General features: G+C 42.2%; 7 protein-coding genes across 9 annotated transcripts in view; 3 read left to right on the forward strand and 4 right to left on the reverse strand.

Moving 5' to 3' along the window:
• Positions 1-36,715: 36,715 nt before the first annotated feature.
• Positions 36,716-38,630, forward strand: LOC109877433 (histone-lysine N-methyltransferase 2B-like). The gene is made up of 4 exons (XM_031803462.1): positions 36,716-37,050; positions 37,694-37,773; positions 37,973-38,000; positions 38,531-38,630. Exons 1-4 carry the CDS (start codon positions 36,716-36,718, stop codon positions 38,628-38,630), a joined length of 543 nt encoding a protein of 180 aa, XP_031659322.1.
• Positions 38,631-38,682: 52 nt separating this feature from the next.
• Positions 38,683-43,445, forward strand: LOC116356845 (histone-lysine N-methyltransferase 2B-like). Its single transcript, XM_031803463.1, has 3 exons — positions 38,683-38,694; positions 39,169-39,366; positions 43,299-43,445. The coding sequence occupies exons 1-3, from the start codon at positions 38,683-38,685 to the stop codon at positions 43,374-43,376; spliced, it is 288 nt and encodes a 95-aa protein (XP_031659323.1). The 3' UTR covers positions 43,377-43,445.
• A 2,074-nt stretch (positions 43,446-45,519) lies between these two features.
• LOC109907167 (IGF-like family receptor 1) lies at positions 45,520-70,033 on the reverse strand. Of its 2 annotated transcripts, XR_004205004.1 has the most exons (8): positions 69,828-70,032; positions 69,507-69,702; positions 69,330-69,369; positions 68,946-69,075; positions 68,679-68,780; positions 68,426-68,533; positions 67,071-67,593; positions 45,520-46,032 (listed from the first exon to the last, which is right to left on the reverse strand). XR_004205004.1 is itself a non-coding variant. In XM_031802918.1 (7 exons), exons 1-7 carry the CDS (start codon positions 69,928-69,930, stop codon positions 67,271-67,273), a joined length of 1,002 nt encoding a protein of 333 aa, XP_031658778.1. In that variant the 5' UTR covers positions 69,931-70,033; the 3' UTR covers positions 66,578-67,270. The 2 variants fall into 2 exon arrangements, 1 of the variants encoding a protein (XP_031658778.1); XM_031802918.1 differs by lacking the exon at positions 45,520-46,032 and having other exon boundaries at positions 66,578-67,593; positions 69,828-70,033.
• LOC109907103 (IGF-like family receptor 1) lies at positions 45,765-48,998 on the reverse strand. The gene is made up of 7 exons (XM_031802913.1): positions 48,790-48,998; positions 48,469-48,664; positions 48,292-48,331; positions 47,908-48,037; positions 47,641-47,742; positions 47,388-47,495; positions 45,765-46,555 (listed from the first exon to the last, which is right to left on the reverse strand). The coding sequence occupies exons 1-7, from the start codon at positions 48,890-48,892 to the stop codon at positions 46,233-46,235; spliced, it is 1,002 nt and encodes a 333-aa protein (XP_031658773.1). The 5' UTR covers positions 48,893-48,998; the 3' UTR covers positions 45,765-46,232.
• On the forward strand, positions 57,786-60,433 carry LOC109877432 (histone-lysine N-methyltransferase 2B-like). Its single transcript, XM_031803469.1, has 5 exons — positions 57,786-58,120; positions 58,764-58,843; positions 59,043-59,070; positions 59,589-59,676; positions 60,227-60,433. The coding sequence occupies exons 1-5, from the start codon at positions 57,786-57,788 to the stop codon at positions 60,431-60,433; spliced, it is 738 nt and encodes a 245-aa protein (XP_031659329.1).
• A 10,550-nt stretch (positions 70,034-80,583) lies between the features above and the next one.
• Positions 80,584-93,506, reverse strand: LOC109900907 (zinc finger and BTB domain-containing protein 16-like). The gene is made up of 5 exons (XM_031802802.1): positions 93,425-93,506; positions 86,293-87,495; positions 84,693-84,793; positions 82,681-82,854; positions 80,584-82,568 (listed from the first exon to the last, which is right to left on the reverse strand). Exons 2-5 carry the CDS (start codon positions 87,402-87,404, stop codon positions 82,339-82,341), a joined length of 1,617 nt encoding a protein of 538 aa, XP_031658662.1. The 5' UTR covers positions 87,405-87,495; positions 93,425-93,506; the 3' UTR covers positions 80,584-82,338.
• Positions 93,507-126,591: 33,085 nt separating this feature from the next.
• aplp1 (amyloid beta (A4) precursor-like protein 1) overlaps positions 126,592-144,179 on the reverse strand; it is a 55,646-nt gene continuing 38,058 nt past the window's right edge. Inside the window, exons 2-17 of one of the 2 annotated variants that reach the window (XM_031802782.1) lie at positions 142,972-143,151; positions 140,551-140,680; positions 137,823-137,935; positions 136,782-136,972; positions 136,335-136,696; positions 135,405-135,532; positions 134,815-134,889; positions 134,528-134,686; positions 133,508-133,636; positions 132,814-132,913; positions 132,270-132,437; positions 132,111-132,134; positions 131,926-131,990; positions 131,489-131,554; positions 131,191-131,334; positions 126,592-129,883 (exon numbers count right to left, since the gene is read on the reverse strand). In XM_031802782.1, the coding sequence (XP_031658642.1) occupies positions 129,782-129,883; positions 131,191-131,334; positions 131,489-131,554; positions 131,926-131,990; positions 132,111-132,134; positions 132,270-132,437; positions 132,814-132,913; positions 133,508-133,636; positions 134,528-134,686; positions 134,815-134,889; positions 135,405-135,532; positions 136,335-136,696; positions 136,782-136,972; positions 137,823-137,935; positions 140,551-140,680; positions 142,972-143,151 (2,136 nt within the window). In that variant the 3' untranslated portion in view covers positions 126,592-129,781. The remainder of the gene's footprint in view (positions 129,884-131,190; positions 131,335-131,488; positions 131,555-131,925; positions 131,991-132,110; positions 132,135-132,269; positions 132,438-132,813; positions 132,914-133,507; positions 133,637-134,527; positions 134,687-134,814; positions 134,890-135,404; positions 135,533-136,334; positions 136,697-136,781; positions 136,973-137,822; positions 137,936-140,550; positions 140,681-142,971; positions 143,152-144,179) is intronic. The other variant, XM_031802777.1, reaches the window with a different exon arrangement.

Here is a 144,179-nt window from a genome sequence, read left to right on the forward strand (position 1 = left end):
AACCATGTAAAACCATAAAAGGGTTAAACAAATCTAAATATATTTTTAATTTGAGATTCTTCAAATAGCCATAATTTTCCTTGATGACAGGTTGGCATTCTCTCAACCATCTTCATGTGGTAGTCACCTGGAATGCATTTCAATTAACAGGTGTTAATTTCTTTCCTTCTTAACTTGTTTGGGATAAGGGGCAGCATTTTCACTTTTGGATGAATAGCGTGCCCAGAGTGAACTGCCTCCTACTCAGTCCCAGATGCTAATATATGCATATTATTATTAATTTTGGATAGAAAACACTCTGAAGTTTCTAAACTGTTTGAATGATGTCTGTGAGTATAACAGAACTCATATGGCAGGCAAAAACCTGAGAAAAAATCCAAACAGGAAGTGGGAAGTCTGAGGTTTGTAGTATTTGAATTCACCCCTATCGAATACACAGTGGTATATGGGTTGTTTTGCACTTCCTAAGGCTTCCACTAGATGTCAACCGCCTTTAGAACGTTGTCTTAGGCTGCTCATGTGAAGGGGGGCCGGATGGGAGCTGTTTGACTAAGGGGTCTGCCTACAGCCTCATTCTCAGTCAAGCGCTTTCACTTGAGAGGCAGCTCTCATTCCATTGCTTTTCTACAGACAATGGAATTCTCCGGTTGGAACATTATTGAAGTTTTATGATAAAAACATCCTAAAGATTGATTCTATACTTTAGTTTGACAAGTTTCTTAGACCTGTAATACAACTTTTTTAACGTTTCGTCCGAATGGACCAGATCGCCCTTTTGGATTTGTTTACCAAACACCCTAACAAAAGAAGCTATTGGACGTAAATGCACATAAATTATGGACATTATCGAACAAAACAAGCATTTATTGTGGAACTGCGATTCCTGGGAGTGCATTCTGATGAAGATCATCAAAGGTAAGTGAATATTTATAATGCTATTTATGAATAATGTTGACTACCCAACATGGCTTGTTAGCACAGGCCTGCTAACCGTCTGAATCGCCGCGTCCCAAACACTCACTGGACCCATATTTACTTTTCTATCTCTTTGATTTGTAATTTGTTTATACCTTCCGGAAACCTGCCTCACCCAATGTGATACGGAACCGCTATTATTTTTTATTTTTAGAACACACTCAAGAACCTCCAGAAGCTAACCAGCTAACTAGCTACAAGCTATTTAGTCATTGTTAGCCACTGCTAGCGGCTTTTACCTTACCTTCTGCACAGCCAGCCAGTTTTTTAAAACCTGGATAATACTCGCCAGCTTCCCTGCCCCATCCACCGCTGCCCCCTGGACACTGATCACTTGGCTACATAGCTGATGCATGCTGGACTGTCCATTAATCACGGTACTCCATTCTGCTTGTTTATGTTTTATCTGTCGGCCCCAGCCGCACTCAGGCTCTGTGTGTAGTTAATCCGACTCTCCCTGCCTAGTCAACGCCATTTTACCTGCTGTTGTTGTGCTAGCTGATTAGCTGTTGTTGTCTCACCTACTGTTTTAGCTACTGTTTTAGCTAGCTCTCCCAATTCAACACCTGTGATTACTGTATGCCTCGCTGTATGTCTCTCTTAAATGTCAATATGCCTTGTATACTGTTGTTCTTCAGTTGATCATTGCTGGGGACACATGAACATACAGCATTTTTTAATTTTGTACAAAGCGTGCAAAACAAGACATGGTGTCAGAGTAAAAGGACTAAAATATTAATTTTGCTGGAGTTCCTTCACCTCGAATGGACTGGGGGTCAACAAGATGGCGTAGCAGTCGGACGTCTTGTCGTGTCGTGTCCCTTGTATATATCGTATATATCGTTTTTTTAACATATTTTTCTTCGAATATCTTTTAAAACATTTTGCTAAACCTCAACTTCTAAATACTCTCCTGCAACCCGCCTCACCCAATTTAGCTTTTTTTTTCTAAAGTACTTATATTTACTTTGGATCCGGATCCCCTCAACTGAAGCTAGCCAGCTAACTACCAGGTATCAGTCAGCAAACCATTGCTAGCGGTCTTCAGCTAACCGGTCATCAGCTAACCTTTAGCTCGGAAAGCTCTCGCCAGTTCGAACAACGCGACTCTAACCAGAGCATAACGGACCTATATTTTTTTATCCCCGGATTCCCACCGTAAACGGAACATTTTCAGCTGGATCTTCACAACTAGCTAACTAACTAACCGCAACCCCGGATGATTACTCCTGGCTAGCGTTTCCACCCACTTAGCTTGAAGCTAGCCCGGCCAGAGATCCTGTGCTACCACCGAAGCATACTCCTGGGCTACAATATCCGGACCCACGACCGGTCTATCGATGTCACCGCATGAAGAGGCATAAACAGACTCACTCCATCGCGACTCCCCCCAAAGGCTAACTTTCTAGCCCTTGCTATCTCCTTGCTTGCTAATTCGGCCTGCTAACTGCTAGCTTGTTTAGCCCCGGTCCGCTAACCGCTACCTTGTTTAGCCCCGGTCCGCTAACTGCTACCTTGTTTAGCCCCGGCCTACTAACTGTTAGCTTGTTAGCACAGGCCTGCTAACCGTCTGAATCGCCGCGTCCCAAACACTCACTGGACCCATATTTACTTTCAATCTCTTTTCGATTTTTTTGTTTGTTTATACCTTCCGGTAACCTGCCTCACCCAATGTGATACGGAATCGCTATTATTTTTAATTTTTAGAACACACTCAAGAACCTCCAGAAGCTAACCAGCTAACTAGCTACAAGCTATTTAGTCATTGTTAGCCACTGCTAGCGGCTTTTACCTTACCTTCTGCACAGCCAGCCAGTTTTTTAAAACCTGGATAATACTCGCCAGCTTCCCTGCCCCATCCACCGCTGCCCCCTGGACACTGATCACTTGGCTACATAGCTGATGCATGCTGGACTGTCCATTAATCACGGTACTCCATTCTGCTTGTTTATGTTTTATCTGTCGGCCCCAGCCGCACTCAGGCTCTGTGTGTAGTTAATCCGACTCTCCCTGCCTAGTCAACGCCATTTTACCTGCTGTTGTTGTGCTAGCTGATTAGCTGTTGTTGTCTCACCTACTGTTTTAGCTACTGTTTTAGCTAGCTCTCCCAATTCAACACCTGTGATTACTGTATGCCTCGCTGTATGTCTCTCTCAAATGTCAATATGCCTTGTATACTGTTGTTCTTCAGTTGATCATTGCTGGGGACACATGAACATACAGCATTTTTTTATTTTGTACAAAGCGTGCAAAACAAGACATGGTGTCAGAGTAAAAGGACTAAAAGATACATTTTGCTGGAGTTCCTTCACCTCGAATGGACTGGGGGTCAACAAGATGGCGTAGCAGTCGGACGTCTTGTCGTGTCGTGTCCCTTGTATATATCGTATATATCGTTTTTTTAACATATTTTTCTTCGCATATCTTTTAAAACATTTTGCTAAACCTCAACTTCTAAATACTCTCCTGCAACCCGCCTCACCCAATGTAGCTTTTTTTTTCTAAAGTACTTATATTTACTTTGGATCCGGATCCCCTCAACTGAAGCTAGCCAGCTAACTACCAGGTATCAGTCAGCAAACCATTGCTAGCGGTCTTCAGCTAACCGGTCATCAGCTAACCTTTAGCTCGGAAAGCTCTCGCCAGTTCGAACAACGCGACTCTAACCAGAGCATAACGGACCTATTTTTTAAAACCAGCTGTGCCCTGGACACCATTTGTGAATTGATCGCCCCCCATCTAGCTTCAGAGTTTGTTCTGTTAGGTGACCTAAACTGGGATATGCTTAACACCTCGGCAGTCCTACAATCTAAGCTAGATGCCCTCAATCTCACACAAATCATCAAGGAACCCACCAGGTACAACCTTAAATCTGTAAACAAGGGCACCCTCATAGACGTCATCCTGACCAACTGGCCCTCCAAATCCTCTGTCTTCAACCAGGATCAACCAGGATCAACCAGGATCTCAGCGATCACTGCCTCATTTCCTGTATCCGCTACGGAGCGCTCCGCTACGGAGCGCTACCACCCCTCATCACTGTCAAACGCTCCCTAAAACACTTCTGTGAGCAGACCTTTCTAATCGACCTGGCCCGGGTATCCTGGAAGGACATTGACCTCATCCCGTCAGTTGAGGATGCCTGGTCATTCTTTAAAAGTAACTTCCTCACCATTTTAGATAAGCATGCTCCGTTCAAAAAATGCAGAACTAAGAACAGATACAGCCCTTGGTTCACTCCAGACCTGACTGCCCTCGACCAGCACGAAAATATCGATAAAAGACAGTACTGTGCAGCCGTCTTCATCGACCTTGCCAAGGCTTTCGACTCTGTCAATCACCATATTCTTATTGGCAGACTCAGTAGCCTCGGTTTTTCGGATGACTGCCTTGCCTGGTTCACCAATTACTTTGCAGACAGAGTTCAGTGTGTCAAATTGGAGGGCCTGTTGTCCGGACCTCTTGCAGTCTCTATGGGGGTACCACAGGGTTCAATTCTCGGGCCGTCTCTTTTCTCTGTATATATCAACGATGTCGCTCTTGCTGCAGGTGATTCCTTGATCCACCTTTACGCAGACGACACCATTCTGTATACCTCTGGCCCTTCTTTGGACACTGTGTTAACAAACCTCCAAACGAGCTTCAATGCCATGCAACACTCCTTCCGTGGCCTCCAACTGCTCTTAAACGCTAGTAAAACTAAATGCATGTTCTTCAACCGATCGCTGCCCGCACCCGCCCGCCCGACTAGCATCACTACTCTGGACGTTTCTGACTTAGAATATGTGGACAACTAACCAGACACCTAGGCATTTGAAGACTGTAAACTCTCCTTCCAGACTCACATTAATCATCTCCAATCCAAAATGAAATCTAGAATCGGCTTCCTATTTCGCAACAAAGCCTCCTTCACTCACGCTGCCAAACATACCCTCGTAAAACGGACTATTCTACCGATCCTCGACTTCGGCAATGTCATTTACAAAATAGCCTCCAACAGTCTACTCAGCAAACTGGATGCAGTCTATCACAGTGCCATCCATTTTGTCACAAAAGCCCCATATACCACCCACCACTGCGACCTGTATGCTCTCGTTGGCTGGCCCTCGCTACATATTCGTCGCCAGACCCACTGGCTCCAGGTCATCTACAGGTCTATGCTAGGTAAAGCTCCGCCTTATCTCAGCTCACTGGTCACCATAAAAACACTCACCCATAGCACGCGCTCCAGCAGGTATATCTCACTGGTCATCCCCAAAGCCAACACCCACTTTGACAGCCAGTTCTCTGCTGCCAATAACTGGAACGAATTGGTTTAAATAATGCAAAAACAAAGTGTTGGAGAAGAAAGTAAAAGTGCAATATTTGCTATGTAAAAAAAGCTAACATTTAAGTTCCTTGCTCAGAACATATGAAAGCTGGTGGTTCCTTTTAACATGAGTCTCCAATATTCCCAGGTAAGGAGTTTAAGGTTGTAGCTATTATAGGACTATTTCTCTCTATACCATTTGTATTTCATATACCTTTGACTATTGGATGTTCTTATAGGCACTATAGTATTGTCAGTATAATCTCGGGAGTTGATCGGCTTAAAGTCATAAACAGCGCAGTGCTTGAAGCACAGCGAAGAGCTGCTGGCAAATGCAGGAAAGTGCTGTTTGAATTCATGCTTACGAGCCTGCTGCTGCCCACCACCACTCAGTCAGACTGCCCTATCAAATATCAAATCAGATAATTAATTATAATATAATAACACAGAAATATGAGCCATAGGTCATTAATATGGTCAAATCCGGAAACTATCATTTCGAAAACAAAACGTTTATTGTTTCAGTGAAATATGGAACCATTCCGTATTTTATCTAACTTGTGGCATCCCTAAGTCTAAATATTGCTGTTACATTTCACAACCTTCAATGTTATGTCATAATTACGTACAATTCTGGCAAATTAATTACGGTCTTTGTTATGAAGAAATGGTCTTCACACAGTTCGCAATGAGCCAGGCAGCCCAAACTGCTGCTTACACAATTTCCATAGTTTAAAGAAAATCATGTTAGCAGGCAATATTAACTAAATATGCAGGTTTAAAAATATATACTTGTGTTTTGATTTTAAGAAAGGCATTGATGTTTATGGTTAGGTACACATTGGTGCAAACGACAGTGTTTTTTTTTTTGCGAATGCGCTTGTTAAATCGTCACCCGTTTGGTGAGGTAGGCTGTGATTCGATGATACATTAACAGGCACCGCATCAATTATATGCAACTCAGGACAAGCTAGATAAACTAATATCATTAACCATGTGTAGGTAACTAGTGATTATGTTTGATTGTTTTTTATAAGATAAGTGTAATGCTAGCTAGCAACTTACCTTGGCTCCTTGCTGCACTCGCGTAATAGGTAGTCAGCCTGACACGCAGTCTCCTCGTGGAGTGCAATGTAATCAGTGTCCAAAAATGCTGATTACCGATTGTTATGAAAATTTGAAATCGGCCCTAATTAATCAGCCATTCCCGATTAATCGATCGACCTCTAGTCCAGATGGGATAGGGCAGTGTGATGGCGATTGTGTCGTCTGTGGACCTGTTGGGGCGATATGCAAACTGAAGTAGGTCTAGGGTGGCCGGTAAGGTGGAGGTGATCCTTGACTAGTCTCTCAAAGCACTTCCTGATGACAGAAGTGAGTACTACGGGGCGGTAGTCATTTAGTTATCTTTGCCGTCTTGGGTACAGGAACAATGGTAGCAATCTTGAAGCATGTGGGGACAACAGACTGGGATATGGAGAGATTGAATATGTCCGGAAACACACCAGCCAGCTGGTCAGCGCATGCTCTGAGGACGTGGCTATGGATGCCGTCTAGGCCAGCAGCCTTGCGAGGATTAACATGTTTAAATGTTTTAATCACATCGGCCTTGGAGATGGAGAGGGGTGGGGGGGGGAGTCCTTGTTAGCGGGTCGCGATGGTGGCACTGTATTATCTTCAAAGCGGACAAAGAAGGTGCTTAAGATACACCCCTGGATTGTTCAATATCAGCCCTTTGATTCTTTTCATAATTGTTCAAGCTCTGAAGATGTTGGTGCTCATGGGTACACAGCAATTTTCAAATCCTGCCATAGATTTTCAAGCAGATTTAAGTCAAAACTGTATCTTGGCCACTCAGGAACATTTACTGTCTTCTTGGTAAACAACTCCAGTGTAGATTTGGCCTTGTGTTGTAGATTATTGTCCTGCTGAAATGTACATTCCTCTCTCAGTATCTGCTGTAAAGCAGACTGAAGCAGGTTTTTCTGCTTAGCTGCATCCCGTTTCTTTTTATCCATAAAAACTACACCTGTATTTGCCAATGTCAAGCATGCCCATACCATGATGCAGCCACCACCATGCTTGGAAATATGGAGGCAGTTACTTGGATTTGCCCCAAACATGAGGCTTTGCATTTAGGACAAAACATTTTTTTTGTTTGCAGTATTACTTCAGTTGCATACAATATGTTTATTTGCATAAATTATTTTCACTGTCATTTAAATCATTATTGTGGAGTCACTACAATGTTGTTTATCCATCCTCAGTTTTCTCCCATCACAGCCATTGAACTCTGTAACTTTTTTTCAATCACCAATAGCCTAATGGTAACATCCCTGAGCAGTTTTATTCCTGTCCTGCAGCTCAGCTCAGAAGGAGGACTGTATCTTTGGAGAACTGTATCTTTGATGTGTCTGGGTGGTTTAATACATAATCCACAGCAGAATTATTAAATTAACAATGCTTAAAATATTTAATTGCAAGAAGTTCCTGCAATTTGTTCCTCACACATGTCTTTCTGTACAGCTGTTAATTGTATACTATTATTAGGGATACAATCATTACAGTTAATTTAATTTAGTGGAAATGGACGAGACTGAAAAGAGAACATATATTTTAGTACTTAGCTTCCTCTTTCAAAATATCATTTTGTGAATCATGGTTTACGTCAATTATTTTTGGTAACATTTCTATGTTGAAGATACAAAATATACATTTTTCACCCATTTCCATCCAATTTGCTTTATTTTTTATAATAGTTTATACTTGATTGTTGCCGAATAAGTTCCTACATTTATTTTTGTTTTTCCTCTAACTTATTCTGTGCCTCTATGGTACAGTTGTTATTGCTATCCATTTGTACTGTTTCTTCAACTTCCTTTGTTAATATGAACTCTTTGAGCAATTTTTGGGGGTTTGTTTTAAAGATGAATATTGAATTGCATGCAGGAATAAGTCAGTTATAAAATGATTTGTCTTAGTTAAAAACAGGTTGTCATCCTTTAGGCTTTGATTAAATTTAGAATATCCTCGCCCATGTGGAAATTCTGTAAGAGTAATGTGGATGATTGTAATGGTGGTGTGGGGGGGGGGTTATGGTACACTGGCTCACACATGACTAGAGTCATATTACTCAACCATATACATTACATTACATGTACATTACATCAGATCCTATATCTCCTCTTACTGTGGTATATCATAGACTTAAAGAGCATGCCACAGACACTTTCCAGCTTGAAATGCTACAGCAGTGTCACAGGACACATCAAATATTATTTTGTTAACTGTTCTGTGATGGTAAATGACTGATTGATCATGTAAAGAGTCATGTTACTCTACCATCAACATTATATATGAGATCCTATAGCTCCTCTTACTGTGGCATGCCACACGGGATAAAAGAGACCCTCCTTTTAATACTGTAAGCTCTACAGTAGTGACCAAGGACACTAGTAATATAAATTATGTTCTGTGATGATAAATTACTGATATGATTGACAGACTGATAGTGTAAAGAATCAGGTAAATATAGTGTTCTTAGCATTCTGTAGCTACCCTACAGTGTTTGGCTGTAAGAACTCTTCAAATCTCCCATATGTTCAGCTTGGTCTCATAGATTAGACATAACAGAGTAAATGTAAAGCCGTGAACCTCAAATTAGTATGTTATGATTGGTATTGTTACATAAGACCGATGGTTACTTAATGCAAAAACAAAAGGAGGGTGGTTGGTCAGGGCGGATGGGTTTGTGTTTAACGCGAAGGTTCAGCAACCCAAAGGTTGTGAGTTTGAATCTCATCAGGAACAACTTCAGCATTTTAGCTAATTAGCAATTTTTCAACTACTTAATACTTTTTAGCTACTTTGCAACTACTTAGCATGTTATCTAACCCTTCCCTTAACCCCCTTAGCTAACCCTTCCCTTAACCGTATTCCTAACCTTAACCCCCTTAGCTAACCCTTCCCTTAACCGTATTCCTAACCTTAACCCTTTAACCTAACTCCTAAACTTAACCCTAACCTTCACCCTAAGCCCTAGCCTAGCTAACGTAAGTCAGCTATCTAACATAAGTCAGCTAGCTAACATTAGCCAACTGGCTAGAATTCGTAACATAGTGTACGTTTCCAAATTTGTAACATTTCATATGAAATGGATGATGGACATCAAAAAATGTATACATAACACACGTAACATATCATAATAAATGGAGTGTCTCGGATTTACGTACAGAATAATACGTAATGCTGTTTTATTTTTTACATTTTATTTCACCTTTATTTAACCAGGCCAGTTGAGAACAAGTTCTCATTTAAAACTGCGACCATGCCAAGATAAAGCAAAGCAGTGTGACAAAAACAACACAGAGATACACATAAACAAACGTACATCAATAACACAATATAAAAATCTATGTACAGTGTGTGTAAATGTGGAAGAGTAGGGAGGTAAGGCAATAAATAGGCCATGGAGGAGAAATAATTACAATTTGGCATTAATACTGGAGTGATAGATGTGCAAGTAGAGATACTGGTGTGCAAAAGAGCAAGAGGATAAGTAACAATATGGGGATGAGGTAGTTGGGTGTGCTATTTACAGATTGGCTGTGTACAGGTACAGTAATGGGTAAGCTTCTCTGACAGCTGATGTTTAAAGTTAGAGAGGGAGATATAAGACTCCAGCTTCAGTGATTTTGTTTTTTGCAATTCGTTCCAGTCATTGGCAGCAGGGAACTGGAAGGAAAGGCGGCCAGAGTAACTGTTGGCTTTGGGGGTGACCAGTGAAATATACCTGCTGGAGCGCGTGCTACGGGTGGATGTTGCTATGGTGACGAGTGAGCTGAGATAAGGCGGGGCTTTACCTAGCATAGACTTATAGATGACCTGGAGCCAGTGGGTTTGGCGACAAATATGTAGTGAGGGCCAGCCAACAACTGCATACAGGTTGTAGTGGTAGGTGGTATATGGGGCTTTGGTGACAAAACGGATGGCACTGTGATAGACTACATCCAGTTTGCTGAGTAGAGTATTGGAGGCTATTCTGTAAATGACATCGCCGAAGTCGAGGATTGGTAGTCAGTTTTACGAGGGTATGTTTGACAGCATGAGTGAAGGAGGCTGTCACGTTCTGACCATAGTTCTTTTGTGTTTTCTTTGTTTTAGTGTTGGTCAGGACGTGAGCTGAGTGGGCATTCTATGTTGTGTGTCTAGTTTTCACATTTCTATGTTTGGCCTGATATGGTTCTCAATCAGAGGCAGGTGTTAGTCATTGTCTCTGATTGGGAACCATATTTGGGTAGCCTGTTTTGTGTTGGGTTTTGTGGGTGGTTGTCTTCTGTCTTTGTCATTGCACTAGATAGGACTGTTTCGGTTTTCACATTTGTTGTTTTGTATTTTGTAGTGTTCTCGTGTATGGTCTTGATTAAACATGTTGAACTCTAACCACGCTGCATTTTGGTCCTCCTCTCCTTCAATGGAAGAAAACCGTTACAGAATCACCCACCAAATAGGGACCAAGCGGCGTGGAAATGAACAGCAACAGCCAGCATCACAAGACTCATGGACATGGGAGGACGAGTTGGACAGAAAAGGACACTGGGCAGAGCCAGGGGAATATCGGCGCCCCAAAGCAGAGCTGAGGGCTGAGTCTGAGAGGGTTGAGGAGTTATTGGAGAGATTGGAGGAGAGTGAACGGATGGGAGATGAGGAGACACTCGAAGAGTTGTGAATAGAATTGGAGGAGAGTGAAAAGAGAGAGCTGTTGATTTGGCGTAGTATGCAAGGCATTCGCCCTGAGGTGCGTGTCCCCAGACCGGTACCACCAGTGCCGGCACCCCGCACCAGGCTGTCTCTCCGTCCATCAATACAGGTGCTCCCGCCTGTCCGGCGCTACCAGAATTTCCGTCCCTCAGTCCAGAGGCGCCAGAGCCCCTCAGTCCAGAGGCGCCAGAGCCCCTCTGTCCAGCGCTGCCAGAGCCTTCCTCCTCTCCAGCGCTGCCGGAGTCTCCCACCTGTCCGGCGCTGCCAGAGCTTCCGCCCCTCAGTCCAGAGGTGCCAGAGCTCCTCTGTCCAGCGCTGCCAGAGCCTTCCTCCTCTCCAGCGCTGTCGGAGTCTCCAGTCTGCCCAGCGCCACCAGAGTCTCCCGTCTGTCCAGAGCTGCTAGAGTCTCCCGTCTGTCCAGAGCAGCTAGAGTCTCCCGTCTGTCCAGAGCTGCTAGAGTCTCCCGTCTGTCCAGAGCTGCTAGAGTCTCCCGTCTGTCCAGAGCTGCTAGAGTCTCCTGTCTGTCCAGAGCTGCTAGAGTATCCCGTCTGTCATGAGTCGCCAGAGCCACCAGTCAGCGTGGAGCCGCCAGAGCCGCCAGTCAGCGTGGAGCCGCCAGAGCTGCCAGTCAGCGTGGAGCCGCCAGAGCCGCCAGTCAGCGTGGAGCCGCAGAGCCGCCAGTCAGCCAGGAGCCGCCAGAGCCGCCAGTCAGCCAGGATCTGCCAGAGCTGCCAGTCAGCCAGGATCTGCCAGAGCCGTCAGTCAGCCAGGAGCTGCCAGAGCCATCAGTCAGCCAGAAGCTGACAGAGCCGTCAACCAGCCTGAGCTATCTCTCAGTCCTGAGCTACCTCTCAGTCCTGAGCTACCCCTCGGTCCTGAGTTACCCCTCAGTCCTGAGTTACCTCTCAGTCCTGAGCTACCCCTCAGTCCTGAGCTACTCCTTAAGTCCAGAGGTGTCCCTCAGTCTGGTGGGCCTGTTGTTTAGGGTTCCCAGGTCAGGGTCGGCGGCAAGGGTCGCCGTTCATAGGAGACCACAGAGACGGACTAAGACTATGGTGGAGTGGGGTCCACGTCCAGCGCCAGAGCCGCCACCGCCAGACCCTCCCCTTAGGTTCAGGTTTTGCAGCCAGAGTCCGCACCTTGGGAGGGGGGTACTGTCACGTTCTGACCCTAGTTATTGTGTTAATTGTTTGTTTTAGTTGGTCAGGACGTGAGTTGGGTGGGCATTCTATGTTTTGTGTGTCTAGGTTGTTTTTCTGTGTTCGGCCTAGTATGGTTCTCAATCAGAGGCAGGTGTCGTTAGTTGTCTCTGATTGAGAATCATACTTAGGTAGCCTGGGTTTCACTGTTTGTGGGTGATTGTTTCCGTGTCTGTGTTTTACACCACAGTTTTCGTTATTCGCGGTACGTTTATTGTTTTGTATGGAGTGTTCAGTTTATGTGTTTTAATAAACAACCGTGGACACTTACCATTCCGCATATTGGTCCTCCGATCCTTCTCGCCTCTCATCTTCAGACGAAGAGGAGGAAAACCATTACAGAGGCTTTGTTGCGAAATAGGAAGCCAATTGTAGATTTAATTTTGGATTGGAGATGCTTGATATGAGTCTGGAAGGGGAGTTTACAGTCTAACCAGACACCTAGGTATTTGTAGTTGTCCACATATTCTAAGTCAGAAACGTCAGGAGTAGTGATGCTAGTCGGGCGGGCGGGAGGGTGCGGGCAGCAATTGGTTGAAGAGCCTGCACTTAGTTTTACTTGCATTTAAAAGCAGTTGGAGGCCACGGAAGGAGTGTTGTTTGTCATTGAAGCTTGTTTGGAGGTTTGTTAGCTCAGTGTCCAAAGAAGGGCCATATGTATACAGAATAGTGTTGTCTGAGTAGAGGTGGATCAGAGAATCAGTAGCAGCAAGAACAACATCATTGATATATACAGAGAAAAGAGTTGGCCCGAGAATTGAACCCCCATAGAGACTGCCAGAGGTCCGGACAACAGGCCCTCCGATTTGACACACTGAACTCAATCTGAGAAGAAGTTGGTGAATCAGGCGAGGCAGTCATTTGAGAAGCCAAGGCTATTGAGTCTGCCGATAAGAATGCAGTGATTGACAGTGTCGAAAGCCTTGGCCAGCTCGATGAAGACGGCTGCACAGTACTGACTTTTATCGATGGCGGTTATGATATCGTTTATGACCTTGAGCGTGGCTGAGGTGCACCCATGACCAGCTCGGAATCCAGATTGCATAGTGGAGAAGGTACGGTGGGATTTGAAATGGTTGGTGATCTGTTTGTTAACTTGGATTTCGAAGATTTTAGAAAGGCAGGGCAGGATGGATATAGACAGTTTGGGTCTAGAGTGTCTCCCCCTTTGAAGAGGGGGATGACTGTGGCAGTGTTCCAATCTTTAGGGTTCTCAGACGGTATAAAAGAGAGGTTGAACAGGCTAGTAATATGGGTTGCAACAATTTCGGCAGATTTTAGAAAGAGAGATTGTCTAGCACAGCTGATTTGTAGGGATCCAGATTTTGCAACTCTTTCAGAACATCAGCTGTCTGGATGTAGGTGAAGGAGAAGCGGGGGGGGGGGGGGGCTTGGGCAAGTTACTGCAGGGGGTGCTGAGTTGTTGGCCGGGGTAGGGGTGGAAAGGGGTGGAAAGCATGGCCAGCCATAAAAAAATGCTTATTGAAATGATCGATTTATTGGTGATCGATTTATATGATTTATTGGTGGTGGCAATGTTTCCTATCCTCAGTGTAGTGGGCAGCTGGGAGGAGGTGCTCTTATTCTCCATGGACTTTACATTGTCCCAAAACTTTTTGGAATTAGTGCTACAGGATGCACATTTCTGTTTGAAAAAGCTAGCCTTAGCTTTCCTAACTGATTGAGTATATTGGTTCCTGACTTCCCTGAAAAGTTGCATATCACGGGGGCTATTCTTTGCTAATGCAAATAGCCACAGGATGTTTTTGTGCTGGCAGTCAAGTCTGGGGTGAACCAAGGGCTATATCTGTTCTTAGTTCTACATTTTTTGATTGGGGCATGCTTATTTAAGACTGTGAGGAAAACATTTTTAAAGAGCAACCAGGCATCCCCTACTGACGGAAAGAGGTCAATATCCTTCCAGGATATCCGGGCCAGGTCGATTAGAAAGGTGTGCTCGCTGAAGTGTTTTAGGGAGTGTTTGACAGTGATGAGGGGTGGTCGTTTGACCGCAGACCCATTACACACGCAGGCAATGAGGCAATGATTGCTGAGATCCTGGTTGAAAACAGCAGAGGTGTATTTAGAGGGCATGTTCGTCAGGATGATATCTAAGAGGGTGCCCATGGTTGTGGATTTGGGGTTGTACCTGGTTGGTCCCTTGATCATTTGTGTGAGATTGAGGGTGTTAAGCAGGTCCCAGTTTAGGTCACCTAACAGTACGAACTCTGAAGATGGATGGGGGCAATCAATTCACATATGGTGTCCAGGGCACAGTTGGGGGCTGAAGGGGGTCTATAACAAGTGGCAACAGTGAGAGAATTGTTTGTGGAAAGGTTGATTTTTAAAAGTAGAAGCTGAAATTATTTGGACATAGACCCGGCTAGTATGACAGTACTCTCTTTGGCAGTTCTATCTTGTTGGAAAATTTTATATTTAGGGATGGAAATTTCAGGATTTTTGGTGGCCTTCCTAAGCCGGGATTCAGACATGGCTAGGACATCCATGTTGGCGGGATGTGCTAAAGCAGTGAATAAAACAAACTTAGGGAGGAGGCTTCTAATGTTAACATGCATGAAACCAAGGCTTTAACAGTTACAGAGGTCAACAAATGAGAGTGCCTGGTGAGTGGGAGTGGAGCTAGGGGCTGCAGGGCCTGGGTTAACCTCTACATCACCAGAGGAACAGAGGAGGAATAGGATAAGGGTACGGCTAAAGGCTATAAGAACTGGTTGCCTAGTGCGTTCGGGACAGAGAGTAAAAGGAGCAGATTTTTGGGCGCGGAAGGATAAATTCAAGGCAAAATGTACAGACAAGGGTATGCTAGGATGTGAATACAGTGGAGGTAAGCCTAGGCATTGAGTGACGATGAGGTTTTGTCTCTAGAGCCATCATTTAAGCCAGGTGTGGTCATTGCATTTGTGGGGTGTCGAACAAAAGGGCTAGCTAAGGCATATTGAGCAGGGCTGGAGGCTCTACAGTGAAATAAGACAATAATCACTAACCAAAACAGCAATAGACAAGGCATATTGACATTAGGGAGAGGCATGTGTAGCCAAGTGATCGTAGGGTCCAGTGAGTAGCTAGGCGAGCTGGCGATTCAGACAGCTAGCGGGCCGGGTCCCGCACATCAGAGGTGATGTAGATACGCCCTCGGAACAGTGGGCAGGTGAGGACTCCTGCCGCAGGGCTCGATGGATGTCCGCGTCCACATTCCACACGACAGGAGCCACAGTGTGGGACATGGGAATAATGGGTGTCACACTCTCCCTCCGATCCTCTGTGGGACAATGCATCGGCCTTGACGTTCTCAGATCCTGGCTGGTTCAGCCTCTTCGCTGCTCGAATATACTCTTGGTTCCAGTGGTCCATTCAAACAAGGAATGGGTGTTGAGCACTCGCCAGCCAGTGCTGCTATGTTTTCAGTGTCTTTTTGACAACCAACAACTCACGATTCCCCACATCTGCTCCGCTGGTTCTGCTCCGCGGGAGACCGCTTCCGTGAGTAGAAGGCACACAGATGGAGTTAAGGCGGCGACCCAGTGCATTGGGAGAGAACAGCCTCTACTCCAACCTCGGAGGCATCCACCTCCACGACAAAGGGCAGAGACGGGTCAGGATGAACCAGAACAGGTGCATTCGTAAAACGTTCCTTGAGCACACGGGCAGCTTTTTTGGCCTCCTCAGTCCAGAGCAGCTGTCGAGGACCTCCCTTCAGGAGGGAGGTCAGAGGGGCCACCATTGTGCTGAAACCCCTAATGAAGTGCCTGAAATAGTTGGAAAAACCTAGGAAGCGCTGCACAGCCTTTATGTTGGATGGAACAGGCTACGACCATACTGCACTGACTCTATGCTCCTCCATCTCCACTCCCACAGTGCATATCCGATAGCCCAGGAAGGAGACCGCTTGTTGAAAGAACATTCACTTCTCCACAGGTGATGCCCTATCAGCCTCTCCAAAATGGACTTGACATAAGAGACATGTTGCTCGCATGTAGTGGAGTACACCAAGATGTGGTCTATGTACACCACTACACAGCAAACCAACATGTTTCATTAACGAGGTGTTAATGAAGGATTTAAACACAGAGGGTGCATTTGTCAGGCCGTAGGGTATTACCCTGTATTCATAGTGTCCGGTGCTGGTGCTGAAGGCGGTCTTCCATTCATCCCCCTCTCTGATGCGCACCAGGTTGTAGGCACTGCGTAAATCCAATTTGGTAAAGTATTGAACACCGTGCATTTGTTTGATCACAGTGGGTAGGAGAGGCAAGGGATAACGGAGATGCTCACCTTCCTCTTGGCCCTCTGTTGGGTGGTCGAAGACGGCATGGAAGAGTTGGAAGAGTAATGATGAAAACTTCTGGAAGACGTCCCCCAACCTAGCAGAACTCTTGCAGCATGAACTACTGGCATGTTGTCCACCCAATCAAAGGATAATGAATCTAGTACTGAAACCATAAGCTACATCTAGATAGCACTGCAGTGCATAAAATGTGGTGAGTAGTTGACTCAAAAGAAAAAGACAATAGTTGAACAGTTTTGAAAAAACATGTTTTTTTCCTAAATTAAGGACAAGCTAGAGAGAGAGCGATACAGAGCTAGCTATAGTTGGTTGTATTTTTAAAAACTTTTACTTTCACTTAGCTAGCAAATGCAGCTAACTAGTTTAGCCTACTCAAACACCCAGCTCAAACAGATAGGGATGCCATGTCAGCTAGCTGGCTATGACTATCCAACACTGGAAGTCAAGTTAAGCTTTTGGTTTTATAAATGTATTGTTACCGGGGCCCGCCGGTGTAACTGCTAAACTGCTTGTTGTACACAAGTAGCTATGTTGACTATAACGTTAATATGGTGACAATGATGTAGGCTGTGTGTAGCGGTTATGATATGAAGGTTTGGCTGATGTGTTGTGCACTGAAGTACATAAACGAAGGGAAAAAGGTGAGAGGAGGAGAGCGCGTAGATGCGAGAAGGAATTATACAACAATCAAAGGGATCGTGCTGTTTGTATGTGGCTGCTAAGAAAGTGAACTGTATTTGTATGTGATCAGGGGTGTATTCATTCCACTGATTCTGTTGAAAAACGATTCTTAAATGGAAAAACAGAACAAAACAGGGATAAACATACCTGAATTTGTCCAATTTAAACTCTCATTTGCAACTGTTGGACTAATGATTACAGCTTTGATCAGCTAGATCAGCTAGCGGTAGTGAATGTGTCAATGTCTGTCACCTTGATTACTCAAATTTCTCTTAACCTGTACACCTACTGTAAGTTGTAAACTTCCATTCATAGGCTAGGTTGTATCAACATCATTATGGGTATAGAGAACATTTTAGTATCTTGCACTAACCTAAAACAATCGATGTTACATTGAGCTGGGTGAATGGAATATGAATGACAGTCATCCAATACACTGTAATAGAAATACGGCCATGTTCACTGACCGCCACTGTTTAAAAGTTGTGTAATGGCAAATGTGTGTACTGGGTTCGCATGAATCCCAGGTATGATGTCCTGCTCATCCTGTGACCAACCAGACAAAAGGAGAATAGAAGCAAGCACGTCTGCCTTGACAGACTCACATACTGATGGTTGACACCCCGACAGTAGGGATGGAGTGCAGGCTGACCTGGCTACCTTTACTTTGATTTCGGATTATCAATATTTCACGAGGCAAGTCATATATACAGTTGAAGTCGGAAGTTTACATACACTTAGGTTGGAGTCATTAAAACTTGTTTTTCAACCACTCCACAAATCTCTTGTTATCAAACTATAGTATTGGCAAGACTGTTAGGACATCGACTTTGTGCATGACACAAGTAATTTTTCAAACAATTGTTTACAGACAGATGGTTTCACTTGTAATTAATTCACTGTATCACAATTCCAGTGGGTCAGAAATTTACATATGCTAAGTTGACTATGCCTTTAAACAGCTTGGGAAATTGCAGAAAATGCCATTTCTAAAATGCTTTAGAAGCTTCTGATAGGCTAATTGTAATCATTTGAGTCAATTGGAGGTGTACCAGTGGATGTATTTCAAGGCCTACCTTCAAAGTCAGTGCCTCTTTGCTTGACATCATGGACAAATCAAAAGAAATCCGCCAAGACCTCAGGAAAGAAAATAGTAGACCTCCACAAGTCTGATTCATCCTTGGGAGCAATTTCCAAATGCCTGAAAGTACTACGTTCATCTATACAAACAATAGTACGCAAGTATAAACACCATGGGACCATACAGCCAGCCATCATACCGCTCTCTCCTAGAAATTAACGCACTTTGGTGCGAAAAGTACAAATCAATCCCAGAACAACAGCAAAGGACCTTGTGAAGATGCTGGAGGAAACAGGTGCAAAAGTATCTATATACACAGTAAAACGAGTCCTATATCGACGTAACCTGAAAGGCCGAGGAAGAAGCCACTGCTTCAAAACCGCCATAAAAAAGCCAGACTACGGTTTGCAACTGCACATGGGGATAAAGATTGTACTTTCTGGAGAAATGTCCTCTGGTCTGATGAAACAAAAATAGAACTGTTTGGCCATAATGACCATTGTTATGTTTGGAGGAAAAAGGGGGAGGCTTGCAAGCCGAAGAACACCATCCCAACTGTGAAGCACAGAGGTGGCAGCATCATGTTTTGGGGGTGCTTTTGCTGCAGGAGGGACTGGTGCACTTCACAAAATAGATGGCAACATGAGGAGGGAAAAGTATGTGGATATATTGAGGCAACATCTCAAGACATCAGTCAGGAAGATAAAGCTTGGTCGCAAATGGGTCTTCCAAATGGACAATGATCCCAAGCATACTTCCAAAGTTGTGGCAAAATGGCTTAGGGACAACAACGTCAAGGTATTGGAGTGGCCATCACAAAGCCCTGACCTCAATCCCATAGAAAATGTGTGGGCAGAACTGAAAAAGTGTGTGTGAGCAAGGAGGCCTACCATCCTGACTCAGTTACACCAGCTCTGTCAGGAGGAATGGGCCAATATTCACCCAACTTATTGTGGGAAGCTTGTGGAAGGCTTCCTGAAACTTTTGGGCCAAGTAATACAACTTAAAGGCAATGCTACCAAATTCTAATTGAGTGTATGTAAATTGTTGACCCACTGGGAATGTGATGAAAGAAATAAAAGCTGAAATAAATCATTCTCTCTACTATTATTCTGACATTTCCCATTCTTAAAATAAAGTGGTGATCCTAAATGACATAAGACATGGAATTTTTACTACGATTAAATGTCAGGAATTGTTAACTGAGTTTAAATGTATTTGGCTAAGGTGTATGCAAACTTCCGACTTCCAACTGTATGACCATGCCCCTTGACTCTGCCAACAATTTTTTGTTTGCTTGAGTCACAAAATAGTTATGGAAGTGTACTGTATCTCCTCTCTCTGGTCATCATGGGTGTACCAGTAATATGTAAGCAGCTTTTAATGAGCTCAGACTGCCTGGTTAAATGACCACCCACTGGGCATACTGGTTGTTTCAATTAAATGACGTTGACCCAACGTGGAATAGACAGCAGTGCCCAGTGAGCTATAACCAGCTGCTCTGGAGATTCAGATTCAGATCAACTTTAATATCCCATCACGGAAAAATTTATTTGTTAATGTATTTTAAACAGAAACGACACAATTTGATTCATTCAAAGTGCTATATCTACACATTTAAAGTGAAAGTGCAATATGCTGTATACTCGAGGGAACAACAGTTAATGGCTGTTGGAATAAAAGAGTCCCCATATCTATCTTTTTTCATTTTCTTTTGAAGAAGTCTTTCCCTTTGTCCGGCTGCTGCTGTGACTGAATTGAGTGAAGGGGATGAGTACTGTCCTGTAAAATGCTTTAAAGTTGAATGAGGATGAGATTTGTGTACAGGTTGTTGGCTGATTCTTTGTCTATACCAATTATCCTTCCCGCCACCTCAATTAAGCGCTGAAGCTTGACTTGGTCTTCCACTCGCATGTTACCGAAAATGCATATCAGACCAAAGGACAGCACACTCTGCAGGATAGAATTATAGAACATTTGCAATTTAAGGCAGTCAACATTAAAATGGTTCAGTTTGCGTAAACTGTGTGGGCTGCGTCAGAGGCTTGACAATCGTGTGCAGTATCGGTGAAAGTACGCAACCTTGAGGGGCTCCCGTATTCATCATTCTAGATGTAGAGATGGCAGAGTTAAACTTCACTTGTTGAGTACGGTTCACAAGGAAACAAATTATCCACCTGATCAGTAGAGAGTTGACACCTACATTCACCAGCTTATCCATCAGTAGGTGGGGTTGGATGGTGTTAAACATTCTACTAAAGTCAATGAATACAATTTTCACTAGGCTATTTGCCTTTTCTAAATGTTCATAGATATTGTTCAACATGACCAATAACACATCAACAACACCCCTGGAAGCACGGTAGGCAAAATGGTTTGAGTCTAATTGGAATGAGAGACCATAATTTGTTTTTGAATATTTGTTTCAATACATTTCATATTTACAGATGTTAGGGCTACAGGGCGTAAATCATTATTTTCTTTTGGCCTGTTGTTTTTAGGTATTGGGACAGTCAGTGACTTCTTCCATAAGTCTGGAACTATCCCACAATTCAGTGACAGATGGAACAGTTTCTGGAACGGTAATGCGAGTTGGTCTGCGCATGACTGAAGTGCCTTGCTGCTGACCGTCTGGACCATATGATTTTCGTGGGTTGACACGTTGAAACTTTTGCTTGACGTCATTCACAGAGATCTGTATATCAACAACTGGTATGCTGTCTATACTGTCTATACTGTCCAAGGCCACCTTCTGCTGTGATGCCAAATCACAAGTCAAACCTACAATCATTTGCAAAAGCAAGGTCATTTTCAACAGTCCTACATTGTCTGTTTAGTTTGAAGCCTGTGATCGTTTTCCTACTGTCCTTGTCCTTGAAAAGGTTTTCTAATTTGTCTTTGTATGCTGTCTTGCACTTCATTTTGCTTTTGCGTTGCCTCTAAATATTTTTCCTTTCCTCTTTACTGCCACCCAATTTAAACACTTGTTTTTTCTGGTTGAGGAGCTATTTTAATTCCCGAGTTACCCATGGTTTATTATTGGGGAAGATGTTGACTTTCTTTTTGGGAATAACGAGATCCTCACACAAACAGAGGTAATCCGAGACGGTATCCGCTGCCTCTTCCAGGTCATCGGCACTGTCCATCAGTCCCGCCCAGTCAGTCCTGGAGGGCTTCAGGAGTCCAGGTTTTAATTTCCACCTTTTTAGCCTTCTCTCGCATTGTAGATTGGGATGAGCTGAACCATATTATGATCCGAACCCCCAAGATTGTGTGGTGCTTTGGAAAAATATGCACCTGGGATCTTACCATAACAGAGGTCCAGACATGCTTCATTTCGGGTAGGACATGTAATGATACCTGGGATCTCATGTCCTGCTGGTTATTTCAAGACCAAGTACTCAAAGGTTCCTGTGTTCTACATTATATCAACAACCCCTGACGTGCCTTATTGCTATTATAAACTGGTTACCAACGTAATTAGAGCATTCAAAATAAATGTTTTGTCATAGTCATGGAATACGGTCTGATATACCATGGCTGTCAGCCAATCAGCTTTCAGGGCTCGAACCAACCAGTTTATAATTGTTGTTGACATGCTCTTGTGTTTATTTAGGTATTGAATGACTGGGAGTCACTCCCCTGCCATCAACCTTGTTCCCATATCTGGCACCTCACCTTCAGCTATAGTATGTTGACAAGGGCTAAAGAAGCCCCTAGTGCTGATGCCAGGGGTTCCACAGGGACCATACAGGAGGGTCCACGGGGCCGGCAGACATCCATCACTAACCAGCCCAAAGCCACCATGATGGTCCAGACCAGAGCTCAAGGGGAGAACGTTCACGATCACTCACCTCATCAACGTGAGGGAATCAATGTTTACGTGGATGTTTATTCAATATTGATGAACGTTATTTTAACATGATTTGTTAATAGTTTGTTATATATTAACTGAAAAAGTAATTCCAATGATTTGTTTGCTCTAAAAGGAAAACAGAAAAGATAACAGGGATTTGATTTTATTACATTTTCTATATTGCAGTTTTCCAGATGAAAAAGGCATCCCCTGAGAAGGTGTGGATACTATTAAAGTGTAAGTTCAGCAGAGCAGCATGAGACACAAAAAGGGAAACTAAATGTGAGCAAGAAAATAAACATTTATGGCCAGGATCTTGAAAAAGTGACTTATGAATTGTGGCAGCGGAGTCAGAGGTGAAACTCACAATACAATAAGACAGCGGGAGACTAATTTGTGGTTTCAATCATTGCTCTCAACTTGCGCCGGGTGGCATACTGTCTGGGAATAGGTCCTGCCTGTCTGCCCGACCTGCCGAGTGACTGCACTTCTACTAATCCTAATTTGTGGTAACGAGGGATAGATGGGACCAATTCCAGGTGCCAATTGGTTGCAGAACCTGGACTGGGTAATATTGGTGTTGAATCATCGGCTCCATTTGGTACCTATGAAGCTTCCACTTTTTTGTGCAGTGAATTCTTGTTTTTCCAGCTGCTATAGTTTGTGTATCATTGTCCAACTCTCTCAAACTCCTTATCCACCCCTATTCTCTCCTCCTGGACTGATCTAACCTGTCTGTATCTTGTTCTCTCAGTGCTGTGACCATACAGGTGCCACAGGGGGCTGCTGTCTTTCCTCCTGCCAGAGCAACTACCAATTCATGTGTGCCCGCTCCCGCAACTGTGTATTCCAGGATGACAAGAAGGTCTACTGCTACCAACACAGAGACCTCATCAGTGGCAAGGTAAAGTCCTGGGACTACTCAGCAGTGGGACGGTCGTTTTTTGAAACATGTGAATGAGTTTCCTCACGCATGTGTACATTGTTCTTGTTCCATTGCAGATCATCACCGGCCAAGGGTTTGAGGTGAATCGGAGGATGTACGTGGACTTTGACGGGATCCGTCTTCACAGGAAGTTCTTGACCGGACTGGATCAATTTGATGATTGGTATATTTTCTTGACACGTTACATTGTTATTTTTAGCTCACTTGAGGACAGGAATCACAGTGCAGTGGATGCAGGACTGGTCATGGGTTTTGCCCATCTAATCATTGTTATTTTCTGATTTCAGGCTCTTTGCAGATTGAAAAGCTAGGTATGCTGACTGAGCTGTCTGCAAAGCAAGGAAAATTATTCCCAGTGGGTTACCGGTAAGTAGCAGAAATTAGCAGAAGTAGCATACAACTCACCAGACATGTCACCCATTGAGCATGAGCCTTTTGGTCCTAGACTTGGTTCCAGTACCGCTTGCCGTGCAGTAGCAGAGAGAAGAGTCTTTGACTTGGGTGACTGGAATCTTTGACAATTTTTGGGACTATCCTCTGACACCACATAGTATATAGGTCCTGGATGGCAGGAAGCTTGGCCCCAGTGATGTACTGGGCCGTACGCACTACCCGCCGAACCAGGCGGTGAGGCACCCGGTCAGGATGCTCTCGATGGTGCAGCTGTAGACCTTTTTGAGAATCTGGGGACCCATGCCAAATCTTTTCGGTCTCCTGAGGGGGAAAAGGTGCTGTCGTGCACTCTTCATGACTGTCTTGGTGTGTTTGGACCATGATAGGCCGTTGGTGATGTGGACACCAAGGAACTTGAAACTCACGGCCTGCTCCACTACAGCCTCGTTGATGTTAATGGGAGCCTGTTCGGCCCGCCTTTCCTTTTGTCCACAATCGCCTCCTTTGTCTTGCTCACACTGAAGGAGAGGTTGTTGTCCTGGCACCACACTGCCAGGTCTCTGACCTCCTCCCTATAGGCTGTCTCATCGTTGTCTGTGATCAGGCCTACCACTGTTGTGTCCTCAGCAAACTTAATGATCAACTCTATGTGAAGGAGATGTGTTGCGCTGCATGAGGAAAAAATTATGGTCACACCAGATACTCTAATGGTATTCTGATCCACGCCCCTACTTTTTTAAAAAGGTATCTGTGACCAAAATATGCATATCGGTATTCCTAGTAATGTGAAATCCATAGATTAGGGCATAATGAATTTATTTAAATATTTGATATTGTTGAACGTTGCGTTTCTATTTTTGTTCAGTATAAAATATTAATGTGAATGTGTGACTGTTTCTTACACTGCAACGTGGATATTGGCAAGACTTAGCTGTGGCATAGGAAACAGAGTTGTTGTTGCTTCACCTCTAGAATCTGATGCCCAAGAGTTTGATGTGGCACATTCCCGACCCACTACTCCCAGCTTCTCGGCTCCACTTCCTAAACTTGACCAAGGGGCAAGGCCCAAAATCAGGTGACCAACTAGAGGACTGTTCCCGGGGACGGACATCTGTTCTGTGGTTGGCTGATGTTGTTTTCTAAAACATATCCGGGTTTGAAAAAATAAACTTTGTTAGGACTCTTAATTGTCAGGTTTTGAGTGATTTATAGATATTACCCATAAAGCATTGATTGTTTGTGTGTCTGTTCAGTTGCCTTACTGCTATCTGATTTTCCTCCGCAGGAGTCCAAACCCCACCACATGCTGACCATCAGTGACCTGGAGGAGACGCGTAGGCCCACGTCGCCACAGCCCCCACTCCCAAACCCGCAGGGACATGTCCTCCCCACCCCTGGGCTCTCCCACTGCACCTGGACTAATTGTCCTCTGCACTGGGGGCTCCATGCATCCCAAGGCCTCCGTACCCACATCTCCGCTGTTTCCAATCGGTGCTACTGATATCCTCCTGACCTCTCCCTCTGGCCGCCCTGTTGGAGGTCGAAGTGCTTCCTCTGCCCGTTGCCCCAAAAATATTACCCACTCTACCTCAGGACTCTTTCCCCAGCCACCGTGGGAAGACAGTGTGGGCAGCTTCCCTTGCCTCTCCCTCTCCCCAACTGTCCAGCACTCCCCTAGACCCAGGCTGTCTTTTGACCTGAACCAATCAGACTCAGTGGAGGTACCACACAACTTCCTGGCTTCCCCAGAACCGGAGGATAACCCTGTATCTAACAGCACCTCACCACTTAGGGGCTCTTTCACACAATTCCACGAGGACTCTGACGTGGCCATGGTCTCCGAGTTGAAGACTGAGCTTGAGATTGAGGAGACGCTAGTGAATGAGGGAGTGGCCATGAACTGTGGTGCCCAGATAGACATGGAGGGCGACGACAATCAAGAGGAGTTCTGGGAGCCAGAGGTTTGCAAGGGGAAAACACGTACAGCCCTGACCCGCTCAGCTGCATCCACCAGGCAAGACTGGGGGAACACTTCCTCCGATGAGGACATGGAGCACTATTTTGACTCGTGCTGTGGTCAGTCGCACAGGCTCCATGGACCCGCCCCAGGCTCCTGCCTCTCCCTCCTCAAGATCTATCCCTCAGCTGGACGGCATAGACAATGGGATGGAGAGTGATGCCAGCATGACAACCATGGACGGGGCTCAGAAACTGAAGAGCGCCAGTCAAGTCCAGAACCCAGCTCAAACGGAAGATGCTCCGCCTGATGTTGAAACGACAACAAATGGTCTAAGTGCAGACTCTGGAAGCCCTGTCCCAGATCAGTCACCCCTTGGCAACCCTCCCGAGTCTACAACCGGAGTTGTCCTCCCTGCTACCAAACCTCCCCCACTGTATACACTACCGTTTTAAAGTTTTAGAACACCTACTCATTCAAGGGTATTTCTTTATTTTTACTATTTTCTACATTGTAGAATAATAGTGAAGACATCAAAACTATGAAATAACACATATGGAATCATGTAGTAACCAAGAAAGTGTTAAACAAATCAAAATATATTTTGATAGCCACCCTTGGCCTTGATGACATCTTTGCACACTCTTTTCATTCTCTCAACCAGCTTCATGAGGTAGACACCTGGAATGCATTTCAATTAACAGGTGTGCCCTAAAAGTTAATTTGTTGACTTTCTTCCTTAATGAGTTTGAGCCAATCAGTTGGATTTCGACAAGGTAAGGGTGGTATACAGAAGATAGTCCTATTTGGTAAAAGACCAAGTCCATATTATGGCAAGAACAGGTCAAATAAGCAAAGAGAAAAGACAGCCCATCATTACTTTAAGACATGAAGGTCAGTCAATACAGAACATTTCAAGAATTTGAATGTTTCTTCAAGTGCAGTCACAAAAACCACCAAGTGCTATGATGAAACTGGCTCTCATGAGGACCGCCACAGGAATAGAAGACCCAGAGTTACCTCTGCTGCAGAAGATACGTTCATTAGACTTACCAGCCTCAGAAATTGCATCTCAAATAAATGCTTCACATCCTTCAAGCAACAGACACATCTCAACATCAACTGTTCAGAGGGGACGGTGAATCAGGCCTTGGTCGAATTCCTGCAAAGAAACCACTACTAAAGGACACCAGTAATAAGAAGAGACTAATAAGAAGAGACTTGCTTGGGCCAAGAAACACGAGCAATGGACACTTGACTGGTGAAAATTTGTTCTTAGGTCTGGAGTCCAAATTTGATATTTTTGGTTCCAACCGCCATGTCTTTGTGAGACGCGTGTGGGTGAATGGATGATCTCCGCATGTGTATTTCCCACCGTAAATCATGGAGGAGGTGAGAGTGCTTTGCTGGTGGTGTGGGGGTGCTTTTATGGTGACACTGTCTGTGATTTATTTAGAATTCAAGGCACACTTAACCAGTATGGCTAGCACAGCATTCTGCAGTGATACGCCATCCCATCTGGTTTGCGCTTAGTGGGATTATCATTAGTTTTTCAACAGGACAATGACCCAACACACTTCCAGGCTGTGTAAGGGCTATTTTACCAAGAAGGAGAGTGATGGAGTGCTGCATCAGATGACTGGCCTCCACAATCTCCCGACCTCAACCAAATTTAGATGGTTTGGGATGAGTCGGACTGCCAGACTGAAGGAAAAGCAGCCAACAAGTGCTCAGAATATATGGGAACTCCTTCAAGATTGTTGGAAAAGTATTCTAGGTGAAGCTGGTTGAGAGAGTGCCAAGAGTGTGCACAGCTGTCATCAAGGCAAAGGGTGGCTATTTGAAGAATCTCAAATATAAAATATGTTTAGATTTGTTTAACACTTTCTTGGTTACTACATGATCCATATGTGTTATTTCATAGTTTTGATTTCTTCACTATTATTATACAATGTAGAAAATAGTAAAAATAAATAAAACCCCTTGAATGAGTAGGTGTACTAAAACTTTTGACCAGTAGTGTATACCCCAGGATCCATCCAAGCCTTCAATTCCACACAACTAGCTGGGACTGAATTGGACAGTGTGACCCTTGCGCCAACTGAGATCTCACCAGAAGCTCGAAGACCAGCTGCAGTGGACCCTTCCACAACACACAGCCCTGCTGATGTGAATACTACTCCCCTGCAGTTATACACCTTCCCAACTCCTGTAGAGCAAAATAACTCAGTCCTCTCCTTAGACTCCCACGAACCAGTGCTGATTGCACCCCTTCAAGGAACTCTGCTGGACTTTGTCCTAACTAAGGTGCCTGATACGGTCTACCCATAGGATTTATTTCAAGTTTCAGGTCTGGACTTTGTCCTTGGGGCACCACTTGTTCTTGAAAGGTGTGATCCTCCCTCCCCCAGCACTTGTTTCACTGAGCTGGTCCCTGTCCAGGTTGATGCTCCCATGGAAACCCATCAGCTTCAAGACCCAAAAGACCTCTTCTTGGATTCTAACAGCGGCCACTTTGTATCGCCCACAGATGGATCTGCCATTTACATGAACCACTTGACAGAGAGTTCATGAGATCCATCGTTGAGCAGTAAGGGCACCATGTTGGAGCTTCTTCAACCCTCTTCTCTTATCTCCTCGGACTTCCCTAACCCCAGCGTAGCACAGATGAACCCTTTACAAATGAGTCCCTCTGTGCAGTTCTCTTTGCCTGGCTTTAACCCTTCAAGGCCACCTCTCAGTAGCATCTCACTACAACCCCTGACATCCTCCCAATGGTCAACAGTCTTGCCGCCCATAGAGACCTTTTGTACCAAATTATCAGCACCTATTCCAGACAGTGCACTTCCACATTTTGTCCTTACATTTTTCCTCTCAAATTGATCTGTGGTCCTGCCCCCAGGACGACTCACTGAGCCCGCAGCCCCCACACCACGTGTTTCAACACCCCGCCGTCCTTGCACCCATGTCCGTGCCACAAAGAAGTCCAAGACAGACTTCCTAGAGCCAGAGCCCCCTAGTGCTAAGGAGGACCTGTCGGTACCCAAAGACAGCTTTGCTGCTGTCTCCAGCAGGGCTGGGGGTAGGGCTGAGCGATATGACGATAGAAAAACTTATATCGTTTCATATTATGCTCTATCGTTTATTTCATTGTGTCGCAAATCACTCTCTTTACGGCAATATTTGGACATCGCTCTGTCCATATGGCAAAAAATCATGAAGATGGAAGAATATAATTCCAAACTACAACATTTTCAGACAAGATAGAACTGCCAAAGGGGGCGGTGTTGCAATCTACTGCAAAGATAGCCTGCAGAGTTCTGTCCTACTATCCAGGTCTGTACCCAAACAATTTGAACTTCTACTTTTAAAAATCCACCTCTCTAAAAACAAGTCTCTCACCGTTGCCGCCTGCTATAGACCACCCTCTGCCCCCAGCTGTGCTCTGGACACCATATGTGAACTGATTGCCCCCCATCTATCTTCAGAGTTCGTGCTGCTAGGCGACCTAAACTGGAACATGCTTAACACCCCAGCCATCCTACAATCTAAACTTGATGCCCTCAATCTCACACAAATTATCAATGAACCTACCAGGTACCTCCCCAAAGCCTTAAACACGGGCACCCTCATAGATATCATCCTAACCAACTTCCCCTCTAAATACACCTCTGCTGTCTTCAACCAAGATCTCAGCGATCACTGCCTCATTGCCTGCATCCGTAATGGGTCAGCGGTCAAACGACCTCCACTCATCACTGTAAAACGCTCCCTGAAACACTTCTGCGAGCAGGCCTTTCTAATCGACCTGGCCGGGGTATCCTGGAAGGATATTGATCTCATCCCGTCAGTAGAGGATGCCTGGATATTTTTTTTAAATGCCTTCCTAACCATCTTAAATAAACATGCCCCATTCAAGAAATTTAGAACCAGGAACAGATATAGCCCTTGGTTCTCCCCAGACCTGACTGCCCTTAACCAACACAAAAACATCCTATGGCGTTCTGCATTAGCATCGAACAGCCCCCGTGATATGCAGCTGTTCAGGGAAGCTAGAAACCATTATACACAGGCAGTTAGAAAAGCCAAGGCTAGCTTTTTCAAGCAGAAATTTGCTTCCTGCAACACTAACTCAAAAAAGTTCTGGGACACTGTAAAGTCCATGGAGAATAAGAACACCTCCTCCCAGCTGCCCACTGCACTGAAGATAGGAAACACTGTCACCACTGATAAATCCACCATAATTGAGAATTTCAATAAGCATTTTTCTACGGCTGGCCATGCTTTCCACCTGGCTACTCCTACCCCGGACAACAGCACTGCACCCCCAACAGCAACTCGCCCAAGCCTTCCCCATTTCTCCTTCTCCCAAATCCATTCAGCTGATGTTCTGAAAGAGCTGCAAAATCTGGACCCCTACAAATCAGCCGGGCTAGACAATCTGGACCCTTTCTTTCTAAAATTATCTGCCGAAATTGTTGCCACCCCTATTACTAGCCTGTTCAACCTCTCTTTCGTGTCGTCTGAGATTCCCAAAGATTGGAAAGCAGCTGCAGTCATCCCCCTCTTCAAAGGGGGGGACACTCTTGACCCAAACTGCTACAGACCTATATCTATCCTACCGTGCCTTTCTAAGGTCTTCGAAAGCCAAGTCAACAAACAGATTACCGACCATTTCGAATCTCACCATACCTTCTCTGCTATGCAATCTGGTTTCAGAGCTGGTCATGGGTGCACCTCAGCCACGCTCAAGGTCCTAAACGATATCTTAACCGCCATCGATAAGAAACATTACTGTGCAGCCGTATTCATTGATCTGGCCAAGGCTTTCGACTCTGTCAATCACCATATCCTCATCGGCAGACTCGACACTATTGGTTTCTCAAATGATTGCCTTGCCTGGTTCACCAACTACTTCTCTGATAGAGTTCAGTGTGTCAAATCGGAGGGTCTGCTGTCCGGACCTCTGGCAGTCTCTATGGGGGTGCCACAGGGTTCAATTCTTGGACCGACTCTCTTCTCTGTATACATCAATGAGGTCGCTCTTGCTGCTGGTGAGTCCCTGATCCACCTCTACGCAGACGACACCATTCTGTATACTTCCGGCCCTTCTTTGGACACTGTGTTAACAACCCTCCAGGCAAGCTTCAATGCCATACAACTCTCCTTCCGTGGCCTCCAATTGCTCTTAAATACAAGTAAAACTAAATGCATGCTCTTCAACCGATCGCTACCTGCACCTACCCGCCTGTCCAACATCACTACTCTGGACGGCTCTGACTTAGAATACGTGGACAACTACAAATACTTAGGTGTCTGGTTAGACTGTAAACTCTCCTTCCAGACCCATATCAAACATCTCCAATCCAAAGTTAAATCTAGAATTGGCTTCCTATTTCGCAACAAAGCATCCTTCACTCATGCTGCCAAACATACCCTTGTAAAACTGACCATCCTACCAATCCTCGACTTTGGCGATGTCATTTACAAAATAGCCTCCAATACCCTACTCAACAAATTGGATGCAGTCTATCACAGTGCAATCCGTTTTATCACCAAAGCCCCATATACTACCCACCATTGCGACCTGTACGCTCTCGTTGGCTGGCCCTCGCTTCATACTCGTCGCCAAACCCACTGGCTCCATGTCATCTACAAGACCCTGCTAGGTAAAGTCCCCCCTTATCTCAGCTCGCTGGTCACCATAGCATCTCCCACCTGTAGCACACGCTCCAGCAGGTATATCTCTCTAGTCACCCCCAAAACCAATTCTTTCTTCTTCTCTCCTTCCAGTTCTCTGCTGCCAATGACTGGAACGAACTACAAAAATCTCTGAAACTGGAAACACTTATCTCCCTCACTAGCTTTAAGCACCAACTGTCAGAGCAGCTCACAGATTACTGCACCTGTACATAGACCACCTATAATTTTGCCCAAACAACTACCTCTTTCCCAACTGTATTTAATTTTAATTTATTTATTTATTTTGCTCCTTTGCACCCCATTATTTTTATTTCTACTTTGCACATTCTTCCATTGCAAAACTACCATTCCAGTATTTTACTTGCTATATTGTATTTACTTTGCCATCATGGCCTTTTTTGCCTTTACCTCCCTTCTCACCTCATTTGCTCACATTGTATATAGACTTGTTTATACTGCATTATTGACTGTATGTTTGTTTTTACTCCATGTGTAACTCTGTGTCGTTTTATCTGTCGAACTGCTTTGCTTTATCTTGGCCAGGTCGCAATTGTAAATGAGAACTTGTTCTCAACTTGCCTACCTGGTTAAATAAAGGTAAAATAAATAAATAAAATAAATAACAGCTACCGTTACAACTTACATCTGCAAAGACATGGCCCCAATTTACACGGTCGAGAAATGGGGGTTTCGTGAGTTGGTGCTGACACTCGACCCAATGCAAATACCTTTTATTTGTAAACGTATAATTCAAAATGTAATAAGAAATAGGCTTTTACATGTGTTCATTTTATATAAACTATTCAATGAATTTACAGAAAATGTGTGTATCGTGATATGTATCGTTATCGGGAAATGAAATTACCTATATCAGGATATGAGATTTTGGCCATATCGTCCAGCCTTGGTCAGGGGTGTTCGCATTAAAACCTCAATGGTGAAAAGTGTGTTGGACCTGGACAGGCTAAAGGAGGAGCACTTAAGTGACTCTGAAAGCACCAGGTTAGTCTTTTGGAATTTATCAGGGCAGTGATCTAATGAAGTGAGTAATGAGACAAAATGTACAAGTATCTTCAATGAATAATAGAAGAATAGTCATGCCTTTATGTTTAATGGCCAGTGAGTCTCCTGTAGAGTTCCATTTTAATTTAAAGTGATTAAGTTGCTACATCTGCAACTGCTCAAAGTCAGATTCATATTGATTTTCTTTTTTTTTCACAATTGGCACGTCACTCATGTTTCCAGTGTGGGCCTCTTCTCTTTAGTGTTGATAAGATCATGTCTGGCTGTTTTTAACCTCACTCTTAACTCTTCCTCTCCCTACTAGTAACCTACAGTATGATATGACAAATGGAACAAGGCGTTTTACTCCTGAAATAGAACTGTCGATAGGCTATGTAGAGGTCAGTAACTATAAAGAGCAGGTCATGTATAGAAACCTTTTTTGAAGTCATAACTGAGATTGTCATTGTCACCACTCATTTACCAATCTACAATACAGCTCCTAGTTTACACGATGCTCTCCAATTGTCATCACTGCATTTCTGCCCTAAGGTGTGTATCTGATAAAGTGATTGATACCTGTATTCAGTCGATTTCAGTGTTTCTCTTGTATTCCTCACAGGCCAGGGCCTTTAGCAATGCCTGTCTATACCTCGACTAGGGGGGAACACGGGTAAACAACAGAACTGTGTCGCAGTGCCCTGACTGACTGGAACAAATACTCAGGTACTTACAGTGGGGAGAACAAGTATTTGATACACTGCCGATTTTGCAGGTTTTCCTACTTACAAAGCATGTAGAGGTCTGTATTTAAAAAAAATCATGGGTATACTTCAACTGTGAGAGGTGGAATCTAAAACAAAAATCCAGAAATCATATTGTATGATTTGTAAGTAATTAATTTGCATTTTATTGCATGACATAAGTATTTGATACATCAGAAAAGCAGAACTTAATATTTGGTACAGAAACCTTTGTTTGCAATTACAGAGATCACACGTTTCCTGTACTTCTTGACCAGGTTTGCACACACTGCAGCAGGGATTTTGGCCCACTCCTCCATGCAGACCTTCTCCAGATCCTTCAGGTTTCGGGGCTGTCGCTGGGCAATACGGACTTTCAGCTCCCTCCAAAGATTTTCTATTGGGTTCAGGTCTGGAGACTGGCTAGGCCACTCCAGGACCTTGAGATGGTTCTTACGGAGCCACTCCTTAGTTACCCTGGCTGTGTGTTTCGGGTCGTTGTCATGCTGGAAGACCCAGCCACGACCCATCTTCAATGCTCTTACTGAGGGAAGGAGGTTGTTGGCCAAGATCTCGCGATACATGGCCCCATCCATCCTCCCCTCAATACGGTGCAGTCGTCCTGTCCCCTTTGCAGAAAAGCATCCCCAAAGAATGATGTTTCCACCTCCATGCTTCATGGTTGGGATGGTGTTCTTGGGGTTGTACTCATACTTCTTCTTCCTCCAAACACGGCGAGTGGAGTTTAGACCAAAAAGCTCTATTTTTGTCTCATCAGACCACATGACCTTCTCCCATGCCTCCTCTGGATCTTCCAGATGGTCAGTGGCAAACTTCAGATGGGCCTGGACATGCGCTGGCTTGAGCAGTAGGACCTTGCATGCGCTACAGGATTTTAATCCATGACGGCGTAGTGTGTTACTAATGGTTTTCTTTGAGACTGTGGCACCAGCTCTCTTCAGGTCATTGACCAGGTCCTGCCGTGTAGTTCTGGGCTGATCGCTCACCTTCCTCATGATCATTGATGCCCCACGAGGTGAGATCTTGCATGGAGACCCAGACCGAGGGTGATTGACCGTTATCTTGAACTTCTTCCATTTTCTAATAATTGCGCCAACAGTTGTTGCCTTCTCACCAAGCTGCTTGCATATTGTCCTGTAGCCCATCCCAGCCTTGTCCAGGTCTACAATTTTATGCCTGATGTCCTTACACAGCTCTCTGGTCTTGGCGAGTTCAAACAGGTGCAGTTAATACAGGTAATGAGTGGAGAACAGCAGGGCTTCTTAAAGAAAAACTAACAGGTCTGTGTGAGCCAGAATTCTGACTGGTTGGTAGGTGATCAAATACTTACAGTGGGGCAAAAAAGTATTTAGTCAGCCACCAATTGTGCAAGTTCTCCCACTTAAAAAGATGAGGCCTGTAATTTTCATCATAGGTACACTTCAACTATGACAGAAAAAAAATCCAGAAAATCACATTGTAGGATTTTTAATGAATTTATTAGCAAATTATGGTGGAAAATAAGTATTTGGTCAATAACAAAAGTTTCTCAATACTTTGTTATATACCCTTTGTTGGCAATGACAGAGGTCAAACGTTTTCTGTAAGTCTTCACAGGGTTTTCACACACTGTTGCTGGTATTTTGGCCCATTCCTCCATGCAGATCTCCTCTAGAGCAGTGATGTTTTGGGGCTGTTGCTGGGCAACACGGGCTTTCAACTCTCTCCAAAGATTTTCTATGGGGTTGAGATCTGGAGACTGGCTAGGCCACTCCAGGACCTTGAAATGCTTCTTGCGAAGCCACTCCTTTGTTGCCCGGGCGATGTGTTTGGGATCATTGTCATGCTGAAAGACCCAGCCACGTTTCATCTTCAATGCCCTTGCTGATGGAAGGAGGTTTTCATTCAAAATCTCACAATACATGGCCCCATTCATTCTTTCCTTTACACGGATCAGTCGTCCTGGTCCCTTTGCAGAAAAACAGCCCCAAAGCATGATGTTTCCACCCCCATGCTTCACAGTAGGTATGGTGTTCTTTGGTCCTCCAAACACGACGAGTTGAGTTTTTACCAAAAAGTTCTATTTTGGTTTCATCTGACCATATGACATTCTCCCAATCTTCTTCTGGATCATCCAAATGCTCTCTAGCAAACTTCAGACGGGCCTGGACATGTACTGGCTTAAGCAGGGGGGCACGTCTGGCACTGCAGGATTTGAGTCCCTGGCGGCGTAGTGTGTTACTGATGGTAGGCTTTGTTACTTTGGTCCCAGCTCTCTGCAGGTCATTCACTGGGTCCCCCTGTGTGGTTCTGGGATTTTTGCTCACCGTTCTTGTGATCATTTTGACCCCACGGGGTAAGATCTTGCGTGGAGCCCTAGATCGAGGGAGATTATCAGTGGTCTTGTATGTCTTCCATTTCCTAATAATTGCTCCCACAGTTGATTTCTTCAAACCAAGCTACTTACGTATTGCAGATTCAGTCTTCCCAGCCTGGTGCAGGTCTACAATTTTGTTTCTGGTGTCCTTTGACAGCTCTTTGGTCTTGGCCATAGTGAAGTTTGGAGTGTGACTGAGGTTGTGGACAGGTGTCTTTTATACTGATAACAAGTTCAAACAGGTGCCATTAATACAGGTAACGAGTGGAGGACAGAGGAGCCTCTTAAAGAAGAAGTTACAGGTCTGTGAGAGCCAGAAATCTTGCTTGTTTGTAGGTGACCAAATACTTATTTTCCACCATAATTTGCAAATAAATTCATAAAAAATCCTACAATGTGATTTTCTGGATTTTTTCCCCCTCATTTTGTCTGTCATAGTTGAAGTGTACCTATGATGAAAATTACAGGCCTCTCTCATCTTTTTAAGTGGGAGAACTTGCACAATTGGTGGCTGACTAAATACTTTGCCCCACTGTATGTCATGCAATAAAATGCAAATTAATTACTTAAAAATCATACAATGTGATTTTCTGGATTTTTGTTTTAGATTGCGTCTCTCACAGTTGAAGTGTACCTACGATAAAAATACAGACCTCTACATGCTTTGTAAGCAGGAAAACCTGCAAATCGGCAGTGTATCAAATACTTGTTCTCCCCACTGTATGTGTAATGGTGCCGTATGAACAGTATGCCTGTATGACGATGACTTGGATGATGAGGCGGCAGGGTAGCCTAGTGGTTAGAGCATTGGACTAGTAACTGGAAGGTTGCAAGTTCAAATCCCCGAGCTGACAAGGTACAAATCTGTCGTTCTGCCCCTGAACAGGCAGTTAACCCACTGTTCCTAGGCCGTCATTGAAAATAGAATTTGTTCTTAACTGACTTGCCTAGTAAAATAAAAAAAAATGATGACTGATGATACTTCTTATACCTGTAAACAAGTGTGCCTGATTTGAAAATACCCTGTGGTATTTCCATCCTGCCAGGTGCTGTATTGTGCTCAGATGATGAGCTGCTGCCATCAGACGAGGACGATGAGTGTCCCCCCAGCCGAGACCAGCCCCACCTTCGATTCGAGATCAAAAGCGATGACGGCTTCAGTGTGGAGGCAGACAGCATAGAGGGTGAGGTTTCAGGGAGGAAAGGGCAAATGAATAGACTTCATGTGTCTTATCTGTGGAGTGTTCATTTAGAAATAATTACACTGCCCAACACTCAAAGCAATGATTTCTGTACAAATACCCACTATTTCTACATGTGACTAAACATAAGATTATGAAAAATACTTGTTCTCGTACTTGGCTAGAATGAACGCGGGCAGGGGCAAGGCTTAGGCCATCTAGCACAAAATGTAGGCTAATTTCCATATGAATTACATTTTTGTGTTATGCTGTGTTACTCACACCTTACTCTTCTCTCTCCATTCTTCTTCCCCCTCCTTTCCCTCAGTGGCCTGGAGGGTAGTGATAGACTGTGTCCAGGAGGCGCGGGCAGGGGCAAGGCTTAGGCAGCTGTCCTTCTCTGGGATGACAGGTGTCCGTATGCTGGGCCTGCTCCACGACACGGTGGTCTTCTTGGTGGAGCAGCTCCAGGGGGCCCGCCGCTGCCATAGCCACGCCTTCCGCTTCTTTAAACAGATCAGCCAAGAGGAGGACCTGCCTGTCAACCCCTCTGGATGTGCCCGCTCTGAGGTCTACCTCAGGTCAGTGTCCCTCTGTTCTGTTCACTTCAGGGGCCCTGGAAGTTAAATATAGAAATTACAAGGGAAGTTGTTTTTGGAATGTAAATCAGAAATTGAGTCCAAGTTGTCTAACATACTCATCTTACATATCTTGTTAATATTTCAACCAACACTTCCTAGGTATCATGAGTCTTAGTTGAAATTTCAGAGAATTGGTGAATCACCACAAGTGTAATGGTGGAAACAGGTATTACTTTGTCCTCACCAACCCATACCACTGTCTAGCAAATGTCTAGAGAATCTGGGTGTTCCCCTCTGTAGGTGGTTTTCAACTTCAGTGAAAGCTAGTCTCTCTGTGTGGAGTATTGGTGAAATGTCTGTTTTGAATGTAGACAGCTGTCAGGTTTAGAGGAACAAAGGATGTCTGTGGCTGTTGTGTTTCGATGTGACTGTGAACTCCAACTCCACAGTCTGAGTAAGCTGGAAATAAGACCTGTATGAAACAAGACCTGTCTATGCTGCTCCTTTCATTAACATATGAAGAGTGTGTGGGTGATGTCCACATCCCAAATTCTACACCAGTGCTGGGCAAAATAACTATGATAAAGAAAGTCTGCATACTGTAAAATTTTACGTAACACCTTGTTCCTGTCTTCTCTTACAGGAAGTCCACCTTCGACATGTTCAACTTCCTGGCTTCCCAGCACCGCCAGCTCCCTGACATCAACCCCTACGATGAGGAGGACGGGGCGGCAGGGTAGCCTAGTGGTTAGAGCGTTGGACTAGTAACCGGAAGGTTGCAAGTTCAAATCCCCCGAGCTGACAAGGTACAAATCTGTCGTTCTGCCCCTGAACAGGCAGTTAACCCACTGTTCCTAGGCCGTCATTGAAAATAAGAATTTGTTCTTAACTGACTTGCCTAGTTAAATAAAGTTAAACAACAAACAACAAGTCCCACTCAAATCCACAAGGTCAGATTACAGAGTTATTGTATGCTGGCCATCACAAAGGAAGCTAGCTAATATCTTAAAAAATGAAACTTTGGCTTAAACACTGCAGTAGCTAGTCCATGAAAGATCTTGTCTAGCGGAACATTCTTAGAACTTGTTGAACATGGCCACAAATGTTGTTCCTTTGAAAAACAACTTTCACATCAACAACTGATCCATTTATAAATTGGTAGACATATCAATGTACTCGTTCAGCCTGATGAGTAACAAAGGAGCCAGCTGTACAGCTACAGGTTTACACAATCATTTTTATAGCTGTGACTAATTCACTATTGAAATGTTGTCCATTCCTGTATTTGTAACTCCCCTAAAGTGATCTTTGTGGTTAGACTAAACCTTTCCGTCATTTCTGCAACTACCTCCCCCAAACAAGCGACGTTACAAATGTGTTCTACCCTCTTGTCTTAGTCTCTAGTGACTCTTTTCTCAGAGTTCAATGTGAAAGGTCAGAAGCACATCGTCATCTTCTCTGCTTATCCCTTTTCTCATAGACGTGCCACTAGCTTGGACCTCCCCATGGCCATGCACTTCAGATATCTGGAGAGGACATCTAAGGAGGCTATAGGCGTGTACAGGTCAGCACACAACTAGTCCTGGTCCCCAGAGCCTGTGACTATGATCATGAGTCTGGGCTAAAGAGCTCATGTGTTTCTCAGTGATGTGGCCAACTGACCCCACAATAGATCATTTGTGGTCTGTCTGGAGAGGAAGCAGTCACTGTGGTTCTCTACAGCTGTCACAGCAAACTAGGGACAGAGTCATGGTTTATATTTCCTGCTTCTCCCTTTTTAAGTCTTCCTCAAGAAGTGTCATAGTGAAGGCTGTTATTCTGCTGCAAAATGAGTGACATGAATTCCCATTGACTCAGCGTCAGATAATAAATACATAAAAATAGATTTAAATAAATTAATTGAATAGCCAAGGACATTAGCTATGGAAACTGGTGTTCAATCAGTCCAGAGTGTGTTTGCGGAGACGACATAAATCCTATGGTTCATCCCAACGAGACCTTATTTGGTGGATCCACTAATTGTGGGTTTGAATAAATACATGTTATTGATACCAACATAATACATGTTCCTTAAACTAAAACTAAGTCCCCTGTCTCTTTTCCCTCCTTCCTCCACAGGGTATCGGCTGCTACATGTTCCGTATCGATGACTTTGACGTGGTGGACGCCACGATGCACAGCAATGCGGGGCGCTTCATCAACCACTTCTGCGAGCCCAACTGCTACTCATGCGTCATCAACGTGGAGGGCCAGAAGCACATCGTCATCTTTGCCCTGTGCAAGATCTACCAGGGCGAGGAGTTTACTGTCATGACTGTCCTGTGAGGATTACAATGGGTCAGATCAGCCTGGCAATGGTTGACAATAACCAGACCTTCTCTCACCCACTAAAGAGGGGAGGAGGGAGCCCTGTCGTAAATGTAAGTAGACTTTCTCTCCCCCTCCAATATTTAACCCAAGTAATGCTCTTTGTTAACTTTTCCCCCCGAAACTCTAACACGGTCTAATGGAACAATAATTCTAACATAAGAATGTGGGGAATGGTCAGTGGAGAGCTATGGAAAATGAACGTAACATTGGTTTTCATTTTGTGATGTCATTAAACTCTATGGACAAAAAACTGTAACTTGGAAAGTAAATCCCCGTTATCTGTCAAGTTTCCATCTAATACGTTGTGCATATAATATGAAAAATGATTAAAGTATTGTTGTTAAGATATTAATGTGGTTTTAGGAGGTATAAGCGAATCTATCTCCTATAAACTGTGCATAAGTAAGTAGCCAAGCACCGAGTGAGGTCGGAGAGCATGTCAGACTGATGGAACCGTCCTTTTCGGCCAGAGTGCATGAAAAAGCTTGGTAACGAAATTAACATTAGACCAGAAAATATGAGGCAATAGCTACATGTTTGAAATGGTTGGAACTTTGAACCTCAACACGAGGTGAAGAAATAAACTCACCTTCCTTTAGACCAGAGAGACGGCAAGCTGCATCTCAAGACCATAGTAGTATGAATCCTGAATAATCAACACGAGGTGTAGGATAGAAGCTCACCTCCCAGACAACCACTGAGACAGCTATCGAGTCAAATATCTAGAAAAGGGAATCTAAATTAGACTTTTCTACTAAGCTCATCACCAATGGGAACCGTCGACACGGCTGATTAGTTATCTTCCAGAGTGAACAACAGTAGAAGACGAGAAAAGGGATACCCCTTTTGGGCAATCAGAGCCATACAGTTTTCCACTGAAAGGCCAACAACCTTCCTAACGAGGGCCGGTTCCGACCGAATATAGGAACTTGCACGTAAATATATTAATGATTTCTTATTTCAAAGGTGCAGCGATTTGTGTGCAAACTACAGTTGAACTTAAGTTGGAGTCATTAAACCAAATTTTTCAACCACACCACAAATTGCTGGTTAAATGCAACTGCTGTGTCAGATTTTTTTTAAACGTTACAGAAAAAGCCTACCATGCAATAATCTGAGACAGCGCTCAGACGTAAAAGTATTTCTTCGCCATGTTGGAGTCAACAGAAATACGAAATTACATCATAAATATTTCCTTACCTTTGATGATCTTTCATCAGAATGTAGTGCAAGGAGTCCTAGTTCCACAATAAATTGTTGTTTTGTTCCATAATGTCCAATACTAGTGTCCAATTAGCTGCATATGCCACCACTTTCAGCTCACGTGCCCAAAAACTGACTGCTGGTCCAGGACAACTCGCACGAAAACTTCTAAAAGATATATTCCAGGTCGAATAAACTGGTCAAACTAAGTAGAGAATCAATCTTCAGGATGTTATTTTCATATATATCCAATAATGTTCCAACCGGATCATACGTTTTCAGCTGCAGCCAAATGGAACGGCGGTGGCACCCACAGAGAAATGCGCCACAGGAAAATGGCATTCTGTCGGGACAGTGACTATTTCCCCTCCAATTCGGTCAAAGTTCACAGCAAATGCTCCATTCCACTTTCTACTGAATGAGGACATCTAGTGGAAGGCGTAGGATGTGCTACCAGATCCATATCTTGTTGGTAAAGGAGGGGGCGATGACATCATTCAGAATTTCACTTCTTGTTTGGAAGATTGCCTGCCCTATGAGTTCTGTTATACTCACAGACATAATTCAAACAGTTTTAGAAACTTCAGAGTATTTTCTATCCAATAATATGCATATATTAGCAATCTAGGACAGAGTAGGATGCAGTTGACTATGGGCACGCAATTCATCCAAAGTGAAAATACTTCCCCTTATCCTCAACAAGTTCTAACTATAGCTTTGGCAAGTCGGTTAGGACATCTACTTTGTGCATGACACAAGTCATTTTCCAACAATTGTATACAGACAGATTATTTCACTGACCCACACAATTCCAGTGGGTCAGAAGTTTACATAGACTAAGTTGTCTGTACCTTTAAACAGATTGGAAAATTCCAGAAAATTATGTCATGGCTTTAGAAGTTTGAGTCAATTGGAGGTGTACCTGTGGATGTATTTCAAGGCCTACCTTCAAACTCATTGCCTCTTTGCTTGACATCATAGGAAAATCAAAAGAAATCAGCTTCAGAAAAAAAACCTCCACAAGTCTGATTCATCATTGGGAGCAATTCCCAAACGCCTGAAGGTACCACGTTCATCTGACCAAGAATAGTACGCAATATAAACACCATGGGACCACGCTGCCGTCATACCACTCAGGAAGAAGACGCGTTCTGTCTCCTAGAGATGAACGTACTTTGGTGCAAAAAGTGCAAATCAATCCCAGAACAACAGCAAAGGACCTTGTGAAGATGCTGGAGGAAATGAACACAAAAGTATCTATATCCACAGTAAAACGAGTCCTATATCGACATAATCCGAAAGGCCGCTCAGCAAGGAAGAAGCCACTGCTCCAAAACCGCCATAAAAAAGCCAGACTACGGTTTGCAACTGCACATGGGGACAAAGATCGTACTTTTTGGAGAAATGTCCTATGGTCTGATGAAACAAACAGAACTGTTTGGCCATAATGACCATCGTTATGTTTGGAGGAAAAAGGGGGAGGCTTGCAAGCCGAAGACACCATCCCAACCGTGCAGCACGGGGTGGCAGCATCATGTTGTGGGGGTGCTTTGCTGCTGGAGGGACTGGTGCACTTCACAAAATAGATGGCATCATGAGGGAGGAATATTACGCTGATATATTGAAGCAACATCTCAAGACATCAGTCAAGAAGTTAAATCTTGGTCGCAAATGGGTCTTCCAAATGGACAATGACCCCAAGCATACTTCCAAAGTTTGGCAAAATGGCTTAAGGACAACAAAGTCAAGGTATTGGAGTGGCCATCACAAAGCCCTAACCTCAATCCTATAGAACATTTGTGGGCAGAACTGAAAAAGCGTGTGTGAGCAAGGAGGCCTACAAACCTGACTCAGTTACACCAGCTCTGTCAGGAGGAATGGGCCAAAATTCACCCAACTTATTGTGGGAAGCTTGTGGAAGGCTACCCAAAATGTTTGACCCACGTTAAACAATTTAAAGGCAATGCTATCAAATACAAATTGAGTGTATGTAAACATCTGACCATCTGGGAATGTGATGAAAAAAATAAAAGCTGAAATAAAACATTCTCTCTACTATTATTCTGACATTTCACATTCTTAAAATAAAGTGGTGATTCTAACTGACCTAAGACATGGAATTTGTACTAAGATTAAATGTCAGGAATTGTGAAAAACTGAGTTTAGATGTATTTGGGTAAGGTGTATGTAAACTTCCGACTTCAACTGTATATGATTAATGTCAGAAAAGTTCTAAAATGTATCGAAGATAAGTATCTTTTTCTCTTTCTCTCCATGTTGTTGTGTAAAAAGCCAGTATATTGTAGAAGTCCACTAGGGACCTTTGTCTCATGTATTAAGTGTGTATGTTATCCTGTTATTATTTAGTTAGCTAGTAAATAGACAATTATACCCATTTGTGTAGTACTGAAGTAAGGCTGGGGTTTTTGCAGATGCATGAGGTTACAACTGTTCAGAATGATGATATGATGAGGTAATCATTAATAAGAGGACTGTTTATCGTTGAAATAGATGTATACCTTATGAGTTCAGTTTTCAAGATGGTAACACTTTAAACAACCTCTTCCATGGTGGCCCAAATCCTAATGAGTTAATTGTGACAGAATTATTTAATCGTGTAACAATTAAACATAGTTAACAGATTAAATAAATAACAGTCATTAGATTAATGAAAGAAGTTCCCCATCAAAGACCCAGCAAGCAAGCTCAACTGCAACTACGGAGCCCAGAAATGTAGATGCTTCCTCAACTAGGGGCAGGACGAAGTGGGACTGCCTCAGTCCCAGCAGGGTAAGCAAGGTGCTAGGGGAGGGGTAAGAGAGCAGAGGCAACATGGGAAGACAACAGAGGTTAATAGGCTCTGGAGGAGGAGATAATACAGGGGAAGATGAGCCACTACGAAGAGACTGGGAGAAGAACCAGGGCCAGGAGATGGGGAGCAAGAGGGAAGAGGAGCGCCACACAGGGACATGCATCCATAAGCTCACATTGGCTCCTAACCGATATGCACCTGCCAGAGGTTGGGCAAGTTCGCCACAGGAAAGAGCGGAAGAAGCTACTGTTATGGCATGGGTTTTTTCTCGATAACAGGAAACTGAACGCTGCAGACATATTGTGGTTATGCTGGTTCTATGTTGCATGAAGGTATTTCCCATTATGTATAACGTCAATCCCTTTCTGTTGAAATAAGGGTGGACCTGATAAGCTAGACTTGGAGAGATTCCTTATCTTTTTTTGTCAGGAGGCGGGGGATTTTATTTTTTTTCGACACCCATAATCATGTTGGCTCCATCCTTTCTAGTTGATCCCTTAGAGATATAGCTGTCTTTACTTTAATCATTGTTTTATTTATTTGAAATTATTTTTCACAGAGCTCATCATGCATCAGGTTGTACATATTTGCTTTCCGTTGACTGTTCAGAGAACCATGGTGCTAGATATGATGGGCCATAGACTTTGTGGCTCCTAGGTCAGAGACCCAGCAAATAATACCTATTTTTCTATCCATTCTCCACTTCCCTGTCACACAGACCGGGGAAGGGACCTCCATTATGTTCAGTTAAACGGTTAGATAACAGTGTCGCCCTTAAAGAGTTTTCTGCAGCTAAATCATATCTTTAAGAACTTTCCCTTCACCATTTTCGCATGTAGCAAACACTACCCAATCCAAGAGTGACGTGTAGCTCTTTTTTTATAAAAAAATATATTTTATTACTATCATGGCAAAAGCTGATGACCTTTTGCAATAATATTAGGCCTACTTCTTTGCTGCGCTACAGTTGCACATCTTTAGTGAATGAACAAAATCCAGACTCCATATTTCTCAACAGTCAGTGGAGTTAACAAAGTACTGACTTCTCCTTCTGACATTCTCTGCCATCCACAAAGGGTGGAACACTGTCCATGTTACACCACTAAGAGATATGTTATAAACTCTATATATACCCGACTGTGGACTGACTGCACCCCTGTGCACTGGAGATCTCAAGCATAGCATTAGGCCAGTACTGTACTGTATGTTGCTCAGTAGGATGGCTTTAAGAGAAAATAATGTCTTGGTGTAAAACCAAGATAGGGAGAGAATGCACTCAGTACCTTAACATTTGCTGTCGTACAACTTTAGACAACGCTGTCAGTCAGACATATTAGGACATCAAATGTACACCCTGTTCACATCTTTACAATAGATTGCTTGAGCTCTAGAATAGTTGTATTTATTAATGTTTCTGTTCAAATTTTGGACTGGTGAAACTAGCTGTGCTTTGTATAAATGGTGGTCTAGTGGGAAATCCTCCTCCCCTCGTTTCCTCTTTTTGTTTACTTTGTTACTTCTTCTTTCTCTGATTTGAACCTTGATGTTTGAGGACAGTTGTGTATTACATTTCAGCCTTTACACAAGACATTGTTCTAAAGCAGGCATTTAATTGTTTTTGTCCTGGTAGAATATTTATGGAGAAAGTTTGGCAGGCCTTAACAGGAGAAAATCAAGCATACGAGTCCACGCTATTCTTCCCATCTACGTGCTACAGAGAACCCTTCAAGGTACAGATAATATTCTAAAGGAAATGAGCACTGTCCTTTTGAAATATAATACCCAGTAAGGAAGAGCTTAAGCCCACCAGCCTGCGTGACCAATCAGTGAGATGGAGCCTGTATTCCCATTTGTCAATCATCTAACACCCTTAGCAGAGTTTGCCAATAACAGGATGCATCTGTTTTTCAGGGATACGGCTATCCTTAACCTAGCTTCCTTTTTCGCTGAAAACCTGATGTTGTAACAATGCTCAGAGCAGGTTTCTCTATGCCCACTCCACTCCCTAACCTCTTGCCAGGATTCTACCTCAGTTGCTCTGACAGATGTTAAAGAATACTAATGCAAAAAAAAGGACAATATAATAAGAGTAACTTGGTTTTAATGTCCTGCAGAGCTGGCCTGTGTGTTCGATGAAACATGCAAAGCACTAGTTGGAAACCTGAAGTTACCATGACGATCTCTCCCAGAACTGGTTCAGAAAGCTGTAGGGTTATTTTAAAGTATAACAAATTGTTAAAGACATGAAAATATGTGTGAACTTGTCTTTGTTACCTTGTACAAATAAACCCTGAGTTTGTAAATAATTGTATACATATTTCTAAACCCGTTTAATTTTTCTATGCACTTTTATTTTATGTTATATGCCTAAAATCAGACTTGGTCATTCGAAAAGAGATTTAAACAACAAATAAATGCTGAAATGTCATTTATATAACATGCAATGTATAAATAAAGCAATATCATTGGTTGGTGATAATACATTTGACATAAGATGATAATGATTAGTTGGCCACGGTTGGGAACTTGGCCTGGACACCGGATTTACCATCCGTGCTTTAAGTGCCATTTATGGAAGATAAATATCTTTTTTGAACCTTAATGCAAAGGAGCAGTGTTCCCAATCACTGCCTTGGGACTTCGGTGTCCCCCAGGAAAATGCCTCTCCTGTGAAGTCGTGACATACACCTAGTTTCCTGAAACGAGTCACATATCTGTGAGTTGGCAGGGGGTAGAGACTCGCAGTTGTATCTGGATGGAGCCATCTCTTCCGGACCCAACACAGAACACATCCAGATTAGACAACCTTAAGCAAGCTGAGCTTGGTGAGCACCACCACTGCGTCGTTCCGGTCCATCTCTCTCAGCAACCTGGCCAGGTGTCCTACAGTCCACTCTGGGTGTTTGGTGGTGACCCCCTCCAGCACGGCCCTCAGGGGGCTCTTGCTCTCCCTCAGGGAGTAGGTGTAGGTAATCCAGGTGGCGGGGAAGGAGCAGCGAGATGCTAGGTGGCTGGTGTTCTTCACCCCAGGGCTCTCCGGGTCCAGCAGGATCACAAGCTCCTCTAGAACATCCAGGTTGTCCAGAACCGTCTGCAGTGGCGCAGACTGGAGGTCAGAACCTGGTAAGACACGGGGAAATATCACTACGGGTGAGTGACGTGTCTGGAATGCTGACTTCTGTCAATCCAGAGCCAAATACGTAAATCAAGTATTAATGGGTCGTTCCACTAAATGAGTCCCTTTTGGGTAGTGTAACTTGGTTTAAAAAAAATCTGATTATAACATTCTGTCATGAAAAGCACACTGTCAACTTAATCAAAAACACGTTTTCCCATCACGAGGTTAAATAAAATAATGACCATATTAAGTGCCAAATAATGTAACATGATTGACGATTTTGTCTTAAATCAGCCATAAATCCCCTTTTGACGGGGAATGGAAGCTTGTGTGTAACAGGGAGGGGAAATTGAATGCAAGCTTCACAATGTAAATTGTTGGGTAACAGGGTTGACGTGTTCTGCTCGACCCACTCAGTTTTCCACCATAAAATTGACAGTAGAACCAGCTCACCTGCTTTTACACTATGATTTGACTATTAGATGTTCAATGTTTCTTTTGAAGCAATTACTTAAAGGAACAGTTTAACATCTTTTCAGTCTTCATTTAATTATCCATGTGGTCTACATTAAAGGGCACTTCATTTAATATAACAGACGTTTAAAATGAAATATGGGGCACAATTTCTACTTAAAATATAAAAAAGACACAAAGGGGACCCATTTTGTGGAACCACCCACATATCATGGGAGATTTGTGCTGAAATTCGAGTGGCAAACTGAAACCTCCAGCCTTTTTGCAACTTATGGAAGAGTAGTGATGTAGAGGTACTGGTAATACCAATGAATAACAGACTGGTAGTAGCTCTATTAGTAATAGCACTTGATAACTCACTCAAAATGTCCTCTAGGCTCCTGGTCTCTGACTGTAGCAGAGCAACCTCTTCATTGACAGCTGCTGTTGTCTTATTGCTCCGTGACCGTTGGTGGGTATTCTCCATATCTGTGTCAAACCACAACCATTCAAACATAGTACAGGAAAAATGTGCTTTTTACACAGAGTACGGCAAATGGAAGAGCTAAAGCAGATTTAAGCAGCCTGACAGTTTTATTTTTTTATTCTCCCTAATGCTCATCATCCTGCTCACCTCTGAAGCAAAAAGGTCTTGATCTTCTCCTTCTCGTCTTAATATAGTTGAATAAGAGAAATGCAAGTACAGAGAAAACCAAGACGACAGTAAGCACTATCCCTGAAAGAACACAGAGGAGCGTGACAATGAGCAGTTAGACATGTTCAGCAGTATCCTAACAAAACAGTTTAGTCATCTTTTTGAATGGTGAACGACTGGTATTATCAAACTCAGTACCTTTTAAATTACTTCTAAAATGGCTCATATTTGGGGGTTGGAACTTACATGCAGTCTGATGGTTGACATGTGAAGTTGCAGAATCACTAAGTAATCTTTGATCAATGTGTTTGGCTGTGGTGGGATTTGATGTTGACACTTGGAACCTTAATGTTGTTGACCGTTGGACCTGTCGAGTCTGAAATTGACGTGAAGTCAACATATTAACTTTGGCATTCCTAATGTAATACATTTGTTTTGTTTGCTCATTGCCCTATTGAGAAGACATTGACCAAAATGTAAAACATTTGTGAATAAATATCCTCCCTGGGGCACTGTTGTTGATGTATTTAGTCCACAGATTAATAACAGCCATGATACATTTTAGAGTAGTCTTCAAAGTCTAGCACACAAACGCTCTTCATCAGCTTCATCGTCATAGGTGAAACTCACCGTGGTACTCAGGGCTCCTTTCCAACACCGTGTCTGGTCCCTAGACATAGGGTCTAGAGTTAACATTTTACTCAAACAACCAAGCACCCATAGTTTCAGCACCAGATTGAAAACAAATGGCCATCCTTTCTTTTCCTATCAAGATATGAAGCTATCCCAGAGAGAATTTGCGCTCACCTCGCTACGCAGCATTGCGTGTCTGTCGTTGCGTTGCATTCGGACAGCTTTTGATGATTTGGAGCGCAGCGAGAACAGGGTTGGCATTTCACGAAGCTCCCGTTATTGAAGCTCTGGGCGGCGACACACGGTCGATACGGTATTTCCGATCTTCCCCCATCATCATGCCTTCCACAGTTTGGACTAAATTCGTACCCTGGTCAAAAATGTATCATTGTTTGTAGACTACAAGTGTCCGCTGTGCACAGAAAAACATCAAAACGTAGCAACGTCGAAATCTTTATTTTAAATCAAGTTATCTTTGCAGCATGTCGAGTTTACCTGGTCGGATCGGATTATGTTGATGACATGGCACACATGTATTACTCGACTCATCCCAAAATGTATCCAAGTCATCAGAGCAATTATGAGAATAGTGGTCCATTTCGTTCAGAGAAGACGTAAGGAATAGACTAGGCTCTGTTAGTGGAAGCTAAACAGCAACCCTCTGTCTCAGTAATTCAGTGTTGCCAACTCCTCAGTAAGGAATGTAGCTATTGGCTGTCCTAAAAGTCGCTAAATGACGTCATCGCCTAATTTGCATAATTGACCATGTGCATGTAATTGTGATGGACGCTGTAGAAGAGAGGAATAATGTGGTGGGGAGAGACAAAAAGTGAGTAAAAAACACCCTAAAAATCTTTTGAACTACAAATTAACTTTATTCTTTCGATTCTTTAAAAAACAAATATGTCACAATTCCAACCCTCCTCCTTTATTTGGGCTTGGGACCTGCAAAAGAGACACTCTGACCGAGTTACTTATTTTATTTTACATTTAAAAATTTTAGTTTTTTATATTCCCTCCCTGAATGTAAGCCAGGGCGGGATCAGCCAGCAGCTGCTTCCCGCATGTGCTATTCATTTGCAGTCTGGACTTGGAGGGGTGAACATCTCCTGCTCTGACTGCAGCTGGGAGGGACTACTGCCGGAGGACTGGGCCGCCTGTCAGTGCTTTGGGATGGGGATGGGGATGGGGATGGGGATGGGGGTGGGGCCCACGGCAGCACCCGCTGCTCTTTGAGAAGAGTAAGAACAATACGTGCTTTCACATCAGAGTCTCCAAAAGTCTCCAATAACACCAGAAAAAGTAAGAGTCTCCAGCAGGGCTGGGGGTAGGGCTGAGCGATATGACGATAGAAAAACTTATATCGTTTCATATTATGCTCTATCGTTTATTTCATTGTGTCGCAAATCACTCTCTTTACGGCAATATTTGGACATCGCTCTGTCCATATGGCAAAAAATCATGAAGATGGAAGAATATAATTCCAAACTACAACATTTTCAGACAAGATAGAACTGCCAAAGGGGGCGGTGTTGCAATCTACTGCAAAGATAGCCTGCAGAGTTCTGTCCTACTATCCAGGTCTGTACCCAAACAATTTGAACTTCTACTTTTAAAAATCCACCTCTCTAAAAACAAGTCTCTCACCGTTGCCGCCTGCTATAGACCACCCTCTGCCCCCAGCTGTGCTCTGGACACCATATGTGAACTGATTGCCCCCCATCTATCTTCAGAGTTCGTGCTGCTAGGCGACCTAAACTGGAACATGCTTAACACCCCAGCCATCCTACAATCTAAACTTGATGCCCTCAATCTCACACAAATTATCAATGAACCTACCAGGTACCTCCCCAAAGCCTTAAACACGGGCACCCTCATAGATATCATCCTAACCAACTTCCCCTCTAAATACACCTCTGCTGTCTTCAACCAAGATCTCAGCGATCACTGCCTCATTGCCTGCATCCGTAATGGGTCAGCGGTCAAACGACCTCCACTCATCACTGTAAAACGCTCCCTGAAACACTTCTGCGAGCAGGCCTTTCTAATCGACCTGGCCGGGGTATCCTGGAAGGATATTGATCTCATCCCGTCAGTAGAGGATGCCTGGATATTTTTTTAAAATGCCTTCCTAACCATCTTAAATAAACATGCCCCATTCAAGAAATTTAGAACCAGGAACAGATATAGCCCTTGGTTCTCCCCAGACCTGACTGCCCTTAACCAACACAAAAACATCCTATGGCGTTCTGCATTAGCATCGAACAGCCCCCGTGATATGCAGCTGTTCAGGGAAGCTAGAAACCATTATACACAGGCAGTTAGAAAAGCCAAGGCTAGCTTTTTCAAGCAGAAATTTGCTTCCTGCAACACTAACTCAAAAAAGTTCTGGGACACTGTAAAGTCCATGGAGAATAAGAACACCTCCTCCCAGCTGCCCACTGCACTGAAGATAGGAAACACTGTCACCACTGATAAATCCACCATAATTGAGAATTTCAATAAGCATTTTTCTACGGCTGGCCATGCTTTCCACCTGGCTACTCCTACCCCGGACAACAGCACTGCACCCCCAACAGCAACTCGCCCAAGCCTTCCCCATTTCTCCTTCTCCCAAATCCATTCAGCTGATGTTCTGAAAGAGCTGCAAAATCTGGACCCCTACAAATCAGCCGGGCTAGACAATCTGGACCCTTTCTTTCTAAAATTATCTGCCGAAATTGTTGCCACCCCTATTACTAGCCTGTTCAACCTCTCTTTCGTGTCGTCTGAGATTCCCAAAGATTGGAAAGCAGCTGCAGTCATCCCCCTCTTCAAAGGGGGGGACACTCTTGACCCAAACTGCTACAGACCTATATCTATCCTACCGTGCCTTTCTAAGGTCTTCGAAAGCCAAGTCAACAAACAGATTACCGACCATTTCGAATCTCACCATACCTTCTCTGCTATGCAATCTGGTTTCAGAGCTGGTCATGGGTGCACCTCAGCCACGCTCAAGGTCCTAAACGATATCTTAACCGCCATCGATAAGAAACATTACTGTGCAGCCGTATTCATTGATCTGGCCAAGGCTTTCGACTCTGTCAATCACCATATCCTCATCGGCAGACTCGACACTATTGGTTTCTCAAATGATTGCCTCGCCTGGTTCACCAACTACTTCTCTGATAGAGTTCAGTGTGTCAAATCGGAGGGTCTGCTGTCCGGACCTCTGGCAGTCTCTATGGGGGTGCCACAGGGTTCAATTCTTGGACCGACTCTCTTCTCTGTATACATCAATGAGGTCGCTCTTGCTGCTGGTGAGTCCCTGATCCACCTCTACGCAGACGACACCATTCTGTATACTTCCGGCCCTTCTTTGGACACTGTGTTAACAACCCTCCAGGCAAGCTTCAATGCCATACAACTCTCCTTCCGTGGCCTCCAATTGCTCTTAAATACAAGTAAAACTAAATGCATGCTCTTCAACCGATCGCTACCTGCACCTACCCGCCTGTCCAACATCACTACTCTGGACGGCTCTGACTTAGAATACGTGGACAACTACAAATACTTAGGTGTCTGGTTAGACTGTAAACTCTCCTTCCAGACCCATATCAAACATCTCCAATCCAAAGTTAAATCTAGAATTGGCTTCCTATTTCGCAACAAAGCATCCTTCACTCATGCTGCCAAACATACCCTTGTAAAACTGACCATCCTACCAATCCTCGACTTTGGCGATGTCATTTACAAAATAGCCTCCAATACCCTACTCAACAAATTGGATGCAGTCTATCACAGTGCAATCCGTTTTATCACCAAAGCCCCATATACTACCCACCATTGCGACCTGTACGCTCTCGTTGGCTGGCCCTCGCTTCATACTCGTCGCCAAACCCACTGGCTCCATGTCATCTACAAGACCCTGCTAGGTAAAGTCCCCCCTTATCTCAGCTCGCTGGTCACCATAGCATCTCCCACCTGTAGCACACGCTCCAGCAGGTATATCTCTCTAGTCACCCCCAAAACCAATTCTTTCTTTGGCCGCCTCTCCTTCCAGTTCTCTGCTGCCAATGACTGGAACGAACTACAAAAATCTCTGAAACTGGAAACACTTATCTCCCTCACTAGCTTTAAGCACCAACTGTCAGAGCAGCTCACAGATTACTGCACCTGTACATAGACCACCTATAATTTTGCCCAAACAACTACCTCTTTCCCAACTGTATTTAATTTTAATTTATTTATTTATTTTGCTCCTTTGTACCCCATTATTTTTATTTCTACTTTGCACATTCTTCCATTGCAAAACTACCATTCCAGTATTTTACTTGCTATATTGTATTTACTTTGCCATCATGGCCTTTTTTGCCTTTACCTCCCTTCTCACCTCATTTGCTCACATTGTATATAGACTTGTTTATACTGCATTATTGACTGTATGTTTGTTTTTACTCCATGTGTAACTCTGTGTCGTTTTATCTGTCGAACTGCTTTGCTTTATCTTGGCCAGGTCGCAATTGTAAATGAGAACTTGTTCTCAACTTGCCTACCTGGTTAAATAAAGGTAAAATAAATAAATAAAATAAATAACAGCTACCGTTACAACTTACATCTGCAAAGACATGGCCCCAATTTACACGGTCGAGAAATGGGGGTTTCGTGAGTTGGTGCTGACACTCGACCCAATGCAAATACCTTTTATTTGTAAACGTATAATTCAAAATGTAATAAGAAATAGGCTTTTACATGTGTTCATTTTATATAAACTATTCAATGAATTTACAGAAAATGTGTGTATCGTGATATGTATCGTTATCGGGAAATGAAATTACCTATATCAGGATATGAGATTTTGGCCATATCGTCCAGCCTTGGTCAGGGGTGTTCGCATTAAAACCTCAATGGTGAAAAGTGTGTTGGACCTGGACAGGCTAAAGGAGGAGCACTTAAGTGACTCTGAAAGCACCAGGTTAGTCTTTTGGAATTTATCAGGGCAGTGATCTAATGAAGTGAGTAATGAGACAAAATGTACAAGTATCTTCAATGAATAATAGAAGAATAGTCATGCCTTTATGTTTAATGGCCAGTGAGTCTCCTGTAGAGTTCCATTTTAATTTAAAGTGATTAAGTTGCTACATCTGCAACTGCTCAAAGTCAGATTCATATTGATTTTCTTTTTTTTTCACAATTGGCACGTCACTCATGTTTCCAGTGTGGGCCTCTTCTCTTTAGTGTTGATAAGATCATGTCTGGCTGTTTTTAACCTCACTCTTAACTCTTCCTCTCCCTACTAGTAACCTACAGTATGATATGACAAATGGAACAAGGCGTTTTACTCCTGAAATAGAACTGTCGATAGGCTATGTAGAGGTCAGTAACTATAAAGAGCAGGTCATGTATAGAAACCTTTTTTGAAGTCATAACTGAGATTGTCATTGTCACCACTCATTTACCAATCTACAATACAGCTCCTAGTTTACACGATGCTCTCCAATTGTCATCACTGCATTTCTGCCCTAAGGTGTGTATCTGATAAAGTGATTGATACCTGTATTCAGTCGATTTCAGTGTTTCTCTTGTATTCCTCACAGGCCAGGGCCTTTAGCAATGCCTGTCTATACCTCGACTAGGGGGGAACACGGGTAAACAACAGAACTGTGTCGCAGTGCCCTGACTGACTGGAACAAATACTCAGGTACTTACAGTGGGGAGAACAAGTATTTGATACACTGCCGATTTTGCAGGTTTTCCTACTTACAAAGCATGTAGAGGTCTGTATTTAAAAAAAATCATGGGTATACTTCAACTGTGAGAGGTGGAATCTAAAACAAAAATCCAGAAATCATATTGTATGATTTGTAAGTAATTAATTTGCATTTTATTGCATGACATAAGTATTTGATACATCAGAAAAGCAGAACTTAATATTTGGTACAGAAACCTTTGTTTGCAATTACAGAGATCACACGTTTCCTGTACTTCTTGACCAGGTTTGCACACACTGCAGCAGGGATTTTGGCCCACTCCTCCATGCAGACCTTCTCCAGATCCTTCAGGTTTCGGGGCTGTCGCTGGGCAATACGGACTTTCAGCTCCCTCCAAAGATTTTCTATTGGGTTCAGGTCTGGAGACTGGCTAGGCCACTCCAGGACCTTGAGATGGTTCTTACGGAGCCACTCCTTAGTTACCCTGGCTGTGTGTTTCGGGTCGTTGTCATGCTGGAAGACCCAGCCACGACCCATCTTCAATGCTCTTACTGAGGGAAGGAGGTTGTTGGCCAAGATCTCGCGATACATGGCCCCATCCATCCTCCCCTCAATACGGTGCAGTCGTCCTGTCCCCTTTGCAGAAAAGCATCCCCAAAGAATGATGTTTCCACCTCCATGCTTCATGGTTGGGATGGTGTTCTTGGGGTTGTACTCATACTTCTTCTTCCTCCAAACACGGCGAGTGGAGTTTAGACCAAAAAGCTCTATGTTTGTCTCATCAGACCACATGACCTTCTCCCATGCCTCCTCTGGATCTTCCAGATGGTCAGTGGCAAACTTCAGATGGGCCTGGACATGCGCTGGCTTGAGCAGTAGGACCTTGCATGCGCTACAGGATTTTAATCCATGACGGCGTAGTGTGTTACTAATGGTTTTCTTTGAGACTGTGGCACCAGCTCTCTTCAGGTCATTGACCAGGTCCTGCCGTGTAGTTCTGGGCTGATCCCTCACCTTCCTCATGATCATTGATGCCCCACGAGGTGAGATCTTGCATGGAGACCCAGACCGAGGGTGATTGACCGTTATCTTGAACTTCTTCCATTTTCTAATAATTGCGCCAACAGTTGTTGCCTTCTCACCAAGCTGCTTGCATATTGTCCTGTAGCCCATCCCAGCCTTGTCCAGGTCTACAATTTTATGCCTGATGTCCTTACACAGCTCTCTGGTCTTGGCGAGTTCAAACAGGTGCAGTTAATACAGGTAATGAGTGGAGAACAGCAGGGCTTCTTAAAGAAAAACTAACAGGTCTGTGTGAGCCAGAATTCTGACTGGTTGGTAGGTGATCAAATACTTACAGTGGGGCAAAAAAGTATTTAGTCAGCCACCAATTGTGCAAGTTCTCCCACTTAAAAAGATGAGGCCTGTAATTTTCATCATAGGTACACTTCAACTATGACAGAAAAAAAATCCAGAAAATCACATTGTAGGATTTTTTATGAATTTATTAGCAAATTATGGTGGAAAATAAGTATTTGGTCAATAACAAAAGTTTCTCAATACTTTGTTATATACCCTTTGTTGGCAATGACAGAGGTCAAACGTTTTCTGTAAGTCTTCACAGGGTTTTCACACACTGTTGCTGGTATTTTGGCCCATTCCTCCATGCAGATCTCCTCTAGAGCAGTGATGTTTTGGGGCTGTTGCTGGGCAACACGGGCTTTCAACTCTCTCCAAAGATTTTCTATGGGGTTGAGATCTGGAGACTGGCTAGGCCACTCCAGGACCTTGAAATGCTTCTTGCGAAGCCACTCCTTTGTTGCCCGGGCGATGTGTTTGGGATCATTGTCATGCTGAAAGACCCAGCCACGTTTCATCTTCAATGCCCTTGCTGATGGAAGGAGGTTTTCATTCAAAATCTCACAATACATGGCCCCATTCATTCTTTCCTTTACACGGATCAGTCGTCCTGGTCCCTTTGCAGAAAAACAGCCCCAAAGCATGATGTTTCCACCCCCATGCTTCACAGTAGGTATGGTGTTCTTTGGTCCTCCAAACACGACGAGTTGAGTTTTTACCAAAAAGTTCTATTTTGGTTTCATCTGACCATATGACATTCTCCCAATCTTCTTCTGGATCATCCAAATGCTCTCTAGCAAACTTCAGACGGGCCTGGACATGTACTGGCTTAAGCAGGGGGGCACGTCTGGCACTGCAGGATTTGAGTCCCTGGCGGCGTAGTGTGTTACTGATGGTAGGCTTTGTTACTTTGGTCCCAGCTCTCTGCAGGTCATTCACTGGGTCCCCCTGTGTGGTTCTGGGATTTTTGCTCACCGTTCTTGTGATCATTTTGACCCCACGGGGTAAGATCTTGCGTGGAGCCCTAGATCGAGGGAGATTATCAGTGGTCTTGTATGTCTTCCATTTCCTAATAATTGCTCCCACAGTTGATTTCTTCAAACCAAGCTGCTTACGTATTGCAGATTCAGTCTTCCCAGCCTGGTGCAGGTCTACAATTTTGTTTCTGGTGTCCTTTGACAGCTCTTTGGTCTTGGCCATAGTGAAGTTTGGAGTGTGACTGAGGTTGTGGACAGGTGTCTTTTATACTGATAACAAGTTCAAACAGGTGCCATTAATACAGGTAACGAGTGGAGGACAGAGGAGCCTCTTAAAGAAGAAGTTACAGGTCTGTGAGAGCCAGAAATCTTGCTTGTTTGTAGGTGACCAAATACTTATTTTCCACCATAATTTGCAAATAAATTCATAAAAAATCCTACAATGTGATTTTCTGGATTTTTTCCCCCTCATTTTGTCTGTCATAGTTGAAGTGTACCTATGATGAAAATTACAGGCCTCTCTCATCTTTTTAAGTGGGAGAACTTGCACAATTGGTGGCTGACTAAATACTTTGCCCCACTGTATGTCATGCAATAAAATGCAAATTAATTACTTAAAAATCATACAATGTGATTTTCTGGATTTTTGTTTTAGATTGCGTCTCTCACAGTTGAAGTGTACCTACGATAAAAATACAGACCTCTACATGCTTTGTAAGCAGGAAAACCTGCAAATCGGCAGTGTATCAAATACTTGTTCTCCCCACTGTATGTGTAATGGTGCCGTATGAACAGTATGCCTGTATGACGATGACTTGGATGATGAGGCGGCAGGGTAGCCTAGTGGTTAGAGCATTGGACTAGTAACTGGAAGGTTGCAAGTTCAAATCCCCAAGCTGACAAGGTACAAATCTGTCGTTCTGCCCCTGAACAGGCAGTTAACCCACTGTTCCTAGGCCGTCATTGAAAATAGAATTTGTTCTTAACTGACTTGCCTAGTAAAATAAAAAAAAAAGATGACTGATGATACTTCTTATACCTGTAAACAAGTGTGCCTGATTTGAAAATACCCTGTGGTATTTCCATCCTGCCAGGTGCTGTATTGTGCTCAGATGATGAGCTGCTGCCATCAGACGAGGACGATGAGTGTCCCCCCAGCCGAGACCAGCCCCACCTTCGATTCGAGATCAAAAGCGATGACGGCTTCAGTGTGGAGGCAGACAGCATAGAGGGTGAGGTTTCAGGGAGGAAAGGGCAAATGAATAGACTTCATGTGTCTTATCTGTGGAGTGTTCATTTAGAAATAATTACACTGCCCAACACTCAAAGCAATGATTTCTGTACAAATACCCACTATTTCTACATGTGACTAAACATAAGATTATGAAAAATACTTGTTCTCGTACTTGGCTAGAATGAACTTGTGTAATAAACCATCTAGCACAAAATGTAGGCTAATTTCCATATGAATTACATTTTTGTGTTATGCTGTGTTACTCACACCTTACTCTTCTCTCTCCATTCTTCTTCCCCCTCCTTTCCCTCAGTGGCCTGGAGGGTAGTGATAGACTGTGTCCAGGAGGCGCGGGCAGGGGCAAGGCTTAGGCAGCTGTCCTTCTCTGGGATGACAGGTGTCCGTATGCTGGGCCTGCTCCACGACACGGTGGTCTTCTTGGTGGAGCAGCTCCAGGGGGCCCGCCGCTGCCATAGCCACGCCTTCCGCTTCTTTAAACAGATCAGCCAAGAGGAGGACCTGCCTGTCAACCCCTCTGGATGTGCCCGCTCTGAGGTCTACCTCAGGTCAGTGTCCCTCTGTTCTGTTCACTTCAGGGGCCCTGGAAGTTAAATATAGAAATTACAAGGGAAGTTGTTTTTGGAATGTAAATCAGAAATTGAGTCCAAGTTGTCTAACATACTCATCTTACATATCTTGTTAATATTTCAACCAACACTTCCTAGGTATCATGAGTCTTAGTTGAAATTTCAGAGAATTGGTGAATCACCACAAGTGTAATGGTGGAAACAGGTATTACTTTGTCCTCACCAACCCATACCACTGTCTAGCAAATGTCTAGAGAATCTGGGTGTTCCCCTCTGTAGGTGGTTTTCAACTTCAGTGAAAGCTAGTCTCTCTGTGTGGAGTATTGGTGAAATGTCTGTTTTGAATGTAGACAGCTGTCAGGTTTAGAGGAACAAAGGATGTCTGTGGCTGTTGTGTTTCGATGTGACTGTGAACTCCAACTCCACAGTCTGAGTAAGCTGGAAATAAGACCTGTATGAAACAAGACCTGTCTATGCTGCTCCTTTCATTAACATATGAAGAGTGTGTGGGTGATGTCCACATCCCAAATTCTACACCAGTGCTGGGCAAAATAACTATGATAAAGAAAGTCTGCATACTGTAAAATTTAACGTAACACCTTGTTCCTGTCTTCTCTTACAGGAAGTCCACCTTCGACATGTTCAACTTCCTGGCTTCCCAGCACCGCCAGCTCCCTGACATCAACCCCTACGATGAGGAGGACGGGGCGGCAGGGTAGCCTAGTGGTTAGAGCGTTGGACTAGTAACCGGAAGGTTGCAAGTTCAAATCCCCCGAGCTGACAAGATACAAATCTGTCGTTCTGCCCCTGAACAGGCAGTTAACCCACTGTTCCTAGGCCGTCATTGAAAATAAGAATTTGTTCTTAACTGACTTGCCTAGTTAAATAAAGGTAAACAACAAACAACAAGTCCCACTCAAATCCACAAGGTCAGATTACAGAGTTATTGTATGCTGGCCATCACAAAGGAAGCTAGCTAATATCTTAAAAAATGAAACTTTGGCTTAAATACTGCAGTAGCTAGTCCATGAAAGATCTTGTCTAGCGGAACATTCTTAGAACTTGTTGAACATGGCCACAAATGTTGTTCCTTTGAAAAACAACTTTCACATCAACAACTGATCCATTTATAAATTGGTAGACATATCAATGTACTCGTTCAGCCTGATGAGTAACAAAGGAGCCAGCTGTACAGCTACAGGTTTACACAATCATTTTTATAGCTGTGACTAATTCACTATTGAAATGTTGTCCATTCCTGTATTTGTAACTCCCCTAAAGTGATCTTTGTGGTTAGACTAAACCTTTCCGTCATTTCTGCAACTACCTCCCCCAAACAAGCGTGTTCTACCCTCTTGTCTTAGTCTCTAGTGACTCTTTTCTCAGAGTTCAATGTGAAAGGTCAGAAGCACATCGTCATCTTCTCTGCTTATCCCTTTTCTCATAGACGTGCCACTAGCTTGGACCTCCCCATGGCCATGCACTTCAGATATCTGGAGAGGACATCTAAGGAGGCTATAGGCGTGTACAGGTCAGCACACAACTAGTCCTGGTCCCCAGAGCCTGTGACTATGATCATGAGTCTGGGCTAAAGAGCTCATGTGTTTCTCAGTGATGTGGCCAACTGACCCCACAATAGATCATTTGTGGTCTGTCTGGAGAGGAAGCAGTCACTGTGGTTCTCTACAGCTGTCACAGCAAACTAGGGACAGAGTCATGGTTTATATTTCCTGCTTCTCCCTTTTTAAGTCTTCCTCAAGAAGTGTCATAGTGAAGGCTGTTATTCTGCTGCAAAATGAGTGACATGAATTCCCATTGACTCAGCGTCAGATAATAAATACATAAAAATAGATTTAAATAAATTAATTGAATAGCCAAGGACATTAGCTATGGAAACTGGTGTTCAATCAGTCCAGAGTGTGTTTGCGGAGACGACATAAATCCTATGGTTCATCCCAACGAGACCTTATTTGGTGGATCCACTAATTGTGGGTTTGAATAAATACATGTTATTGATACCAACATAATACATGTTCCTTAAACTAAAACTAAGTCCCCTGTCTCTTTTCCCTCCTTCCTCCACAGGGTATCGGCTGCTACATGTTCCGTATCGATGACTTTGACGTGGTGGACGCCACGATGCACAGCAATGCGGGGCGCTTCATCAACCACTTCTGCGAGCCCAACTGCTACTCATGCGTCATCAACGTGGAGGGCCAGAAGCACATCGTCATCTTTGCCCTGTGCAAGATCTACCAGGGCGAGGAGTTTACTGTCATGACTGTCCTGTGAGGATTACAATGGGTCAGATCAGCCTGGCAATGGTTGACAATAACCAGACCTTCTCTCACCCACTAAAGAGGGGAGGAGGGAGCCCTGTCGTAAATGTAAGTAGACTTTCTCTCCCCCTCCAATATTTAACCCAAGTAATGCTCTTTGTTAACTTTTCCCCCCGAAACTCTAACACGGTCTAATGGAACAATAATTCTAACATAAGAATGTGGGGAATGGTCAGTGGAGAGCTATGGAAAATGAACGTAACATTGGTTTTCATTTTGTGATGTCATTAAACTCTATGGACAAAAAACTGTAACTTGGAAAGTAAATCCCCGTTATCTGTCAAGTTTCCATCTAATACGTTGTGCATATAATATGAAAAATGATTAAAGTATTGTTGTTAAGATATTAATGTGGTTTTAGGAGGTATAAGCGAATCTATCTCCTATAAACTGTGCATAAGTAAGTAGCCAAGCACCGAGTGAGGTCGGAGAGCATGTCAGACTGATGGAACCGTCCTTTTCGGCCAGAGTGCATGAAAAAGCTTGGTAACGAAATTAACATTAGACCAGAAAATATGAGGCAATAGCTACATGTTTGAAATGGTTGGAACTTTGAACCTCAACACGAGGTGAAGAAATAAACTCACCTTCCTTTAGACCAGAGAGACGGCAAGCTGCATCTCAAGACCATAGTAGTATGAATCCTGAATAATCAACACGAGGTGTAGGATAGAAGCTCACCTCCCAGACAACCACTGAGACAGCTATCGAGTCAAATATCTAGAAAAGGGAATCTAAATTAGACTTTTCTACTAAGCTCATCACCAATGGGAACCGTCGACACGGCTGATTAGTTATCTTCCAGAGTGAACAACAGTAGAAGACGAGAAAAGGGATACCCCTTTTGGGCAATCAGAGCCATACAGTTTTCCACTGAAAGGCCAACAACCTTCCTAACGAGGGCCGGTTCCGACCGAATATAGGAACTTGCACGTAAATATATTAATGATTTCTTATTTCAAAGGTGCAGCGATTTGTGTGCAAACTACAGTTGAACTTAAGTTGGAGTCATTAAACCAAATTTTTCAACCACACCACAAATTGCTGGTTAAATGCAACTGCTGTGTCAGATTTTTTTTAAACGTTACAGAAAAAGCCTACCATGCAATAATCTGAGACAGCGCTCAGACGTAAAAGTATTTCTTCGCCATGTTGGAGTCAACAGAAATACGAAATTACATCATAAATATTTCCTTACCTTTGATGATCTTTCATCAGAATGTAGTGCAAGGAGTCCTAGTTCCACAATAAATTGTTGTTTTGTTCCATAATGTCCAATACTAGTGTCCAATTAGCTGCATATGCCACCACTTTCAGCTCACGTGCCCAAAAACTGACTGCTGGTCCAGGACAACTCGCACGAAAACTTCTAAAAGATATATTCCAGGTCGAATAAACTGGTCAAACTAAGTAGAGAATCAATCTTCAGGATGTTATTTTCATATATATCCAATAATGTTCCAACCGGATCATACGTTTTCAGCTGCAGCCAAATGGAACGGCGGTGGCACCCACAGAGAAATGCGCCACAGGAAAATGGCATTCTGTCGGGACAGTGACTATTTCCCCTCCAATTCGGTCAAAGTTCACAGCAAATGCTCCATTCCACTTTCTACTGAATGAGGACATCTAGTGGAAGGCGTAGGATGTGCTACCAGATCCATATCTTGTTGGTAAAGGAGGGGGCGATGACATCATTCAGAATTTCACTTCTTGTTTGGAAGATTGCCTGCCCTATGAGTTCTGTTATACTCACAGACATAATTCAAACAGTTTTAGAAACTTCAGAGTATTTTCTATCCAATAATATGCATATATTAGCAATCTAGGACAGAGTAGGATGCAGTTGACTATGGGCACGCAATTCATCCAAAGTGAAAATACTTCCCCTTATCCTCAACAAGTTCTAACTATAGCTTTGGCAAGTCGGTTAGGACATCTACTTTGTGCATGACACAAGTCATTTTCCAACAATTGTATACAGACAGATTATTTCACTGACCCACACAATTCCAGTGGGTCAGAAGTTTACATAGACTAAGTTGTCTGTACCTTTAAACAGATTGGAAAATTCCAGAAAATTATGTCATGGCTTTAGAAGTTTGAGTCAATTGGAGGTGTACCTGTGGATGTATTTCAAGGCCTACCTTCAAACTCATTGCCTCTTTGCTTGACATCATAGGAAAATCAAAAGAAATCAGCTTCAGAAAAAAAACCTCCACAAGTCTGATTCATCATTGGGAGCAATTCCCAAACGCCTGAAGGTACCACGTTCATCTGACCAAGAATAGTACGCAATATAAACACCATGGGACCACGCTGCCGTCATACCACTCAGGAAGAAGACGCGTTCTGTCTCCTAGAGATGAACGTACTTTGGTGCAAAAAGTGCAAATCAATCCCAGAACAACAGCAAAGGACCTTGTGAAGATGCTGGAGGAAATGAACACAAAAGTATCTATATCCACAGTAAAACGAGTCCTATATCGACATAATCCGAAAGGCCGCTCAGCAAGGAAGAAGCCACTGCTCCAAAACCGCCATAAAAAAGCCAGACTACGGTTTGCAACTGCACATGGGGACAAAGATCGTACTTTTTGGAGAAATGTCCTATGGTCTGATGAAACAAACAGAACTGTTTGGCCATAATGACCATCGTTATGTTTGGAGGAAAAAGGGGGAGGCTTGCAAGCCGAAGACACCATCCCAACCGTGCAGCACGGGGTGGCAGCATCATGTTGTGGGGGTGCTTTGCTGCTGGAGGGACTGGTGCACTTCACAAAATAGATGGCATCATGAGGGAGGAATATTACGCTGATATATTGAAGCAACATCTCAAGACATCAGTCAAGAAGTTAAATCTTGGTCGCAAATGGGTCTTCCAAATGGACAATGACCCCAAGCATACTTCCAAAGTTTGGCAAAATGGCTTAAGGACAACAAAGTCAAGGTATTGGAGTGGCCATCACAAAGCCCTAACCTCAATCCTATAGAACATTTGTGGGCAGAACTGAAAAAGCGTGTGTGAGCAAGGAGGCCTACAAACCTGACTCAGTTACACCAGCTCTGTCAGGAGGAATGGGCCAAAATTCACCCAACTTATTGTGGGAAGCTTGTGGAAGGCTACCCAAAATGTTTGACCCACGTTAAACAATTTAAAGGCAATGCTATCAAATACAAATTGAGTGTATGTAAACATCTGACCATCTGGGAATGTGATGAAAAAAATAAAAGCTGAAATAAAACATTCTCTCTACTATTATTCTGACATTTCACATTCTTAAAATAAAGTGGTGATTCTAACTGACCTAAGACATGGAATTTGTACTAAGATTAAATGTCAGGAATTGTGAAAAACTGAGTTTAGATGTATTTGGGTAAGGTGTATGTAAACTTCCGACTTCAACTGTATATGATTAATGTCAGAAAAGTTCTAAAATGTATCGAAGATAAGTATCTTTTTCTCTTTCTCTCCATGTTGTTGTGTAAAAAGCCAGTATATTGTAGAAGTCCACTAGGGACCTTTGTCTCATGTATTAAGTGTGTATGTTATCCTGTTATTATTTAGTTAGCTAGTAAATAGACAATTATACCCATTTGTGTAGTACTGAAGTAAGGCTGGGGTTTTTGCAGATGCATGAGGTTACAACTGTTCAGAATGATGATATGATGAGGTAATCATTAATAAGAGGACTGTTTATCGTTGAAATAGATGTATACCTTATGAGTTCAGTTTTCAAGATGGTAACACTTTAAACAACCTCTTCCATGGTGGCCCAAATCCTAATGAGTTCATTGTGACAGAATTATTTAATCGTGTAACAATTAAACATAGTTAACAGATTAAATAAATAACAGTCATTAGATTAATGAAAGAAGTTCCCCATCAAAGACCCAGCAAGCAAGCTCAACTGCAACTACGGAGCCCAGAAATGTAGATGCTTCCTCAACTAGGGGCAGGACGAAGTGGGACTGCCTCAGTCCCAGCAGGGTAAGCAAGGTGCTAGGGGAGGGGTAAGAGAGCAGAGGCAACATGGGAAGACAACAGAGGTTAATAGGCTCTGGAGGAGGAGATAATACAGGGGAAGATGAGCCACTACGAAGAGACTGGGAGAAGAACCAGGGCCAGGAGATGGGGAGCAAGAGGGAAGAGGAGCGCCACACAGGGACATGCATCCATAAGCTCACATTGGCTCCTAACCGATATGCACCTGCCAGAGGTTGGGCAAGTTCGCCACAGGAAAGAGCGGAAGAAGCTACTGTTATGGCATGGGTTTTTTCTCGATAACAGGAAACTGAACGCTGCAGACATATTGTGGTTATGCTGGTTCTATGTTGCATGAAGGTATTTCCCATTATGTATAACGTCAATCCCTTTCTGTTGAAATAAGGGTGGACCTGATAAGCTAGACTTGGAGAGATTCCTTATCTTTTTTTGTCAGGAGGCGGGGGATTTTATTTTTTTTCGACACCCATAATCATGTTGGCTCCATCCTTTCTAGTTGATCCCTTAGAGATATAGCTGTCTTTACTTTAATCATTGTTTTATTTATTTGAAATTATTTTTCACAGAGCTCATCATGCATCAGGTTGTACATATTTGCTTTCCGTTGACTGTTCAGAGAACCATGGTGCTAGATATGATGGGCCATAGACTTTGTGGCTCCTAGGTCAGAGACCCAGCAAATAATACCTATTTTTCTATCCATTCTCCACTTCCCTGTCACACAGACCGGGGAAGGGACCTCCATTATGTTCAGTTAAACGGTTAGATAACAGTGTCGCCCTTAAAGAGTTTTCTGCAGCTAAATCATATCTTTAAGAACTTTCCCTTCACCATTTTCGCATGTAGCAAACACTACCCAATCCAAGAGTGACGTGTAGCTCTTTTTTTATAAAAAAATATATTTTATTACTATCATGGCAAAAGCTGATGACCTTTTGCAATAATATTAGGCCTACTTCTTTGCTGCGCTACAGTTGCACATCTTTAGTGAATGAACAAAATCCAGACTCCATATTTCTCAACAGTCAGTGGAGTTAACAAAGTACTGACTTCTCCTTCTGACATTCTCTGCCATCCACAAAGGGTGGAACACTGTCCATGTTACACCACTAAGAGATATGTTATAAACTCTATATATACCCGACTGTGGACTGACTGCACCCCTGTGCACTGGAGATCTCAAGCATAGCATTAGGCCAGTACTGTACTGTATGTTGCTCAGTAGGATGGCTTTAAGAGAAAATAATGTCTTGGTGTAAAACCAAGATAGGGAGAGAATGCACTCAGTACCTTAACATTTGCTGTCGTACAACTTTAGACAACGCTGTCAGTCAGACATATTAGGACATCAAATGTACACCCTGTTCACATCTTTACAATAGATTGCTTGAGCTCTAGAATAGTTGTATTTATTAATGTTTCTGTTCAAATTTTGGACTGGTGAAACTAGCTGTGCTTTGTATAAATGGTGGTCTAGTGGGAAATCCTCCTCCCCTCGTTTCCTCTTTTTGTTTACTTTGTTACTTCTTCTTTCTCTGATTTGAACCTTGATGTTTGAGGACAGTTGTGTATTACATTTCAGCCTTTACACAAGACATTGTTCTAAAGCAGGCATTTAATTGTTTTTGTCCTGGTAGAATATTTATGGAGAAAGTTTGGCAGGCCTTAACAGGAGAAAATCAAGCATACGAGTCCACGCTATTCTTCCCATCTACGTGCTACAGAGAACCCTTCAAGGTACAGATAATATTCTAAAGGAAATGAGCACTGTCCTTTTGAAATATAATACCCAGTAAGGAAGAGCTTAAGCCCACCAGCCTGCGTGACCAATCAGTGAGATGGAGCCTGTATTCCCATTTGTCAATCATCTAACACCCTTAGCAGAGTTTGCCAATAACAGGATGCATCTGTTTTTCAGGGATACGGCTATCCTTAACCTAGCTTCCTTTTTCGCTGAAAACCTGATGTTGTAACAATGCTCAGAGCAGGTTTCTCTATGCCCACTCCACTCCCTAACCTCTTGCCAGGATTCTACCTCAGTTGCTCTGACAGATGTTAAAGAATACTAATGCAAAAAAAAGGACAATATAATAAGAGTAACTTGGTTTTAATGTCCTGCAGAGCTGGCCTGTGTGTTCGATGAAACATGCAAAGCACTAGTTGGAAACCTGAAGTTACCATGACGATCTCTCCCAGAACTGGTTCAGAAAGCTGTAAGGTTATTTTAAAGTATAACAAATTGTTAAAGACATGAAAATATGTGTGAACTTGTCTTTGTTACCTTGTACAAATAAACCCTGAGTTTGTAAATAATTGTATACATATTTCTAAACCCGTTTAATTTTTCTATGCACTTTTATTTTATGTTATATGCCTAAAATCAGACTTGGTCATTCGAAAAGAGATTTAAACAACAAATAAATGCTGAAATGTCATTTATATAACATGCAATGTATAAATAAAGCAATATCATTGGTTGGTGATAATACATTTGACATAAGATGATAATGATTAGTTGGCCACGGTTGGGAACTTGGCCTGGACACCGGATTTACCATCCGTGCTTTAAGTGCCTTTTTTGAACCTTAATGCAAAGGAGCAGTGTTCCCAATCACTGCCTTGGGACTTCGGTGTCCCCCAGGAAAATGCCTCTCCTGTGAAGTCGTGACATACACCTAGTTTCCTGAAACGAGTCACATATCTGTGAGTTGGCAGGGGGTAGAGACTCGCAGTTGTATCTGGATGGAGCCATCTCTTCCGGACCCAACACAGAACACATCCAGATTAGACAACCTTAAGCAAGCTGAGCTTGGTGAGCACCACCACTGCGTCGTTCCGGTCCATCTCTCTCAGCAACCTGGCCAGGTGTCCTACAGTCCACTCTGGGTGTTTGGTGGTGACCCCCTCCAGCACGGCCCTCAGGGGGCTCTTGCTCTCCCTCAGGGAGTAGGTGTAGGTAATCCAGGTGGCGGGGAAGGAGCAGCGAGATGCTAGGTGGCTGGTGTTCTTCACCCCAGGGCTCTCCGGGTCCAGCAGGATCACAAGCTCCTCTAGAACATCCAGGTTGTCCAGAACCGTCTGCAGTGGCGCAGACTGGAGGTCAGAACCTGGTAAGACACGGGGAAATATCACTACGGGTGAGTGACGTGTCTGGAATGCTGACTTCTGTCAATCCAGAGCCAAATACGTAAATCAAGTATTAATGGGTCGTTCCACTAAATGAGTCCCTTTTGGGTAGTGTAACTTGGTTTAAAAAAAATCTGATTATAACATTCTGTCATGAAAAGCACACTGTCAACTTAATCAAAAACACGTTTTCCCATCACGAGGTTAAATAAAATAATGACCATATTAAGTGCCAAATAATGTAACATGATTGACGATTTTGTCTTAAATCAGCCATAAATCCCCTTTTGACGGGGAATGGAAGCTTGTGTGTAACAGGGAGGGGAAATTGAATGCAAGCTTCACAATGTAAATTGTTGGGTAACAGGGTTGACGTGTTCTGCTCGACCCACTCAGTTTTCCACCATAAAATTGACAGTAGAACCAGCTCACCTGCTTTTACACTATGATTTGACTATTAGATGTTCAATGTTTCTTTTGAAGCAATTACTTAAAGGAACAGTTTAACATCTTTTCAGTCTTCATTTAATTATCCATGTGGTCTACATTAAAGGGCACTTCATTTAATATAACAGACGTTTAAAATGAAATATGGGGCACAATTTCTACTTAAAATATAAAAAAGACACAAAGGGGACCCATTTTGTGGAACCACCCACATATCATGGGAGATTTGTGCTGAAATTCGAGTGGCAAACTGAAACCTCCAGCCTTTTTGCAACTTATGGAAGAGTAGTGATGTAGAGGTACTGGTAATACCAATGAATAACAGACTGGTAGTAGCTCTATTAGTAATAGCACTTGATAACTCACTCAAAATGTCCTCTAGGCTCCTGGTCTCTGACTGTAGCAGAGCAACCTCTTCATTGACAGCTGCTGTTGTCTTATTGCTCCGTGACCGTTGGTGGGTATTCTCCATATCTGTGTCAAACCACAACCATTCAAACATAGTACAGGAAAAATGTGCTTTTTACACAGAGTACGGCAAATGGAAGAGCTAAAGCAGATTTAAGCAGCCTGACAGTTTTATTTTTTTATTCTCCCTAATGCTCATCATCCTGCTCACCTCTGAAGCAAAAAGGTCTTGATCTTCTCCTTCTCGTCTTAATATAGTTGAATAAGAGAAATGCAAGTACAGAGAAAACCAAGACGACAGTAAGCACTATCCCTGAAAGAACACAGAGGAGCGTGACAATGAGCAGTTAGACATGTTCAGCAGTATCCTAACAAAACAGTTTAGTCATCTTTTTGAATGGTGAACGACTGGTATTATCAAACTCAGTACCTTTTAAATTACTTCTAAAATGGCTCATATTTGGGGGTTGGAACTTACATGCAGTCTGATGGTTGACATGTGAAGTTGCAGAATCACTAAGTAATCTTTGATCAATGTGTTTGGCTGTGGTGGGATTTGATGTTGACACTTGGAACCTTAATGTTGTTGACCGTTGGACCTGTCGAGTCTGAAATTGACGTGAAGTCAACATATTAACTTTGGCATTCCTAATGTAATACATTTGTTTTGTTTGCTCATTGCCCTATTGAGAAGACATTGACCAAAATGTAAAACATTTGTGAATAAATATCCTCCCTGGGGCACTGTTGTTGATGTATTTAGTCCACAGATTAATAACAGCCATGATACATTTTAGAGTAGTCTTCAAAGTCTAGCACACAAACGCTCTTCATCAGCTTCATCGTCATAGGTGAAACTCACCGTGGTACTCAGGGCTCCTTTCCAACACCGTGTCTGGTCCCTAGACATAGGGTCTAGAGTTAACATTTTACTCAAACAACCAAGCACCCATAGTTTCAGCACCAGATTGAAAACAAATGGCCATCCTTTCTTTTCCTATCAAGATATGAAGCTATCCCAGAGAGAATTTGCGCTCACCTCGCTACGCAGCATTGCGTGTCTGTCGTTGCGTTGCATTCGGACAGCTTTTGATGATTTGGAGCGCAGCGAGAACAGGGTTGGCATTTCACGAAGCTCCCGTTATTGAAGCTCTGGGCGGCGACACACGGTCGATACGGTATTTCCGATCTTCCCCCATCATCATGCCTTCCACAGTTTGGACTAAATTCGTACCCTGGTCAAAAATGTATCATTGTTTGTAGACTACAAGTGTCCGCTGTGCACAGAAAAACATCAAAACGTAGCAACGTCGAAATCTTTATTTTAAATCAAGTTATCTTTGCAGCATGTCGAGTTTACCTGGTCGGATCGGATTATGTTGATGACATGGCACACATGTATTACTCGACTCATCCCAAAATGTATCCAAGTCATCAGAGCAATTATGAGAATAGTGGTCCATTTCGTTCAGAGAAGACGTAAGGAATAGACTAGGCTCTGTTAGTGGAAGCTAAACACCAACCCTCTGTCTCAGTAATCCAGTGTTGCCAACTCCTCAGTAAGGAATGTAGCTATTGGCTGTCCTAAAAGTCGCTAAATGACGTCATCGCCTAATTTGCATAATTGGCCATGTGCATGTAATTGTGATGGACGCTGTAGAAGAGAGGAATAATGTGGTGGGGAGAGACAAAAAGTGAGTAAAAAACACCCTAAATATCTTTTGAACTACAAATTAAGCACCCGCTGCTCTTTGAGAAGAGTAAGAACAATACGTGCTTTCACATCAGAGTCTCCAAAAGTCTCCAATAACACCAGAAAAAGTCGCTAGTCGCTTTTTTGAAAATGTGTTGCTAGAAGGGTCTGAATACTCGCTAAATATAGCGATCGACCTTGTATCGGATTCTGTCTGGACCGAAAGTGTATGGCATGTCATCCTATTTCTGTCCAGACAGCATCAGATAGGCCTATATGGGCTACATATAGAGAGCGGTATTTCTCTCGCTTGGATGCTTTACATTTTATTCACTTCAAGGGCTTTATTGACATTGGAAACATGTTAACATTGCCAAAGCAAGTGAAGTAGATAATAAACAAGAGAAGTTCCAAAAGAATAAAGACATTTCAAATGTCACATTGTGTCTATATACAGTGTGCTAACGATGTGCAAATAGTTAAATTACAAAAGGGAAAATAAAAAAACATAAATATGGGTTGTATTTACGATGGTGTTTGTTCCCCACTGGTTTCCCTTTTCTTGTGGCAACAGGTCACAAATCTTGCTGCTGTGATGGCACACTGTGGTATTTCACCCAGTAGATATGGGAGTTTATCAAAATTGGGTTTGTTTTTTAATTCTTTGTGGATCATTGTAATCTGATGGAAATATGTGTGTCTAAAATGGTCATACATTTGGCAGGAGATTAGGAAGTGCAGCTCAGTTTCCACCTCATTTTGTGTGCACATAGCCTGTTTTCTGTACATTGTCAAAGCTTTCCTTAAGTTTGGGTCAGTCACAATGGTCAGATATTCTGCCACTGTGTACTCTCTGTTTAGGGCCAAAAAGCGTTCTAGTTTGTGCCGTTTAAAAAAAAATCTTTCCAATGTGTCAAGTAATTATCTTTTTGTTTTTTCATGATTTGGTTGTGTCCAATTGTGTTGCTGTCCTGGGGGTCTGTGGGGTCTGTTTGTGTTTGTGCTTTCTTTGATGATATCGTTTCAGCACAGCTGAAGCGAGAGTGCTCACTCTCACCAAAATCTGTCCAGAATAAGCCCAATTAGTTTCTATGGGAATAATATGCAGACCTAAACTTGTCGCCTGCTTTCCCGCCTTTGGAACAAAGACTCCAATTTTAAGGGCGGAGACATGAACATCTCATCATTATAGACAGATCTCTGGTTTCAGCACCTTGCAAATTGTAAAGGATAGTTGGTGGGTGAAAAGTGCACTGTTAGGATGCTTGATTGCCCTAAAGTAAATTGATGTTACACCAAAATTATATAATTACTCCTGTCTAAATAATATCATTAAAATACTTCACCAGAGAGCATGACATTGCCACGGAGGATCATTTGTATATTTTTTATTTTTTATCTGTGGATTGCTTCATATCACAAGTGTGTTTGGGAAGCCCCAATTTGGGTAGTGCATGTGTGGCAGTAGGTCTAGCTGATTGAGTTACAACTGTCAGTGAAAAGCGTCTAAAACATCTGAACATAATGTAGAGTTACACAGTAGTTATGACAACTTCCAGAGACCTCATCCAACCTCTTGCAGCATGAACTGACATGTTGTCCACCCAATCAAAGGATCAGAGAATGAATCTAGTACTGAAAGCATAAGCTATAGCCAGCTAGCACTGCAGTGCATAAAATGTTGTGAGTAGTTGACTCAAAAAGAGAAAAACAATAGTATAACAGTTTTGAACAAATTAATTTATTCCTAAATTAAGGAGACGCAAGAGAGAGAGAGAGCTATATTTTGTTGTATTTTTTAAAAACTTTCACCTTCACTAAACTAGCAAATGCAGCTAGCTAGTTTAGCCTACTCAAACACCTGGCTCAAACAGAGAGGGATGTTAGGTTAGCTAGCTGGATATGGCTATCAAACACTGGAACTCTTCCAAGTCGAAGTAAGCTTTTGGTTTTATTAATTTATTGCCACCGGGGCCCGCCGATGTAGCTGCTTACTGTACACTGTACTGCATGTTTGTAGCGTGTTAGTACTAGTAGCTATGTTGACTATGATGTTAATATGGTGAGAACGATGTAGGCTGTGTGTAGCGGTTAACATTTCTTAGGGATAGGCATCCCATCAACGGGACAGTTGTAAATCATGCAGCGCCGTGTGTCACGATCGCAGATTTTAGAGAAACAACAAATGTCAGTTGTCTTATACCGGCTGAAAGCATAAAATATTGTTAATATATCTACACTGTCCAATTTACAATAGGAGGAGGAGAGCTCCTAACAACAAAACACTTTTTTCACTGCGATAGGTTTGATAAATTCACCTCTGAAGGTGAAATGTGTACTTACATTCTGACATCTTGCTCTGATTTATCATCCCAAGGGTCCCAGAGATACCATAAAGTGTCATTTTCTTAGATAAAATAAATTTTCATATCCTAAAAAGGTCCATATAGCATGCATGATCGATTTTGTATTTCCATTCGTTCAGCTCCACCCACCCCCGCAGCTACTCGCCCAAGCCTCCCCAGCTTCTTCTTCACCCATACCCAGATAACAGATGTTCTGAAAGAGTTGCAAAACCTGGACCCGTATAAATCAGCTGGGCTAGACAATCTTTTATTTTTTTATATATCCGCCGCCATTGTTGCAACCCCTATTACCAGCCTGTTCAACCTCTCTTTCGTATCGTCCGAGATCCCTAAAGATTGGAAAGCTGCCCCGGTCATCCCCCTCTTCAAAGGGGGTGACACCCTAGACCCAAACTGTTACAGACCTATATCCATCCTGCCCTGCCTATCTAAAGTCTTAGAAAGCCAAGTAAATAAACAGATCACTGACCATTTTGAATCCCATCGTACCTTCTCCGCTGTGCAATCCGGTTTCTGAGCCGGTCACGGCGCACCTCAACCATGCTCAAGGTCCTAAACGATATCATAACCTCCATCAATAAAAGACATTACTGTACAGCTGTCTTCATCAACCTGGCCAAGGCTTTCGACTCTGTCAATCACCGTATTCTTATCGGCAGACTCAGTAGCCTTGGTTTTTCTAATGACTGCCTTGCCTGGTTCACCAACTACTTTGCAGACAGAGTTCAGTGTGTCAAATCGGAGGGCATGTTGTCCGGACCTCTGGCAGTCTCTATGGGGGTACCACAGGGTTAAATTCTTGGACCGACTCTTTTCTCTGTATATATCAATGATGTCGCTCTTGCTGCGGGCGATTCCCTGATCCACCTCAACGCAGATGACGCCATTCTGTATACTTCTGGCCCTCCCTTGGACACATTGCTAACTAACCTCCAAATGAGCTTCAATGTCATACAACACTCCTTCCGTGGCCTCCAACTGCTCTTAAATGCTAGTAAAACCAAATGCATGCTTTTCAACCGTTCGCTGCCCGCACCTGCCCACCCGACTAGCATCACCACCCTGGACGGTTCCGACCTAGAATATGTGGACAACTACAAATACCTAGGTGTCTGGTTAGACTGTAACCTCTCCTTCCAGAGTCATATTAAACATCTCCAATCCAAAATCAAATCTAGAATCAGCTTTCTATTTCGCAACAAAGCCTCCTTCACTCACGCCGCCAAACTTACCCTCGTAAAACTGACTATCCTACCGATCCTCGACTTCGGCGATATCATCTACAAAATAGCCTCCAATACTCTACTCAACAAACTGGACGCAGTCTATCACAGTGCCATCCGTTTTGTTACCACATCACCCTATACCACCCACCACTGCGACCTGTATGTTCTAGTCGGCTGGCCCTCGCTACATATTCATCACCAGACTCACTGGCTCCAGGTCATCTATAAGTCTATGCTAGGTAAAGCTCTGCCTTATCTCAGATCACTGGTCACGATAACAACACCCACCCGTAGCACACGTTCCAGCAGGTATATCTCACTGATCATCCCCAAAGCCAACACCTCATTTGGCCGCCTTTCCTTCCAGTTCACTGCTGCCAGTGACTGGAACGAATTGCAAAAATCGCTGAAGTTGGAGACTTTTATTTCCCTCACCAACTTTAAACATCAGCTATCTGAGCAGCTAACCGATCGCTGCAGCTCTACATAGTCCATCTGTAAATAGCCCACCCAATGTACCTACCTCATCCCCATATTGTTTTTATTTTATTTACTTTTGCACACCAGTATCTCTACTTGCACATCATCATCTGCTAATTTATCACTCCAGTGTTAATCTGCTAAATTGTAATTATTCGCTCCTATGGCCTATTTATTGCCTACCTCCTCATGCCTTTTGCACACACTGTATATAGACTTTCTTTTTTTCTACTGCGTCATTGACTTGTTTATTGTGTTATTGGCTCGTAAATTGTTTACTCCATGTGTACCTCTGTTGTCTGTCACACTGCTTTGTTTTATCTTGGCCAGGTTGCAGTTGTAATTGAGAACTTGTTCTCAACTAGCCTACCTTAAATAAAGGTGAAATAAAAAATAAAATAAAACTTGCAAAGAAAGGAATCTGGGAAAATCCCAGAAAACCCTAAACGTTGTTTCAACCAGTCAAATTATGTTCGTATTTATTCCTTAGAGATCCTAGAACGGAACCATACTTCACTATATCATTAGGAGTGTAGTATATCCTATAAGACACCAAAATTGGTCAGAGATGACACAGGCAGTCTACACTTGATTGACTGTAATTTAGTCAAATAAGCACCAATCGGGGTCAAACAAAGCTAGCTACAGTTGAAGTTGGAAGTTTACATACACCTTAGCCAAGTACATTTAAACTCAGCTTTTCACAATTCCTGACATTTAATCTGAGTAAAAATTCCCTTTCTTAGGTCAGTTAGGATCACCACTTTATTTTGAGAATGTGAAATGTCAGAATAATAGTAGAGAGAATGATTTATTTCAGCTTTTATTTCATTCATCACATTCCCAGTGGGTCAGAAGTTTACATACACTCAATTAGTGTTTGGTAGCATTGCCTTAAACAATTTAAACTTTGGCTACCAAATCGTTTGACCTATCACAAGTTTCCCACAATAAGTTGGGTGGATTTTGGCCCATTCCTCCTGACAGAGCTGGTGTAACTGAGTCAGGTTTGTAGGCCTCCTTGCTTGCACACGCTTTTTCAGTTCTGCCCACACATTTTCTATAGGATTGAGGTCAGGGCTTTGTGATGGCCACTCCAATAACTTGACTTTGTTGTCCTTAAGCCATTTTCCCACAACTTTGGAAGTATGCTTGTGGTCATTGTCCACTTGGAAGACCCATTTGCGACCAAGCTTTAACTTCCTGACTGATGTATTGAGATGTTGCTTCAATATATCCACATAATTTCCCCCCCTCATGATGCCATCTATTTTGTGAAGTGCACCAGTCCCTCCTGCAGCATACCACCCCCACAACATGATGCTGCCACCCCTGTGCTTCACGGTTGGGATGGTGTTCTTTGGCTTGCGAGCCACCCCTTTTCCCTCCAAACATAACAATGGTCATTATGGCCAAACAGTTCTATTTTTGTTTATTCAGACCAGAGGACATTTCTCCAAAAAGTACGATCTTTGTCCCCATGTGCAGTTGCAAACCGTAGTCTGACTTTTTTATGGCGGTTTTAGAGTGACTTTTTCCTTGCTGAGCGGCCTTTCAGGTTATGTCGATATAGGACTCGTTTTACTGTGGTTATAGATACTTTTGTACCTGTTTCCTCCAGCATCTTCACAAGGTCCTTTGCTGTTGTTCTGGAATTGATTTGCACTTTTCGCACCAAAGTACGTTCATCTCTAGGAGACAGAATGCATCTCCTTCCTGAGCGGTATGACAGCTGCGTGGTCCCATGGTGTTTATACTTGCGTACTATTGTTTGTACAGATGAACGTGGCACCTTCAGGCATTTGGAAATTGCTCCCAAGGATGAACCAGACTTGTAGAAGTCTACAATTTTTTTTCTGAGGTCTTGGCTGATTTCTTTTGATTTTCCCTTGATTTCAAGCAAAGAGGCACTGAGTTTGAAAGTAGGCCTTGAAATACATCCACAGGTACACCTCCATTTGACTCAAATAATGTAAATTAGCCTATCAGAAGCTTCTAAAGCCATTACATAATTTTTTGGAATTTTTCAAGCTGTTTAAAGCTGTTTAAACTTAGTGTATGTATAACTTCTGACTCACTGGAATTGTGATACAGTGAGTTAAAAGTGAAGTAATCTGTCTGTAGACAATTGTTGTAAAAATGAATTGTGTCATGCACAAAGTACATGTCCTAACCGACTTGCTAAAGCTATAGTTAGTTAACAAGAAATTTGTGAAGTGGTTGAAAAACGAGTTTTAATGTGTCCAACCTAAGTGTATGTAAACTTCCGACTTCAACTGTAGATAGCCAATGAGCTGGGCTTTACAGGAGTATGCGATAACCCTATATCTGTCGCACAATTATTCTCCTAACCTTGTGCGACAGCAAGCCTTTTCCTTTGGACAGAAATTGCAAGAATATGGAGAGTTATGAAACCTGGGTGTTTTACAAATGTTGAACTTACAATATGGCTACTAATACTGGAAAAGCTAAATCAAAGTGCAAGTATACAGATTTGACGATATTCTTGCAGAAAAATGTCATGTAAATGTGTCCTTCACGATTTGCCCAAATGTTGCTGGGTGACTTCACACTAAATGTCATGTAGCTTGCTCATACTTCAAGTTATCAGTCTGAATCTTTGCACATACACTGCTACCCTCTCTAGGACACCATCGGATTTACAACCATAGAGATGGCTAGATTTGGGACCTTTCTGTTGAATTTCAAATATGGTGGTAAACGGTTGTTTTTTTCTTCTACCAGATCTATTGTGTTAAATTCTCCTACATTCAATTCACATTTCCACAAACGTCAAATTGTTGCCTTTCAAATGGTTCCAAGAATATGCATTTCCTTGCTTTAGCGCCTGAGCTACAGGCAGTTAGATTTGGGTATGTCATTTTAGGTGAAAAATGAAAAAAGGGGGCTGTCCCTAAGAAGTTTTAACAGTTATGTTATGAAGGTTTGGCTTGGAAGGTTTTTTCATTAGGTCAGAGAAAGCTGATGGTGTTGTGGACTGAAGTCCATAAGCGAAGGGAAAAAGGTGAGAGGAAGGAGAGCACGTAGATGCAAGAAGGAATTATACAACAAAGAGATCATGCTGTTTGTATGTGGCTGCTATGAAAGTGAACTGTATTTGCGTGTGATCAGGGGTGTATAAATTCCACAAATTCTGTTGAAAAACATTTCTTAAACGGAAGCAAACAGAACGAAATTGGTATAAACATACCTGAATTTATCCAATAAACTCTCGTTTGCAACTGTTGAACTAATGATTACGCCCTAGATCAGCTAGATACAGGCAATAGTGTGCAAAGCGGTATTAATGTGTTAATGTCTGTCACCTTGATTACTCAGATTTCTCTTGACCTGTGCACCTACTGTATGTTGTAAACTTTCATTCATAGGCTAGGTTGTATCAACCTCATTATGGGTATGGAATCAATTTGAGTATCATGCACTAGCTGTTACATTGAACTGGGTGAATGGAATATGAATGACAGTTATCCAATATGCTGTAGTAGAAATAAGGCCATGTTCATAAAAAATTATAATTATATAAACGTCACAGACAGCCACTGTTTTAAAGCAAAATGTGTGTAACCAGACTAAAGGATATTATAAGCAAGTATTTTTTTTCTTCGACAGACAGACATACGCATTGACCAATGGTCGATGCCTAGACTGTAGGGATGGAGTGTAGGCCGACCTGGCTACCTTTTACCTTGTGTTCGGAGTACCAACATTTTACTAGGCAAATTCATATATAATATGTCTTTCTTAACAGATTACATTACATTTTTTTGTTCAAAATTTGTAGTGTATTCACAAATGTTGTTTGTGTTTCCTTGTGCTGAAGGAGTTAAATAATCTTTGAAAGAACACCTCATTAATCCCCCCCAGTGAGGTATTTCGTGTCACCAAATAAAGACAAGATGCTTTCCAGGTGGACTCCATTGTTTTTCCATGTGTTTTTATGTTTACTGGTTTAGAGAAGATAAGTCGGAGCATGGACACATAGGTGCGGACACTATAGCATGGCTGTGGGTTCAAATCCTGCATTCACCTCATATGTGTGTTAACAGTAAGTTGCTCTCTGGATAAAAAATATATACTTTATATTATTATTGTCCCAGTCAGTGTGGTGCTAGGTTGGGACACCATCACAATTCTGCTGAGACAGAGGATGAAGGGGCTTAGAGCAACAGGCCCTGTTTGAGTGGACAGGTTAAGAGCCAAAATCTCTTCCCCACCCTACTCTGTCTTTTTCTGTCTACTAAATCCTTCTACTGCTGTAAACACTGTTCACAGGACAACTCCAGACTGTATATCTGATCTCAGCAGTGGTTCTGTTGCACATGGTTTTATATGGTTCTTGATTGGTGGGTTGCTGCCAGTTAGACTAGGGAGTAGTCTAGGAACATGTTTGTAGGAAAGTACTTCATGTGATGTCCCTGACTATGCAAGTGGCAGTGACTAAACACACACCAAGACTTATAAATTATTCAGGCAGGTTTTATTTTTAGGTAGAAGCCTTCCAAAGAGAGTCGCTGGATCAGGAAATGCCCAAAATGCAACCAATAAAAAAAAATTGAGACATTTGGCATAACTGCAGGCAACAGAGATATGGGTGTCTTTCCCTTTTAATTGTGGCTGATATGTTGAGTGAGCACTGTGGGAGTACTGTCCTTAACACAGTGTTGAAGTGACCAGGGGCGTCATTTATAAACATTGCATATGCACAAAATATGCCCCAAAATATGCCATGCAAACAGTTTTCACGCAAAAGTTGACATTTATAAAAACTCAACTTGATGTGAGAATGTGCTTATCTTCCCACAAACTTTAGACCATGTGTAAGCACAGTTTCTAGTTGTTGAAGTATTGCATTGCAAGAAGCCAAATGCAATAGCCGAGCCTTGTGAAATGGGGAAAATATAATGACGCTCTTATTCCTAAAAAGAACATGAAGCTAAATACGCTTTAAATAACAAGATGAAATCATCTGCCGTTCGTGAGAACAGCGAAATTCTATGTATTTTATCTTTCCATTCTAAAATAATTAGAAATGGGCATCTATTGCCTATTATTTGATTTCCATGATGTTGCAGAATAAATTCCTCAAATGTTCTGCAAATGTTCTGCCTGAAAACCGTATAAGCCTACAACAAGTAAGGATAGGCTTCATCTCTTATTTAATTGTATCCACTTCACAGTAGTAAATAGATAAGCTAGTTGAAGTATTTTGCTCTATGCGATCCATTCCGAAGCACAGTTTAACAGTAGAACAGAGGTTCACCTTTTCCATTGCCATTTGTAGGCTACGTCTGTAATTTAAAAATTTCTCGAGTAGACAATATTTCATTTATAAACATAATACATTTGTCATATTATGATATGTATTGTGTATTATTTATTCTGCAATTGTTATGATAACCCTTTTATAATGAATTCCTCACCGTTTATGGCTATGATGAGTAAATATTCCCGAAGTAACCATACAACAATTTACCATGCGTATCTAATTTAATTAGGCCAACCAGATGGGCAATTAATAATTTCAGGTTTTTGCTCTATGCGTCGGAAAGGGAGCGCGGTTTAGAACATACAGTCGAATTTAATAGGGACTGCATAGGGACATAGACTTTTGTTTATATATTTCACTCTCTAAGCAAATGTTAACATATGTTTCCCATACCAATAAAGCCCTTAAATTGAATTGATAGTGTGGGGGGCTCGATGTGAGCCATGCATGACCCTAGAGAAGGGCTCCTTCCGGGTGGACCTGCGTCGGTTCCACTCCACCCCTCTGCAGCGCCCGTGAGACCAAGCAGCTTAACGTCCTGGTGGAGTGTACGCTCTTCGCACCCTCCTAGGCCAGCGACGACTCGGAGAACTGTGTTCACGGGGCGGCGAGAGAGAGAGACGGAGAAGAGGGCAAAGGGAGGAGAAGGAGAAGCGGCCGTCGCACGGCGGGGGCTTCACTATAGACAACATCCAAGAGGAACGGGTGAAGTGAACGAGTGTGATGGGAGCCAGGATCAGATCACTACTCTGTGATATCAGATGCTCTCAAGCCTCGACATTAACTGATTATATTCGCCTAAGATATTTTAATTTAAAATAATAAGCAACTGTAATTTTAAATGTAGAACATTCGTTTATTTAAGACAGACCGCGTTGATTGTTTAAAGTGCTGCATTAGTGAATACTGCTTTTCAGATATCTTTTCAGGTAAAATAGTTCAGATAAATTATGAGGATTGTTTGGACCAGATGAATAAGATGTTTGATATTGTTTAATAATGAGATTATAGTTTTATCTAAAAAGTACTGTAAGTAAAAATGGTAGAACACTGACACAGACAACTTGTCAAAAATAAATAAATATTTATTTAAAACATTTATTCTCTGAAGAGATAATAATTAGACATCCACTCTGCATGCCAGCTGCTGTGTAATGTATTCCAAAACAAATCAATCGTCATAAATGTTTGACAGGCTACTGTTTTTTGTTGTTGTTGCGTGTGACTGTGTGAGGATCTACATTCAATACAAAAACAGGCCATCTGCCAAATGAGTACATTTATTATATCAATACTATCATTAAAATAGCAACGGGCTAAAGCAAATAGACAGTGCCTATAGAACGGTTACACACCCCTTGGATTTATTCACATTATATTGTGTTACAAAGTGGGATGAAAATGGATTTAATTGTATTTTTTGGTCAACGGCCTCCACAAAATACTCTGTAATATCAAAGTGGAAGACACTAATATACCTTGATTAGATAAGTACATAAGGCTTTGCATTTAGGCCAAAATGTGTTTTCCTTTGCCATGTTTTTGTTGTTGTTGCAGTATTACTTTAGTGCCTTTATGCGTGTTTTGGATTATTTTTATTCTGTTTATTTATATTCTTCTTTTCACTCTGTCTTTTAGGTCATTATTGTGGAGTCACTACAATGTTGTTGATCCATCCTCAGTCTTTTCCCATCACAGCCATTGAACTCTGTAGTTGTTTTAAAATCCCCAATGGCCTCACAATAACACCCCTAAGCAGTTTCCTTAATTGCCTGCAGCTCAGAAGGACGACTGCATCTTTGATGTTTCTGGGTGGTTTAATACGTAATCCACAGCATAATTATTAATTTGACCATGCTTAAAGATATATTCAATGTCTGGTTTGTTATTGTTACCCATCTTCCAATCACTGGTCATCTTTATGAGGCTTTCAAAAATCTCCCTGGTCTTTGTAGTTTAATCTGTGCTGCAAATTCAATACTTGGCTGAGGGACCTTACATATGTTGTATGTATGGAGGACAGAGCAAGGGGTAGTCATTAAAAAATCATGTCAAGCCCTATTATTTCACACAGAGGGAGTCCATATAACTTATGTGATTTGTTAAGACACTATTTACTTCATTTAGGCTATTACTTCTGCAGCTACTATGTTTTAGTTATTTAATTGTTATTCATTTGTAAAAATGTGTAGAATTTTCTTTTCACTTTGATATTAGGGAGTATTTTGGGTAGATTAATGATTAAATTTTTTTTATAAAATATTTTTCTATCCCACTTTGTAACGCAAAATTTCAGGAGGTGCAGACTCTATAGGCACTGTAAATATGAATCGAACAAGATCTAAATGTACTAAACACATATGGCTAAATGAAAATCAAGAAGTTGAGTACAAAACAATTGCTCCAAGTCGTCCTGAGAGAGATAACCGCCAAACATAGATGGAAACATTCATATGAAACAAGGACACAGTTTTTGCTGCCTCTAAATAGTCTTGATGTTTCCTTTCCTTGTCTCTTGGAAGTGACTGACTCTTCAGCTGCAGCCACGATAGAATGGTAATAATACTGTGCTTGATAATGATAATGCTGCTGCTGCTAGACATGTTTTACATTCTTTTCTAAGACCCAGTGCCCCTCTAGTGGTGGAAATATGCATTGACGTACTCCATGCACTTTTGGAGTGCATGGATAAATGCTACGGTAACTGGTGTCTTGTTACCATGTATGTACATTACATGCTATGAGTTAGTTTCCCTGAGATGTAGTTGTTTGGCAGTAAAATGATTCTCTGTTGACATTACATTTGCCTTCAAGCTAGCTCAGGTATGGCATGTGTACAGGTAGGTGCTGCTGATGTTCCAGTCTGGGGGGAAGTCCTGCAGCGGGTGGTTCTTCAGGTGTTTCTGCATGGCAGCCAGGCTGCTACAGAACTCCAGGCAGACAGTACACTGGTAGGGTGTGGCCCCGCCGTGGGTCCGCAGGTGCTTGATCATGGCTGAGTAGTCCCTTGACCGCTGGCCACACAGACGGCACTCAAACGGCTTCTCTCCTGGGGTTGACATTGAGAGTGAGCAGGCAAGCACATACACAATGACTGACAAATTGAAACACACACCCACGCCTACACCCCCACCACACACACACACAGGGGGATATAATACCTGTGTGTACCCGATGGTGTGTATCCAGTTGGTGTTTGAGACTGAACCTCTTGGAGCAGCGTTTACACTGGTAGGGCTTCTCTCCTCCCTGATCTCGCCGGGGGGACGGCAGTGACCTCTCCACCCTGAAGCTACGATCACAGTACTTACACCCCAGAGAAGTCTCACATGAGCCTGGGGAGGAGAGAGCAACAAGTTGGGGGTGGGGGTAGAATTGTAATCATTCCATGTCATATAAATTCCTTTTTTTCATTTAGTATCTTGTGATGAGTAACTTATAATTAGTTATAGTTAACTTTACATGAATGTACATTGTGTATACAGACAGAACCGTCCAATGAGCATCAATATTAATAAACCTAGCTTAGCTCCATTTCTATTCTGTAATGTGTTTCTTCCCCTGACGTTTCCCCTGTGCTCCCCATTGCAGCCTGTATAATTGAGGGTATGGGTTAATTGTTTTCTCACACGTCTATATTTATCAGCACAATCATTGGTGACCATTACCCGGTTAAACAATAGTGTCAGGCCAGAGTGATGACATACTAATAGCACTAAAGGGTGGTGTGAGCTCAGCCACATTGCATGCAGATGGATTTTCTGTAGGACAGGGGTCACACTCATGACTGTAAAGGCTCACTGTTGTCATAGCAGCAACCTTCTTCACTCAACATTTTTTGTTGTCTTCATTTGTGAATTCATTTGTGAATTTTTATATTACAGTGGGTATTGTATGAAATGGTATTATACAACTGTTATGAAGCATAATTGTATTTGTCACACACCTAGATAATGATAACTAAGACCTCCTTTTACCAGAGATAGTTCTATAAATACACCACATCCTTTCACGAGGCTCAAATTGACAAGAAGAACCTTGGTTTCCTCTCATCGTGTACCTTTGCATTTCTCTATAATCTGACCGAGGTGTGATTCTGAAGTAGAGCTGTCAGCTCTCCAGCCCTTTGGTGGCAGTTAGTGATACTGTTTTACACAGTTACTATGGGGCTCTGTTGAACACATACAGGATGCTGAATAGGGCTGGGGGAGGGGGGGGAGAGAGAGCAAGGACCAAGACCACAATAAAGTGTTCACTCCTCTCTCACTACAATTCAGCCTGTTCTCAATTAGCTTCCTGTCCAAATCTTCCTTGGCCTCTCACTTAGAACGCACAAACCTCTGACGTCTAAGCTTGATAAGTATCTCACTTATAGGGACTAAAATGATCAAGTCTGATAAAAGTGACCAGTTGAAGTCAGTGAAACACATTATTCAACTAAATGTGTTACTCTTGGCTGTCCATTCAATTTGGTGGAGACAATCAATGGAGATAATCTTGAGTCACATGAATACCGTCTCTCAGTCGTACTGTAACGAGCGAGTGACAGTGCTAACCCCATCACACAAACACAGACTGTAAAGATGTGAGGCTGATTTGACCACCCTACATAGAGTGAAAAAAAGATGTAAGCTTTTTTTCCCTTTGGCACTGTATCAAAACCACCAGAACATTGCAGAATGTACTGTTTGTTCTGCCAGCTTACCGCACTGCTGCACCGCCAGCACAAAGCCACAACTCACTCACTCACTCATTCTGTCTGTCTGTATCTCTCTCTCTCTCTCTCTCTCTCTCTCTCTCTCTCTCTCTCTCTCTCTCTCTCTCTCTCTCTCTCACACGCTCTTGCTCTCACTCTCTCTCATACTCTTTCTCTCTCCCCCACTCTTTCTCTCTCACTCTCTTACTCTCTTTCTCTCTCGTTCTCCCTCAGGCACTCTTCTCTCTCTCTCATGTTTCCTATATGCTCTGTCCCTATGACGATAGAGGTTAACGGTCACACTTTGTTAGAAATGTCACTGCCATGTATCCATTAGAATATTAAGAATACAGTCACGTCTTAGTTCTGTACAGCTCCCAATACAATATTCACATTTTGAGATGATGCTTTTTGCAATGTACCCCAGTTAGAGGTCTAGTGAAAAAGCACTGAGTGAATGTTGTGACATTACAGTACCTGAGGGGTTGGTGGTTGAGGCCTGCAGCCATGAGCTGCCCAGGAGGACCTTGCTGCAGTGCTGACAGTCCTGGGTTCTTCCTGGACGCTCCTTGGAGTATCTGGCCCCATAGAAGACAGGTTCAAAATCAAACCTTATTTCAAGGACAAGAGTCAATGTAACTGTTGTAAGGCAAACACGCAAGCATGGTGGTCACCGAGCCACTATTAGATAACCCAGTTGATGTGTTGCAATGAGTGTCATGCCAAAGCAGATTGATTTGCACACCACCTTTAGACATCCTGTCCTTCTCCCCGGCCTCTCCAACTCCAGGCTATATGTACCTGTCTATTGATGTCAAATGTAAGTACCCAACTGTCGTAGGTTGGGGTTCTGAGGAAGAGGCCAGGCGTTACAAATATACTGTATGTTTAGTGTCACATAGAAAAGGGACTTTCCACAGCATCTGACGCACTTTGTTAGCTCGACTGAAAAACCATAGGTGAATGATTTTTCAGAGATTAAAGGAGGAGTGGTAACGCTCTTTGTGGCCCTAAAATCGCCCAAATAAACAAAAGTGACAAATCTGCTACAAAGTCTGCTAGATGGTTTCCTACACTACCTAAATTAAATGGACACAGATATCAGATAAACCTCAGAGATCAACAACGGGAGGGAGGAGGAAGTCAGAAAGATGTTGACGACCGATAGTTTCAACACTGAAACAGGATCACATAAACACAGTTTTAAGACTACTTACACTCATTCTGTAGTACTTTGTAGTACTCTGATCTGAGCCACATGTTATTTCTGACCTGGGCGTCAAGGTGGTATCTGAGGGAGTGCAGTATGTATCGTGTGTGTGTGTGTGTGTGTGTGTGTGTGTGTGTGTGTGTGCAATGTGTATTACGGGGACCTTATGCCAAATTGTAAACTGCATTTCTATATATATTGTTTTATTGGAATGTTTGTGTTAAATTTGTTGTCCTCAGGGCTCAATGGACTCCCCTGATTAAATAAAAGTTCAATAAATAAAAAATAGGCAGACATTGTTTAAGAACAGGACTGAAACAGCTTGTAACTGATCCGTAGTGGATCTGAATGTCTTTCATGGTTGATATTTGCAAGGGAGGAGAGTAATTAAGGGGGCTCCCCTTTAGATACTATGCAGAAAACTGCTATGTAGAGCCTTTCAATTACACCATACTGTACATCATGTCTCTGCATTAGAAAATAGGAAGTAGCTTCACTGTAAAACCAGAAACGAGACAGTGTAATGCCACCATCAAGGGACAGACCACAGAACATGACTTCAGCAGCTGTTCTGTGGTTTGGACACAGCTAATATGAATGACCATCTACATCCATAATATACATCATGTGAATATGACAGACAGGAGAGGGTTAACTGGAGACAGCGGAAACTCTGCTTGTAGGAAAGAACTTTCACTCAGATCCACCCAAACGACAATGAGTCAGATAGCTGTGTCGATATGTGCTACTTAATGTAAGCAAATTAGGGGGATTCTGAACTATATTGTAGACATGAGAACAGGGAAAGAAGGAGAAGAATGAAGACCAAAACGTTTGTAGTATAAAACCCCTCCAGAGAGGTCTTACCTTTGCCCTTCCCCTAGTGCTCCACCTATCAACACTTTATCCATCGAGTCTCTTTTTCCCAGCAGACCTTGCTTCAGGACGTCCCCCAGCTCCCGAGACCCAGAGAGCAGGGGGTGGTGGTATGGATGCAGGATGCCCGGGTAGCCCAGGACGGCGCTGTGGACCTGGGGCGGGCATGAGGACGTTAGCAGGGGGTACATGTGGGGAGAGGAGAGGTGGAAGGGGTATGTCACCAGGTGCTGTGAGGGGTGAAGGGAAGAGGAACTGGCTGCTAGGATGTCGTTATAGTTCAAGGCCATCCTCCTCAGGGTGTTGACTTGGTGCCACATGACCCTCGACGCTGGGGGAGGAGGAGTAGGGGGTTGGATGGTGGCAGCAGTGGTGGCGATGACACTGTCTCTGGATGGAGGCGGTGTGGTGGCCACTAGTGTGGGTGTGAGTGGCTTTGGCCTTTTTCTCTGTGGTGGTGATGAACCAGAGGAGTTATCCCTAGTGTCAAGAAGAGTGGGACCCTCAGTGAATGGGCTGCTCTGGGGCTCCAGATCAATGGAAGGAATTGTCTGGGGATCCCCCTCTTCTGGAATGGGACTTCCTTTCAGGGATTCTTTCTCATCTCTCTCCTCTGTTATCTGAAGTCTTGTTTCTGTCATTTCTCCAGTTTCTTTCGTTCCTCTCACTTCTCTTATTTCTCTCAACTCTCTTCTCTCTCTCTTCAGGCACCCCCGATTTCTCTTCAGCTGGCTGCGACACTGCTCCTCCAGGGAATGCATCTCCAGGAGCTTGGCGGCCCTCAGAAGCTGGGGCAGATCATCCACAGGGACCTCCAGGGTCTCGGTGTAGGCAAAGTCCAGGACCTGCTGGAAGGTGTGTGGAGAGAGGAGCTCCAGACTACAGTGGTAAGGTTGGTCGAGGCGATCGTGCTGGTCTGAGTATGCAGCCTGTAGGGTGAGCTGATGCTCCAGGGTTTTGCTAGCGCAGGCCAGCACCAGCCGATGGGCCCTGAACACCTGGCTCTCCACTGAGATAACAGCATCACACAGCGTCCCCGAGCGACGCAGGACATCTGCCTGGCGCAGGAAGAGGGAGTACTGGGTGTTGTGAACTCGGATCATCTTAGAGGTATGGAGGAGGAGTGATGGGAAGAGAAGATGGGCAGGTGGATAGGAGATGGTTTGGAAACTGTTTGAGACAACGCCATTCAACCTATAGGAAAAAGGAGACCATGATCATTTTTTGTAATGTTTCTGAGAAATAAAAATAGCAGATAGCAAGTTGGAAAATGTATTTGTATAAATAGGTAAATTGCAGAGATTGCAGTTGTGATAAATAGATTATATCCCACGCCAGGTTCTTAGTGTTTTTCCATCGATGCCAGACGTTTAGGATGTTTTCAAGCTATCAGGGGTGAGAGAAGAGGGGGATGGAAACTCAGAGGGCAGATCATATCACCTGCTGACGTAGGTTTGGTTGATAACGTGCTGTTGGTTACTAGGGTTTTGGAAATTCATAGCCCGAAAGGGACTGACACAATGCAAGAATGACTTAAAAAGTTCAACATTACAGGAGCAATTGATATGTCGACCATGTTACATATCAATAAATATTGAGTGGCATTTCACAGTCTGCAGCATGAAGTGAAATGAATCTCAAGAACAGGTCATAATAAATTATATCCATTTATGATATTATCTTTAAGTCCATTTCCCCTGAAGTCCTTGTGTGGCAATCTGTGGCTTAAAATTCAATTCTGTGGTTGATGAAGTACAGCATATTTCACAGATGTTTTTAGCACATCTTATATCTAACCTCTGTAGTAAAAATAAGTGGCCGAGGCTGTATGTCTGGTTGACGTGTGGAAATGTTATGTTTCATGTTAGCTTTGAAATGAATCTCTCAGGTATACGCTCAGAAGCCACAAACCTCCTCAGAATGACACTATGACTAATGCCAGTACACACAGGCTTCACAGACAGACGACAAGTTTGTTTGACAACAACAACCTTTAGTGTACTGTAATTTGGTTTAGATAGGCATCTACAGTTGTAACAGTGTGCTGTATGAGGTATAAATCAAATTGTGCTATTGGAACATGCAGTAGTGAGTCTTGATATGACAGGATTGTGTCGAAAAGAAATGGGTCACGTCAATTTACAAAAGTGGATTAACCGCAGTTCTGTGCTATATTGTGCACAATCCTACTAAACAGCAGTGGTGGAAAAAGTACTCAATTGTCATACTTTGGTAAAAGTAAAGATACCTTAATAGAATATGACAGTAAAATACTACTTGAGTAAAAGTCTAAAAGTATCTGGTTTTAAATGTACTTAATTACAATGGTGGAAAAAGTACTAAATTGTTATACGTAAAAAGTACAACAAAATGCTTTACATCAAATTCCTTATATAGAGCAAACCAGGTGGCAAGAATTTCTTGGTTTTCTTATTTATGGACAGCCAGCGGCACTCTCCAACACGCAGACATAATTTACAAACGCAGTAGTTGCATTTAGTCAGCCAGATCAGAGGCAGTAGGGATGACAACGTGTTATATTAATAGATGCGTGAATTGGACCATATACAGTGGGGCAAAAAAGTATTTAGTCAGCCACCAATTGTGCAAGTTCTCCCACTTAAAAAGATGAGAGAGGCCTGTAATTTTCATCGTAGGTACACTTCAACTATGACAGACAAAATGAGAAAAAAAATCCTGAAAATCACATTGTAGAATTTTTAATGAATTTATTTGCAAATTATGGTGGAAAATAAGTATTTGGTCAATAACAAAAGTTTATCTCAATACTTTGTTATATACCCTTTGTTGGCAATGACAGAGGTCAAACGTTTTCTTTAAGTCTTCACAAGGTTTTCACACACTGTTGCTGGTAGTTTGGCCCATTACTCCATGCAGATCTCCTCTAGAGCAGTGATGTTTTGGGGCTGTTGCTGGGCAACACGGACTTTCAACTCCCTCCAAAGATTTTCTTATGGGGTTGAGATCTGGAGACTGGCTAGGCCACTCCAGGACCTCGAAATGCTTCTTACGAAGCCACTCCTTCATTGCCCGGGCGGTGTGTTTGGGATCATTGTCATGCTGAAAGACCCAGCCACGTTTCATCTTCAATGCCCTTGCTGATGGTAGGCTTTGTTACTTTGGTCCCAGCTCTCTGCAGGTCATTCACTAGGTCCCCCCGTGTGGTTCTGGGATTTCTGCTCACCGTTCTTGTGATCATTTTGACCCCATGGGGTGAGATCTTGCGTGGAGCTCCAGATCGAGGGAGATTATCAGTAGTCTTGTATGTCTTCCATTTCCTAATAATTGCTCCCACAGTTGATTTCTTCAAACCAAGCTGCTTACCTATTGCAGATTCAGTCTTCCCAGCCTGGTGCAGGTCTACAATTTTGTTTCTGGTGTCCTTTGACAGCTCATTGGTCTTGGCCATAGGGGAGTTTGGAGTGTGACTGTTTGAGGTTGTGGACAGGTGTCTTTTATACTGATAACAAGTTCAAACAGGTGCCATTAATACAGGTAACGAGTAGAGGACAGAGGAGCCTCTTAAAGAAGAAGTTACAGGTCTGTGAGAGCCAGAAATATTGCTTGTTTGTAGGTGACCAAATACTTATTTTCCACCATAATTTGCAAATAAATTCATAAAAAATCCTACAATGTGATTTTCTGGATTTTTTTTCTAATTTTGTCTGTCATAGTTGAAGTGTACCTATGATGAAAATTACAGGCCTCTCTCATCTTTTTAAGTGGGAGAACTTGCACAATTGGTGGCTGACTAAATACTTTTTTGCCCCACTGTAGCTGTCCTGCCTGAGCATTCGAAATATAATGAGTACTTTTCTGTGTCAGAGAAAATGTATGGGAGTAAAATGTACATATTGTCTTAAGGAATGTAGTGGAGTAAAAGTAATAAATATAAATAGTAAAGTACAGATACTGAAAAAATCTACTCAAGTAGTACTTTAAAGTATTTTTACTTAAACCACTGCAAAACAGGTTAAAACTTACTTTATTTTTGAACTAAATGTGTGATGTGTGGTTGTGTATCCTCTATTCTGCTCCTCCAGCTGACCTGTCTCTGAGAGAACTTTCCCATGGAGCACTTTGGCACAGTAACCTCTGCTCAGTACAGTAACTCAATTTCTATCCGCCGACGGCGACAGTCGATAAGATCGAAAGTAGACATACCGGTACTGAAATGGCAGCAATTTAATATCATCGTTACTCTAATGGATGCTTAATCTCTTTCCAACACACACATAGTCAAACAAAGTGTCAGTTCCACTCTCAAAAGTATGAACTCAATATTTTAAGTAATACATTCCTTTATTTGCTTACTAAACACACAAAATGTGATTTGTTTGCTGAATGGGTCTATAGACCCCAGAGTGAAAATACAAAAACTAAAACTAACAACTAGAGTATACTGATGGCCATGGACAACTGTTATATGATGCCTCTGTAATGGTCTCTGTATTATTATAGATTATATCATATTATAAACTGGGTAGTTCGAGCCCTGAATGCTGAATGGCTGAAAGCCATGGTATATGAGACCGTATACCACAGGTATGACAAAACATTTATTTTGACTGTTCTAATTATGTTTGTAACCAGTTTATAATAGCAATAAGGCACCTCAGGGGTTTATGGTGTATGGCCAATAAAGGGAAAGGGGGATACCTAGTCAGTGGTACAACTGAATGCATTCAACTGAAATGTGTCTTTCACATTTAACCCAACGTCTGAATCAGAAAGGTGCGGGGGGCTGCCATATACCACGGCTCTGTGTTGCGTCGTGCCTAAGAACAGCCCTTAGCTGTGGTATATTGACCATATACCACCCCCCTATATCGTATTTATGCACCAGATGATGGATTCACATTGTCCACAAATGTGCAATACATTATCCTTGCCAAGACACAAACATACAAAGGCCAATCATTCAAGGCTCAATAACGCTGGTTATTGGTGGTGGGGACACAACAGATCATAGAAATCATCATATTCGGATTTAAATGTTGTTGCTAAACTTTCTGTATGCAACATGAGGGACAATCACATGTTTGAATTTCTTATTGTTGAGAAGCAACTGCTTTAAGTTAATTGAATTAAATGACATTGAACACCCTTCTTGAAAATGACAATGAAGTTCATGCGTAAGTGAAACTGCAGATTAGCAGTTATCGTACAATGTATTCCAGCATCACTTCATCCCTATTTGTATTGGTACAGTAATACTTTATAGGGTGAACATTTGTAGAACGTCTTTACTGACATTAATTTGACTATTTACTGTATATTAGAGAATTTGTATGAGTGCATTTAAAAAAATGATATTCTATTATTTCCACCAGTAGGACATCAAGTCACGACAGAAATTATTGATAAAGATGAGCAGAAAATACTGTATAAAATACTATTTTATAAAATACTACTAATACAATTTTGCTCACAGAAAGAGATTTTGTTTAACAATACTTTTTTTCTTCTTAAAAAGATAGGGGTCACAATTATTGACACCTCGGTTTTCAATAATCCAGCACCCTTTGTGCACCCTGCCTTTGTGAGGATAACGGCACTGAGCCTCTTTCTGAAATGTTTTATGAGATTGGAGAACACATTGGGATGAATCTTAGACAACTCCTACATACAGAATCTTTCCAGATCATTGATATCCTTCCATCTGTGCTAATGGAGTGAGTGCCCTCTTCAATTCAAACCACAGGTTTTCAATGGGGTTCAAGTCCAGAGACTGAGAGAGCCATTGAAAAATGCTGATTTTGTGGTCAATTAACCATTTCTTTGTGGAATTTGATGTGCGATGGGAGTTATTGTCTTGCTGGAAGATCCACTTCTGGCCAAGTTTCAACCTCCTGTCAGATGCAACCTGGATTTTGTCTAAAATGTCCTGGTACTGGGTAAATGTCATGATGCCATTGACCTTAACAAGGGCCCCAGGACCAGTGGAAGCAAAATAGACCCATAACATCAAAGATCCACCTCCATATTTTATAGTAGGTATGCGGTTCTTTTCTGTTAGCACAGTAACTCCAAGCACACAACATTCCGCATAGAAATGGTTAATTGACCACAAAATCAACATATTGCAATGACCATCTCTGTCTCCGGACTTGTGGTTTGAATTGAAGAGGGCCATAAGCACAGACAAAGGATGGAAGAGTAGTCTAAGATCCCTCCCAATTTGTTCTCCAATCTCTTCTAACATTTTAGAAAAACACTCAGAACCATTGTCCTCACAAAGGGAGGGTACCGGAGTATTGAAAACAGGGGTGCCAATCATTATGACCCCTATATTTTTGAGAAAGAAAATATTCGTTGTTAAACAAAATATATTTTTCTGAGCAATTGTATTAGTAAAAATACTAACATTTTAAAATATTTGCAGCATAGCTTGTATTTATTTTATACAGTCTTTTTTGCTAATCTTTATCAGGGTGCCAATAATTTGAGTCACGACTGTATGTTCCTTTACTGATACTGACATGTGTTTATAGAAGTAAAATGCATTATTATTATTATTGACATCTAGGACTATTGCAGGTAGAAATGTTACATGCAGAACCTTTAACAACAGCTTGATCCACCATCAATGCAATCATCCATACAAACTAATCGATCCACAAAGTTGAATGAGTAGATCTTCCCTGGTTATACGCATATAGGACAGTACCATCAGAAATCAGGTACTGATGGCGATATGATTACTGAATATCATACATACAGTAGCGGGCTACAGACAGACATTAGGCCTATAGTATGCAGGCCTCAATATTACCACAAGCAAATCTACATGTCCTCAATAGCCCATAAAGCTAAGGGGAAAACCTAGTGTGCACTGACATACCTTCAACATCCTCTGACAACACATGAAAAACCAGAGGGCCTCTCCTCTATTCACATGTAAAGGCTGGAGTTGCATGTGAGGAACCTTTTAAAGCTAAAACCCACAGAGACACCAGCTAGATGACAGGATCAACAGAGAGGAGATAGTGAAGAGAAAGAGTTAGAGAGAGAGAGAATTTTTAAAACATTGGCTTGGGAGACCATGCAGGGACGGAAAGTGAAGTAAAGCAGAAGTGTTCAGTGCGATGGAGAGACTCACCAGTTCACGAGTGACTCAACCCACCCACTGTGGAGAGTGTCGACCCTACACGCATTGTGGCCTGGCTGTTGAATGACAGGGTTGGCTGGGTGTCAGTTTAGGTAAGGGAAAGGGTGGTTACCTCTTCTCTCTTCTCAGTCCCTCCTCTTAAAACCTCATCTGGCCCTGATTGGTCTGTCATGGGAGCACCCATGAGATATGATTGGTTACTACAGTATACAGAGTTGAACTGGCTATACTATTGATCTTGGTTGATTATCTCATTTCAAAATAATGTGTTAGGCTGAGACTGACAGTTTGAAATGTAGCAACACACAGGTTATACCAGAGTAATCTCTTTAATCATATTTATGATCTTATCCTAAAAGGCACAAACATTTATTCATTTTTTCCCACCCACATCACAGTCGCAGGTTACTGAAATGTTGTAATGGGCTGAAGTACAGTGCTCAGAGAACCATTTGCACTTTGTTTAGCTTTGACAGGATGTTGAACGCCAGAGAGGCCGGAGATGCTGTAACAACATAGAACCAACTACAACCTGTCTACCTGAAATAGCACATTTCATGTGTGTGTGAGATGAATAATGTGAAAACTATTATCATTAATGATATAGGCATGTAGGCTTCTACTGTGGGGTCAATGGTCAGACCTTGCACTCTTTACAATGCATGCAGCATCTTTAGTAGTACGTTATACAGTAGTGAAGCGTGGAAATTTAAGGCTCTGTTTTTCAAAGATATTTATGTTGATTAAAGAACCAGTTCAGTCACAATTCAGTTTTCCCATATTTTGTATCATATTATACAGCTGATGAAACTAACACTGTAAAAGTGTGAATAAATTTGATCAGTGTTATTTCCTGATATTTGCTAGTTGAAAATACAATCTACACAGGACCTAACAAGCAGGTTTTGCATGGGTGGAGTTTCGGCTTGGCTGGTGACATCACCAGGTGGTAAATTACTTAATAGATCAATCACAACGAGAGTTCCAAACTTCTCTGCCAATAACAGCTATCCTCTCCCTACTCAGACCACTCCCAGACAGTCTTAGCTAAATTCTAGTTTGAGAAATCTTATATATTCTTTTTGACCATTTTAATTGAAAACTATTACAGTAAGATACTTAATTGTTAGCCAGAAAGGATTTGATATTGATATAAAAATATCTGCATTGGCCCTATAAATTAACCTCCATTGTGTTGAGAAGACATACTGTAGTATGGAGAGTCTTGACCAATCATTCGTTCTGTACTATGCCGGATATTTCTTCAATTTTACTAAGAGAGTGGGTGGGGGGGGGGGGGGGGGGGGGGGGGGGGGGGGGGGGGGGTGTGTGAGAGGGACACTCAACCATCTGAATGGTCCAGTGGTTTCCCTTTCACCCCTACTCCTTCACCCCTAACACCAGTTTTTGCATATCAGCTCAACTGCTTTCCGAGACAGAAAGAGCAACGATGACACACACGGGGGGAAACCATGTCAAATTTAGTGTCAAAGCCTTTATGTGGGGTTCCCTGCCTCTTTTTTTTTTTTACCTTTATTTAAACAGGCAAGTCAGTTAAGAACACATTCTTATTTTCAATGACGGCCTGGGAACAGTGGGTTAACTGCCTGTTCAGTGGGTTAACTGCCTGTTCAGGGGCAGCCTAATCCTCCTCTATAGGTCCACACAAAGATAAGCTGCATTTAGAAATGTTTTTTTTTCAGCAGAGAAGATAACTGATCATGTGATTTGATTGATCCGATTGATCCAAAATGTAACTTTCTGAAAAGCCTTTCTGGATGTGCATGTTGCCTGTTTGAAACAGAAGTAACGCAAATACCATGATGAAGTGCAGTAGGCATTCCATTTGAAATGATAGACGTGTTGGTGGCCACCTTGCATCTCCCTTAGTTAGTCATCATCAAACACTCCTGTTGTTGGGGTTAACCACAAGGTGGTCTGTTCATCACATTATTTAGATCACAGATAATAGAAGGTCTAAGGGTAGGTGTCAAGAAACACACCTACACATCTCTTTCTCACAGGAACGTTTCCAGAAGAAAACCATTCACATTGTGCGAGAGAGTTAACTGAGTGAGAGAGTGTGAGTGAGAAAGAGAGAGAGAGAATTACTTGACAGATTGGAAATAATTAACACAAAAACAGAGCAAACTGGAATGCTATTTGTCCCTAAACAGAGAGTACACAGTGTCAGAATACCTGACTACTGTGACTGACTCAAACTTAAGGAAAGCTTTAACTATGTACAGAATCAGTGAGTATGGCCTTGCTATTGAGAAAGGTCATCATAGGCAGACCTGGCTCTCAAGAGAAGACAGGCTATGTGCACACTGTCCACAAAATGAGGTGGAAACTGAGCTGCACTTCCTAACCTCCTGCGAGATTTATGATCATATTAGAGACACATATTTTCCACAGATTACACAGACCCACAAAGAATTCGAAAACAAATCACATTTTGATGAACTCACATACAGTTGAAGTCGGAAGTTTACATACACCTTACCCAAATACATTTAAACTCAGTTTTTCACAATTCCTGACATTTAATCCCAGTAGAAATCCCCTGTTTTAGGTCAGTTAGGATCACCACTTCATTTTAAGAATGTGAAATGTCAGAATAATAGTAGAGAGAATGATTTATTTCAGCTTTTATTTCTGTCATCACATTCCCAGTGGGTCAGAAGTTTACATACACTCAATTAGTATTTGGTAGCATTGTCTTTAAATTGTTTAACTTGGGTCAAATGTTTCGGGTAGCCTTCCACAAGCTTCCCACAATAAGTTGGGTGAATTTTGGTCCATTCCTCCTGACAGAGCTGGTGTAACTGAGTCAGGTTTGTGGGCCTCCTTAATCACACTCTTTTTCAGTTCTGCCCACAAATTTTCTATATGATTGAGGTCAGGGCTTTGTGATGGCCACTCCAATATCTTGACTTTGTTGTCCCTAAGCCATTTTGCCAAACTTTGGAAGTATGCTTGGGTCATTGTCCATTTCAAAGACCCATTTGTAACCAAGCTTTAACTTCCTAACTGATGTCTTGAGATGTTGCTTCAATATGTCCACATAATTTTCCTTCCTCATGGCACCATCTATTTTGTGAAGTGCACCAGTCCCTCCTGCAGCAAAGCACCCCCACAACATGATGCTGCCACCCCATGCTTCATGGTTGGGATGGTGTTCTTCGGCTTGCAAGCTTCCCCCTTTTTCCTCCAAGCATAATGATGGTCATTATGGCCAAACAATTCTATTTTTGTTTCATCAGACCAGAGGACATTTCTCCAAAAAGTACAATCTTTGCCCCATGTGCAGTTGCAAACCGTAGTCTGCTTTTTTTAATGGCGGTTTTGGAGCAGTGGCTTCTTCCTTGCTGAGCGGCCTTTCAGGTTATGTCGATATAGGACTCGTTTTATTGTGGATATAGATACTTTCCTCCAGCATCTTCACAAGGTCCTTTGCTGTTGTTCTGGGATTGATTTGCACCAAAGTACGTTCATCTCTACGAGACAGAACACGTCTCCTTCCTGAGCGGTATGACGGCTGCGTGGCCCCATGGTGTGTATACTTGCGTACTATTGTTTGTGCAGATGAATATGGTACCTTCAGGCATTTGGAAATTGCTCCTAAGGATTAACCAGACTTGTGGAGGTCTACAATTCTTTTTCGGAGGTCTTGGCTGATTTATTTTTATTTTCCCATGATTTCAAGCAAAGAGGCACCGAGTTTGAAGGTAGGTCTTGAAATACATCCACAGGTACACCTCCAATTGACTCAAATGATGTCACTTGGCCTATCATAAGCTTCTAAAGCCATGACATAATTGTCTGGAATTTTCCAAGCTTTTTAAAGGCACAGTCAACTTAGTGTATGTCAACTTCTGACCCACTGGAATTGTGATACAGTGAATTATAAGTGAAGTAATCTGTCTGTAAACAATTGTTGGAAAAATTACTTGTGTCATGCACAAAGTAGATGTCTTAACCGACTTGTCAAAACCATAGTTTGTGAACGAGAAATTTGTGGAGTGTTTGAAAAATGAGTTTTAATGACTCCAACCTAAGTGTATGTAAACTTCTGACTTCAACTGTATGTATTGGGTGAAATACCATAGTACAATCACAGCAGCAAGATGTGTGACCTGTTGCCACAAGAAAAGGGCAACCAGTGAAGAACAAACACCATTGTAAATACAACTCATATTTATGTTTATTTATTTTCCATTATCTTCTTTAACTATTTGCACATCGTTACAACACTCTATATAGCTATAATATACCATTTCAAATGTCTCTCTTCCTTTGGAACTTTTGTGAGTGTAATGTTTACTGTTCATTTTATATTGTTTATTTCACTTTTGTTTATTATCTATTTCAGTTGCTTTGGCAATGTAAACATATGTTTCCCATGCCACTAAAGCCCTTTGAATTTAGTTGAGAGAGAGAGAGAGTTAGCGTTAGAGCTCCTGTGTCATGCTCTGAGACGACTGTTTGGTGTTGAAATGACTTGAACTCAAACCACCGGACTGTCTCGTCTACTCTATGTGGCTGTAAGTGATTATGAGTGGTCCCTCTAACCAAACACAGAAATGTCACCCTTTCAGATACCGGGCAGAGACAGCGAGAGATGGTGTATGAGGCTGTTCTTTACGGTCTCTTATACAGTAATAGCAAGAGTACCTCTCCCCCACATCCCACCCCCTAACACCTGCTAGTCCTCTACTGCCAGTTTAACGTTCACTTCACTCACTCTGCTCCACGTCTATGCTGACTCACTGGTATGTGTCACTGGAGTGTGTGTGTGTCTAGCCTTTATAAACCAAACCAATGTAAGTGGAATGTCTGTATGGTTGCTGACATGGTCGTCCATTCAGCACATCTGTCACTTTGCTACAGATGTTTATTCCAGTTCTCCTAGTCCCAGGTGACCTGGATGACAACACCTATATTTCAGTCATCATTCAGATGAGACAAACTCACTGTTAATTCTCCCTTCTTTGATCTGAGTCTCTTGACACACATTTGTTTCTGTTAGAAACAGTTTTATATTGTCTCTGAATGAATCAAAGAGTCCATGAATGAAAAGCAGGAGTAGCAGGTGAGATGTTAACAGAAGTGATAAGGTCGCCACCACTGAATGTGATGCTACGTTGTTACAGTACACTACAACACAACACGGTAAACGCCTGTGTCTGAGTACTTCAGAGGAACAACTACCAAGATGACTGTGACTTACACAAAACGCATGAATGGCAAACCGTCAGTGTATGGCCACAGACCCTGTTCAGAGTAATCTGTGTATACAGGTCTTACCGTCAGTAGAGCAGAGGCGCCTAAAAGTTGTGATGTGGTAGAGGTGAAGCTGCAGTGAGAAATAAAGGGGACAGGTCGGTGAAATTCTCTCTAATTTGTGGGTGATGGTGGAGATGACAATGAGAGCCTGTACACATTGACTATCAGGTGGATCATAGCCTGGGAACTACGTTAGAGACTGCTGAAGGTATTTGGTCTTGTGTCTAATGTATACTAATGCAACTACTGCAATTACAGTGCATTCGGAAAGTATTCAGACTCCTTGACTTTTTCCACATTTTATTACATTACAGCCTTAATCTAAAATCTATTAAATCATTTTTCCCTCATCAGTCTACACATAATACTCCATAATGACAGAGCACATTTTTTTTGGTGCAAATGTATTACAAATATAAAACATAAATGATTTATTTAAGTATTCAGACCTTTTGCTATGAGACTCAAAATTGAACTCAGGTGCATCATATTTCCATTGATCATCCTTTAGATGTTTTTACAACTTGATTGGAGTCCACCTGTGGTAAATTCTATTGATTGGACATGATTTGGAAAGGCACACACCTGTCTATATAAGGTCCCACAGTTGACAGTGCATGTCAGAGCAAAAACCAAGCCATGAGGTCAAAATAATTATCTGTAGAGCTCAGAGACAGGATTGTGTTGAGGCACAGATCTGGGGAAGGGTACCAAAACAATTCTGCAGCATTCTGCAGCATTGAAGGTCCCCAAGAACAGTGGCCTCCATCATTCTTAAATGGAAGAAGTTCCTAGACCTGCCTTGATCAGGGAGGTGACCAAGAACCCGATGGTGACTGACAGAGCTCCAGAGTCCCATTGTGGAGAAGGGAGAACCTTCCAGAAGGACAACCATCTCTGCAGCACTCCACCAATCAGGCCTTTATGGTAGGGTGGTCAGACAGAAGCCACTCCTCAGTTAAAGGCACATGACAGCCCGCTTGGAGTTTGTCAAAAGGCACCTAAAGGACGCTCAGACCTTGAGAAACAAGATTCTCTTGTCTGATGAAACAATGATATAACTCTTTGGCCTGAATGCCAAGCGTCACGTCTGGAGGACACCTGGCACCGTCCCTACGGTGAAGCATGGTGGTGGCAGCATCATCCTGTGGGGATGTTTTTCAGCGACAGGGACTGTGAGACAAGTCAGGATCGAGGGAAAGATGAACGGAGAAAGGTACAGAGAAATCCTTAATGAAAACATGCACCAGAGAGCTCAGGATCTCAGACTGGGTCGAAGGTTCATCTTCCAACAGGACAAAGACCCTAAGCACACAGCTAAGACAATGCAGGAGTGGCTTCGGGACAAGTCTTTAAATGTCCTTAAGTGGCCCAGCCAGAGCCCGGACTTGAAACCGATCGAACATCTCTGGAGAGATCTGAAAATGGCTGTGCAGCAACGCTCCCCATCCAACCTGAAGAGCTTGAGAGGATCTGCAGACAATGGGAGAAATTCCCCAAATACAGGTCTGCCAAGCTACCCAAGAAGCCTTGAAGCTGTCATCACTACCAATGGTGCATCATCAAAGTATTGAGTAATGGGTCTGAATACTTATGTAAATGTAATATTTCAGTTTTTATTTTAAATAACAAATAAACCTGTTTTTGCTTTGTCATTATGGGGTATTGTGTGGAGATTGATGAAGAAAAAACGAACAATTTAATCGATTTTAGAATAAGGTCTGAATACTTTCTGAATGCACTGTAGATGTATGATTTTTTAACATTTTGTAACTGTAGTGTTGTATTGATCATTGGGAAGGGAAAGTTGGTACAGACAGACATTGACCCATTTGCACAGGATCATTTGTATAGGGACCATACCTTGTATAGCCCTGGTCAATAAGCTCTTGCCAATAATAGCACTGGTTCAACTAAAATAGAATGTTATTTGTCAAATGCTTCGTAAACAACAGGTGTGGACTAACCATGAATTATGGGCCCTTCCCAACAATGCAGAGAGAAAGACAATAGAGAAATAGAAGTAAAACACGTAATAATAAAAGATAGACAATGAGTAACGATAACTTGCCTATATACCAGAGGTACCAGTACTGAGTGGATGTGCAGGGATACAAGGTCATTGAGGTAGATATGTACATATAACTAGGAATAAAGTGACAGATGGTCAACAGTAGCAGCAGCGTGATGAGTCAAAGAAGTTAGTGCAAAACAAATATGCTAATGTTCCCTTGAGCAAGGCACTTAACCCCAATTTCTCCTTATGTCTGGATAAGCACGTCTGCTTAATGAGAATCTCAACCAAGACAGACTGGGTGTAACTAACACCACATTAGGTGTGGGTTCAGACAGGGACAATAGCATCATGTGCAAAGGTTTCAATGGAGCCAAGAGGTGGTGTGGTTCCTGACAAGGAGGTAGAGAACATTTCACCATGTAGCTGGCTAATGTGCATGTACCATAACCACAATTTATGACACAAGCCTGAATACAGAAAACACATTTTCCATGACACCTCTTTTTTTTCAGTCTAGCTGTCTGAACCCAATAGGCCAGAGATCCCCAGCCTTTGGTCAAATCTGAACCCTAGCTTGTTTCTGTAGTCAATGTTTGAGTAAGTGTGGAATCCTTGAGATAACAGGCAGCCAGTCTGAGTTAGTAGTCCTTATGGTACAAGAGAACTGATGATATCTACTTTCAGCTAAAACTCGTCTCCTTACAGTCTTAAAGTGATAGTTCCAGATTTTAGCAGGGTACTAGCATTCTATAGGCTTCTATTGTTATATGTATTTTTTACTTCAGTTTATTTACTAAATACTCTCTTAACACGTATGTTTCTTAAAACTGCATTGTTAGTTAAGGGCTTGTAAGTACGGGGGGGATCTACTAAGCTATGTGGAATTGTTTTAAGAAGGTCATACCAAGGATCATTTTGCTATTTGATTTTGAATTTTAAGACCCCCTTAAGTAATAAAAATATATATTTTATGAAAAATTATTTTGGCTCTTTCTGCTATTATCCCATAGAAATGCATTGAATGAGAGATTGACTACATGGAACAACAGATAGAACAACAGATTTAAAAAAATCTAAGGGAAGTTTGTTCAGAAGTGTCTGTCCTATATCTGAGTGATATACAGTGGGGCAAAAAAGTATTTTGTCAGCCACCAATTGTGCAAGTTCTCCCACTTAAAAAGATGAGAGAGATGAAGATGAAGAAAATCACATTGAAGGATTTTTAATGAATTTATTTACAAATTATGGTGGAAAATAAGTATTTGGTCACCTACAAACAAGCAAGATTCTTTTAATGAATTTATTTGCAAATAAATTCATAAAAAATCCTACAATGTGATTTTCTGGATTTCTTTTCTCATTTTGTCTGTCATAGTTGAAGTGTACCTATGATGAAAATTACAGGCCTCTCATCTTTTTAAGTGGGAGAACTTGCACAATTGGTGGCTGACTAAATACTTTTTTGCCCCACTGTATCTTCTCTGGGTATCTTCTCTGGTGATGCTCTGCCAGGCCTGTACTGCAGCCATCTTCAGCTGTTGTTTGTTTTAATGTCTTTTTCCCTTAAGTCTCATCTTCAATCAATTAAATGCACTTGATAACTTTCCAGTTTTTGGCCCTGAAAAACTCCCTAGTTGCTATGGCCGTATGTTTGGGGTCATTGTCTTGCTGTATGAAGAAGCACCATCCTATGAGTTTGGAGGCATTTGCTTGTACTTTAGGACAGGGGTTCCCAAACGTTTTTGCCTGACCCACCAATTAGGGGGTCATGACCCACCATAAGGGTTGAGCGGTAAAACAAACATACACAGACCAAGTATATTATCTTGGCTGCGGACAGAACATTTTGCAGTTTCAAAGCTAATCTCCTGCAATTCCACACATCCTGCCATCGAGCGGAAAGAACATTTAGCAATTTTCAAGTCCATTTCCTGCAATTCTATTCATTTTACCATGGAGTTGAGATAATTGTTTTATGTTTTTAAGCTAATGTCCTACAATTCTATGCATTTTGACATGGCGGGTGTCTAGCTTTTATTTTGTTGATTGTAAATTCTGAAAGATTATAGGCTATTATTGAAAAATGTCATTTAAGTTTTAGTCATTTAAGTTTATACTGAAAACATTTTTCTATGTCATCCCGCGACCCACCTGGACCCCTGCCGCGAACCCACAACTACTGCTTTAGCAGACAAGATATTTCTGTACACTTCAGAATTCATTCTGCTCCTGCCGTCAGCAGTTATATCATCAATGAAGACAAGTGAGCCAGTTCCAGTGGCAGCCATACAGGCCCAAGCCATTACAACCTCTCCGCCATATTTCACAGATGAGGTGGTATGGATCTTGGGAAGTTCCTTTTTTCTCCACACTTTCCTCTTGCTATCACTCTGGTACATGTTGGTCTTTGTCTCATCTGTCCACAAGACCCTTTCCATGTCATCCACTTTTGGGTCTTCCATGGCCTACCAGGCTGTTTGCGAATGCTGAGCTCACCAGTGCTTTCTTCCTTTTTAATGATGTTCCAAACTTTTGTTTTTAGTAAGCCTAAAGTTTTGGTTATGTTTCTGATATATTTTTTCAGCTGGATTTTTCAGCCTCATAATGGCTTCCCTGACTTTCATTGACACCTCTTTTGTCCTCATGTTGACAGACACCAATAGCAGACTTCAAAGGCAAACTCAAAGCCTAGAATCAAGACTACACATTGACAGCTTTCTTATGCCTGCACAAATCATGTGACGGAACACTCCTGACTAACCAGAAACACCTGTCAAGCCAATTGTCCCAATACTTTTGGTGCCGTGAAAAAGGGGGACTATGTATAAAAAGTATTGTCATTTCTAAATGGTACAACCAACATGTACACAAATACCTTCAAATAAAAGCTGATAATCTATACTTTAACCTCATAGTAATTGTTTGATTTGAAATCCAAACTTTTGTTGGAGTGTAGAGCCCAAAAAACTGGCCCAATAATTATGGAGTGCACACTAGATAAAGTGCTTCATTTCCAAAATCTCTAGCTATCCAGAGCTATCCATTTAAAGCCATATCTCCCCTGGAAGATCATACAGTATGACATAGCCTCAAACAAATCTGGATTCAAATGAATGAAGCCTTAAATGTGTGTGTTTGTTGGTTGTGTGCACATGTACACTACTATTTTTCTGTATAAACTCTTGTGTAAGTTTCTATTTCCTAAGAAAAGCAATTTTTCCAACTTGAATGTGCACTGGTTTGAGTCAGAAAGCCTCCCCCTACCCAACATTAACCATTCAATGACAACTTCTACACTACACAGGTAGCACAATAACAGCTCCAATTACTTACCCCTTCTATATATTGCCTACAGATGGTTATCATGTATTGCAACATCTCTGCCATTATTAACTTTTCAAGGAAGGAAGGAAGGGAACCTTCAAGATTCAAGACTTTATTGCCGTACCAACCGAAGCTGTTAGGAAATTGATTTAGTTCAGATTATTACAGCGCCAAAGGTACACATGAATATACATCTTTATACTTGCATAACCTATACATACAGTAAATACAGTGCACATAATTCATGGTAGAAAAGTTTAAAAAACAAAGGGAATGTAAAACGTTTGTCTAGTCCTGAGTAGTTCTGGGTAATTTCTAAGTTAGTGTTTCTGTTCAGTTCAAGGTTCTTGGGCTCCATTCAATCCGTAACACGGAAGATCATGTAATGGAGCTCCCGAGTGGTGCAGTGATCTAAGCCACCTCAGTGCAAGAGGCGTCACTGCACTACCTGGTTTGAATCCAGGCTGCATCACTTTTGGCCGTGATTGGGAGTCCCATAGGGCGGTGCGCAATTGGCCCAGCGTCGCCCGGGTTTGGCCGGGGTAGGCCATCATTGTAAATAAGAATTTGTTCTTAACTGACTTGCCTGGTTTTAAATGTCCAAATGAGCCAACATATGCAGTGTTTAGTCTCCACAAACGCAGGAGCATTGCTTTTAAATGTATATTGCGATGTAGCAAAGGTCTTCAGTACTATGGATTGAATTGAGCCCTTAGCTACTGAGTCAGTAGCTCACTGCTATGCACTATACAGTAGTATCTTAAGATATACTATATGAAAGGGTGTGTGATTCAACCTGTACCGTGCTGTGTAGGGATAGAGAACTGCATATGGTGTAGTGTGTGGGAGGGGGGTCTTCCCCAATGTTAAAGAGGGGGAACCCACTCTATGTACATCAAATCAGGTCCTTCATACAGGGTGTTCCCTCTCAGTTCCCCTTTCACACTGTATTACACAGAAGCATTCAACTTTCAGTGAAGTCAAATTCATATAATTAAATTATAAAGACGAGTGCAAATGTAGTTTTCATGCAATTTAATGATACTTAGATACTGGCATATTTATTAAAGTATTGCAACTGAAGACACATTTGACAAGATGCACATTCCATCAAAATAAGTAAACACAATACAATAAAATATATATTTTTAAAAGCCAATAAAAGTAGGCCTTAGGGAGATGAAGGGTGGGATATGTATCATGCAAAAGGAAAACAAATGATGAGGCACTATTTTCAAACAAACATTGAATCGGCCTACAATACAGTACGATGGAGTGTGTGACTTTATTCTTCATTGATATTGATATCAATCAAAAGTGTAATATTTTGCCATAAAATCCATGTAGATATGCCTGATATCTACCTTAACCCCTGTCTCTGTCTCTCTATCGCTCTTTCTAAAGCAAAACACTGCCCTCTTGTGCCAAATGTATGGATATACTGGAAGTATATCAACAAAGCTCATTTAGGAAGAATTTAATCATTGTGAATAATTCATCATGGACAAGTCCACAAAATAGCAAACAATTCATATTGGCAACTACAGTTAGTATTCACCCAAGGAAGGTTCGGATGGGAGTGGCTTCATACTATATCAATATCCAATGACAATGTCAATAAAATGTCATTATTTGAGTGCACAGGGTTGTGACAGGAAGCAGGCAAGGTTATCAGCCATAATAATCAGGCACCTCTGATACAGCATAAACAACCGGAGAGAAGTAGCAGAAATCTGCAATGATTGAATCCCAGCCTTATTCACATGGTTTAGTGTCTGTTAATCTCCCTGAGATTATGGCATATGAGGTCATGTTACATCATGAACATAGTCACAGTTTAAGGGCGTTGCTACTGTAGGAGGTATATGGTAAAATCAGGTGCCTGCACCAATATAATTCCATATCCATATTAGACTGAAGCTTGTTTTTTTTCTCACAGTTTTCACATAATTGATCAAGGCTGTTATCTTAATTTAATTTTGGACATACCTGCTGTATAAATTTATTCATAAGATAATATGTAAAACGTGACTCGTGTGGAACATTCTAACATCAAGTCACCAATCTACTCCCCATGATTCAACCTTCAATCACAATTATTCTTTCAAGATAAACAAATATTATTGTATTTTGTTTTTAAGACATGATTAGCTACTCAATTTATAGGAGAGAGAAAATGAGTCTTTATTGTCCATGTCAAGGGAATGGTAGAATGACCTTTCTGTTGTCCATAAAGTGTAGTTACTGTTTTTCCAGTAGTTACTGTTAAATACTAATTGTGGTTACAGAGAAAGGGAAAGGTTGTGGATTTACTCATGACTTGCGTGAGTGGCTAGCTTTTTTAAGCCTAACAAAATTAAATCTGGGATTGAATTTTTCACTATTACATGTTTTTTTGTTTTGTTTTACCTCTATATTATTTTGACTTCCTACTAACTTAAATCACAATCATAAAAAAATGAATATTTTGTTCTTAAGACATAATTAGCTACTCAATTTATAGGAGAGAAAAGGAGTCTCTATTGTCCATGTCACTAGAATGGTAGACTGAACATTCTATTATCCATACAGTCTAGTTACTGGTCAGTATTTGCGAAACGTGGGAATTTCACATGTGAAATCATGTGATTTTCCAGTTTTGAAATCATGTGTTTTTCCAATGTATTTAAAAAAATATATATTTCACCTTTATTTAACCAGGTAGGCAAGTTGAGAACAAGTTCTGGCCAAGATAAAGCAAAGCAGTTCGACACATGCAACAACCAGACTTACACATGGAGTAAAACAAACATACAGTCAATAATACAGTAGAAAAATAAGTCTATATACAATGTGAGCAAATGAGGTGAGATAAGGGAGGTAAAGGCAAAAAAAGGCCATGGTGGCGAAGTAAATACGATATAGCAAGCAAAACAATGGAATGGTAGATTTGCAGTGGAAGAATGTGCAAGGTAGAGATAGAAATAATGGGGTGCAAAGGAGCTAAATAAATAAATACAGTAGGGGGAGAGGTGGTTGTTTGGGCTAAATTATAGATGGGCTATGTACAGGTGCAGTAAAAGCTGCTCTGACAGCTGGTGCTTAAAGCTAGTGAGGGAGAGAGAACTGCAAGGAGAGGCGGCCAAAGGAAGAATTGGTTTTGGGGGTGACCAGAGAGATATACCTGCTGGAGCGCATGCTACAGGTGGGTGCTGCTATGGTGACCAGCGAGCTGAGATAAGGGGGGACATAACCTAGCAGGGTCTTGTAGATGACCTGGAGCCAGTGGGTTTGGCGACGAGTATGAAGCGAGGGCCAGCCAACGAGAGCGTACAGGTCGCAGTGGTGGGTAGTATATGGGGCTTTGGTGACAAAACGGATGGCACTGTGATAGACTGCATCCAATTTATTGAGTAGGGTATTGGAGGCTATTTTGTAAATGACATCGCCGAAGTTGAGGATTGGTAGGATGGTCAGTTTTACAAGGGTATGTTTGGCAGCATGAGTGAAGGATGCTTTTTTGCTAAATAGGAAGCCAATTCAAGATTTATCTTTGGATTGGAGATGTTTGATGTGAGTCTGGAAGGAGAGTTTACAGTCTAACCAGACACCCAGGTATTTGTAGTTGTCCACGTATTCTAAGTCAGAACCGTCCAGAGTAGTGATGTTGGATGGGCGGGCAGGTGCAGGCAGCGATCGGTTGAAGAGCATGCATTTAGTTTTACTTGTATTTAAGAGCAATTGGAGGCCACGGAAGGAGAGTTGTATGGCATTGAAGCTCGTCTGGAGGATTATAAACACAGTGTCCAAAGAAGAGCCAGAAGTATACAGAATGGTGTCGTCTGCGTAGAGGTGGATCAGAGAATCACCAGCAGCAAGAGCAACATCATTGATGTATACAGAAAAGAGAGTCGGCCCGAGAATTGAACCCTGTGGCCAGGTCGATGAATACGGTTGCATAGTAATGTCTCTTATCGATGGCGATTATGATGTCGTTTAGAATCTTGAGCGTGGCTGATGTGCACAATATGGGACTTTGAAAAGCAGAGATGCTGAAGTGGTTCAAGAAGTGCCACACGAGTGTTAAATTCAGCCCTTGGCTGAAGATGAACATTCAGAGAAATATGTGTTCTATGATTTTGAGACAAATCAGCAGTCAGGGGTTCATTTGCCTATTTGTGTATCTACCATGACTTTCAAGGGTGATAAGTGGTCGGCAGAGGGGCCCAATTGTGCACTCCTCTTTCCAAAACACTTTAGAAAACCCCAGTACAGAAACTTCACGATTATAGCACACAATTCTAGAGCCTATGACTCCTACCTTCTTTTGAACCCCTTGATACAGCAAGGCGTTGCACCCAGTGTCATAGCTCAAGGTAGTAAAATCTTGTGTTTTGTAGACCCCGTCTTCAACCAGAGATACATTGACAGTTTAAGCTTCTTACTCATGAGATTAGCTCAAATGCCAGAGGCCTTGGGTTTTGAGAACTCTGTGAAAGGCTGTTTTCCCCACTTCTTCACATCTGAGGAGAATCTACATTATATCGGATCTTATCCCAGCCCCGAAATGTACGGGTGTGATCAAATGTCTCCCAAAGAGCGAGAGAGATTCATGACGTGGTACGAGACAGTAAGACATAGCACCGTTGGTTTCCATAAAGAGATGGAATCACACTGTGACAATGATGTGGTCATACTTTGTGAAGGATGCCTCAGATTCAAAGAGGTAATCAAAGATGCAGGCATTGACCCCTGGAGTTGTACAACTATTACATCGGCACACATGAAAACCTATCGTACACACTTTCTACCTACAGCATCTATAGCTATCCCCTCGCCTGACAACTACCAACGCCAAGTCATACTCTAGTGGGTCCATTCAATGGTTGGAGTACTTGGCCCAGGATAAAGACATTTTTATTCAACATGCTTTGAATAGGGGTGAGAAGGCGTTTGGGCCTTATCATGTAGATGGATACATATAGATTGACGGTGTTGCGACCGTGTTTGAGTACAATGGTTGTTTCTTCCACGGTTGTAAATCTTGCTTTGTGCCCCAGGACATGTGTGTCCTAACCCAAAAGCCTTTGGGGTAATGTACCAAGAGTTTCAAGACAAATTGGAATCTTTATAGGCTACTTACAGGTTAAAAGTGAATGTGATGTGGCAACATGAGTGGACCGCACTCAGAAAGTCTGATCCTCATGTTCGAGCCTTCCTTTCCAGCTTTGACACACCAGAACCCTTGGAACCACGACAGGCCTTGCAACCCGACGAGACAATAGGATATGTAGATTTTACATCCCTTTATCCTCATGTAATGAGTTCCTCATGCTGTTTTATGGGGCATCCAGAAATTATTCACAGCGACTTTGACTTACCCCAAAACTATTTTGGTCTATCAAAGCAACTGTCTACCCTCCTAGGGGTTTGTTTATACCAGGAAAACATTTCTTTCCCCTTTGTCGCACCTGCAGTGAAAACAACAACCAGGAAAAGCCTTGTGATCACTCAGATCAAGAAAGAGCCCTGACAGGTGTATGGGTCACAGTTGAATTCTCTAAGGCTCTAGAGATGGGGTATCGTGTGGCCAAAATCTTGTTGAACTTTTCCAGGAAATCAGACACTCTTTTTAAAGAGTATATCAAGACCTTCTTGAGATGCAAGCAAATGGCTTCAGGCTATCCTGCATCGGTCACAGATCAAGAGAGCAAAGACAAGTACATTCAAGACTATAATGACAGAGAAGGCATACTTCTTGACCCTGACAGAATAGAGGTCAACAAAACCAAAAGAAATATGTCGAAATTGTACTTAAGCTTTCCCGAAAGAGAGTTTTCGCAGAGATGCAATATGTTAACAACATCGATCATTAAAAACCCTGAAGAATTTGGGGAATTTGTTTTTTCGGACCAATACGAAATGTCACATTTTCATTCTTTAGTCAAGTGTCGTGGAAATTTCCTCTATTTACCAAATCATGGGAGCAAACCACACACACAAGTCAGAGTTAGTTATCAAAGTCCATCTTTAATTATATAAGCTCTATAGCATTTTGACTTTCAACAGTTCAGTATCTCTAATGAAAAGTTGAGTGTCCCCCAACAACGGCAAAATGGGATCCTTTATAGCAAAGATACACAGGATAAAACAGCATCGGCATAATTCATTGTTCAGCTTTGTCTCCTCTCTCAAACTCAGAACCATAAACCAATCCTCCAAATCAACAGGCATATATCAAATTGTAATTTAGATACAACCAACTCTAAATATAACCAAACCTGGACAAGCTCACGGAGAGGAGAGTGAGGCTATAGGTTAAGATAAAAGGGAGCATGAAAATGATTCCAGACACTGCCACCCTCCTTTCCCCACTAGAAAAAGGTAGGGAGTAAAAGATATGTTTACACATGATGACACTTTGACCTCTCCCCTCTCTGCGGCCCATGCAACTTAGTCTCGACATAGAACAGATAACTGCAACCCCGCCACAGTATTATACAAAAATACCATTCTGATGAGAAGTAACTTACACACATTTGATGAATATAAAACATAGTACAAATGTTACCAACAAATTCTGAATCTTCCACGACACAAGACATTGCCCTGGTGCAATGGAGAAGTGGGTTCTACCCCTGGGTAATGCAAATGTGTTCCTTGCAGCATTTACCACGGCCTATGGCCGACTTGAACTGTACACCCTCATGGAGCAGCTTCAGAGGCGGGTTCTTTACCACGACACAGACTCTGTGGTCTATGTAAGCAAACAGGGTGATTGGAACCCCCAACTTAGCAACTATCTGGGTGGTTTAACGAGTGAACTCGAAGATGGTGACCATATCACAGAATGGTCCTCCTGTGGTCCCAAAAGCTATGATTTTAGGACTAAAGACAATCACGTGGTTTTGAAAGCCAAAGGCGTGACTCAAAACTATGAAAATGCCCAGCGTGTAAATCACACACTTGGTCGAGGGGTTCATAAACGACCGGAATAGTGACTTGGAGATTTTGGCCTCCGACCAAAAAATTGTTAGGGATAAAAATGGCTTCCATCTAAGGAATGCCCCACTTACTAAAATATTCAGGGTAGTCTATGACAAGAGACTGCTTTTGCCTGACGGGACCACATTGCCCTTTGGCTACTGATTTATGCTGCAAGCCACAGTGTGTCTTAAAGCTTAAGATATAATGGCTGCTGTAGAAGGTTTTGACCCCCGGTTGCAAGTACCATTTTCAGCCTTAATCGCAGGCCCATCTAATAGTGGTAAAACTTGTTTTGTAAAAAGTATTTTAGAGATTTCTGAACATGTGTTATCTCAAAAGCCTGATAATATTGTGTGGTGTTATTCGTGTTATCAACCTCTGTATGATGAATTGTTGAAGAAAATAAAAATCAAGTTTGTTGAAGGAATACCTGAATCCCTGTCTGAGGATGAACTTCTCCCTCCTCATTGGTTTTCTGCTGGTTTTGGACGATATGCCATTTGCAGGTAGCGAACATCCTGAAATTGCACACGTTTTTACCCAATATACTCATCATAGAAACCTGTCCGTGTTTTACTTGGTGCAGAATGTGTTTCACCAAGGTAAAAATAGCCGTACCATTAGTTTGAACGCCAATTACATGGTTTTGTTCAAAAACCCTAGAGACAAACTACAAATTAACACTCTAGCTCAGCAGATGTTCCCAGGAAGGAAATCCTACTTCACGGAGAGCTACGAGGACGCTACGAAAGCACCTTTTTCACATTTAATTGTGGATTTAAAAGCAAATACTCCAGAACACCTGAGGCTACGAACCTGTCTGTTCCCATGGGAGTGGCCGGCTGTGTACATTCCTAAAAAGTAACAGCTATGTCTCTGCGTTTAAAAAGAAACCTGCCCCTCTTGAGAAGCCTAGTTGGGGCTACAGCTAAAGAACGGAATGCCATCTTGGGTCACTGTTCTTCAGATCTCATATTATCCCTATGTGAGATTGCTTTGAATCTTCTCAAAGGATGCATTCCACTCACCCTGACCCACTTAAAAAATTAAAGAGACAAAAGACTGCGATCAAACTCTTTTCCAATAAAAGGGCCAGTCTTCAAAAGAAAAAAGACATAGCATACAACAGTCTGTGGGTTTTCTTCTACCTTTACTAAGTATAGCTGTGCCCTTCATCACCAGCCTTATTGCTGCCAGACGTGGGGGTTGAACACAGAGAGTGAAGGCCAATAAAATGTACTTGGTGCCTCAACAAGAGTTGGATAGACTTGAACAGTAATTACAGGGTCCTGAAAATATCCGACAAACAGCGGAAAATTATTTGGATACGGCCAAAGGTATTTGCCCTTGGTAAAACAAGGTGAGAGAGAGACCAACCATTTAACACTTTCCCTACCGGACCCTTTAAAAGATGACGCGCCTAGCGAGAGCCAAGCCGCTGTAATGCCTGTACCTGCGATCTTATCGGCTGAAGATCAAATGCCTGTTGAAGATAAAGATATGCATGACATGTTGACACATGTTCCGGCACGTAACAGGAAAAATGTTAGATACATTATGAACAAGATAAAAGACTCAAAGGGGACCGCTACTTGGAATGACAAAGGAGAGTTTATCTTTCAGGGCGCTGTTGTCAAGGGTTCACATATGCTTGACTTGCTTAAAAGTACCACATCTGCCCACAAGGTTGCTGATGACAGAAGATGGCGTAAGTTTCTTAAGGCCCTGGCAATCCTCAACATTCCCCTCTCGAGTGTACCCAACTATAAGCTTTGTCAACAGATTCAAGTTTTAAAACAAAAACCTTCAACAAGCTACAGCACCCCTTAATATGTCCCAACAACCCCTCCCCCTTTGAAAGGGATGATGATAACTCATTTACCCCCCTGAACGTCTCCGGACCTTTTCCTAATCCCGATCTCTCAGGGTGGTTAGACTTTTGAATGACTGATTAAATTCAATACATTTTATTTGAAAAATTAAGCAATTTAACATTTGTGGCATTCTTGAAACATTTGACGTGAACATAAGCCTTGATTACATGGTCTTAAAGGACACATAATTGAACACTTGCTATTTTCTAACAAAACAAGCTACAATGTTATCATTACTTCTTAAATCATCATTAAAAAGAGACATAACATCTTCAAAAGTAACTCCCTGGGCTCTTTGGCACAGGTAGAATACACAGTGTTGACCACATGTAGTGGAAAGGTTATCTTGCACTTGTTTGATGCTGTAGTACGGATCCGTTTTTGGTCCAAAACTCTTTCATAGATTTGGGGAAATGTGAAAAACCAGGGGGAAAAAGTTTAGATTTTTCTTCCTCCATCGTCTTCTAATGTCACAGCTAGCCAATGTTCACCCGGCATGTGTTTAGGATGGGTATTGACAATAAACATGGCCGGCGGCTCCAGCCATGTCTCAATAGGTAATTCATCACAAGCCAACACTCCACAAAATTGTTTTCCAATCATGAGCCCTTCCAACTCTTGGGTATTCATGTCTTTGCTCAACGATCCTTAATAAATAATCCACTAAGACCTGTCTTCGGGCATTCACTTCCAAGATTGAATCAGAGCATGCATAAACAATCATGCTAACGGTACAGGCTAAAGGTGTACGGAAACGCATTTCCAGCCTGAGGTTACCTTGGGACACCACAGACAGATTTCCTGAGGTGTCATCATCAGGTGATAAATTGAAAGCATATAATGTGTAACCCTCTGCAAAATCATTTCTGTCAATAGGTAAAGAGAGATCTTTTAGATGCCTCCCGGTAGCCAGGAATAGATTGTAAAATTCTTGTACAGATATGTTGTTATTAAATTGCAGTTGGAAAGCCTTAGCAGGGACCTGACGTCAGTCCTTACCGAGAGCTACATACTCTGCATTGAAGTGTTGAAAATTAAATGGGTTTTTATGTAAGCTGCCCGTATTAGAGGCGTGATCAACCAAACCTATAACAATGTATCGGGGTAAAGGGCCTAGAAAAATGTTTTCTTGACTGCAGATTCTACTGCCCACAGGTATGCTAAAGGTTTTCATGGTAATTCTTTAGAGAGGGTAAAGGGCATTTCCTTTTATCAAAGCCTGTGAGTAACCCAGACGAACTGCCGGAGACACTTTAATAAAAACGTGTACATTTAAACTAAAGTCACCGTCCTGGGCAGACATCAGACAAAACTCATCCTTGGCCCCGGTTAATATTAGTCTTAAATCAACCGAATTTAAGAGTAAACGTTCTTGAAAAAAAATGTCAGAGTGTATAGGCCCTAGCAGATGAAACTCTCGAGATTCAGCACAGTAGCGAGCGCGTGCCTCCAGTCCTTTGTTTGCACCGGTGGAAGGGTGTCTCGATTCCATAGAGACTCCTGCAGTATCCTTGCTAAACAGCCCGGTGCTGAATTGTGTCTTGAGAGTGTCTTCGGAGTAGTTGAGTAAACACTCCATGATGGCCCTATAAGGGTATTAGACACTGCTTTGACTGATTAGGCGTTCACCCAAAGTCACATCCACTTGGGAGAAGATGGTGGCCAAGGGCCTATGAGACTCACTTTGGCATTGTCTGCAATATTAGTACCTCTGAAATACTCCATGTCACTGACTTTTTTTTAAATCTCTGTATTCTGAAATAATTTTCAGCAAATAAACGAGGTAGAATTATAACGCTCCCCACGCCACATCATTTTCCTTTTTGATATTTTTCATTAGACTAAAATTGCCAGCTCATTTTCATCTGATTAGTATGCAATATAAACAGCTCAATGTCCATAATATGTTCTAATATGTTTGTTTTGGTTACACTGATAAAATCACCAATGTCTATTAAATTAGTTATATTTCTTTGTGCATTTCTTAGGGAAAAACGTCTTACAATCAAGAGATGTCCTCTGAAAAAGATTCAAAAGAAAGGTAGATAATGAAAATAGACGTTTCAGGGAAGAATGGACAGAGAAATGGGCATTCTTACCATCTTTCTCCACTGTCAAACCAGAGAATAATTTAATATTAGACATCCTTATAAATCTAAGCATGGCACTTTCAAAAGTGACCTTTCCACCCAGACAGACATGACCGACGCAGAACAACTTAAGCATCAACTGCTGGCTATTCGTCCATTGCTTAAACCAACAACAGAAGTGCTTCCCTAAAAGCTGCCTGGGTTTAATTTATTTGTATTTATTTATTTAACCTTTATTTAACTAGGCAGGCCAGTTTAAGAACAAATTCTTATTTACTTATTTTGGTAGAGGATGGTCTACCAAAAGGCAAAAGGCCTCCAGGGACTGGGATTAAAAATTAAATAAAAATATAAGACAAAACACAAACATCTTCTCTTTTCAGAAAATGAAAAGCTCAATTAATAGGGATAGCAAAGTCAATGTTTTTCTCTCCTCCAATATTGAAGGCTGCAGCTCAGCTTCAGAATGTCATAGTGAGGAATCAATTCATCCAGAAATGCAGATGTGTGAATTTTAAAGCTTGTTTCTAGCATAAGGCAGCATGGTGTTAAGCGTTGTTATAGAACGCTTTATATTATCTGGATACTTTTTTATTTATTTCAAAATATAAAGCTAACAATAGGTATCCTTTTTGTACTTTTCTTTAACAAAGGGTATGGCATACCCTCACTCAATGTGAACCCTGGTTTTAACCTAACACACCAAGCCCTTCCCAGACACCGAGGTATTTAATTTAAGGAGTGCATGATGACAGTATTGGAGGATTTGGCTATAACAATACATCTACGTATCATGTATCATTTATGTATCATAATTGCGTCTGTCAAACCAAGCAGAGAGAATAAAGCCCACATTATAAATAAAGCCCAGAACAAGACATGTGGCCCCAGAACACTAAACAAGATCTTTAAAATAAACATGGATTTTGTGATCAGTGGCAAAGCTGTGATGACTGTAACAACAGAAGCAGGACCACGGCTGAAACATAGAGAAAGGGCCAAGTATAAAGCCACAATATACGATGCGCCAAAAAATTGGTTTCTAAGTGTGTATAGAACCCAAATACTGCCCGCAACTGCGTTGAAAGATCAAGTGCTGGTGTCTAATGGACAGCAATGGGGGTATCAGTTTGATTACCTGGCAGGTAGAGTGAAACTCTATACGGTAGCCGAAGGAGAAGAATATACCGACAAGACTTTAGGAGTGGACTACAGGCTTGAAGACTTCCATGTGGATGCGTGGAGTTCTATATCAGCAACGAGGAAACCCGCAACCAAAACATTCGTGACTGGGGATTTTAGGTTGCGCATGCTTATTCCTTTTAAAAGTTGGGATCTAATGGAATTGAAAATGTTAGTTGTTGGACGCTCTTTTTGTACAGAGCCAACAGCGGCAGAGCATTGTTCATGTAAGGAAGTGCATAATATATGTGAATCCTGAGGATTATGATTCAAAGGAACACCAAGAAGGTACATCCTCAGAAGGTTCAGCCCCCGAAGAAAACTAAGTACACGGCTGCGTGAACCACGCCCTGATACTCAAAGGACTGGTTCAACAATAAAAGGAGTGCCCATAAAGCCTCCGGTTCTTCATTTCAGCATATACCTTGGATATTCATACAACATACCAGGACTCCGATACGTCATGGGGGCCAGACCCTAAGGACTCTATGCCACGCAGCCCACCAATCTACTCCTCCCAGGCAAGACCCCAACACCTCCTACATGTACACAGCCTGAGGTTGTGTTTGATGGGGTGGTCAGTACTATTTTTGTGGACACCATCAAGGCCTCTGTAGCCACACTTTTAGATGTGGTGATTGGAGAGTATTTAAGAGAGAAATGCATCGGTTGTGAGATCAATGACCCCAGCCAGCACCGTCGTCCGTGCCGATACGAGCCCCCAAGATACTACTTCTTCAACTATTTTGAGGAGCTGGTGAAAAGACTATGGTCCTGCAGGTTTATACCTTTGCTGGTCAGAGCCCTGGAGTCTGTGTCTTGTGCCGTCTATTCTCAGAGTTTACGGGGTAACCGAGGCTTTGCTACAAGAACTGAAGGAGGCAATCTACATCCACGAGAAACTCAAAGAAATCCGACACACCCTGGTGGACGACAACAAATACAGGGAAGCTGTGGTGGCTGATGTGATGACTTTCTGGCTCAATAAACCCCAAGAGACCGAGTGACAATACATATTTGTTATTTAGATGTAAAGCAATGGGTAACTATGTGTATACGATGTTAGAGAGAATAAATACATTTTTTTCTTTTGAGAGAACTTACAAATGTTATGCATCAAATTATTGAAAATAAAGTGAACAATGTATCGTTCTACACAACACACAATACCTGAGCTAATGTAGAGCGTGTGCTAAAAATGGAGCGAATCATGTATGACATACGGGCGAGAGTCTACAATGGACACAACATGTATCCCATCCCGTCTTGTGGATGATTCGGAAGAACTAGAAACAACTTTGTCTAAGATTTTATTTTATTTGTTTGAAACACCATTTAATTGTAACATGTATCATATTTGTTGTTTATATACTTATATAGCAGATGTGTGTGTTTTAAAAATTCAGCGACACAAGCCTGTAAATCTAAACCAAATATACAAGGTGTTGCATGCTTAGATCGTTGAGAAAACGGTGACTATGTGTATACGATGTTAGAGAGAATAAATACATTTTTTTCTTTTGAGAGAACTTACAAATGTTATGCATCAAATTATTGAAAATAAAGTGAACAATGTATCGTTCTACACAACACACAATACCTGAGCTAATGTAGAGCGTGTGCTAAAAATGGAGCGAATCATGTATGACATACGGGCGAGAGTCTACAATGGACACAACATGTATCCCATCCCGTCTTGTGGATGATTCGGAAGAACTAGAAACAACTTTGTCTAAGATTTTATTTTATTTGTTTGAAACACCATTTAATTGTAACATGTATCATATTTGTTGTTTATATACTTATATAGCAGATGTGTGTGTTTTAAAAATTCAGCGACACAAGCCTGTAAATCTAAACCAAATATACAAGGTGTTGCATGCTTAGATCGTTGAGAAAACGGTGACAAGTATCCTGCAACGTATCCTGAATTGTCTGTATAAGTAATAATTTCAAAATGAAATGTTGTCGTTATTTGAAGTGGCTCATTAATGTTATTGTACCTGAGAGAGGCAAGAAGGATGGCGGAGCAGATGTTGAAAAACATTTATTAACCCTGGGTCTTATGGGGGTAAGGAGTGTTTACAGAGAGCTATAGCCGAAGAAACAGGTAGCCGGTTAAGCGCTGCTCAAGTGAATGAGTGGGATGCTCATACTCTACATAAACCTGTACGAAAACGATTTCCTAGAAATATAGTTTTTTTCTACTCATCCCGGACCTATTTGACATGCAGGCCCTTGCAGATAAAAATTATGGAAATCGCTACATGCTAGATATTAGATATTTTCTCTAAAATAGCATTTGTAAGGGTCTTAAAAAATAAGAGCGGGGCAGAGGTGACCCGGGCCTTTGACTCTATCTTGAAGGAAGGAGGAGCCCCCAAGAAAGTGCAGACTGATGGTGGAAAATACTTTTTTAATAATACTTTTCAGAAACTCATGAAGAAGCACAATATAGTACATTTTGCTACAGGCTCGGATTTGAACGCTTCAGTTGTTGAACGCTTTAACAGAACTCTGAAGGAGCGGATGTGGCGATATTTTACAGCTCACAACACGCATAGATATATCGATATAGTTCAAGATTTAGTAAAGGGGTACAACAACAGCTACCATAAGAGTATACAGATGAAGCCCTCTGAGGTCTCTTCTCAAAACTCTTTTCAAGTCTTTAACAATCTGTATAGTTTGTTCCCCCTTCGCCGTAAGAAAAAAATGGATTTTAAATTCATAGTGGGGGACTTGGTGCGTATATCCAAGTTGAGGGGTGTTTTTGACAAAAAAATATGAGCAAGGTTACAGCGATGAGTTGTTCAGTTACTGAATGTCTACCGCGCATACCCCCTGTCTACAAGTTAAAAGATTATGACGGGGAGCTTATAGAGGTATCTTTTTATGAGAAGGAATTACAGAAGGTACAGTTGGGTAAAGACAAAGTCTTTCATATGGAGGAGATTCTGGATCAAAAGAGAGAAAACGGTAAACAAAATAGGTGCTGGTCCACTGGAAAAACTGGCCCCGAAAGTTAAACAATTGGGTATTAGAGCACGATGTGGTGGAGGCATCAGGGGTTAACTTAAACCCTCATGCATGATAAATACAACATCATTCGTGTGTACACAGGAGTGCATCGTGGAACACAGCGGCATCTACCTGACTCTCTTCCCTGTCCCTGCTGAAGAAAAGCAGGCCCAAACCATTTTTTTAAATTTTTATTTTATTTTTTATTTCACCTTTATTTAACCAGGTAGGCTAGTTGAGAACAAGTTCTCATTTGCAACTGCGACCTGGCCAAGATAAAGCATAGCAGTGTGAGCATACAGCAAAGAGTTACACATGGAGTAAACAATTAACAAGTCAATAACACAGTAGAAAACGAAGGGGGGGTCTATATACAATGTGTGCAAAAGGCATGAGGAGGTAGGCAAATAATTACAATTTTGCAGATTAACACTGGAGTGATAAAAGATCAGATGGTCATGTACAGGTAGAGATATTGGTGTGCAGAAGAGCAGAAAAGTAAATAAATAAAAACAGTACGGGGATGAGGTAGGTGAAAAGGGTGGGCTATTTACCAATAGACTATGTACAGCTGCAGCGATCGGTTAGCTGCTCAGATAGCTGATGTTTGAAGTTGGTGAGGGAGATGAAAGTCTCCAACTTCAGCGATTTTTGCAATTCGTTCCAGTCACAGGCAGCAGAGTACTGGAACGAAAGGCGGCCAAATGAGGTGTTGGCTTTAGGGATGATCAGTGAGATACACCTGCTGGAGCGCGTGCTACGGATGGGTGTTGCCATCGTGACCAGTGAGCTGAGATAAGGCGGAGCTTTACCTAGCATAGACTTGTAGATGACCTGGAGCCAGTGGGTCTGGCGACGAATATGTAGCGAGGGCCAGCCGACTAGAGCATACAAGTCGCAGTGGTGGGTAGTATAAGGTGCTTTAGTGACAAAACGGATGGCACTGTGATAGACTGCATCCAGTTTGCTGAGTAGAGTGTTGGAAGCCATTTTGTAGATGACATCGCCGAAGTCGAGGATCGGTAGGATAGTCAGTTTTACTAGGGTAAGCTTGGCGGCTTGAGTGAAGGAGGCTTTGTTGCGGAATAGAAAGCCGACTCTTGATTTGATTTTCGATTGGAGATGTTTGATATGAGTCTGGAAGGAGAGTTTGCAGTCTAGCCAGACACCTAGGTACTTATAGACGTCCACATATTCTAGGTCGGAACCATCCAGGGTGGTGATGCTAGTCGGGCATGCAGGTGCAGGCAGCGACCGGTTGAAAAGCATGCATTTGGTTTTACTAGCGTTTAAGAGCAGTTGGAGGCCACGGAAGGAGTGTTGTATGGCATTGAAGCTTGTTTGGAGGTTAGATAGCACAGTGTCCAAAGACGGGCCGAAAGTATATAGAATGGTGTCGTCTGCGTAGAGGTGGATCAGGGATATCCATGATGCTGCCACCACCATGTTTGACAGTGGGGATGTTGTGTTCAGGGTGATGAGCTGTGTTGCTTTTACACCAAACATAACGTTTTGCATTATTGCCAAAAAGTTCCATTTTGGTTTCATCTGACCAGAGCACCTTCTTCCACATGTTTGGTGTGTCTCCCAGGTGGCTTGTGGCAAACTTTAAACAACACTTTTTATGGATATCTTTAAGAAATGGCTTTCTTCTTGCCACTCTTCCATAAAGGCCAGATTTGTGCAATATACGACTGATTGTTGTCCTATGGACAGAGTCTCCCACCTCAGCTGTAGATCTCTGCAGTTCATCCAGTGATCATGGGCCTCTTGGCTGCATCTCTGATCAGTCTTCTCCTTGTATGATCTGAAAGTTTAGAGGGACGGCCAGGTCTTGGTAGATTTGCAGTGGTCTGATACTCCTTCCATTTCAATATTATCGCTTGCACAGTGCTCGTTGGGATGTTTAAAGCTTGGGAAATCTTTTTGTATCCAAATCCGGCTTTAAACTTCTTCACAACAGTATCTCGGACCTGCCTGGTGTGTTCCTTGTTCTTCATGATGCTCTCTGCGCTTTTAACGGACCTCTGAGACTATCACAGTGCAGGTGCATTTATACGGAGACTTGATTACACACAGGAGGATTGTATTTATCGTCATTAGTCATTTAGGTCAACATTGGATCATTCAGAGATCCTCACTGAACTTCTGGAGAGAGTTTGCTGCACTGAAAGTAAAGGGGCTGAATAATTTTGCACGCCCAATTTTTCAGTTTTTGATTTGTTAAAAAAGTTTGAAATATCCAATAAATGTCGGTCCACTTCATGATTGTGTCCCACTTGTTGTTGATTCTTCACAAAAAAATACAGTTTTATATCTTTATGTTTGAAGCCTGAAATGTGGCAAAAGGTCGCAAAGTTCAAGGGGGCCGAATACTTTCGCAAGGCACTGTATATACAAAATACCAAAATGGTATTCTAACACCCCCCCCCCCCAAAAAAAACAATGGAGAAAAAACATGAGATGCAAGTTCTCCCACTTAAAAACATGAGAGAGGCCTGTAATTTTCATCATAGGTACACTTCAACTATGACAGACAATGAGAAAAAAAATCCAGAAAATCCCATTGTAGGATTTTTAATGAATTTATTTGCAAATTATGGTGGAAAATAAGTATTTGGTCACCTACAAACAAGCAAGATTTCTGGCTCTCACAGACCTGTAACTTCTTCTTTAAGAGGCTCCTCTGTCCTCCACTCGTTACCTGTATTAATGGCACCTGTTTGAACTTGTTATCAGTATAAAAGACACCTGTCCACAACCTCAAACAGTCACACTCCAAACTCTACTATGGCCAAGACCAAAGAGCTGTCAAAGGACACCAGAAACAAAATTGTAGACCTGCACCAGGCTGGGAAGACTGAATCTGCAATAGGTAAGCAGCTTGGTTTGAAGAAATCAACTGTGGGAGCAATTATTAGGAAATGGAAGACATACAAGACCACTGATAATCTCCCTCGATCTGGGGCTCCACGCAAGATCTCACCCCGTGGGGTCAAAATGATCACAAGAATGGTGAGCAAAAATCCCAGAACCACACAGGGGGACCTAGTGAATGACCTGCAGAGAGCTGGGACCAAAGTAACAAAGCCTACCATCAGTAACACACTACGCCGCCAGGGACTCAAATCCTGCAGTGCCAGACATGTCCCCCTGCTTAAGCAAGTACATGTCCAGGCCCGTCTGAAGTTTGCTAGAGAGCATTTGGATGAGATTGGGAGAAGATTGGGAGAATGTCATATGGTCAGATGAAACCAAAATATAACTTTTTGGTAAAAACTCTACTCGTCGTGTTTGGAGGACAAAGAATGCTGAGTTGTATCCAAAGAACACCATACCTACTGTGAAGCATGGGGGTGGAAACATCATGCTTTGGGGCTGTTTTTCTGCAAAGGGACCAGAACGACTGATCCGTGTAAAGGAAAGAATGAATGGGGCCATGTATCTTGAGATTTTGAATGAAAACCTCCTTCCATCAGCAAGGGCATTAAAGATGAAACGTGGCTGGGTCTTTCAGCATGACAATGATCCCAAACACACTGCCCGGGCAATGAAGGAGTGGCTTCGTAAGAAGCATTTCAAGGTCCTGGAGTGGCCTAGCCAGTCTCCAGATCTCAACCCCATAGAAAATCTTTGGAGGGAGTTGAAAGTCCGTGTTGCCCAGCAACAGCCCCAAAACATCACTGCTCTAGAGGAGATCTGCATGGAGGAATGGGCCAAAATACCAGCAACAGTGTGTGAAAACCCTGTGAAGACTTACAGAAAACGTTTGACCTCTGTCATTGCCAACAAAGGGTATAAAACAAAGTATTGAGAAACTTTTGTTATTGACCAAATACTTATTTTCCACCATCATTTGCAAATAAATTCATTAAAAATCCTACAATGTGATTTTCTTTTCTCATTTTGAAGTGTACCTATGATGAAAATTACAGGCCTCTCTCATCTTTTTAAGTGGGAGAACTTGCACAATTGGTGGCTGACTAAATACTTTTTTGCCCCACTGTATGAGCCCTGTATCAACAGGTATAATAAACAGATATATATTATATATATATATATATATATATATATATATATATATATATATATATATATATATATATATATATATATATATATATATATATATATATATATATATATATATATATATATATATATATATATATAGAGTACAGGGAACATAAGGTTTAATATATTATTATAGACCTGCTAGATCTACTGTCTCATTTATATTATGACAGAGCAGCTAGATCTACTGTCTTTATTATATTACAACAGACCAGCTGTATCTACTGTCTCCATTTCACTTTGGCCATTGTTGTGGGCCTGCCCTCTCCTCAACAGCCTCAAAAAGGCTATTTCATGTGGGGGTGGGGTGGGGTGGGGTGGGGTGGCAGACACACGCATCTCACATTTCATTATATTACATTTTTATATATTGCTACTAACATTTTTAAAAATGTAATATTTTATATTATTAATTTCAAACAACGGCATTAGCATGAGAAGAAATTACCGGTCCAAAACGATGTCCTCTCCGTTCAAACAATATTCCTCCATTTGGGAATCGCTAAATTAATCGTCCACCAACAATCTCTGTCTCACTTTCCCGATCAATTTCTTCTAAAATTGTGTACATCTGTATATCTAGACTTAGATTTAGCTTTAGCTTTCCGTGACTTAGTCGCCATACTGATTGATATATAAACAGCTGAAGATGCACTTTACCAACACAACGCTGTGCGTAATATGCGTTGCTCCTTCCAGTATGAAACTTCGATGACGAATGACCCTCTTTACACCGTAGTTTACGGCTTAAAATACAGTCAATCAACAAAACAGTGGTCATATCATTGGTGCACAATGTCATTACTTGTTGTCTTCAAATCGGTTTCTTTCAGTCAATTTGTCCCGTGAAATGACCCATCAAGTTTGGTTGTGTTACAAGCAACCCAGTTGATTGCAATGAAACCAAACATGACTAGAAAAGTCACGTTTAATGTGTGTATTTACATCGAATGTGTCGTCAAAAATGGAATGAGGCGGAATACACGACACAAGCGGTTCACAAAATGTTTCGTGTTAGGCTATAAAAATTGATTTTCTCAAACAAAAGACCATTTATTGTGTAACAATGAGCATTGGGATTGCAAACAGAGGAAGATCGTCAAAGGTAAACGATTTATTTTATTTCAGTTTGTGATTTTGTTATGCCTGTGCTGGTTGAAATACACTGCTCAAAAAAATAAAGGGAACACTTAAACAACACAATGTAACTCCAAGTAAATCACACTTCTGTGAAATCAAACTGTCCACTTAGGAAGCAACACTGATTGACAATACATTTCACATGCTGTTGTGCAAATGGAATAGACAACAGGTGGAAATTATAGGCATTTAGCAAGACACCCCCAACAAAGGAATGGTTCTGCAGGTGGTGACCAGGCCACTTCTCAATTCCTATGCTTCCTGGCTGATGTTTTGGTCACTTTTGAATGTTGGCAGTGCTTTCACTCTAGTGGTAGCATGATACAGAGTCTACAACCCACACAAGTGGCTCAGGTAGTGCAGCTCATCCAGGATGGCACATCAATGCGAGCTGTGGCAAGAAGGTTTGCTGTGTCTGTCAGCGTAGTGTCCAGAGCATGGAGGCGCTACCAGGAGACAGGCCAGTAGATCAGGAGACAGTCAAGAAAAAAGAAAAAATATTTCATTCATTCAGATCTAGGATGTGTTATTTTAGTGTTCCCTTTATTTTTTTGAGCAGTGTAGTTGTTTTTTATGGGGCTCTATCCTCAGATAATCGCATCGTATTCTTTCGCAGTAAATCATTTTTTAAATCTGACAACGCAGTTGGATTAGCAAGATTCTAGGCTTTCGAAAACACGTGAGACACTTGTATTTTGATGAATGTTTAACATGACTATTTATGTTGCGATTTATGTTCGGTGTGCAGAGAGGTTAATGATGGGTACAGAGAGATTTGCACATACATGTTTGCAAGTCAAAGGCACAATTCCCTTTACCCAAAGTACCCATTCATGTGAATGTAGAACTATGTATTTTACAGGAAGTGAGCTATAATCATCAATGTCATGACAACATAATGAAAGAGCCCTAAGCTTTAATATATAAGATTCATAATGTTAAAATACCATAATCCAATTGGTAGCATATTACATAGGAAATGCATGCTTGGTGTATAATTTACAATGTTATAATGCGTGTTAACTGGTGATTTCTATCCTTTGGTGGGCAAATTTCACAATTTAATTTTCATTTATTAATGGTGGCTTTGATCTCAGTTTTGAGGTTTAGGTTGCTTGATGTTTATAGCTAGCTAGCAGCACACGCAAATATTGTTGTGCAAATTATGAGGTTTCTGTGTTATGCACTATAGCCCGTTACCATATATGTGATTTAATATTATATGCTGTTGGCTTGTGTGGATGTATATAGGTGTTATGCAACATAGCTGATTTGAAACATTGTTAACAGTTTCAGGGCCATGGGCCTTTCTCATGATGGAAAAATACAGAATAACATAAAAATGGACGATCGAATAGCAATTCATTGGAGATCGACCAGTGCAAAAGTCATAATTAATGCCTAATAACGTTCCAACCAAATAACATGTGCTGAGCCTGCTGACGCTATTACATTTAAAAAAAAGATAAAAACAGAAAGCAATTCCACTCATTCAATTGGAACAAGTGAATCTGACTTAGTAGACAAGCAAAACCATTGTCTATGGTGTTTAAGACAGTATTGCTGCAGAGGGTTGTCATTTGGCCTAGAACAAACCATAACCATGTTGACTTCCTGCTCTTGCATATACTGAGTTACAGTCTGTGATGTTTAAATACTGGAATGGAAAATTTGAGGTGAAAGAACAGGATGTCATTGTGCTTCATGTTCTATTGAATCTAAATAGGAGCTTGGTTGATGTGTGAAAGTGTTAAACTCCCTGTTCTGACATAAAAATGCATAAACACATTGCAGAACACTTGAGGTTTTATTCCCTTAACTATCTATGTTAGCTATGTTTTGTACAGATATGAAGGTGGGTTTCAATCTCAAGACCTCAAATCCCAAATATGGCAGCACACTGTTTATAGTGTTGCACACAGTATAGATACCTTCACCAATCTAGATCATACATTAGGCTACACCCAGCCACACAACATAAGCCATACTTTACAACACTCCACTTTCCTGTGGGTGGTGTGTTTATTCATGTGTTATTATAACCAGAGAATATCTCTAGTTATAGCTGTGACAGAACACAGGCGTCTCCCTTGGTGACCCCATGCTGGCTGATATTCTAAAATCAAGACAACTATCCCATCCTATGCTCAGAGGTGAAGTACAGTGATTCAAGAAACAGTGTTTCGTGGGTTATTTCAAATTTTATTACAGTTTTAATTAGCTTAATCAGATCTCCATTGCTCAGATTTCTTGCACATGAATTACACTCAACATAGCTCAGGGACAATTGGTCAAATGAGTCAGTTGTCTGACCTCTTCTAGAGCAAAGCATGTGTTTGGTCAAGCTCTGAAGGGATTGGAAGATCAGCTCCCTCAGTGATGTCATCAGTATCATTCCAATCAGAGTATAGTCAAAATGGTGGGAGTTCACATTATATACAGCCAGTATCTGTGTCTGACAAAGAGCAATCATTTGTTCACAGTTGTGCTTGGCGCCACACCATGGACAATTTAGTTATAGACTTACTGACAGAGTATGTCCACTGTATCTGAACTGTTAGACATCACATAACCTCTTTAGGGTGCCTATAGGTATTCTTATACAAGCTACTACATTTTTCATACAGTGAGAAAACATGACCCTCAATCCAATTGATTATTAGAAATAAAAATACATAATTACATCCAAAACACAGCATTGTAAAAGGCAATAATGCAGCAATTAAACTCTCCATATAATTGTTTACATTTTCATTGGCTGGGGAGGGGAGGAAGGCCAACATAGAAGTATCTTAATCAAGAGAGGACATACAAATGTGTGTTCAGTCACTACAGTATACACCATTCTACATCTGCTAAATGCTGGTAGGAAAACCTTGAGTCTTTGGGGAAACATAGGCAAGCTTATTCTCTTCTATGGTTTCAGTAGTATCGATACAAGGTTCAACTGACTTAAACTGTGAACATACGTTTTTCACGAAACAGAGCTGTACAAATTATACAAAGACTACCTCAGCTCTCTAATTATCTTGATGCAGTAACCACAACCTGTGATTCCCACAATCCAAAAGCAATACATTGAAAATTCAAATCTCTGAGGTCAAGTATTTGAACTCATCTTCCTCATATTCAAAGCAGTGTTTGAATAAAAAAACAGAATGGTTTGAGGGTGAGTCAGCCACATCTCTCCTCTGATGTGATCAATAATTTACTCCCTTGTGTCACCAGTGGTTTCATGGAGTACACACCAGAACAACCTAGCTATGAGTTACAAATAAATTATGAACCTTTCAGGATGTTTCAGGACTGGTGGTGTTTTAAAAAGTAACATTTTCAGAATTCTGAGAGTAGTGAAAGATGATTGGTTTTGGTTAGGATCATCTGTAGTACAGTAGGCCAACAGTAGTTGCAGTTGACACTGTTGATTATGAAGAAACCTCCTACTGTGTATGTAACCATCCAACACGAAGAACTCTCTCTGCTAACAAAATCATGTAGTGGAAAATAAATTAAATATAAAAGCCATCCAAGAGGTCAACAATCAGCCATTGAAAAGGGGACAATCCCTTATTATCTATATACAGTGCATGATATTGATCATAATAACTGTGACAGATGCATCAGTGAGATGCGACATCTCCCTAGTGGACTAACATTCAACTGGTTTATATACAGCGTCAATATGTTCATCCTGCCTGAAACCTGCTATGTCCCTAACAAAGATTTAACTTGAATTTGAAGCAATAAACTGAAAATAACTCACTAAGGTGTGCTAGAGCAAATATTGTGGTCCCACCCAATCTGAGCAATAGTCCAGTCCTCGGCATACCTCCTTTACATGCAACTGTTACCCAATATCACCATGTTTGCCAAATTCACTATGTTCCATAATGCTGAAGTCCATTGCACCACAACAATGATTGACATCCCACTGTTCTCATTCAAACCTGCAAATAGTGAAAAGAGACATTCAGTGTTAAACTACAGTGAGATAATGAGGAAGGTTTTGGACATGTAGCTTGTCTACTGATTACAGGTTTGTCCTTGGGATTCTACTAGGGGAGTGATGCACTATCGAAGAGGAAATGGAGTCTCAACGTCTACCTAAAATACATTCAGTCAGAAGTTAATTGTGTCATCTTGTGCTGGTTTTTACAACAGTCCGTTTTCAATCAGCCATGTTAGGAAATGTTCTCTCTCTGAACAGCACAAGGTATTCTTCTTTTTTGTTATTATTCCATTACACTGATGCAAATTCATTCTAGAAATGTCTATTTTGAAGTCATATTTTTTTTCTAAAGATATTACATTTCCATCTTATCAAAAGCAAAGAACAAGAACAACACAAAGACGGTAGCATCATACACCAAATCTGCATGCTTTCATTAAAATAACTTCTCATTACTTTGTTACAATTTTTTTTAGGTAGCAGTCATTCACTTAACTTAAATGGTACATTTGGTACATTAGTTCAATTATATAGTTCACATGACATGGAATAGGCTCTGGGTGCTGATTGTGTCAGATGTCACAGACTGAAGGATGAGGTTGGGCTGAACATCAAAAGACCACCAACCCATTTTACTATGGATTGATAATATATGTTGGTGTCAGTAATACCTAAGTAACAACTAAGTCAATCAAGCTTCAACACCTCACATTCCCAACCTCCTCATCTCTGCTTAACCTTTACAACTGTGCCTGGCTTTGAAAGAAGATGTCCTTCATTGACTCATGGAGGTGAGGCTGGCTTGGTGGTCATCATGTCAGAGTCATTGTAGCTTTAGATAGAGAACCAGTTTGTGTGGAGTTTTAGATCAGCTATACTATATTGTTTGTTCACATTTTACACCATTTATCTGAACTGGAATATAATGAATCAGAGCTGTAACACAATCCAATAAAGAATAAACAGATTGCATACACACAAAGCAAAATGCAGTGTTCAACATTGAGTCCGTTTCTGACAAATACCAATCCATTTTATTAAGAATAAGGGGGTCAACTCAAGCCATTCCAATGGCATTCCTATCCAAGCAGACAGGAGTGAATCTCTCCAAAGGAGATGATTGTTACACTGTGGCATTAATGTCCACCCCTTTATTCTAGACCAGAAGAGTAAGAGGATGGGTCAGTTGGTAATACGTCTCTGTTACTGGTTTACATTCCAAAAACTGATGTGGGGACATGGTTGGTCAGAGGTTTGGGGCATATACCCCCTATTTGCTTGTCAAGTTACATTAAAGTGTTGGTCGTAATGATACATCTTAATACATCATAGGCGGTGTGACTGGGACCACCTCTAGCAGGGGAACAAGGAAAGGGAGCGCCTCGTTTGATTGGGCATGACCGGGAGGTCACACCCACCACCTCAGTTCATTTGCTCAAAGAATTTGTAGGTGGGGTTTTCGTAGCCGTGGTTCTGCATCTTGTTTAGTTGGCGCTCCTCTGGGGTCAGCATGGGGTCAACCTGCTATGAGACACGGAGGGTCAAATGTCATACTGATACAGATACAGTACAATGCTACGGTATAAGGAAGTGCTATCAGCAGGAAGTAGGAGACACTGTATTGTGCTATAAGCATAAAGTGCCTCTCCTACCTGCCGCTGCAGGGAGAGACACTTTGAATACCTGCCTACGACAAGCCAACTGACATTTACTCCTGAGATGTTGCTCTGTTGCGCCCTCTATAGCCACCATGGTTATCATTTGAACCTGCTGGTCATCTATGAACAAAAATGATCTGGCCTTAATGGCCACATGCATCTCCACCCTGGCCACCCCTCAGAGCCTGATCTCGCTCTAGGTTTCATCCTATAGTAAGTTTATGCTTTTTAGGGAGTTTTTCCTAGCATCTAGGCTTCCACATCTGCATTGCTTTCTCTCTGGGGTTTTAGGCTGGGCATCTGTAAAGCACTGTGACAACTGCTGATGTAACAAAAGGTTTTATACATTTGATTGATTGTGTTTAGTTTTAGTTTAGTTTTATTTTGCATACAGCTAAAAGCTGTACAAACAAACAACTAATCAACAAATTGTGAGAATAATGGAACTGGAAGGGATGATGATCATGATGGATGATCAAGGAAGAAGGTTTATGGCATTGAGATCAGATGAAGCCTTGGTCAGAGAAGTCAAAACAATATTTAAACCCACAAAAAGCTGCCTGCCATCCAGGACCTCTACACCAAAAAAGGCTAGGCATCTGGAAGGCCCTAAAAATTGTCAAAGACGCCAGCCACCCCAGTCATAGACTGTTCTCTCTACTACCGCATGGCAAGTGGTAAGTGCCAAGTCTAGGACAAAAAGGCTTCAACAGTTTTTACCAATGTTTACCCGGACTATTTGCATTGTGCCCCCCCCCCCCCCAACCCCTCTTTTACGCTGCTGTTACTCTCTGTTTATCTTATATGCATAGTCACTTTAACCATACCGACATGTACATACTACCTCAATTGGCCCGACCAACCAGTGCTCCCGCACATTGGCTAACTGGGCTATCTGCATTGTGTCCCACCAACCCCTCTTTTTACGCTACTGCTACTCTCTGTTCATCATATATGCAGTCACTTCAACCATACCGACATGTACATACTACCTCAATAAGCCTGACTAACAGGTGTCTGTATGAAGCCTTGCTACTCTTATTTTCAAATGTATTTTTACTGTTGTTTTATTTCTTCACACACACACATACACACACACACACACACACACACACACACACACACACACACACATACATACATACATACACGGTCGGATTCCCTGCCTCCTACCTCCACGATGCCGTGGCTGATGGTGCCATACGGCTTCCTGCGCACCAGCAACAGACTAATCACCATCACCATGGCGATGGCCACGGCAACCACGAGCAACCCCACCATGGCCCCGCGGTTGAACGTCTCCAGGGCATCTGGTTGCTAAGGACAGAAACAGAAAAGGTGAAGAGAAGGCACAAAGAGGGGAAGATGGAGAAATTAGAGGTTGATATCATCATGGGAATGACTTACAATACCACAAGAGAGGACGGGTCCGCCCAGCCCATCCAGACACTTATCTAGGTAGCAGACTCACCAGTTCATCGGTCTGGATCTCAGGAGACTTGTAGACCACCTGCTTGAGCTCCACAGAGGTGTTAATCTAGAGAGTGAGAGCAAGAGAAAGAGAGAGAGGGGGGGTTATTTAATAGGTCATTAGAGGAAGTACCACAGAATTAAATAGAACACATTAACTACATATCTATGGGAGTTGACTTCCTGCTGTGGGAGGATGTTATAGTAAGTTAGTAAAAATGTAGCAGTTTATCATGTGGAGGCTGCAGTGCGACACAAGCCATTTTTCCATATACACACGAGGGGATGAGATTTAAAGTGGGTAGGGATGAGGGAGAGATGATTTACATAATGTGTGTCAGCGTATCTCTTGGCTGTGCTGTAAACACAAGTGCAAGTAGGATGCCATGTCTGTAAAGTGACGTGTATGTTTGCAATAAAAAAAGAGATGTTTCTCACTTTCTCCTCATATTCATACGTGGGGCTTCTCTCAGATGTGGCATAGTCATATTCGTCTGTAGAGGCTGAGTGCAGAGGCAGAAAACACACAGATTCAGCCATGATCAACTTCAACTTTTTCTTTCTTTAAAAATGACATTTTGGCAGACAAATATCACACTTCATGTCCCTTCCCTTTAACTCACCTTTCTTAGTGTTGGGCTGTGGGTCTTGACAGGACAGAAACAATAGAGAAAAGTAAAAATGTTAACTACTGCTTGTATTCAAATAAATGAATTCATTCCTGAACTATTTGAAGAGGAAACATTGTGTGTATGTGTGCATTCATGAGGGTGTGTCCGTACCAATGCGGGGTGGGTAGGGCCTGTTCTGGAAGGCTCTCTCCTCCTCCTCCTCGTCATCCTTCTCCTCCTCACTCTCAGCAGGAAGTAGCTCCTCGGTGGTGCGTGTCTCAGAGAAGGAAGTGGTCATGAGCTCACTGATGTCTCCTCGCTCCGCCTTCACCAGCTCCTCTACAGGGAGGGAGGGAGAAACAAGCAGGTTTTAAACACAGGAAAGGTGTTTAGAGAAATACAATAAACTAAAGTGCTACCCAGCTTGATATACAGTACAGTATAATGTATTTACGGTAAAACGTATTTACACCTTATATACACCAATCCTTTATTTTCTGAATGAGAGTTCCCTAGAGACATTACAAGATAATAATAACCTACTAATTAGATAATGTGTATTTGGAACATTGAATGTCTTACAAAAGACATCATGATAAATGCTAGCTTATCTTTTTCTAAATGTCTTATGAAGGAACTAAAACATGAATATTAGGACAAGGGCAGTAACCCCACATCCTGGTCTTCATGGACAGTAGAGAGGAGTGTAGCGTACGGATATCATCGTGCAGCTCCTCAGCCAAGGCAGGGACCTTGTAGAGTAATGCCAAGCTCTGGTTCATCCTCTCCTCAATCACATGGAGGTGGGTGTAGACCTGCAACCCCAAGAGATCAATGCTGGTTAGGTTCATTACAAGACAAAGCCCCCACAGTGTCTGAAAGAGTCATGTGTTGGTTTAATGTATTGACATTTACAAGTGAAAATGAGTTTTGCTGTTAAGGATGATTATGACATCATATTTGATCATTTTGGTCAAGGGGCAATCTGCAGTTGCTACATGCATTTTTGGACATATAAATACATGATATGTACCCATTGATTTTTTACAAATATAATTTATAAATGCCCCATGAGCTTAGTTCAACTGTGGTACCCCATTAGAACCCAACCTATAAGCTTGTTTTACTCCAATAGCCTCAAAAACATAATTGATATCATGAATGGTCAGTCACAGTATCCATAGCTCTGTCTATGAACTTGAGAGTGGTTACATTTCTCCAGCCCGATCCCTCAGCTTTTTACCGAAACAGGGGCGGGGATACACTTTTTTATTTATTGTTTCAACAGCTGATTGCCCCTTTAAGAGTTATTTCATGAGCATCAATTTTTCATGAAGCAGCATCACTGCTTAAGGAGATGTACAGTATCTTTTCATCCTAGTATATTCCGGTATATTTTCATTTCACACCTGGAACTTCATCTGCTCAGCCTTCTGGGGGTCGACGGCCTCAATGTGCTGGTAGTGTCTCAGAGTGTGTCTGCGGTCCTTCTGCTCTGCTGCCATGTATCGCTTCAGAGACTGCAGCACCCGCTCCGGCTGTTGAGAGGAGAGGGATATTATAGTCAGAGAATGGAGCGGGTGGAGAAGGTGTGGAAGAAATGAACAACACACTACAGTCCACTCATACTCTCTGCCTAACAAATATACACTGAGTATACCAAACATAAGGAACACCTTCCTAATATTGAGTTGCACCCCTCCCTTTGCCCTCAGAACAACCTCAATTCAGGTCATGTACTCTACAAGGTAGAGCTGCAGCTGCAGCTGTACATAGTCTATTGGTAAATAGCCCACCCTTCTTCACCTACCTCATCCCCATACTGTTTTTATTTATTTACTTTTCTGCTCTTCTGCACACCAATATCTCTACCTGTACATGACCATCTGATCATTCATCACTCCAGTGTTAATCTGCAAAATTGTAATTATTCGCCTACCTCCTCATGCCTTTTGCACACATTGTATATAGACTCCCCCTTTGTTTTCTACTGTGTTATTGACTTGTTAATTGTTTACTCCATGTGTAACTCTTTGTTGTCTGCTCATACTGCTATGCTTTATCTTGGCCAGGTCGCAGTTGCAAATGAGAACTTGTTCTCAACTAGCCTACCTGGTTAAATAAAGGTGTTCTCAACTAGCCTACCTGGTTAAATAAAGGTGTTCTCAACTAGCCTACCTGGTTAAATAAAGGTTAAATAAAAAAAAATAAAAAAATAAAAGTGTCAAAAGCGTTCCACAGGGATGCTGCCCCATGTTGACTCCAATGCTTCCCACAGTTGTGTCAAGTTGTCTGGATGTCCTTTGGGTGGTGGACCATTCTTGATACACACAGGACATTGTTGAGTGTGAAAAACCCAGCAGCGTTGCAGTTCTGTACAGTCATGTTCTCTGCCTAAGAAAATGTAGATATCCCTGCTGTCTGCGGACCTGTGGGGGCTCGGCCTGCACAGCGGTCAGGTAGCTCTCCAAGGCCAGTCTGCGGTTGTTGTTGAGGGTGGCCACCACGCGGGCCAGGTGGGTCTCCACCAGCCTCTGTCTCTCCCCTGCCACCTGCTCTTCCAGAGTCTGCAACACAGACTGGAAATGCTGTGGGGAGAGGAGAGGGGGATCATTGTTGTGTTAATAGGTATACGAGTGTCCGTCTCCCATCTTTTCTTCCTTCTTTAATCCCCTTCTCCTTTCTTCCATCCCCTCTTCCTATTTCATCTTCTTACCTCATTAAGGGCCTGGCGGTCAGACTTGGGCAGGTTCTTGGATTGGTTGTCAGCCTCAGCCCATTCCTTCATGATCTGAAAAGGCAAGATGCGTTAACGTCCTTCACACACACACACAAACAGATTTCCGCAGACAGGAATCCACTGAAGACCATTCTGATGTTTAAAATGCTCCATATCCGCCTCAATCTACAGCTACTAAGAAAGTCTGTCTGTTTATGGGTATCCACTTGGCTTGGTTCACTTGAACAGTGGGACAATCTCAATTGCATACTCCTCGCATCCTCTCTCCTCACCTTCTCAAAACCGATTGGATGAGAAAGCCAGCATCCCCCCCCCCCTACCCCAACCTTCTCCTCCAATGGGTTTTGAGAAGGAGTTGAGGAGAGAGGACACAAAGAGTATTCAATTGTGATTCTCCCAATATATTAATATTGCATTAAGACCTCACTTCAGGTCCCAGAGCAATTTGCCCCCGACTGTCAACAGTGGGTTCTGTAGGAGATCACAGATATGGAAACAGCACAGCAGGCCTGGCCTCATCTTATTGGTTCATTGCCTGTCCAAACCCGCCTCCCTGCCCACCTTACCTCATTGATACGTTTCATTCGACGCTCCTCCAGGTCCATCTTGGCACGCAGGAAGTTGGCGTGTTCACTGTCGTCCCCTGGCATCTCGAAGTAAACATCCACACCATCTGTGGGGCGAGGGGTGGGTACTGCAGAGGAGAAGGAGGAGAGGGGGATAAGGAGAGGAGGGGATGAGAGGAGGGAGAATAAAGGATGGAAAACAAAGGAGAAGAGAGAGCGAGACAGAGATACAGGCAGTGCAGCAGAAAGAAAGACAGGGGGAAGATGAGGGAGACCGAAAGATACCCCAATCATTGCCATTACCCGGAGAGAGAGAGAGAGAGCCAGACAGCCATTGATCCAGATAGTAGGGTGAACAGTCAGCATTATTGATTTGGAGACGTGTAGTGCTGTAAATACATCAGCCAGCCACTCCCATCTCCTATATCCAGCCAGACAGATAGGCATGGTGAGTGTGTGTGCGCATGCATGCGTGTGTGTGTGTAATCATCCTTAGTCTATTACAAAGATAGCGTGAGAGAGAGAAAGTATTGGAGATGCTAACTGGGCACTACAGTTCATTCCCCAGTAAGTAAGAGTAAGTGGGAGATGGGAGAGTGATGTCAGCATTTACCCAGTCTTTTTACTGCCCTGTTAACCACTAAGGGTAGCAACTACAGTCCATTCCCTTACTGAGACTGGCCTTTAGAGAGAAAGGTCCAGACTAGACACAAAACCTAGACACTACTTAATAACCCACTTCTCCACTTTTGTAGGTAAGAATATAGACAATATGGATAAAATTCCATCTAGAGCAAAGTGGTATTCCAATAAAGCTTATGCCCATGAAATCCTCTCAGATCTAGTTGAGAGGTGGTAAGTAGCGGCTAAGAATTGTTTCTGGACAGGGCGAAGATGTAACTGTGAAATAGAAGGTAGATGGTTACTCACAGCTGTCTCCCCTGGTCTGGGGTGGGGATGTGGAGGGGTTGCGACCAGTCTGACCCTGGCCTTTCTCATAGTAGAAGGAGTCTGTGTAGTCAGAAGCCTGGTAGGGGCCAGAGTCAATGGAGTACTCATACTCCTCTGGGTCTTTCACTGCTGCTGCTTCTGCAACCTCCTGCTGCTGCTGCTCCTCCTCCTCCTCCTCCTCTTCCTCCTCCTCCTCATCCTCTACTGCCTCCTCCTCATCCTCATCCTCTTCCACCACCTGCTCATTCTCTTCCACCATCTCATCGTCTTCCTCCTCCATGTCTGCCTCATCCACATCGGTGTCAGGAGAGGGGCTTGGGGAGGGTGTTGTCACTTTGACTCTGGGAATGGGGTACAAGTTCCAACATTATGATCATCATCATCTCCCCCATCATCACCACAGACAGCAGGGGTAATGGGACTCACCCTGTGTTGACTTTGACCTGAGGGGTGAGGGCCTGGGGTCCTGCTGGGAGAACGTCCCCTCCCTCCGTCTCCCCCCTGCCACTGGACCCGCCCCTCCCCGGGCAGCACACATACTCCACCCCACGGAAACGTTCGCCGCACGGCAACAGCATTCCATAACTATGCAGCTCCAGACCGTCTGCTGTGCAGGCCTGAAACAGAAAGGATGAGAGAAATCTGTTAAACATGGATCAAGATTGGAAAAGACCAAGGTGAACTAGAGAGAGATCAGGGGTGTATAGAAAAAGAGAGGAAATGTGAGTGTGATCAAAGGGAACTAACTAGCAGGAGGAATAGAACACGACCAGCATGATGAAGGTGAATTATAAAAACTACAACCTACATCACCTTCCCGGCCTCCAATAAACTGTCTCACCTCCCCGGCCTCCAATAAACTGCCTCACCTTCCCGGCCTCCAATAAACTGCCTCACCTACCCGGCCTCCAATAAACTGCCTCACCTTCCCGGCCTCCAATAAACTGACTCATCTTCCCGGCCTCCAATAAACTGTCTCACCTTCCCGGCCTCCAATAAACTGTCTCACCTCCCCGGCCTCCAATAAACTGCCTCCAATAAACTGTCTCACCTCCCCGGCCTCCAATAAACTGCCTCACCTCCCCGGCCTCCAATAAACTGCCTCACCTCCCCGGCCTCCAATAAACTGCCTCACCTCCCCGGCCTCCAATAAACTGCCTCACCTCCCTGGCCTATATTAAACTCCTCTAGCTGCTCTCTCTGCTGATACAGTATGGTACTGTATGTTACACTACACCCAGCTGGGTACAGTTAGCTTCCAGCCCAAGTCTTTTACTGTAGTCTACATTGCAGTTTAGTTATTGACTCAATTAGTCCAAGTCCAAGTTTAATGTCTCATAGAAGTCTATGCTAACTCTCTATAAAGAGTCCTAGTGGTGTTAAAACCCAATTAAAACGTAAGAAATTATTTGAAATTTCATTAACTCTAATATAATCTTAGCTAATATAATGTCGCTCCACCCGCACCTCCTTAGCTATGTTGTGCCAGTAGACGTAGCTCTCACAGGCATCCATCTGCTCCTGGTGCAGGAAACGGCATCGGTCTGGAACCAACAGGGCTTCACTCACATACTCACCCACTGCAGAGCAAGAGAGAGAGGAGGGAAATGGAATGAGGGAGAGAATATTTTAATACTTGCCTTGGTTGTAACATTTTTTAGTTGATAAAAAAACATTGATAAACATCCATAAACCAGAGAGCGAGAGAGAGAGACTTGAACTAGAAAGGTTCAGTATAATAATATAATGCCAACTCATTACAGTGCCTCTGCACTATCTGGGCTGAGGAGGGGAGTGGAGATTGATCCAGAACACAATGGTGTGCTGCTGCCTGCAGTTCTACTTTCAATAGCTGCAGGCAGTCAGTCAAGGACAGAAAAATTTGAAATATGCTTAATTTCAGATTTTAATTTTAGTAATTTGATTCCATCGTTAACAATAGTGAAAATAATAACTTTTGTACTTCACATGCTCTAGAGAAGTTAAAGTCGTATTTATTAACAAATAAGCAATATATTATGCATTATAAAAGGTGATGATAAAAAAAAAATTAGGGGCGGCAGGTAGCCTAGTGGTTAGAGCGTTGGACTAGTAACCGAAAGGTTGCAAGATCGAATCCCGAGCTGACAAGGAAATGTGTTGTTCTGCCCCTGAACAGGCAGTTAACCCACTGTTCATAGGCCTTCATTCAAAATAAGAATTTGTTCTTAACTGACTTGCCTAGTTAAATAAAGATAAAATAAAAACAATTTTAAAAAATGTGTCACATGCGCCAAATACAACAGAGACCTTACAGTGAAATGCTTACTTACGAGCCCCTAACCGACAAAATAAGAATAAGAAATAAAAGTAACAAGAAATGAAAGAGCAGCCATAAAATAACGACTATATACAGGGGGGTACCGGTGCAGAGTCAATGTGTGGGGGCACCAGTTAGTTGAGGTAATATGTACATGAAGTTATTAAAGTGACTATGCATAGATGATAACAACAGAGAGTAGCAGCGGTGTAAAAGAAGGGGGGGGAGGGGGCAATGCAAAAAGTCTGGGTAGCCATTTGATTGGGTGTTCAGGAGTTTTATGGCTTGGGATAGAAGCTGTTTAGGAGCCTCTTGGACCTAGACTTGGTGCTCCAGTACCGCTTGCCGTGCGGTAGCAGAGAGAACAGTCCAAGACAGTTTTTAGGGCCTTCCTCTGACACTGCCTGGTACTGCCTGGTATAAAGGTCCTGGATGGCAGGAAGCTGGGCCGTTCGCACTACCCTCTGTAGTGCCTTGTGGTCGGAGGCCGAGCAGTTGCCATACCAGGCAGTGATGCAACCAGTGATGCAACCAGTGATGCTTTCGATGGTGCAGCTGTAGGACCTTTTGAGGATCTGAGGACACATGCCAAATCTTTTCAGTCTCCTGAGGGGGAATAGGTTTTGTCGTGCCCTCTTCATGACGGTCTTGGTGTGCTCGGACCATATTGGTTTGTTGAACTTGAAGCTCTCAACCAGCTCCACTGCAAGCCAGTCGATGAGAATGTGTGCGTGCTCACAGATCATTACACCTGTACATAGCCCATCTGTAAATAGTCCATCCAACTACTTCATTTATTTATTTATCTTGCTCCTTTGCACCCCAGTATCTCTAATTGCACATTCATCTTCTGCACATCTACCATTCCAGTGTTTAATTGCTATATTGTAATTACTTCACCACCATGGCTTTTTTATTGCCTTATCTCCCTTATCCTACCTCATTTGCACACACTGTATATATATACTTTTCTACTGTATTATTGACTGCATGTTTGTTTATTCAATGTGTAACTCTTGGCCAGGTAACAGTTGCAAATGAGAACTTGTTCTCAACTAGCCTACCTGGTTAAATAAAGGTAAAATAAAAATGGGTATATCATTCAGGGCTAGGATATGGGTGTATCATTCAGGGCTAGGATATGGGTGTATCATTCAGGGCTAGGATATGGGTGTATCATTCAGGGCTAGGATATAGGTGTATCAGTACTTGATTGTATCAATATTAGGGTATTGGCATGTGGGTGTTAGGGTTAGGGCATGGGGAGAGAGGGATGGGGTGTGTGGATAATTGGATTGAGGTGTGTAGGTAAATTAGCTGAGGTATATACAGTAGATATTGGGGCAAATGTCTGTTAATTTTATTATAGGCAGAGCACTGTATGTTCCCAGCACTCACAATTCTTTGTACATACTTTCCATTACTATAATTTTTTAAAGCTATTTGGATTACGTGTTAGGGTTACTAATGGTATAAGATGTGCATAGTGGCATGTTTGGAAAAATGTGGGGACAAGTGGGTTAAAATTCAACACCGACTGAAAGACCTTTCCACCATTTTAATAGAGTGAAGCCCTTTGGTGCACCTGACAAAGCTTTGACAATGGAATCCATTCATATGAACTATTAGACATACTATGTCCGTTTCTATTATTACTTCCCCGAGGCGGAATTTGAACGCTACTTAACCATATCATGGAAATGACATGCTTTGTATTAAACATAATGATGACATGATGTTACTTAATATAATAAAGTTATCCTCCGATATGGGGTGGGTGATCATAGGGAAGTTGTGCAATGTTTTGAGTGATGTTTGTGTAGGGATATGCTGAAGATTAGAAGGATGATGATGATGATGCTGAGGGTGCAGACATTGCAGACGTGTTGTTCTTACCCTGGCAGCGGTAGGGCATGACGATGAAGGGGCGTGTCTGGCAGTGGCCCCAGCCCTTCTTACACCAGGCTGGGATGGTGACGGGGCTGGAGGACTCCTCCACATGGGAGATCTGTAGGGCTGGGTACATCTGGTTGGACAGGCAGACAGACGGCGGGAGAGACAGACAGAAAGACAGAGGGAGGGACAGATGGATGGATGATATGGACAGGCAGGACATCAGGAGGAGTTAGGACAACAGAGAGGAGAGAGGCAACAGGGTCAGACAAATGCAGAGGGGAAAGGAGGGTTGAGGGGGGAGGAGACGTACAGTACAGACAGAGGGACAGAGGAGGAGAGGGAGAGAGGAGGAGAGGGCAAGAGGGAAATAGGAGGGGAGGGCAAGAGGGAGCAGGAGAGAGGAGGAGAGAGGATAGCACAATCAATAGGGAGAAAGGTAAAAAGGAGAGACTCATGCAACGGTCTGAAACACTTTGGCCCTAAGGGTCTATTTTCTGACTATGCACGTCATACACTGATATTCTCCTTAAATTGTAAGGAAAATTCCAGTCTGAAAAAAAAAGTTGACCTATACAATCCCACTTCCAATTCTTTCAATAATCCCAATTTCACATCTGACTACTTTCAATTAAAATGTAGGGCAATGGCATAAGCACAGCCCTATAATGAGGTTTAATGGATTGAGAAATGTATTTGGCACGCTGTCTGAGAGCCGGATCCACAGACTTTGAGGAAAAAGGAACGCTTTTGTAGAAAAGCAATCACAGACGCATAATGAGCTGGGTAATCACATTACAGCCATTTCAACTGTGTGACTGCTGTTTTCTTTACCCACTGTGCTTCATTTAGCCACCAGGTGGCGCATGATGTCCTTTTATAAAAACAGGCTCCTTGCTCTTGTCGGGGAGGGGGAGCAGCGAGTCTCTAATCAAACCAAGGCTGTGGCTAGCCCTGTCAGGCCATTGATGTGCCTTAAGTTTGGCATGCAGAAGACTTAAAGGAATTAGGGGGATAAACGTGGCAGGAGGAAGATCGATGGATTAGTATTAAGGAAATATCAATAAATATTTCCTCCTGACCACCATCACTCTACTATATATATATAGAAATATATAGATTTGATAGGACAAGACAAACCAAGTGAGACAGATTGGAAGATTAGGGTTGGTTACTCCTGCTCCTATTCATAATGTTGTGTGAGGTATCTATACCAGTCTGTCCACCCATTTACAGTGCATTCAGAAAGTATTCACACCCCTTGACGTTTTCCAAATGTTGTTGTTACAGCCTGAATTTAAAATGGATAAAATGTAGATGTTTTTGTCACTGGCCTACACACAATTCCCCATAATGTCAAAGTGGAATGATGTTTTTAAATGTTTACAAATCAATTTAAAATTAAAAGCTGAAATGTCTTGAGTCAATAAGAATTCAAACCCTTTGTTATGGCAAGCCTAAGTAAGTTCAGGAGTAAAAATGTGCTTAACAAGTCACATAATAAGTTGCATGGACTCACTCTGTGTGCAATAGTGTTAAACATTATTTTTGAATGAATACCTCATCTCTGTACCCCACACACACAAATATCTGTAACGCCCTTCAGTCAAGCACTGAATTTCAAACACAAAGACCAGAGATATTTTCCAATGCCTCGCAAAGAAGGGCACCAATTGGTAGATGGGTAAAATATATCTCCCTTGGAGCATGGTGAAGTTATTAATTACACTTTGGATGGTGTATCAATACACCCAGTCACTACAAAGATACAGGTATCCTTGCTAACTTAGTTGCCGGAGAGGAGAGAAACCACTCAGGAATTTCACCATGAGGCCAATGGTGACTTTAAAACAGTTACATAGTTTAATGGCTGTGGAGGATAAAACTGATCAACAACATTGTAGTTACCGTATGCCACAATACTAACCTAATTGACAGACTGAAAAGAAAGAAGTCTGTACAGAAGAAAAATATTCCATAACATGCATTCTGTTTCCAACAAGGCACGAAAGTAAAACTGCAAAAAATGTGGCAAAGCAATTACATTTTTGTCCTGAATATGTTTGGGGCAAATCCAACACAACACACTACTGAGTACCGCTCTCCATATGTTCAAGCATAGTTCTGACTGCATCATGTTATGGGTATGCTTGTAATCATTTGCAAAAACATTTTCACTTTTGTCATATATTTTTTTTTTTACTCCATATTGAATTCAGTTTGTATGGGGTATGAATTGTAGGGGTATGAATACTTTCTGAAGGCCCTGAATCTACCACTATCTTTATATCCATAAACCTATTTAAAGTATCTGCTCTCTAGTATGCTATTGCAGCAGCATTGGAGATGAGCTGAGCATTACAGTGCAGTAGCAGTGCAGTATGAGGTCGATCTCATAACCATAGCAGTGTTGTTGGCTCCTACCTCTTGGCAGTAGGACAGGATCTGGTTGGGCTCTGTGAAGCAGCCCTGGCGGCCCTGAGGGTCAGGCTCCCATTGGCCAGTCTCAGGGTTCATGTGCAGCAGCTGACGCCCACAGAACATGGCAATCTGCGGCTCGGCCACCAGGGGCCCTGGTCCATTCACCTCAGCCATGGCCAAGGCCTAGAGAGAGGGAGGTAGATAGGGAGAGGAGAGGGGGTGAGGTGTGGTAGAACGAGAAGAGAGAAGTTGAGAAATAGAAAGAGTAATAGATGGAAGGAGAGAAATACTTTATGATTGTCCTGAGAGAGAGTGTAATGTTTACTGTTCATTTGTATTGTTTATTTAAATTTTGTTTATTATCTACTTCACATGCTTAGGCAATGTTAACTTATGTTTCCCATGCCAATAAAGCCCTTGAATTGAATTGTGTGAGAGAGAAAAGAGTTGTCAATACAAACAAAGTGGTTGGATAATATTGAGTTTGAGAATGAAGGACAGGACCTTAGATTAGTCTAAATGTACCAGCTGATACAGTCTCTCTGATCTATCTCCCAACACAGACAATGGCTTAGCTGCAGAGAGAGAGAGTGTGTGTCTGTGTGTATACATCGTTGCATCCATTCTCTGTGTGTGTGCATGCATATATATACAGTTGAAATCAGAATTTACATACACCTTATTTAAACTCCGTTTTTCCACAATTCCTGACATTTAATCCTAATAAAAATTCTCTGTCTTAGGTCAGTTAGGATCACAACTTTATTTTAAGAATGGGAAATGTCAGAATAATAGTAGAATAGTTTCTTTACATTCCCATTACATTCCCAGTGGGTCAAAAGTTTACATACACTCAATTAGTATTTGATAGCATTGCCTTTAAATTGTTTAACTTGGGTCAAACATTTTGGGTAGTCTTCCACGAGCTTCCCAGAATAAGTTGGGTGAATTGTGGCCCATTCCTCCTGACAGAGCTGGTGTAACTGAGACAGGTTTGTAGACCTCCTTGCTCGAACACACTTTTTCAGTTCTGCCCACACAATTTCTATGGTATTGAGGTCAGGGCTTTGTGATGGCCACTCTAATACCTTGACTTTGTTGTCCTTAAGCCATTTTGCCACAACTTTGGAAGTATGCTTGGGGTGATTGTCCATTTGGAGACACATTTGCGACCAAGCTTTAACTTCCTGACTGATGTCTTGAGATGTTGC

The sequence above is a fragment of the Oncorhynchus kisutch genome, linkage group LG2, assembly GCF_002021735.2.
Source record: "Oncorhynchus kisutch isolate 150728-3 linkage group LG2, Okis_V2, whole genome shotgun sequence".
NCBI lineage: Eukaryota > Metazoa > Chordata > Actinopteri > Salmoniformes > Salmonidae > Oncorhynchus > Oncorhynchus kisutch.

Bases quoted from the DNA above. Each gene is read 5' to 3' on its own strand.
- LOC109877433 (XM_031803462.1), top strand. From the start codon at position 36,716: ATGAATTACATTTTTGTGTTATGCTGTGTTACTCACACCTTACTCTTC. The intron at 37,774-37,972 runs ACGGGGCGGCAG...AGTTAAACAACA, and splicing joins CAACCCCTACGATGAGGAGG to AACAACAAGTCCCACTCAAA. The intron at 38,001-38,530 runs GTCAGATTACAG...CTTTTCTCATAG, and splicing joins GTCCCACTCAAATCCACAAG to ACGTGCCACTAGCTTGGACC.
- LOC116356845 (XM_031803463.1), top strand. The intron at 39,367-43,298 runs GTCCTGTGAGGA...GATTAATGAAAG, and splicing joins AGGAGTTTACTGTCATGACT to AAGTTCCCCATCAAAGACCC.
- LOC109907103 (XM_031802913.1), bottom strand. From the start codon at position 48,892: ATGGACCACTATTCTCATAATTGCTCTGATGACTTGGATACATTTTGG. The intron at 48,332-48,468 runs GTGAGCGCAAAT...CCCTATGTCTAG, and splicing joins ACGCAATGCTGCGTAGCGAG to GGACCAGACACGGTGTTGGA. The intron at 47,743-47,907 runs GTAAGTTCCAAC...GTGTTCTTTCAG, and splicing joins TGTCAACCATCAGACTGCAT to GGATAGTGCTTACTGTCGTC.
- LOC109877432 (XM_031803469.1), top strand. From the start codon at position 57,786: ATGAATTACATTTTTGTGTTATGCTGTGTTACTCACACCTTACTCTTC. The intron at 58,121-58,763 runs GTCAGTGTCCCT...CTTCTCTTACAG, and splicing joins CGCTCTGAGGTCTACCTCAG to GAAGTCCACCTTCGACATGT. The intron at 59,677-60,226 runs GCACACAACTAG...CTTCCTCCACAG, and splicing joins CTATAGGCGTGTACAGGTCA to GGTATCGGCTGCTACATGTT.
- LOC109907167 (XM_031802918.1), bottom strand. From the start codon at position 69,930: ATGGACCACTATTCTCATAATTGCTCTGATGACTTGGATACATTTTGG. The intron at 69,703-69,827 runs GTAAACTCGACA...ATTTTTGACCAG, and splicing joins ACATAATCCGATCCGACCAG to GGTACGAATTTAGTCCAAAC. The intron at 68,534-68,678 runs GTGAGCAGGATG...GGTTTGACACAG, and splicing joins AAGACCTTTTTGCTTCAGAG to ATATGGAGAATACCCACCAA.
- LOC109900907 (XM_031802802.1), bottom strand. From the start codon at position 87,404: ATGATCCGAGTTCACAACACCCAGTACTCCCTCTTCCTGCGCCAGGCA. The intron at 84,794-86,292 runs GTAAGACCTCTC...CTATGGGGCCAG, and splicing joins GCACTAGGGGAAGGGCAAAG to ATACTCCAAGGAGCGTCCAG. The intron at 82,569-82,680 runs GTATTATATCCC...TGTCAACCCCAG, and splicing joins ACACCATCGGGTACACACAG to GAGAGAAGCCGTTTGAGTGC.